Raw genomic sequence first — 144,179 nt, 5'->3', positions numbered from 1 at the left:
CATACACTTCTTGAGTAAACTGCCAGAGACTCGCTGAAGACATTGCTCCAAAGATGCAAAACCGCTTTCTTAACCATCAGCGAGTGTCATTTCCAGGAGTGGGTGGGTGGTATGACAGATGATTTTTTTATCATATATATTTTTAAAAAACACTAATAAACTTAATAGAGCTGGCATTGGAAATTCCCGCTGTGGCACAGTGGGTTAAAAACCCAACTGCAGCCCCTCGGGTCTGATACCCAGCCTGGAGCAATGGGTGAAAGGATCCGGCATTGTTGCAATTGCAGTGTAGTCACAGCTGTGGCTCGAATTCAGTCCCAGGCCTGGGAACTTCCACGTGGTGCATCCATTAAAAGAATAAAATAAAATAAAATAAAATAAAATAAAATAAAATAAAATAAAATAAAATAGACCTGGCACTTACTGTGCACGTGTTTCTAGGTGGCCAGTATGCCTCTATGGAGGCACTTTTCAGTCCATTACTACAATTCTTTGATTTGGTCCACCTAACTGTCAAAAGAAATCATGGTTTTCAAGTTAATCTATTTGTTGGTGCCAATAGTCTTAGAGCCAAGGCCAGGAATTTTACAATCATTCTGAAAAGGATTCTTTTAGAAGCATTTCAATCATATTTCCAAGAAGGATCGATGAAACCCTGAGAACTGAGGTTAATATTTCTTGTAGCAAGTGAAGTCACTGCAGAGCAAGATTTCTTGATTGTATTTGATTTTGAAATTAACTGCGCACACATTTCCCAGATAATGAAATTTACGTTTTTATTCTAAAGCTTGCACTGAACAAGACATGGAGATTCCCCAGCTCATTCCTTTATTGGCTTGCTTTCTGAACATCTAATTATGACATCATTTGAGGAATCATAACCTACTTCTTAAATGTGTAAAAATCCACTGGTGTTTCATAAAGAGCTTAAGAAAATTACGGCAGAAGAAAAGTAGATTATAGGCCATTACATGTTTAATGATATGCAAATGCTGTTAAACTAGAACATGATTATATTACTGTTCTTTGGGGAAGAACAAATTTAAACAATTCAGAATAACAGATGTATATTTCTGGTGCTGAGATCTAACAATAATAAATTAGGAATTGAAAGTCATACAAATATTGAATTATATCTTGAGTTTCACAGATAATTACATCATAGTAAACAAATTGCAAACTGCTTACAGCTCAAATGTTTTATGTTTCTCTATCTGTGAAAGATGGCCAGGATTTTCTTAAGTGGGTGTGATAACTAAATAAGAACAAGTCATCAATGTTACATCCAAAATCTTGTAGAAATTAAACAATTTAGCCTATGTTCTCTCGTGTGCAGACTGACCAATTTAACTGGTTGGAAAAAAAAAATGTTAGAACAATGTGGGGAGTTTAAACCAACTGCAATTATCTGATGGTTGCTAAGCTTTCTGGAAAGCAGATAACTCAATGATGCACACTGAATTTCACACCGTATTGTTTTCCAATTCATTGTGGATATTTCTTCTTTCTTGTCTGGAAGAATGTCATCCTAAGCTCCTTTTTGCTTTTTGGAAGTGGCAGCTAGCCTTGAACTCCAAGGTTCTGAATGGAACACCATCGACACCCAGTGGCCACAGGCAGGGCTCCTGTTTGATTTTTCAGCAACAAACAATGTGGTAAGAAAAGGATATTTGGAGAAGAGGAATTTTCACTCCCACATCACTTTTTCCCTCCCTCAAGTTTGACCCAGTGTTGCCATTGTCAGCTTATTTTTGCAAACAATGGGTGTTCAGCTAATGTAACTGAAAACCATGAGCTTAACCCTGTTGCTTTCCATCAGTAAGCTGTATGAAATGCCAAGGAATAACAGAAATAGCAGTGGTCAAAAAAATTTTTTAATCCATTCATCTATCGATGGACATTTAGGTTGTTTCTATGTCTTGGCTATTAAGAATAGCGCTACAATGAAGCTAGGGGTGCATGTATCTTTTTGAACTGTAGTTTTGTCCATATATATGCCCACAAGTGGGATTGCTGGATCATATGGTAGTTCTATATTTAGTTTTCTGAGGAACCTCCATACTGTTTTCCATAGTGTTTGCACCAATTTACATTTCCACCAACAGTGTAGGAAGGTTCCCTTTTCTCCATACTCTCTCCAGCATTTGTTACTTGTAGACTTGTGGAATACCACTTAGCCATAAAAAAGAACAAAATAGTGCCATTTGCAGCAACATGGATGCACCTGAGAGTCTCATACTAAGTGAGGTAAGTCAGAAAGGGAAAGACAAATACCATATAATATCATATGTGGAATCTAAAATACGGTACAAATGAACCTACCTAAAGAACAGACTTGAGGATGCCAAGGGGGCGGGGGGGGGGGGGGGAGTGGGATGGATAGGGGAGTTTGGGGTCGGTAGATGCAAACTATTACATTTAGAATAGATAAGCAGTGAGGTCCTACTATATAGCACAGGGAACTATATCCAATCTCTTGGGATAGACCATGATGAAAGATAATATAAGAAAAGGAATGGGAGTTCCCGTCATGGCTCAGCAGTTAATGAATCTGACTAGGAACCATGAGGTTGCGGGTTCAATCCCTGGCCTTGCTCAGTAGGTTAAGGATCCAGCGTTGCCATGAGCTGTGGTGTAGGTCACAGACGCAGCTCCAATCCCGAGTTGCTGTGGCTCTGGCGGAGGCTGGTGGCTATAGCTCTGATTCGACCCCTAGCCTGGGAAACTCCATATGCTGAGGGAGCGGCCTTAGAAAAGGCAAAAAGACCAAAAAAAAGAAAAGAAAAGAAAAGAAAAGGAATGTGTGTGTGTGTGTGTCTGGGTCACTATGCTGTACAGAAGAAATTGACTCAACACTGTAGATGAACTATCCCCTAATAAAAAATACATTTGATTAATAAAATAAAAATGAAAACTAAAATTGTTTTAACTTGAATTGAATCGGGTGTATCTACTATGAACAAAGAATAAAGCAGGACATTCCTGCTTTCTCTTAAATTAATCCTCTGTTCTTTTCCCCCAAAGGTTGTCTACCCAAAGAGATGTAATAAAACATCTGTCAGACTGGATTGCTCCTGAATAGCAGAGCAATAGAAACAATGCAGGTACAAGTTTTCTCACACGGCTTCCTTGGCAGCCACGCTGGCTGAGGGCGAAGAAGGGAGGCGGGAAGAAGAGGGAAAAATCTCAACAATGTCCCCCAGCTGCCACTTCAGTAGACGAGAAAAATAAAAATATCCAGGTTTGCATTATTGCAGAAGGCAAAGAGGTCATATGCGTTCTACTTGTTGGTATTAGACATCTTACAAAACAGTACAAACACAGGCTAAAAGGTCCCCCGGGATTTTTGTTTATTTGTTTTTGTGAGGTGAGATGTATTATTTATGTGTGTTATTTGTGTGTTGTTGTGTCTGTTGGAGGAACAGGTAGCTGATGCATGGCAGGGTCACCCAATGGACCCAGACAAAGAAGCCTCCTTATACAAAGGCCTTCCTGGGTCAGGGTGTTATAGCAGCAGTGGTATTTCCATGGCAACCTGTAGATGAGTTTTATGAGAAAAGAACAGAGGCCCCCTGCATAAATGACAGAATGATGATAGCAGTGACTGGGAAAAAAGAAGCCCAGGGCAAGATAAAAATGGTATAAAAAGAAATGCCTACATGCTTTGTATCACAAATTCTATTTTAAGAAAGGTGCTGTCTAATTAAAAACAGATAAATCAAGTTCTCAGAGTCAACAGAGGCAATTGGTAAATAATTGTTCATTTGATTGTAACATTAAAGGTGGGAAATGCAGTGTTTGGAAGAGAACATTTAGCTTAAATTGAAACGAGAAAGGGGAATAAATCGGGTCGGAGAGGCGGATTTTTCTCAGGATGCTCCTGGGGGAGATGATGCTATGTAATTTGAATAAAATGAGGTGGTTATTTCTTAAGTATTTTAACCTCTTCACCTACAAAGCTTCCCCAGACTAGGTAGGGAAAATGGGGGTTTTAAATGCCTGTTCTTGGGAGTTCCCGCTATGGCACAGTGGGTGAATGATCCAGCATTGTCTCTGCAGTGGCTCAGGTTCGATTCACAGCCAGGGAACTTCCATATGCCATGGGTGTGGTCACAAAGGGGAAAAAAAAAAAAAAAAAAAACAACCTGTTCTCAGTCTCTTGACTGGCCCTGGTCAGTTCTGGTCTCCTCAGAACTGTGAATTCCTAGAAGCAGGCACCACTGAAAATGTGGAACCACCAGTGAAGGCCCTTAAGTTACCCGCTGGTGTGTTGAACCATCTGAAGGAAGTAATGATGGCCGATAGCCCACTGTGGGGGAGCCAGCACCTACCAGCTCACGCAGTGTTCCACCCACCACTTCCCTTCAGGGATTGTTCTGTCTCACAGGTAGCCGACCAGTAATCCTGAGGAAGATAAGAAAAGCTGATAATAGTCATAAACATTTAGAAATCTCATCACAGTTTACAAAGGGTTTTCACACCTACTTGTGAAAAGCAGGTGTTAGCCATTGCCCCTACTGTTTATAAAAACAGAACCTTAGGGAGGGCACAAACATTTTTTTGTGGTCAAAGGGTTCATAAGTGGATGATTTGGTGATGTTCCAGTTTAGGTCTTCTGACAGCCAAGTCGCAGGTAATAATTGCGGCAAGGTCTCATTCTTTCCAGGGGTACTTTTAGTTTAATGGAGAACTCTAGTCAGGACCCTATAAAGCCTTTCAAAACCAAAGGACTAACTTTCCAATGCTGGGATTGTGGTAGATAAGTTTGGATCATGTCTTTTCTTTTTTTTTTTTTTTTTTTGTCTTTTTGCTATTTCTAGGGCCGCTCTCAGCGGCATATGGAGGTTCCCAGGCTAGGGGTCCAATCGGAGCTGTAGCCACTGGCCTACGCCAGAGCCACAGCATCGTGGGATCCGAGCCGCGTCTGCAACCTACACCACAGCTCACAGCAACGCCGGATCGTTAACCCACTGAGCAAGGGCAGGGACCGAACCCGCAACCTCATGGTTCCTAGTCGGATTCGTTAACCACTGCGCCACAATGGGAACTCCTGGATCATGTCTTGAGTGCTTTGTCCTAAATCAAATGAACATCCTCCAGAGGTGGGTTCTCTGTAGTTGGTCGGCCTGAAGGTTTTGGCAGGCTGGGTCCTTTTGGAACTTATTTCACAGCTTGCTAAATCGATGGTTTTGCTGTTAATCATTAAGTAAAACATTCCTATTAAGGGTGCCATGAATTCATATTTGCCAAATATCCTTATTTGGGGACCGCACCCACAGCGTGTGGAAGTTCCCAGGCTAGGGGTTGAATTGGAGCTGTAGCTGCTGGCCTACGCCACAGCCATGTCAGATCCAAGCCTCATCTGCAACTCACACCACAGCTCACAGCAACACCTCGCTTAACCCACTGAGTTAGGCCAAGGATTGAACCTGTGTCCTCATGGATACTGGTCAGATTCATTTCTGCTGAGCCACAAAGGGGACTCCTGCCACATCTCTTGATACAACCAACTGAGGTAAAATTCTAATTAGTTCTCTGGCCAAGGATTGAACCTGTGTCCTCATGGATACTAGTCAGATTCGTTTCTGCTGAGCCACAAAGGGAACTCCTGCCACATCTCTTGATACAACCAACTGAGGTAAAATTCTAATTCGTTCTCTGTAACAGATCAGCTTAATTACTATCTATATGATTTATTATATTTCCAGAGGGATTAACTCTTGTTCTCCTGTTTTTCCTTACTTTGATCTAAATCCAATGTCCATCTCAAACAATTCCCCTTGTATATATGTCTTTTGCATCCCCAAAGAAAGAAATGTTAAGACGTAAAACCTTGGGTTCCGTCGTGGCACAGTGGTTAACGAATCCGACTAGGAACCATGAGGTGTCAGGTTCGATCCCTGACCTTGCTCAGTAGGTTAAGGATCCAGCATTGCCATGAGCTGTGGTGTAGGTCACAGATGTGGCTCGGATGCCACGTTGCTGTGGCTCTGGTGTAGGCTTGGCAGCTACAGCTCCAATTGGACCCCTAGCCTGGGAACCTCCATATGCTGCAGGAGCGGCTCTAGAAAAGGCAGGAAAAAAAAAAAGAAGAAGAAGAAGTAAAACCTACAGGAGGAAAAGCCACTCTGGAGGGCAGTCAGGGTTCTTGGGTTCAAGGTGTGGTTCTGCTTCCAGCTAACTCTGTGATCTTGGACAAGACAATCTCTAAGTTTACAGACGTAGGCAAAGTGTTTCTGGATCTTTTACTCTTACATGTATTCAACACATGGGCTGCCAAGAATTTATCAAGAATGAACCCAACAGCTCAAATTATTTGTTATTCTTCATTTTTATTTTAAGCACATGTAAGTGTATCTCAGGGTTCCCAGCATGAAACTCCAGAAACTCTAGGATCAGAATAGTACAAAGAACAGAGAAAGCACATAGAGCTTCAGAGCAAGATGGTTTTCTCTTGTGCACCCCAACTGTCATGGACAACTTTAACAGAAAATGTAGTCAAGTTTGTCCCTGAGGATGGGATTAAGATGGCAGAATAGAAGGACTGGAGCTCAACTTCTCTCCTAAAATCAACAAAATGCACAGCTAAAGGCTGAGCCATCTTCAACCAAATGGACTGGCTGGAAACCTTAAAGATTTTGTCCACTGATTTTTTGTCAGTGTATATCTAGAAATTCATTATTAGTATTTCTTGTTATTAGATTATTGTTTTCTAATGTGAGGGAGCAAATGCTACTGAGACATTGGCTATGTGATCAATTTCAGGGACTAGAAGGAACAGATAGAAATGAGAAGAGGAGGACAAAAAGATCAGAATAGTATTTTTTTATGACTGCATCGCATGTGGAAGTTCCTGGGCTAGAGAGCGAATCTGAGCCACAGCTTCAACCTACGCCACAGCTGTGGCAATGCTGGATCCTCAACCCACTGCTCCACAGTGGGAACCCCCACACTACAATTGTAAAATCTTAAAAAGTCTTATAAATACTTTGGTAAGGAAAATGTTTACCCAATACCTACTTAAAACTAGGCAGAGTCATTTCTTTTTTAAATTATTTTTTTATTTTATGGCCATACCCATGACATATGGAAGTTCCCAGGCCAGGAGTTGAATCCTAGCTGCAGCTGTGACCTATGCCACCACTGTGGCAACGCCAGATCCTTTAACTTACTATGCTGGGCTGGGGATTGAATCTGCACCTATGAAGCGACTTGAGCCACTGCAGTCAGATTTTTAACCCACTGTGTCACAGTGGAAACTCCTAGGCAGAGTAATTTCCATAATGAGAAAATATTAATATTAAAGAACATATTATATCAAGGTTCTCTAAATACTCTCAACTCCTAAAAAAGTCTCTGAATGTAAGATTTAATATATAATATAATAAATGTCTTTTTTCTTTATCTTTTGGCCTAGCCATTAAACTTCTGATAATTTCAACTATTCTGTTCTCAACTGAAAATTTTGAAAGAATCAAAATTTTTAAAAATACTGTGATTTTAAAGAAAGTAAACAAGTTCCCTGAGCAGCTGAAAGAATTTTCACAAGGCTCAGGTACTTTATATCATGGGTGAGACCTTCAGACTCTCACCCAGAGACTGTTTCCTTTATAAAGAACTCTTACAAACTCAGTGACTAGGCTTCAAACCGGTGTAAGCTTCAAAAGACCTCGTCAGATCATTTCTTTTTTAACCCCAGGACTTAATATAAAATGTAGTATGTAGAGCCAGCTCAAAAAATATCTGTTGACTAATGAAAAAATTAGAAGCAGTATTTAGGAGTTGAGGTTGTTGGAGACAAGTACATGGGGTTGAGAGAAGTGACAGCCAAAGTCCAAAGAAAGAGTGAGAAAATCACACCAGTCAGACACAAAGGTCACCAATTTATAAAGACACGTAGCCCCATGTATCTTACTAACCTGTGAGAGATGAGAACGCAGATACAAAAACAATTGCCACTGAAAATAATGATCCTGAGTCATTAGGAAAATATTAAATTTTGTTTAATTCTCATTTAATAAGAGTCAGGGAACTATGCAGTGCACTTTTAAAATACTTCCATTGGAGAGAATTAAAATAGTCCCTCAAGGGGAACACTTAGACTCCTTTCCTGCTTAGATTTCCTTTTCCAAATACAATCTCAGTGATATAATATTATATATCTTTAAAAAATTCTTCGGTTCTAGTCCAGGATGTCTAATTCCAAAGTATCTTTGGTAGACATAGAAAGCATACTTTTTCTTTGTCTTTCTGATTTATTAAACTTCCCTGTAAAAAAATGTAATATATTCCACATATCTGATCTTCCTGTTTCAGTTACAAAACAGTACAGCATTGGATCTGCCACGCAATTTAGACTTGTTAATGCAACTGTGATTCTATAGATTTTATAAGTCTGCTTCCCAGACTTGTTATGGTCAAATATATGTTCATCTAAGTTCACATCACGTTCTAAAATGCTGCGAATCAGCAACATCACATGAAAGGGAGTGAAACACAAGATGAAAGTCAATGTGATACTAACAAGCAGTTTTATGATTCTCTTCTTTTCACTGTTTTCCGTGGCTTGATTTTGCTTCACAGCTTGGTAGACTTTCCGGTTGCAAACCATTATGACCACCAAAGGGATCAAATAGCCTACACACGTCCTAAAAAAGTTGAACTTGATTTGCCATTTCTCCAAAGGGTATTTGTCGTAGCATAAAGTAAAATTCGATTTTTTGGTATCACAGTATTCGACAGCTGTTTCATCTTCCCACAAGATGATAGCGTTGAAAAAGCTTTCCAGCACCCAGATGAATAGACTGACCATGAACGCACATCTTCTTGACCTTAGAAAAGAAAACCTCAGAGGGTAAACAACTGCTAGATACCGATCGATGGCGATGCAGGTGAGAAAGGCCGTACTGCTGTAAAAATTCATGTACATGAAAAAAGCGCTCCCTTTGCACAGGGCGGGAGAGAATGTCCAGTTGTCTTGATTCCAAGTATAATCAATCCACAGAGGGAGAGTTAATGCATACAGCAGATCCGATAGTGATAAACTGAAGAGGTAAATGCCTAGTTCGTTATCCTTCTTTGCTTGCAGAAAAGACACACAGAGAGAGCCGATATTGGCTGGAACGCTCACTATTACCACAAAGATGTAAACCACTGGAAACAAGTAGTGATCCAAGTCATGCTGTTCTTCAATACACGTGCTGTTCATCTTTTCAAGAGGCGGATTCACATTTGTTCCTGGACCGTGAATCGAAAGATAAGCCTTTCCTTGTGGTAGCTGGTTTTCAACATCGAAGTCTCTTTGACCAAGATGTTTCAGTTTTTCCTTGCTTTCAGAAGTTCTGATTGATTCATCAGGGGTTTTAAAGGGTGAACGTAGATCAATTTGCTCAGATATCAATGGCTGGAGTCTGGCAGGATCCAGGCTCCCGGCACTTAGTTAGATGATCGGTCGATTTGAAAGAGCAGAAGTCCGTGGGCTGCTTACTATGATAGAATGCTGATGAAGAACCCTGGAGGATAAGCTGGGGTGTCCATCAGTTTTCATGGAATGTGGTCCTCAGTCTGGTTTTCCTCATGACGTTCAGAGGACATGGGTCCAAACATCAATATATAAAGCTTTCTTTTCACAGAGATGGACATCTCTTTTTAAAATGTCTTTGTTTCTGTAATGAAAGACAAATTAGAATAGTTGAGATGTTTAAAAGAGACATCATAATTTTTGAAACCATCTTCTTTTATTGTGTTTATTGAAGATATTAAAATTAATCATTAAATTACAGTGAAGGTGTTTAAAAGGGAAAATTGAGAGTTCCCATTATGGCTCATTGATAACAAAGCCAACTAGTATCCATGAGGACGTGGGTTCTATCCCTGGCCTCACTCAGTGGGTTAAGGACCTGGCATTTCAATGAGCTGTGGTGTAGGTCGCAGACAGGGCCATGATCTGGTGTTGCTATGCTTATGACGTAGGCCAGCAGCTGCAGCTCTGATTTGAATCCTAGCCCAGGAGCTTCCATATGCTGCACGGGTGGTCTTAAAAACAAAAATAAAAAATAAAAAGGGGAAATTGTCTAATTGACTTCAGTAATTGAAACTGATGATATCCGACCCACGTCAAATAAGAATTATCAAAGGGATGCCATGTTAGAGGGAATTATATTTCTTTTTTGGGGGGCGGCACTTGCCTGGGATTGACAACACGGGGTCCTTAATCCCCTGAGCCACCAGGGAACTCCAAGGGAATTATGTTTCTCACTGGACATAATCTAAGAACACAAAACTAAAGTTGAAATGTCATTTTAGAAAATATTTTTTAAAGGTCATTTTAGAAGCTAATAAAAAAGGTGGCAAATTCGGTTATTTGTAATCAGTAAGTGCATTGGAATATATGATAAACTGTATGATTATAAGATTTCAAATGTTTCATTTCAAATGCAATCTAGGTATAAGGCACTTATTTTCAAAATCATCTTATGGGCCAAGAAAAAACTGTCACAAGGAGTTTGATAAAGTGAAGTATCAAAAAATATAGCAGCTTCCTGAAACTTTATAGTTAGACAATACTACCTCATTTGTTTTGCCCTCACTTCCTTTTTTCTGTTTGTTTTTAAATGGTCTTACCCGCACCCACGGCACATGGATGTTCCCAGGCCAGGGATTAAGTCTGAGATGCGATCTATGCTGCAGCTGCAGCAACAAAGGATCTTTAACCCACTGAACCAGGCTGGGGATCAAACCTGTGCCTCCTCAGAGACCCGAGTCCGATTCTTAACCCACAGCACCATAGCAGGAACTCCTCCCTTGCTTCCTTTATGCGCTAACTTACTGTCTTTCTCGCACTCTTGTGAAAGAGAGGGCAGAAGGTTCTCAGTGCTGGGCAAACTCTTGGGGTCCTCAGTTCATAACTTTATACCTGACTGTTTACTAGGTTAGTTATTTGGGGAAGGTCTGAGGTTATAGATTCACACTGGAACGGAAAACCTATCCTGCTCTCCATCCTGCAGTAGAGAAATACTGTCTTTATTCTTTCGCTAGTGAGGCCTCTTGGTGCTTTGGATGGTTTATCTGACGGGGATCTTCACAGAAAGTTCCGTAGAGTCACCCTGCAGGGGAGGAAGCTGTGCCCTCTTCCTGTGTGCCTTGAGGCCGACGGAACCACAAGACCACCCCTTTCTAAGTGCTGATGAGCCCTTAGCACAAAAGAGATCTGGCATTACGGGGCACCAGGCTTCTGCTGAGATAGTAAACCATATCCACGCCCACAGTAAATGTCACTCGCAACAAAATGGAGAACTAAAACTCCTGAAATCTCCTAGGTCCACCATACCTAAAAATATGAATAAAGTGGCTTTTATTTTAAGTCAATAGGAAACCTTCTAGAGAGGAAAAAAAAGGAAGCAGGAGCTGAGATCAGAGAGGTAAGTAAACTCTGGGTACCCTGAGGCATATGCAGATCTGGAGGAACTGACTAGAGCCTTTGGCTGCAGGGAACTAACATCAGACCCAGGCAGGGAGGGAGGGGTCAGTCCTTGAACATCCTGCCCCCGCTGGGGTCCAGGAGCCTCTGCCCTCAAAATAAAATAAACTTTACAGATATTTGCAGACAGACAGCAGAGAAAGTTGGCAAGTTCCCTGTCATAGCTTTGTTTCTGCAAGGAGCTATAATAAAAAATCCCTGGGAGTTCCCGTCGTGGCGCAGTGGTTAACGAATCTGACTAGGAACCATGAGGTTGCGGGTTCGGTCCCTGCCCTTGCTCAGTGGGTTAATGATCAAGCGTTGCCTTGAGCTGTGGTGTAGGTTGCAGACGTGGCTCGGATCCCGCGTTGCTGTGGCTCTGGCATAGGCTGGTAGCTACAGCTCTGATTAGACCCCTAGCCTGGGAACCTCCATATGCCGCAGGAGCGGCCCAAGAAATAGCAAAAAAGACAAAAAAAAAAAAATCCCTGAGTATTCATGGCTTCTGGCTGGTCCTCCCTTCGGAGTGGGGTCTGCGTCTACTCTATTAGTTTGGTCTTGCAAACTTCAAGCCAACAGTGAATTAACCCTGGATGTATATACTCAGTTTCACTAGTCAGGGAGCTACAAACTAGAATCACAGTGAGATAAAGCTCCACCAGAGTAAACGAAATGAAGAAGATAGCAGATACCAAGGGCTGATGAGGATATAAAGCATCTGGAAATCTTAGATACTGTGGGTTGGAAAACTGTTGGACCCTTATGCAAATCACATGGTTCAGCAACTCTGCTTCTAGGTATATGCTCAACAGAAATATGTAAGTGTGGTTCCCAAATGACATGTGGTAAAATCAGAATGTTCACACTAACACAGATTGTAATAGCCCCCTTCTGATACACCCATGAGCAGTGGAAGAAATTAGCAAATTGTGGTATATTAACACAACTAAAACCTATACATGAATGAAAATGAACAAATTATTGCTACACATTTGAAGCTCAGAAACAAGGCAGAAGGATAGAAAAAGGCAGGCACAATGAGTACATATCTGATTAAAAACCAGGTAGTGATGGAGTTCCGTGATGCAGTGGGTTAAAATCCAGTGTTGTCACTGCAGTAGCTCTAGTTGCTGCTGAGGCACAGGTTCAATCCCTGGCCCAGGAACTTTCTCATGCTTAGGGCACAGCCCAAAACAAACAAACAAACAAACAAACAAACAAAAACACCAGGTAGATAACGTTAATCTATGGTTAACCAATGCTGTCAGAAATCAGAGTGGCAATCCATTTATTGAGGGTTTTCTGTGTGCTGGACACCATGTTAAATAGCATGCATATTTGTTATAATTTATATTTTACAGGAATTCCCGTTGTGGCTCAGTGGTAACAAATTTGACTAGTATTTGTAAGGATGAGGGATCGATCCCTGGCCTCACTCGGTGGGTTAAGAATCCGACATTGCCCTGAGCTGTAGTGTAGGTTGCAGATGTGGCTTAGATTTGGCATTGCTGTGGCTGTGGTATAGGCCGGTGGCTACAGCTCTGACTGGACCCCTAGCCTGGGAACTTCCATATGTTGAGAGTGCTGCCCTAAAAAGCCTAAAAAAAAAAAAAAAATTGTGGCAACTCTATGCTACTTATTATTATTTTTTTGTCTTTTCTATATGCTACTTATTATAAGTTATATGACAGAGAAGAGTTGAGCTACATATTAGGCACTTAGCCCCAAGTTACCTGTCTAACCTTGGTAGAACTTGGCAGCAATCCTAGGTTGTATCTCTAAAGCCTCTTGACTCAACTGTTTTGTCTTCTGCCTTTTATATAAAAATACCTTAGAAACCTGTATTTTTGCAACAGTGCAGACTGACTTTGTTGTGAAGGAAGAGAATATTTTCTATTTTCCACCTAAATAGCAGCACTCGTGGAGGTGTACAGGTCTTCTAGCTATTATAACTCTTGTAATTGAAGAAAATTGCCAGAATAGTAATTTCCATAAATTAGATAGAAAATAACCCCGCTTTTTCTAAAAGACGTCACTTCTATGCTCTCTATTACATTGCCTGGGCTTCAAATAAACTTGTGAGAATTATCTCATGTCATGTCTCACACTCAGTGACAATGTGTCGTTATGTTTCCGTGTATCTGTCAACATGTTTTCTTTGGAAGGATAAATGCGTTCCTTTTCAGTAATTTATATTACGGATAAAGCAACAATTTAACTTAGGCTTTTATTTTTCTTGCACTTGATTTTAAAAATAGATGACTAAAAAGGAGCAAATATCTCACTCCCACACTAAATCTCTCACTTCTTTGAGTCAGGAGGCTGACTTTTGAAGGGTCTATTGTTTAGATCTGGAGGGATCTGCATTGTTTTAAAGTTGAATTAATTATCTTTCACCACTCATAATGTGGTAATGAAGAAAATGGAAATAAGACCAGTTGAAAGTAGGAAGAGCCACAGTGCTTTACTCTTTCTTCTCAACAAAGCCCATCTGCATTATTGCCAGCACCCATGTGGAATGTCATATGAAACATTTAATTGCTATAAAAAGCAGAGAGAAATGAGTCAAGTAGTGGTTACCTTTCTGGACGGGCTGGGTAATGATGGGAAAAGGGCACTAGGACTTCTGAGAATTTGGTGATATTCTGTTTTTTGATATGAGTGTTGATTCCATTAACAAGTCTTAGTTTTTAAAAATGTATCAAGCAGTACACTTAGGACATGTGCCTTTTTCTGCCACCCAGGTCACATTGCAGTTAAGGTTAAAAAGTGAAATTAAAAGGCTGTGTGAGATGGGATGTCAAGACTTGTGACAACTAACATCTGAATTACCTGCACATATGCTTTCCTAAGAATCGATTTTGCTTCTTTCCTCAATATAAAAAGTAATTTGTAGAAACACAACCAACCAAACAATAAATGATTTAAATAATGTGAAAATGAATTCACCAAAACTAAAAGTTTGTTAAATGAAAAAATAAATATTCTAGGCACTTGGAAGATGTAAATACAAATTATCCCTTGTGGAAAACCTCCCCCAACCCAGGCTTTAAAGAATTCTCACAAGAGTTCCTGTCGTGGCTCAGTGGTTAATGAATCTGACTAGGAACCATGAAGTTGTGGGTTCGATCCCTGGCCTTGCTCAGCAGGTTAAGGATCCTGCGTTGGCGTGAGCTGTGGTGTAGGTTGCAGACGCGGCTCGGATCCCGCGTTGCTGTGGCTCTGGTGTAGGCCGGCAGCTACAGCTCCTATTCGACCCCTAGCCTGGGAACCTCCATATGCCGCAGGAGCGGCCCAAGAAATGGCAAAAAGACAAAAAAAAAAAAAAAGAATTCTCACAGATAGAGCTTTAACAAATATAATCTGATTAACACACACACACACACAATTTTAAAAATAATGGATAAAAAGAGCAAATATCCTGCCAAACTAAAAGAAAACACACACATACACATACAGAAATTAGCTACTCTGTGTGAGATTCAGCTAAAACAAGAAAGAGGAGTTCAAGGTACACAAAATTTTTAGAGATAAAATGAATATCTATAATGCAAAACAAGTATGCTTAATATGTTTAAAGAAATAAAAGAAGGAATCCTGGAGTTCCTGTTGTGGGTCAATGGTAATGAACTCAACTAGTATCCATGATGTTGCAGGTTCGATCCCTGGCCTTGCTCAGTGGGTTAAGGAGCCGGTGTTGCCGTGAGCTGTGGTGTAGGTCGAAGGCGTGGCTCGGACCTAGCATTGCTGTGACTGTAGCTTAGGTGGGTACCTGAAGCTCCAATTTGACCCCTAGCCTGGGAACCTCCATATGCTGCGGGTGCAGGCCTAGAAAAGACAAAAAAAAAAAAAAAAAAGAAAAAGAAAAAAGAAAGAAAAGAAAAGAAATCACACAAAATTATCAATGTTAAAGAGATAGGAAAATACCACAGACATGGAGGATAAAGTGAAAAGGTCTGCATACTTATAATGAAATTCCATAAGGACAGAAAAAAGTCGGAGTGGGGCAATACTTGAAAAGATGCTGACCAAGAAATGTGTAGACGTGACAAAGGACATGGCATCCTTAGATTTATGAAGCTCAGCAAATCCTAAATAAAATTAAAAACAAACAAACAGAGATGGAAATCTAGACTTAGGCATGTTGCGGTCAAGCTGCACATCACCCACCCACCACTACGGAAACAAGAGCCAGAGAGATAAAAACGGACTACCGACAGACAGGATGAAATTTTGACCAACAGAGAACTTTCCAATAGCAATAATAACAGAAGCAGAAGACAGTGGATTGATATTACAAATTGCCATGAATATATCATCCTATAATTGTGTACCCAATAGAACTAAACTTCAAAATGAAAGCACAAGCCAAAGAACACTGACCCCCAAAATCCTCAGTAGAGAGACCTCTAAAGAATATAAATGAAGAAGGAAAATGACATTAGGAAAATATCTGAGATGCATGAAGAATTGAATAAGCTACTGAGGATGAAAGTCTGAGGGTTGCATGGTATCACATCCATTATTGGGCTCATGTGTCTGGGGGAGAACATTTAAACCATGAAAATGTTCTTTAGAAGCAGGACTGGGAGAGCAGGGGGATGGGCAGGAAGGTACCCCTTCCTCCTTTTTCCATGTTACTTAACAAATATACATCTTTTTTTTTTTCAAAGATGAGATGAGATGGATAATATGGAAAAATTAGTCTTAGAAGGATTTACAAAATTCTCAATGGACCAAAATTTCTTTCTCTGTAGAAATACTTCCTGCCTTAACTAAAACAACCAGAAGATGGAACAGTTTAATGAAACAGATACAGGATATTTTCTGGGTTGGGCAGCAGAAGCAGTGCCTACGGAGGCTTGTGGTTACCTGTGTGAGCTCAGGAAACTCAAAGCTCTCAACAGCCCTTGGGGTTTTGTGACCATGTGTGTTTCTCCATCTCTTAAAGTTTCAGTTTTCACAGATATAAGACAGCAACCACTGCATAGAATTCTTGTAGGGGTTAAATGAGATGATGCATGAAGCTGAGTGCCAAGCACATGGCAAGACTTCAACACACATTAGCTGATACTGCTTTAATGACAACACTGGTCGTCTGTTGTCCCCTACATTTCCTGATAGGAGATCATCTTTGGCCACCTATCCAGAGAATAGCAGAGAAGCCAGTCAGACAGAGTATAATTTTTACAGTAACATTTCACATAGGATACTGAACTCTACAGATAAGAGTTTTAAATTAATTTGTGTGAATCTGAGATTTTAATGGGACATAACTCTTATTATTCATAAGATATTATCTTGACTAATTTAATCACATTTTGAGAAATCTGTTTTTAGAAGCAGTGTTGAGAAATTTGGATACTTTTTTTTTATTCTGATTTTAATTTTTACCTAATGCCTAAAGAAGATAATCCACAGCTCTTTAAATAGTACAATCCATAGATGACAATGATCAGAAGAAAAGAAGGGTTATAGGAAATACTTGCCTTCATGTATCGGTTAAAAGCTGCTTATTAAGACTCTACTATGTGTCAGACACTGTGATAATCACCTATTAAGAATTATTAATAAATACTTATTAGTATGGGAAATATTATTCTCAAATTTCACATTATTCCTAATTGTATTTAAAGAAATATCACTAGAGCATTGTGTGATAGCTCTATAACCAGGAGCTAGTACATTTCTCCCCAACCACTTAATTCAGTTTGCCATCATACTGTTTCCTGAAGAGGAAATAAAGTGAGCATAAACTTTCCTCTTTTGTCATTTGATAGTTTTACCTAACTATTTCTAAACCTACATTTTGACATCCTTCACTACTGCTCAAAGCAGAGAAACCATGTGTCGTCCTTATTGCTCCTTGTCTTAGAACAGTTTTCATCACCACATCCATACAGCCCCAACTAGATAATGTGTTGCAAATATTACTGAGAATCATTCAAAAGTCTGTTACCTACTTAACATCTTAGTTTATTTTTTAGTCTTACACTTACCCATGTTTCTTGAGATGACGATTTTGTCAACCGAGGAGCCAGATAAATCTGCTTGCACCCAGAAGAGAAACCAACATTGTTGAGGGGACAGGAAATTGCACTCATATTTCATCACAAACCAATGAGGAAGCAGCTTCTTAATGAGAAGGATTGAACATTATCCATATTTGAGCAACAGAAGTCTCCTAAATGTTTTAAAAGGTGCTTTATTATTGAATGTAGTATAATTTTTATAACTCACATTTCTCTTTGCATCTTAATTACACATGTATGCTAATATTTAAGGATTTATTTAAGTACGTTTCCTCTTTATTTAAGAGAAAATATATCGGAACTTCATTCATTCATTCATTCACTCTCTCCTTCCTTCCCTTCTCTGTCACCACATATATCTACCATCCTCTTAGGGTGCTGTGCTGGGAAATATTTAGGACCTGTCTGCAACCCACAGCTTATCACTGAATGAAGGGAAAGCAATAAAAAACATCATACAGTGGTAAAAATGGATAAGTTCTCCAAGAGAGGTCCAAAAAGATAGAATGAATCCTTGGATGTGTGAGACGGGAGAGGATGCTGTCGATGGGGTCGGGGTGATCAACATCCTGGGAGAAAAAACCAGCAGGGGGAGAGGAGGGGTTTGGGTGTATCAAGAGCATGTTCATTGCTTAACGACCATGATGGCGGGGCCAAGGTAGCCAACGTGGTAAAGTTTTTTTTTCTTTTTAAAAGGACCAATGGGATCAGCTATAAAGTATTTTATTTTAGAGCCATTTTTCTCCTTTGATTTTCCTCTTGGAATGGAAGATTCCATCAGACATTGATTGCTACATGTGCTAAAACTCATTGAACAAACTGGCTTAGGCAAATCCATAATTTTATGAAACTTAAAAATTTGAGAAAGACATGGGTTTGACAAATCTGGAAGTGATTTTATATGAAGAGAAATAACTTCCAGAATTTTGAGATATAAAAAAGTCTGAGACATTGCTTTTGAATTTTCTCTTCATAAGCTTTAATTAAAAATGAAGGGGAAACTTGTATTCTACAAGGATGGAATTAATTCGGGATGGAAAAATTTAACTTAATTAAAAAAAAACTGAAGGGAGTTCCCATCGTGGCTCAGTGGTTAACAAATCCGACTAGGAACCATGAGGTTGCAGGTTCGATCCCTGGCCTTGCTTAGTGGGTTAAGGATCCGGCGTTGCCATGAGCTGTGGTGTAGGTTGCAGACGTGGCTCGGATCCCATGTTGCTGTGGCTCTGGTGGAGGCCGGCGGCTGCAGCTCCAATTTGGACCCCTAGCCTGGGAACCTCCATATGCTGAGGGAGTGGCCCAAGAAACGGCAAAAAAAAAAAAAAAGACAAAAAACCCCAAAAAACAAAACTGAAATCATGGCAACTTGAGTCTGTTTTTGTAGAAGAACATTAGATATTCCTATTGGTAGGTTTGTAAATATTTCTCACCAGAGTTGGAAAAGATCTTGTAATAAAAGCAAGACTTCTGACCTTGAGGTTTCCAGGATACGACAGGAATGTAACAGGTTTCTTATACTTCCTTTGTAGATCTTTCATTGAAAATAATACAAGTAATAATTTATTTATTTATTTTTTAGGGCCACACCTGTGGCATATGGAAGTTCCCAGGCTAAGGGTCGAATCTGAGCTGTCGCTGCCAGCCTACACGACAGCCACAGCAACACAGGATCCAGGCCACATCTGAGACCCACACCACAGCGCATAGCAATGCTGGATCCTTAACCTACTGAGCAGAGCTGGGGATTCAACCCTCATCCTCATGGATACTAGTTGGGTTCGTTACTGCTGAGCCACAGCAGGAACTCCTAAAAGTAATAATACAGATTTATAATATATGGTACCTTAAAAATTCAGAATACTTTCTATTTTTACCGAAATAATGAAAAATTTAAGTAGAAAATGAACAATAAGACCTTTAAGCTTTTACAAAAATTAAAACAATGATTTTAGTTTACTCCCAACTCCTCCAAAATGCTCCGTTTTGCTTGGTTTTGCACATCCATTTATCTGTGGCTTCTACACATGGGTATCCTACAACACAATTTCTTATTTTACCTAAAGAGACTATACATCTGCTTTTAGGGAAATGATATTTTCACATCCACATCAGATAGATACTTACGTATTTTGCTCTTCAAAAGAAAAAAAGGATGTTAACAAAAATACACAAGAAACACAGCCAGACTTTCACTTGTGATTAAATGGGAGAAAACCTGTGGCAGACCCGTGTTAAACTTTGTCAGTTCTACACAGTAAGACACTTTATATTTTTAATAAATGTGCCTCTTAAATTCAGAATATTTGGCAATACTGTATTTTCAACCACAGAACTAGCTAACGAAGAGACGGAAATTTCAGAGCGGTGAGTCTCTGACATTTAAAAAATTTCCAGGTGGGAAAAAGTCAAATAGCCAATTCAGAACACTGTTTTGAGGGGGTTGGGATTTCTGGTGTCTCTGGTCTTCTGACGCCATAGAATGGACACCCAGCACTGGCGGGTGACAGGGCACTAGGGCTACCCACGAGGAAAAAAGGAAGAGAATGTGGTTCTGCCCGGTTCCAGCTTCTCTGTGGGGCAGACAGGGTAAGAGCCTAATCTGCTGATGAAGGGTCCTTTGCGACCACATTTCCCGCTTGGTGCAATTTCATCAGTTAAATCAGCAACTAAACACAGCAGGGTGCAATCTAAAATACTGATTTATTTCCCCAGGCATACTTCCTTTTATCCCGTCCCTGTCCCCTCCCTCCCCCCCAACACACACTCAATTAACCATTTTGCATTTATTGCCTCGGAGATGGAATTCTTGGCAGAAAACTATGGGGTTAGAAGAAGAAGACAATCCTACATTTTGAGTTTCAAAAGATTTAGGCAGCTCAGGGGAACGAGAAGGACTGAGATGCAGACAATTTGCTTAGAAGGATATCTGTTGAGATAAAGCAAAGCTTCCTGCCCCTAAGAACAGATAAAAGATTTTTCCTGCCTGGTGGGGCCGGGTTTGGGTTGTGAGAGAGGAAGCCATCAAAGTTCAGATGTGGTGGCCTGAGGCAGGGACCCTGTATCCTGACTGCTTGTACTCCCTCCCCAGCAAGCCTTGGTAGGGATGAGGTGTGTGCGACAGTTACTCCAAAGAGCTGCATGGTCTGGGGAGGGGAGTGGGCCTGTCTCTCATGTCCAAGGTGAAGTCCACATAGGAGGCTGTCTCAGGACTCCTTGTGTGCCAGGCCTGAGGCAGCCTCATCAAGTTCCCCTGTGCCCAGCATAGCAAAGGCTGGGGCACACAAGGGGCACACAGAAGTGATGGAAGGCCTCAGTCCACACCATGGTGATTCCAAAGGCCCCATGTCACAGACGCCACCTTGCTGCCTTGATGGAGGAAAACCGAGGTGAGTTCTGCAGGGCTCACTGCTGAAGACTGGAAGGGAATGAGGGCATCTCAGGAGAGGCCAGCATTGACAGAGGGTGCCCTTGAGAACTGGGGATTGATATACAGCCCTCCAGCCTTAGCCACACACAAACTCCCCGAATCCTATATGGTGTTCTGGGCTGAACTGCATCCCCCTACCTTTCTGCCAAAATCCATCTGTTGAGGTCCTAAATCCCCTGTACATCATAGTGTGACTGGATTTGGAGAAAGGTCCTTAAAAATGTTAGGTTGAAACACAGCTGTTGGCCTGAGTCCCAGTCCAATCTGACTGGTGGTGTCCATGTAAGAAGAGGAGATTTGGACACCCAAAGGGACACCCGGGAGGCACATGCACAGAGGAAGGACCAGGTGAGGACACAGAGAGAAGGTGGCCATCTGCAGGCCAAGGGGAGAGACCTCAGAAGACACCAACTCTACTGACACCTTGATTTGGATGTCCAGACCCTAGAACTGTGACAACAAAGATTTCTGTTGGTTAAGCCACCAGTCTGTGTTATTCTGTTTTGGTAGCCTGAGCAAAGTAAGTACAGGTGGAATCCAGAGGAAAAAGAGGTTGGATACTGAACCGTGACTAAGGGTTTATCACTTTGGTAGAATGCGGAATTGAAATGGAATTTTAGTTGAGTTACAGAAAGATAAAGACTGTTCTATTTCCTGCATCTCAGATTATGGTCTGAGGTTGGTATCCACATCACATGTTTGATCCAAGGTGTGTAATTCAACAAAAATTTGTTAAGCCTTTGAATAGCACTACTGAGCAAAAATATTTTTCTCATTACTTGTCAAGGTGCCTAAAATGTAACTACTAGATAAGCTTTATATAGGGGGTCTTGAAAGTTTTACCATCCTTTCTAAAGATGCAAACATTCCTTGGGGTGAGGGTGAGGACAAGATATTAAGTTGTCAGCTAAAATACTAGTTGGCTTCTATATTGTGCCAAAGCTTCCTGGGATGCTTTTACATCAATGGCTCTCCAAGGGTGGTTCTTGGATTAGCAGCATTAGTGTCACCTCTGAACATTTGAGAATTACAATTCTCAGTCTCACCCCAGGTTCAAGCAGTCAGAAGCTCTGGGGCTGGAATTTAGTGATGCGTGTTACAAAAAGCCCTCCAAGTGAATCCGATGCCCCCAAATTTGAGAACAACTGGGGTATAGGATGGTTGCCTGAGTAAGAGATTAGGGGGCAGGGAAGCAGAGGGAAGAGAAGCTCTAAAAAGGAAAGGGGGCAGAAACACATTCTGTTCAAACTCTTGCTTGGCTTGGGTACTTTTGCACTGTCAGGAAGGAAGAAATATTTTCTGCCCTTCTAGGTTCTTCTGGCTGGTCCAAGAATGGAATTGACAGAAGACAGATTAACAGGAGAAAATAAAACAAAAGTTGAATAATGTGTATACATGGGAGAAACCCAGGAAAACTGAGTAACACACCAAAATGACTGAAACCCTCATCTTAAATACCATCCCCAGCTAAAGAGTAGAGAGGATGTGGGGGGTAGGGGTTTGGGGTTTCAAACTGGAGGAAGGAGATTCCCATGGAGAGGGAAAAGCAAATGTTTGGTAAACACATGTTTGCTGGGCCCCACAGGGACAAGGGCACAGAGAGGAAGAAGAGCTAAATTTCTAGTCTCTGCCAAGTTCCCCCCATCACACCAAGTCCATGACAGCTCTATTCTGGGATAGGCCCTTTATCCAAATCCTTTTAGGCAGCTAAGGGGGGGTGGGCGGATGGGTAACAATAAAAACTTCTTGAGAGTCTGAGAGTCTTCTATTTCTTAAAATAATCTGCCTTGGGAGTCCCCTAGTGGCTCAGTGGGTTAAGGAGCCGGCATTTTCTCTGCTGTGGCTTGGGTCACTTCTGTGTCACAGGTTTGATCCCTGACCTGGGAACTGCTGCATGCCATGGGTGCTGCCAAACAAACAAATGAACAAACAAAATCCCCCCAAAACACAGCCTAAATTAATCTTCATACCAAAGATGCACGTTTTAAGGTGGCTTGTCTGTCATTCCCCTACAGCCACATTATCCCTTCACGGTAATTAAATTCAATCTGCATTATTGTACCATTAGTTCATTTGGCTTCAACCTTTTAAAATAAGTAGAGCCAATACAACTTCTCATTTCAGACTTGTAAATATTTTTAACTTAAGTCAGAACATAAGTATGGAAATAGTTAAAATGGAGACGTTATCAAACTAAAGACTAGAAGCTTTAGCAACCTAAAAATCTTTTTAGAAGATCTAGCATGTATCTCTTGAGGTCTGTAAATTACATAAATAAATCTTAATGCCTTTGTTATGTTCATTTGCTGAAATAACTTAACCAAAGTTAAGAAGATTAACTCTAAATAGTTTCCTCTGATGTATTGTGAATGTGAAAACTGCTGATGAGCTTAATTTTTGAAGTCAGAAAAATAAACGCAAGTTCTTGTAGAATCATCTGTTCTGTTGAGTTTGCTTATGGTAGGGATAAACAGCTAATAGTTTAAGATCCAGAAAATATTTCATGAATTCAGATTTAACCACAACATGCACTAATACTTAAGGAGGATCAGTGCAATGGATAGGGCAGAGAAGAAGTAGAGAGATGATTGGGGAAAAAAATTGAGCCAACCAGGAAAGAAGGGCTAGGGACAGACAGGAGGGAGGTTCTGAAGCCAGCTTAATTGTTGTGGGTTCTACGGCATCAGGACTGGCAAGGCAGGTTGTGTTACTCAAAGCTGTGGGTCCTACCAAAATCTGCAGAATGAGCACAGGAGTGATGATAGTGAAAATCCAGGATCAGCTGGAATAGCTGCATTTTTAGGAAACAATGCTAGAGTCTTCATTCTCCTCAGTGCCTTCTTAGAGAATGCTAAGATATCTTTGCAAGGAATTCCCATCGTGGCACAGTGGTTAGCGAATCTGACTAGGAACCATGAGGTTTCGGGTTTGAGTCCTGGCCTCGCTCAGTGGGTTAAGGATCCTGGGTTGCCATGAGCTGTGGTGTAGGTCGCAGATGCGGCTCATATCCCGAGTTGCTGTGGCTCTGGCGTAGGCCGGTGGCTACAGATCCAATTAGACCCCTAGCCTGGGAACCTCCACATGCCTTGGGATAGGCCCTTGAAAAGGCAAAAAGATAAATCAATCAAGAAAATATCTTTGCAAATGTGCAGTAATTGAGTAAATCCCTTACATTGTTTTACAACACCCATTTCTGTGAATAAGCTCAGAAAATATTAGTGACTGCAATATTTAATACATCATATGAGTGTTTTGCAGAAATGCATCACGTGTATTGTGGTGATTTTAAAATATGTTCACCAATTCTTTGTCACTCTTCCTTTCAAGAGATGGAGCCTCATTTCCCTCCCCTGAATGTGGGCTGGACTTAGTGACTCACTCCCAGGGGAAAAAGCAGAAAGGATGGTGTGCTCCTTTGGCGCCTAGGTCAGAGGAATCCTGTGAATTCCTCTCTCCCTGTGCTCACTCGGTCTGAGGGAAGCCAGCTGCCGAGTCCTGAGAAAAGGTCCACGTGGTGGGGATCTGATCGAGCCAACAGCGTGTGAGTAGCTGTCTTGGAAGTAAATTTTCAAGCCTTGAGATGATTACAGATTCTACTAACATCTCTCTACTGCAACCTCACAAGAGATCCTGAGCTGGAACCACCCAGCAAAGGTGATCCTGAATTCCTGACCCAGAGGAACTGAGAGACACTAAATATTTGTTGCTTTAAGCTACTGAACTTTGGGTAATTTGTGACAGAGGAACAGATAAATTCAGCATATACGCTGTTGAGTTGATGTGAACGTGGTCCCATGGAGAACAGGTGCCAGTGTTCAGATGCAGAAGTAAATCATCAACTCACGATTCAGTCGGGCAAGTGTCCACATTCAAGAGGTTTTCCCTTTTTAAATCAAAATATTCTATTAACTCTGTGGGTGTACGGTATGTTCTTAACTCAAATTTTATTTTATTTTATTTTATTTATTTTTTGTCTTTTTAGGGCTGCACGGCATATGGAGGTTCCCAGGCTAGGGGTCGAATCGGAGCTGTAGCCACTGGCCTACGCCAGAGACACGGCAACTCAGGATCCGAGCTGCGTCTGCAACCTACACCACACCTCACGACAACCCAGGATCCTTAACCCACTGAGCAAGGGCAGGGATCGAACCCACAACCTCATGGTTCCTAATTGGATTGGTTAACCACTGGGCCACGATGGGAACTCCTGTTCTTAACTTATTTTAAACATGTTTCTAATAATCATGATTACTTATTGCTGATTAAAAAATTTGTCTGAAAAAAAAAGACATTCTAATCCTGTGGTTTGGAAATACAAGCAGTACAGACCGACAGTAGGGTGTATTAGTCAGCTCAGGCTGCCATAACAAAATACCATAGTTAGGGAGGCCTCAACAGTATAAATTGATTTTCAAATAGTTCTGGAGGCTGGAATTTCAAGGTGTCTGCCATTTGGTTTCTGGGAGGGGGTCTTTAACCATCTTGCACACACCTCTTCTCACTGTGCCCCCACATGGTGGGGGTGGTGGGGTAGAAGGGGTGAGGTGAGAGAGAGAGACTGGGAGGGAAGGAGAGGAGAGCAAGAGAGCGAGATGAGTTCATTCTGGTGCCTCTTCTTATAAGGATCCCCATCTTATTGCATTGGGGCCCCACCCTTGAGATCATATTTAACCTTAATCACCGCTGTCCGGTCCCCGGTCCCCATCTCCAGGTCTGGTCACAGTGGGGGGTTAGGGCTTCAACACATGAATTTTGGAGTAAAAAAATTCAGCCCATAGTATTAGGCAATAATCAACGTCTTCAATGGGGGTAGGAAAGCATGTTGTCAACGAAATTATTCTCTCCTGATTTGGGGGAGAGGCACGGTGAGAGCGGGAAGGGACCCAAACAGCATCTGAGGCTTCCTCAGGGGCCAGGATGCAGGAGGGGGGAGGTCTTTTATTCAAAACTGTTGGTGTCAAAATCAGCTAAGCAAAGTGGGAAGCCAGGACTGCTAAAGTAGCCTCTGAGTCAGGGTAGAGAGCCAAAACCAGTACTGACTGCCAGAGTATGGAGACAGGAATCTGAGATCTAGGGAGCGAGCTCAGAGCAGGGAATGCAGGGTAAATACTGGCAGGCGATTCTTGCAAACAGGCCTGCATTTATGTTTGCTTGCAGACTGGTGTGGGAGAGGACTGGCCCCTGCAATGTTCTCTTTCTACCTGCAGAACACCTTTGATCCCAAATGTGTGGGTTTTTCCTTACAGCAGCAACCAGTTCTCCCATAGTCCAGACACCAGCTAGAGGGCCTACGATTTAGTTCAATTCGGACACTGATTACCTGGAGAAAGCATCAGATCTCATAAGGTAAGAACTCAGTCCCACACGATATTATAAGACTTGGGTCTCTAGTATTTCTGACCAACAGGCTATAGTTTGGGGGAGGGATGGCCCCACAACTCTCTCCTCAGACTCAATACTTTGCAAGAATGACTTGTAAAACACTGGAGAGCATTTTACTCACATTTACTAGTTTATTATAACTGAACCATTTTTGGGTCTTGTTATGGGCTGCATCATGCCTGCCTCAAATTCATATGTTGAAGCCTTAATGGCCCCAGTATTTCAGAATGTGACCATATTGGAGGAAGGGCCTTTAAGAGGTGATTAAGTTAGAATGAAATTGTTGGGATGGGCCCCCATCCAATCTCACTGGTGTCCTTAGAAGAGGAGGAGATTTGGACACACAGGCAGCAGGGATGCACGTGCACAGAGGAAAGACCGAGCGAAGACAGAGGGGAGGCGGCCATCCGCATGCTTAGGAGAGAGACTTCAGAAGACACCAAACTTCCTGATGACTCCTTAGTGCTGAACTTCAGAACTCTGAGAAAATGCATTTCTGTTGATTAAACCACTGTTTTGTTGTATTTTGTTATGGCAGCCCCGGCCAAGAGTGGATATTCTCCAGCCTCACCTTTAGCAGCCAGAGGTTGATGTCTACTGAGTGTGCCCAGCCCAGCATCCACTAGATCTGCTCAGTCCAATGCCAGAGCCACTGGGCACACGCGCTGCTTGTGCACTGGAAATGGAGCTAATCCAAATGGGGGCGTGCTCTACTTGTAAAACACACTCCAGGTTTTTGAAAATTCTGTATGAAACCCCCCCCACGACATCATTTATTAATACATTTTCATGTTGATTACGTATTTGTTGATAATATATTAGATATTGGGGTTAAATAAAATGTATCATCAAAACTAATCTCATCTGCTTTTTTAAACTTTAATTTGACTATTAGAAAATCTCAAATGGCATATTGCTTTGCCTTCTATTTGTTGGACGGAATTGCACTAGATGTTTAAAAAAATCTTTTTGAGGAGTTCCCATCATGGCACAGTGGTTAACGAATCCGACTAGGAAATATGAGGTTGCGGGTTCGGTCTCTGGCCTTGCTCAGTGGGTTAACGATCCAGCGTTGCCGTGAGCTGTGGTGTAGGTTGCAGATCTGGCGTTGCCGTGAGCTGTAGTGTAGGTTGCAGACGTGGCTTGGATCTGGTGTTGCTGTGGCTCTGGTGTAGGCTGGTGGCTACAGCTCCGATTGGACCCCTAGGCTGGGAACCTCCATATGCCACGAGTGTGGCCCTAGAAAAGACAAAAAAAAAAAAGAAAAAATGAACAGACATATCACAGGTGAAACATAGGAGGACAGCAAAACTTTCTGGAGTTCCTTTATGTGAACTAATCCATGTGTTAACACTTACCAACAAAAGAAGAACAGGTGGCGAAGGCAGTTCTAAAGCAGGAGACACGCAAGCATAGAGGTGGAGGATTCTTTGTCACGATCACGTTTGGCCTGGATTGTAATCTGCTGTATCTGTCAGGGCTCTTGGCTGCGGGCAGCAGCACTATCTGTCTTTGGCTAACCTGCGCAAAACTGAAAGACCTTAGGAAGAAACCAGGACATGGCACAGAATTGCTGCTGAGGCTGCAGAAGTAGTCTTGTAAAGTGGTCTGGAGCCAAAGGGCCGGAAAGACAGCCCAGGTCACCTGCCGGAGCAGTAGGTGAGGATGGCATTGATGGTCCCTCTCTGGTGGAGCCTCTAGGCCCTGCCTCCTCTGGACTCTGACACTGCTCTGGGTGCTTTCTCAGCTGTCCAAACATCTCATCAGTTTTCCAACATCGAAACTGCCGGTCTGGGGAACTGGCTGAGGGAGCTGGTCACTGCCAGAGCCCATGCTGCTGGGGATGGGAAGAGGGTGGATCTGGCTCCTTAACCTCAGAGGCTGGAATCTGCCTCCCACTAAGACTCAACCACAGGGAATCAGCACATGGTTTGTGGGCTTGTATGGCTGTCAACAATAAAATCAGACCAGTGCAGGAGTTCCCGTCGTGGTGCAGTGGTTAACGAATTCGACTAGGAACCATGAGGTTTCGGGTTCCGTCCCTGCCCTTGCTCAGTGGGTTAACGATCCGGCGTTGCCGTGAGCTGTGGTGTAGGTTGCAGAAGCGGCTCGGATCCCATGTTGCTGTGGCTCTGGCGTAGGCCGGTGGCTACAGCTCCGATTGGACCCCTAGCCTGGGAACCTCCATATGCCACACGGGAGTGGCCCTAGAAATAGCAAAAAGACAAAAAAAAAAAAATCAGACCAGTGCAGAAACAGGAAGACTCCTCTTCCTCAGCGATTGCCTTAGTGTGGCCCTAGAAAAGACAAAAAAAAAAAAGAAAAAATGAACAGACATATCACAGGTGAAACATAGGAGGACAGCAAAACTTTCTGGAGTTCCTTTATGTGAACTAATCCATGTGTTAACACTTACCAACAAAAGAAGAACAGGTGGCGAAGGCAGTTCTAAAGCAGGAGACACGCTGCTTTAGAAACTTAAAGAGTGGTGTTCCAGTTAAATCTGTATCCCATTTATGTTATTATTTCTATAATAAACCCTTCTATAGCATGCAGGATATGCTGGCCACTTTTCTAAATGTGATATAAATATTAGTTCAGCTAACCATCCTATCCACATACCTACCATCATCTCTACTTATGGATGGCTCTACTGAAGCCCAAAGAAGTAAAACAACTTGGCCAAAATCACACAGCTAGTAGGTAGTAGTAGCAGGGTCTGACGGTAGGCAGTCTGGGGCTCATCTTAACTGCTATACCATATTGCTCCTTAGTATAACAGTTTTTATCTGTAGTTACAGTTAAAATGTTTAGGAAGCAATACACAAGTTATTCTGTTATGTGAATTCTGTCCTTGGAACTATTTTTATTATCTTTATATAAAGCCCGGCGTTAACACAGAGAAGTCACTGAACAGAGGGTGTTGTAATTAGCAACTACAATCAAGCAACTTTATAAAAGTTGGAAAGATCACATAAACAACAGATGTTACAGAATAGTTAGTGGAAAGTAAATACTTTGCACTTTTGGCTCAAGGGGACTCTTATTTTAAGAAATATTCCAACTTCTTCTTCTTCTTTTTTTTTTTTTGTCTCTTTGCCTTTTTAGGGCTGCTGCTTCGGCATATGGAGGTTCCCAGGCTAGGGGTCTAATCGGAGCTGTAGCTGCCGGCCTATGCTGGAGCCACAGCAACACAGGATCCGAGCTGCATCTGCAACCTACACCACAGCTCACAGCAACGCCAGATCCTTAACCCACTGATCAAGGCCAGGGATCGAACCTGCAACCTCATGGTTCCTAGTCGGATTCTTTAACCACTGAGCCACGACAGGAACTCCTATTCCAACTTCTTTTGTAAATAATTCCTTTTTCTTACATGATTATTCAGTGATTTTCTAAAAATCAAACATTTATTTTGTTGTATCAAAATATTGAGCCCTAAACAGACCCTGGTTATACAGGAATTTACTTATGTTTTCTAATAGAACTTGTAAGGTTTCTTTTTTTTTTCTTTTTTTTTTTTTAGTATTTAGAGCTTCACACGTTTCAAGGTTATATTTACATGTGATGCAAAGCAGAGATCTATATTTGATGTTTTCCTGAATTGTTATCCAGTTGTCCTCATATCATGTTTTAAAAATCCGTCCATGGAGTTCCCGTCGTGGCGCAGTGGTTAACGAATCCGACTAGGAACCATGAGGTTGCGGGTTCGGTCCCTGCCCTTGCTCAGTGGGTTAAGGATCCGGCGTTGCCGTGAGCTGTGGTGTAGGTTGCAGACGCGGCTCGGATCCCACGTTGCTGTGGCTCTGGCGTAGGCCGGGGGCTACAGCTCTGATTAGACCCCTAGCCTGGGAACCTCCATATGCCGCGGGAGCGGCCCAAGAAATAGCAACAACAACAACAATAACAACAAAAAGACAAAAAAAAAATCCATCCTTTTCCAGTGATTTGAGGCACCTTTGTCTTAGTGATTTTTGTTTAAGTTCATTTTAACTAATGTATATAGTACCAACCATGGGTCAGACATTGCACTTAAGAAGTACAAAGAAGAGGATGCCTTAGCCTCTGGTCTTGAATTCCTGGCATAGCCTAAATCACTTCTGAAAGTAAAGCCATTTCCTAAAGTGGGACGTCATCATACTTTATCAATAACTTTTTACTGAGGAGTTCCCTTCGTGGCTCAGCAGTTGATGAACCCCACTAGTATCCACGAGGACTCTGGTTTGATCCCAGGCCTCACTCAGTGGGTTAAGGATCTAGCATTGTTGTCAGCTGTGGTGTAGGTTGCAGATGCAGTTTGGATCCCGCATTGCTGTGGCTGTGGCTGTGGCTGTGGCTGTGGCTGGCAGCTACAGCTCTGATTTGACCCATAGCCTGGGAACTTCCATATGCCTTGGGTGTGGCCCTAAAAAAGACCAAAAAAAAAAAAACCCTAAAACTAAAACAAACAAAAAAACAAAACCCAAAAAAACCCACAACAAAAACAACTTTTCAGTGAAAGGCAAGATTACTCACATTTCTCAAGAGACCATCTGTTAGTGATCACATTTTTCACTTCAGAAAACTGATTTTCTGTTGCTGAAGTACAGTTGTGATATGCAGAAACATTGCTCATTTAAGAGAAAAGCTGTCCTTACTTTTTAAACTCATCTGAAATTTTAGACACTCCTTTCCTACTGTCTTGTTATTTCAGGGACCCTGAAACCACAGAAGCAAGGGAAGCCCAACACATGATCACTTGTCTGATAACTGCCTTTCCCTTTAATCTCACATCTTGAGCAAATCTGAGGGCTGTGCCCAGCAGTCCAAGGACCACTCTTTCTCAGCTTGTACTTATTGTTTTATTAGACTTTCTTATTTAATGGTTTCCTGAGCATGGATTAGAAATTTGAAATAAGAGGTATTTTCCCTAGTAAGGAATTACTTTGGTTGTGAACTAATAGCAACTAGGGTATGTCCTGGGGGTGAGGACATCTTTTCTGTTGAATAATCTGTGTTTCCTCTTTTACAAATATCACACACAGGACAATATTTGTGGTGTTCCTTCCAATTACAAGGTACAGTGGTGCACTACAGGATGAGATATGCTGGGCTCTGGTTTCAACTTCCCACTTTCACTTGTATGGTATTTTCCCTCTATTTTCACCTTGGTACTTCCTTTCTAGCTGCATTATTATGCATTGCCGGAGTCCAGCTCCAGCTGAACCAGGGCCTCCTGAAGAATGAGTGGCATCGGCGAAGGAGTGGATACAGACCTGGTGCTTCTGCAGGACTGCTCGCTTATTAACTGAATCAACCATGCTTATATACAATTTTTACTTTCCTTTGCCATACGTCATTCGTCATACATCTAGTGTTATTTTTTAACTTTCCACTCCGTCAAATGTTACCTTATGACCTGGCACATGACCAGGTACATTTGGGGACACAAACAATGCTCTTTTTTGTACTTTCCTCTTGGCTTTTCAGAGTTAAATGTATTCATGTTAATGATCTAACTTTGCGGGTAGCAAAAGCACAAACTTTTTAACGTTATAATTAAAAAGATTTCTATGTGGCTAAAACCTAAGACCAAACTATGTTCTATTAGGAAAGGTTAATTATATCTATCAAAGGTTATTTGATTCTCATAGAACTAGAAACCACAGCATAAACACTCCTTAAGTTTGGGCCAACAGGCCAGGCATAGCAACATACAATTGACTGAAAGCAGGTAATTTCCTGACCTGTATACAATTATGTGGTGCAAACCGCACAAGTTGTTCTATAACTAAGGCCCAAGGGCTACCCTATTCATCAACTAGTCTCTAGCAAAGAAAAGAGCTACCTGCTGGAGCACGGAGAGACCTGTGCCTCAAGCCTCTCTTTTGTCTCCAGGATTTTCCTCAGGTTAAACAGTAACAGTCTAAATATGAAAGCATTCTATTAGGGTCTCTATAGAAAAAAAGGAAGGGAACTCAGAAGTGGATGATGATCATAGAACAAGGGGGCAGCAGGAATTTATGAATAAGCACTAGGCCCCAACGTTTCCCCTTCCTGGGGTCTTTTTTTGGGGAACTTTATTTAACAGCAATTTCCCAGCTTTCACAGTTTTTACTAACAGCATAAGCAGACCGGGAAGAAGAAGCAGGACTGTCCCTTTCCCAGACATGCCGTGCAGTCTGGGGTCTTCAGTCTCCCGGACTTTGTCAGCAGGCAGACCTGTGCGAACGGCTCCTAGCAATGCATATATTATATGTATATCATAGATATAAACTCTCAGGGCTGGTAGAAAGCTTAGCATTCGCTTGATTTATCAGCCATGTTTTGCATCTACTGGTGCTGTAGCTCATACTTAAAATATTGTGTTAGGAGTTCCCACTGTGGCACCACTCAGGACGGAGGTTTGATCCCTGGTTGGCACAGTAGGTTAAAGGATCCAGTGTTGCAACTGTAGATTCTGCAGGGCAGAAAAAAAAAATTGTGTTAGAACTGATGGATCAGAGTGAGTTCTGGGAAGAGGAATCTATGGCGCTTGTGTAGTTATTGACTTGGCTCATAGAATGGTGGTTATTAGGAAGGTAGTTCAGACATGTGCTTTATGGGGGCGGGGGTGGAAGGAGAAGAAATGGAAGAAATCTAGTGGCCAATACACAAATTACCTCTCCCAAGCCGAACCCTTTAGAGGGTGAAAGGGGCACCATTAATAATTATGTTAGGACAATAGACACAAGTTGGGATTGTGCTCGGTAAATCATAACGGACCTACAGTAATTTAAGATGGAAAGAGCAGCATACTGTCCACGAAGAACAGAGACATATCCCAAGGGCCCGATGACTGTATTTACAGAACTGCCCAGATAAGATTTTTTTTTTCCTCTGAGTGTAATTGTGGTCTTGACACTTACATCTGGGTTTGCAAATAAGCGGTAAAACCATCAGATTCCAAATAGGACCCTGCAGACAGAGGCTCCTGCGGCTTATGGCTTTGGGGTCTTCTCTGAGACATTTGGGTATTTCTGGATTACCAATTTCACAGCTCTGCCAAGTGAGATTTCGGGATCAGAAACGCCTCCCCCCCAGAGTCTTCTCTCTTCATTTGACTTCAATACCAAGGAAATCAGGAATTTCAGACCAAGCTGTTACTGAACCCAATTTTGCTCTGCTTGCCCCATGACAGGCCAATAAATTTGGAGACGAGTTGTTGGGGCAAGAAATAATGATTTTAATCAGAAAGCTAGCAGACGGAGAAGACGGCAGACTAGTGTCTCAAAAACGCATCGTTTCAGTCCCAATTCAGACTCCTTTTATAAGGAGAAAGGGGAGGGGGAGGGCCAACGGTCCCTCAGTAACTGTCACTTGCTTGGGGGAAGGGCTCACCACAATGTTGACCAACGGCTGAGCAGGACAACTGAAAGTCACTCATTAATGTTTGCTCGCTTAGGAAGCCAGATGCAACAGGACTCTCAGGACAATTCACAACTTCCCTACCAGTTTAGGGTTTACTGCCTGGAACCATTTCAACTGGAAGCAGGACATAGCTTATTAAGTTACACGGTAGTTACCAGGATGAAGAACCTGTCAGCTAACTTTTGTTAAGTGTGTGTGTGGGTTGAAAAAAATACAATCTGAAAAGTTGAGAGTTAAGTATTATTTGGGGTGAAATTAGGACTTAAGCCCGGGAGATAGCATCTCAGGCAGCCTCGGGAAACTGCTCTGAGGAGGTGAGGGGGGGAGCGAGGATATATGAGTTTTTGCAGCAATGGGGAACTAGTAGGAACAAAAGATATACAGCTAACCAGATTTACAGAAAACCATTTGTATGGGAACACAGTAAAGTTCTGGGCTTAACGAGAATCACTCCTTTGATAAGGCTTTCCTGAGTTCCCCAGGGCTCATTGGCCTGCCCTTGGGAGTGGCTGTTTTCACAGGTGACCTTGACATCTTCTGTTTGGCCCACTAACTACAGCCCAGGGGCAGAAATACCGCCCCAAAGAGGAAAGGGGGACTCTCAAGATCTAAGTCATAAAGGAGAAGGGGGAGGTAATGCAGCCATGCACACACTTTACAGAAGTTTGCTGCGGGTCTTGTGAAGGTTACTACTGGTCACAGACATTAGCCATCATTGACGGATTTTTGCGTTTTTCTAGATATAAGATGTAAGAACTGGGCTCATAAAAATCTTCTCCTAAAAACATCTAACTATCTAAAGACCATTTCTTTCAGTTTTCCCAGAGCACAGAGTGCCTCACTCCAGGTCTCCACCCTGAGCTCCACTCAGGGGGGTGCTACAGGTGGGCAGCTGCAGTGGCTCCTGTTTTACTCAGGATGGCAAGCGCCAAACTGAAGTTCTCATGTGTAAGGGCAGTCAGTGAAGATATACTGCACGTCTGTTGCCTTATGTTTAATTATACGTGCCCCGTGTGGCTGCTCTTCTTGTTTCCTCTCATATTAAGAGGACACTAAGGCCCAGAAAGCTAAATGACTCAACCATGGTGACCGCTGAAGATGGACTAGTATAGAGGCTGCAAGCCTGTCCGTTTTTAGCTCTGCCCCCTGGTGGCACATGGTAGATACGCCTGGAAATGCTGGGGGACGTCTGCGTTGGGCCATTCACTGTCCGCTCCCTTGGCCTTGGCCATCCACCTTCTCTTCGCCAAAGGCTCCAGTAGGTGAAGCCAGAAGAGGGGCAGAGAAGCGATACACGCCAAAGCCGGAGTCAGACCCTGACGTAGGAAGGAGACTAGAGGAGGCTTCTTCTGTCCTCCCGCAGCACTTCGGTGGCTGCGTCAGCGACCTGCGGCCCACACTCAACATGGCGGCGGGGGCGCCAGCGAACTCCTGCCCTTCTCCATCATGGCGGCGACCAGACCCGCCTCCCTGGGCGCCGGAGTCATGTGACCCACACAATGGTTGAGCGCCCACTCCAGGCTTCCCGGCAACGCCGACTGAAAGTCATGACGGCTGCCGCGGGTTCGGTGGGCCAAGTCGCGGCGACCCTGCTGCTGTGCGCGCTGCTTGCGCCTGGCAGCTCGTACGTGCTCGACGACTCTGACGGGCTGGGCCGGGAGTTCGACGGCATCGGAGCGGTCAGCGGCGGCGGGGTGAGCAGAGGGCAGTGGGGTGAGCTGGGTGTGAGCTGAGGGGGTGGGATGGTGGGGCGGGGCGGTTGTGGGGGCGTCAGGGGTCCGCCCCGTCCCGCCCCACAAGCCCCCGCGGCGCAGCCCCGCAGCCCCTGGGCTGGTTGTCGGGGTGCGTGGGCTGCGTGGCTCGAGTCCACCCAGGCTGGTTTAAGGTGATCCTGTAGAGGCAGTTAGGTGTAACAGATAAGGATCCGGAGGTCCACGAGTAAGTGACAGGTCTAGATAGTGACAAGGCTGGGGCTCAAATCCTCCCTCACTTTGGGCAACGGGGCCTGGGGGCTCTTCTCCTTGGGGAGGGCACCCGGTGAGGGTCGCTCTTGAGACGGCCAGAGAGTGAGCTGGGGAGCGTCTGTCTGCTGAAGAGGGTGAGCCTGTGGGATGCTGTGCCTCTTCCTTTTTAGGAAGAGGGGTCGGGGGAAGTGCAGGACCACTAGTGCGGGGCGCGGTTGGGCTCTTTCAAAGGGCCGAATGCTGGATAGGTTTTTGTCTGGAGGCATAACAGGTACCCCAAGGTCTGTTTAGAAAGGTGAGAGGCCAGAAACTGGAACTTTTTTTTTTTTTTCTTTTTCTAGTGGCGGACTACGCCAGTATCAACTGAGAGTTTAGGATTTTTGGAGGATCGTTTTCCCCGCAGAAGGTGAAGCCCTAGTTCGTGAATTACAGGCTGGAAGGGTCAGTCCCTCACTGGCGGCTATTTAGGTGTGCCAGCGGAGGGAAACCTTGGATGGAGACAGTGACTCACCACCATTAAAGTGCCTAAGAATCACCTTGTGCAATGCAGACCCTGCCCCGCCCCCATTCTGACTCTAGTTCTGGAGTGAGGTCTGAGAATCTGCATTTTTAACAAATGCACCAGTTGATTCTTATAGTATGTATTGAGAGAAATTTTTTCCTGATTCAAGGGTCTTTGGGGCAAGGGATGATCTATTTTTGAACTTGTAGTTTTAGAATAGATTTAGAGTTACGGAAGTGTTGCCAAGACAATACAGAGTTCTCATATATCTGCAGCCAGTTTTCTCCTGTTAATGGGCATCTCACATCAGTATGGTACATTTGTTCCAACCAGTATTCATAACATTAATGAGAGGCCATACATCCTTTTGTATATCCTGAAGCTGTTACTTAATGCTCTTTTTTGGTTCCAGGATCCCATCCAGGATACTAATTGTATTTCGTTGTCATGTTTCCTTAGTCTTTTCTGGGCTGTGTCCATTGGGATAAGTTCTCCTCATGTGGGCATTCCAAAATACATAGGTTAAGGGAGACATGAGGGCCATTACAGCTTAGTGCAAAATTTGTGTGGTCGCAGCCAATAAGTCCCTTGCTTCCTTGGTCGTGCTGACAGGTGGCCACCTGGCTTGGGAGCCTGCTGTGGTAGCATGTTTTTGACTCCTAACAGTTTGCTTGGTCCTGTACCCTGCTGTTTGTAACATTTGTCTTGTCTTTTTTTAATCCCCTTCTATTTATAGTCCTTGGGTCCATGGGGTTTATGGGGGCAGACCTTCAGGTGAGAAGGGTTTTCTTTTTTGTACCGCAGATCATAGCTAGAGCTGATTTTATTTGAAAGTAGTTAAGGCTGAACTTTGAATGGGTTGTTTGTTGGGTTGAGCCAGATGGAGCTTAGATCTTTAGATGCAGTTAAAAACTAGCTTGAATGCTTGCTTGCTGGGTGAATGTTTGGGGCTGGTCTCAGCCTTTTGATAACCAGTGATATGGCTGCGCTGGCCCTTTTGGTTTTTATAATTGCAGGATGCCTTCAGCAATAACCATCAGAAAACTTTGAAAAAAAAAGTTTATTACTCACAGGTTCTGGCACACTTAGGGCTACACAGGGAGTTACAGGTAAAGAGAGAGAGTGAGAGGTAGTGTGGGCCTGGTATTGTTTTCTTTAGGACAAGGGGTGGGAGCCTAGTGTTTCATGGGCCTAGCATTTTTTGGTTTGTTTTTAAGGCCACACCTGGGGTATATGGAAGTTTCTGGACTAGGGGTCGAATTGGAGATGCAGCTGAGGCCTATATCACAGCCACGGTAATACTGGATCCAGGTTGCTTCTATGACCTCTGTCGTAGCTTGCGGCAACACTGGATCCTTAACCCACTCAATGAGGCCAGGGATCAAACTTGCATCCTCACAGACACTATTTCGGGTTCTTAACCCTTTTGAGCCACAGTAGGAACTCCTGGGCTCACTTTTTATTGATGAGTTTAAAATTTAAGAGTGAGAATTTGAAGTGCAGGCAGAGAAAAAATAAGTGGCCCAAATGATGGTCATTTATCACAATCAACCAAGATGTCTAAAACCAAGGGTTCTTCATCCCTCTACCCAGCCTGGCTCTTTATCTAGTTCTCTGGAGGGCAGGGTGTTTATTTGAGATAGCCATCTTGGAAGTGGATAACTTTTGAAGTAGATGCCTAAGCAATCAAAGCTTCAGTCCTACACTTTTATTACAAAAGAGGAAAAACCACCTATCAGGGATTACACTGCAATCCACCCTTGATCCCTAGGCATCAGAGTCAATGGTAGGGGTGTAAACTACTGGAGTAATTGATTTGCTAAAAGTCAAAGATAGGGCATGTTGTAAACTAGAAAATACACATCTGAATAGGATTATAGTAGCACTCCTATAATAATTATACAAGCAACAATCTGAAATCCATTTTGTAGCTGTTGTCCCAAGCTTGAAGTGTCCCAACTTGAAACCAGGTCAGTGATCTTGGAGCCTAGGAATCTTTTAAAAGCTTAGGATAATATTGTGATAAACATCTTAGGCCATCCAGTGTAAGTAGATTTGAAACTGTCCTGAGTTGGTGGATCGTTCCATATCTCATCCAACTACTTTCTTAGAATACATTAGTTCAACTAAAGGGTTGTGGTTTCAGGAGGCAGTTATGCAGGTGGGCTTATAAAGTTAGGCCTATATGGTGCAAGTATTTGATTCAGGTTATTTAATAAGAGGCATTCCTGTGGAAACCAAAGAAAAACAATGGTTAATGATTGGAGCAAATTATAAACCTAGTCTGATTCTGAGGGTAGCCAGTTGAGATTTATAAATGTAAGACTTGAAACATCTTCAGACATAGTGGGGACAAGATGGTGACAATCATAGATTTTCTCTCTCTCTCTTTTTTTTCTTTCTGTCTTTTTGTCTTTTTAGGGCCTCACTTATGGCACATGGAAGTTCCCAGGCTAGGGGTCCAATCAGAGCTGTTGCTGCTGGCCTACACCAGAGCCACAACAACGCCAGATCTGAGCCGCGCCAGATCTGAGCTGTGTCTGTGACCTACACCACAACTCACGGCAATGCCGGATCCTTAACCCACTGATCGAGGCCAGGGATCAAACCTGCAACCTCATGGTTCTTAGCCGGACTTGTTAACCACTGAGCCATGGTGGGAACTCCAGAAACCTTAATTTCTAGTCATAACTGGAGGTAAGTAATTTTGAACCATCTATTACACCAGCCTTTTGTAGATTGGCAAGTTTATGAATATATTTTATAATTTCTAGAAGCTTATGCTTTTTTTTTGTCTTTTTTTGCCATTTCTTGGGCCGCTCCCGCAGCATATGAAGGTTCCAGGGCTAGGGGTCGAAGCAGAGCTGTAGCTGCCGGCCTACGCCAGAGTCACAGCAGCGCGGGATCCAAGCCGAGTCTGTAACCTACACCACAGCTCATGGCAGTGCCAGATCCTTAACCCACCGAGTGAGGCCAGGGACCGAACCCGCAACCTCATGGTTCCTAGTCAGATTCATTAACCACTGAGCCACGACGGGAACTCCTATGGTTTTTTTTTACGGCTCAGTTTTCCTCTGTAGCACAGGACATGTTTACAAACAGATCTAAATATCTTTAGTTTCTCTGTAATAAGAAACCAAAATTAGGCACACCCATGTTTAGTAATTAATGTTTCAGCATTTTATATTGCTTAGAAATGATCTATATATTTAATGAATTTCCATTGTTTAACTTAGCAAAATTCTAAGGTTTCAAGTTACCAAAGAGATTTAGGTGACTAGTTTTAAGTAGACATACCATAAAACAATTATTTTTGAAAAGTGGATGCCTGAGCAATCAGAGCTTAATTTAGACACTTGCATTATAAAAAGAAGAAGCCTGGCATTCTTGTGGTGCAGTGGGTTAAGAATCTGACCACAGTAGTTTGGGTTGCTTTGGAGGTACAGGTTCAACTGCTGGCCTGGCGCAGTGGGTTAATTAAGGGGTCTGGTGTTGGGACTCAGAGTCAGTCCCTGGCCTGGGAACTTCCATATACTGTGGTTATGGCAACAAGTAAATAAATAAATAAATAAATAACCAAAAAGAAAAGGCCAGTGGATAGCTGATTCGCTTTCCTGTAAACCTGAAGCTAGTACAACATTATAAATCAACTACAATAAAATTTAAAAAAAAAAAAAAAAGCCAGTGGATATCATGGTCTGTAGTCTAATCACAGATCTGACCAAAAAAAAAAAAACAACTTTTCCCTAACCCAACTGATTTTCACAATTTTAATTCTTAATATTGCATCCTCACTCACAAGTGCTGGAACATATTTCAACGTAAACAGTTGTCTAATGGGCTAATGTATTTATACGTTACTACTACCCTTCTTATTTTCATGGGTTAAACCTGGAATAGCCAATATTTCATAAAATGAGGACTCATATGTCCTAATATCTTTATTTTGATATTAAATTCAATGTTTAACTTGCCAAAAATGGAAATTTTTTATTTCATGTTTATTAACTCAGTTTAAAATTATTAAAATGATAAGAATTCTTTTATAACTCAGAACAGGAAGCTCTTATCTTTCTGGTAGTGTTCTTATGAGCAATACATTACCCATATTAGAAGTTCAACACATACTGATTGAAGGAAAATGGTTGCTAAGCTATATTTGCATACCACTTTAAATTTCTTCCTGGAGTTTCTGGTATCCAGCAGTGTGTAGCAGTAAGTATTTGGAATGTTCTCATTTAAAATGATAGGCAAGGGCAGCATGGTGCACACAGACTTAAGAGCAGATTGCTAGGGATCTGTTCTGGGTCCTGCCAATCACTGGATAGCTTTGGGCAGGTTATTTAACCTCTCTATATCTCAGGCTTTTTTCTGAGGACACAGTGCTACCTGCCTGGTAAGAACATTGTGAGGACAGATGTCAAAGCAGATAGGATGGCATCTGCCGCATGACTAATTTTGGTTACTATCATTCTCTTTCATACCTTAGTGGGGAAGAAGTTATCCCAAGGACTTTAAATGAAAACCTTGTTCCCGTTTGGGTATGCAATACCTGCCATTAATTGAGAGCTTACTATGTTGCAACTACCATGCTAAGGCTTCTTAGCATGGGCTGGTTGCAAACAGCTTCAGGACGTATTCAGGGAGTGTGATTAGTGATTTGGAAGTTTGTTATTGCTTTATGGTACATTTCAACATCTGGCCATACTACTCCTCTCGCCATTGACTACTGCTTTTGCAGTGAGTATGAATATAGGCTTGCAATAGTGTAATGATGTGGTATGTTTGCTCAAAGTTGGCACTTTCTGAGTTAAGGATAAAAGAGCATAGAGAGCAGAATAACCCCCAAACAGCACAACATACTGCTCTAACAATAGTATATATTGCTAACATATTGCAGAGCAGGAAGCATTGTTTCCTTTGGATCAAGGATAGGTTAGTGTGCATATACAGCTTTCATTAACATAAAGTGTGCCTCCTTTAGTATTTGAGCTTCTGCTAGTTTGTAAGGTCTTTCAGAACAGGGACTGTGTTTTTGAAAACAGTTTGTGTATACAATGCCTGTTATTTCTTGAGAGTTTACTATGTGCCCGCTGTGTGCTAAGTCCTTTACATACATTTTACTTTAGTCTTAGAATAGCTGAGTGAGATAACTTACTTTATGAGAGTTTGTCCTTGGTCATATTGCTTGTAAATGATGTAATCAGGATGCCAGCTTCATTCAAACTAAAGGCCTATTTTATGTTCCCTGCACCAGTGCAACAAATGATAACATGCAAGATATTAAATGAATGTTTATTGAATAAGAGAATACATGGGATAGGAACTGGAATAAGACACAGTCCTTCTCCTCAAGGAACTTAGCGGTGAAACAGAACAGAGAAGCATTGATGAGGGTGCAGGGCTAGAGGAGTTATGGTAGAGAAATGGGCCCAGTGCTTAGGGAGGGGCACCTACATCAAGCCAGTGGGGAAGAGCAGAAAGCATCCTTCCTTGAAGAGGTGGAGTTTGACCCAAAAGCTGAAGGATGAGTTGGAATTGGCCAAATAATGTGTTCTAGAAAGAAGAAAGAAAACATAGTTTGTTATTGCTAGATAGACGGTGTGAGAGCGATAAGGGGTAAAGTGTCAGAGTTGGAATCCAAATAATTAAGGGATTTGGGTGTAAAATTGAACAATCTGAACTTTATCCTGAAAGCTCTTGGGGGAATGGAGGTCTTGCTCGGTTTAAACAGAATAGTTTCATGGTTAGATTTGTATTTTGGGAAGATTAATCTGGCAAGGGGTGTGAAGGATAGAATATGAGGAGGCAAACGGGAGACCCTAAAACCATGTAGGCTGTTCTGATAATTGAGGAGGGCCTGGAGGAAGGTATTGGGGTTGAAGATGTGGGGGTTTGAGAGATATTAAGGAGATCTTCATGACTGAAGATGGATGGAAAGTTTGGTGAAAGGGTTACCCCAGATTTATGGTTCAGGCAGATGTTTTTCTTCATTAAGATAGCAAATACATGAGAAGAAGACAGATTTAGGATAAAGTGTTTGGGAATATGTTGAGCTTGAGGTGGTTAGAGAGTACTCCATGGGCCTGTGTCTCAGTGGCAGGGACTGGGGAGGTTCTGGGTATGAGGGGGAGAGATGTGGTCACCACCAGAATGTCCATGGTAGCATAAACAGAACATCAAGCCTCACGAAAGTCAAGTCTTGCTCTTGTCACATACTTGGCAGGGTGTAAGCGTTTTGAATCTAGGGCTTGTCTGGCTTTCGAGCCGAGTTTCTTGTTAAAACCTGTCTTTTTTTATTCCCCTGGCTTATATTGCTCTCCAAAGTATATATAATTGATCAATTATTGTTTTTTTTTGTTTGTTTTTTGTTTTGTCTTTCCTAGGGCTGCACCTGCGGCATGTGGAGGTTCCCAGGCTAAGGGTCTATCCAAGCTGTAGCTGCCAGCCTACGCCACAGCCACAGCAACTCGGGATCCAAGCTGAATCTGCGACCTACAGCACAGTTCCTGGCAATGCCGGATTCCTAACCCACTGGGGGGGGGGGCAGGGATCATACCCGGAACCTCAAGTTTCCTAGTCGGATTCATTAATCACTGAGCCATGACGGGAACTCCAGTTATTGATTTTTTGATTTTTGTGTTCAAGCTGTCATTAGCCATGGCTTAGGTGTGATCACGGGGTGGTGTCTGCATCTTCCACCTCTCTCTTTCCATGCATGCAGATGCCAGTATTGTGTGAGATTTCTTTAGGACAGCCTTGCCTGTGGACCACTGGGTGGTTATCCTTAGTGGCAATAGATGGTACCTGTGAATCTAAGAAGGATGAAGAGAATGGTGATTCCTTTAAGCATTGCTGCTTGTAATATTTGCCTGCAAGACGTTGAAGAGAAAATTTACTGGAGATTTATCCTTCCCATTCTGACGCCTAGATTTTGGGTAGATTAATCTGGCAAGGAGTGGCAAGATTAATCTATTTTAAGGCTGTTTGTAGTTGACAAACAGCCTTAAGATAGAGAAATTAAGTTTCTTTCTTTCTTTTTTTTTTTTTCTTTTTAGGGCTGCACCTGTGGCACATGGAATTTCACAGACTAGGGGTTGAATCGGAGCTGTAGCCGCCGGCCTACACCACAGGCACAGCAACACAGGATCTGAGCTGCGTCTTTGACCTACACCACAGCCCCAGGGATCAAATCCATATCCTCGTGGATACTAGTTAAATTCGTTTCTGCTACACCACATCAGGAACTCCCAAGTTTCATTTCTTCTAATAACCATTTTCTGAGTCAAGGTCCTCAAGATGAATTTGTAATAATGAGATTCATCCGTAGACTTAGCAAGCGGACCTCCTAGCCAACCCTCATCTCAGTAGAAGAGGAATTTGGTTGTTGCTTGGAACCCACGTTTTAGCTATTGAACAAACAATAGTCCTATTTGCCCGATGATGGGAAAGCAAATCAGGCAAACAGGCTGGGAAATGACTTTCCACAGCTTAACATTGCCCAAGAGCTGGCTAAATATGGGCATGCTAGATGGCATGCATAAGCACCGTGTAAAGTATTCATATTGGATTTGCTTTGTTCGTACTTTTGAAAACCTTTTTCTTTTTTAGGCAACCTCCCGACTTCTAGTAAATTACCCAGAGCCCTATCGTTCTCAAATACTGGATTATCTCTTTAAGGTAAGGAAAAATAATTTTTTAATGGTATCTGTGATACTTTAGAAACTGGGGTGAATTTCACCAATAGTCTTTCGCACCTTCATAATTCTAGTTTTTAAAAATCTGGCAAAGTACTTTTTGGAATAAGTTGCTATTTATTTGAAGTTTTGCTTTCATTTTCTCATCCGTGAAACCAAAGGCAGGGATTAGTAGTTGTCTTAAAGTGTTTTGCCTTTCATACAATGAATCACAGCGTTAATATTGTTACTTCTTTCCCCAGCCAAACTTCGGTGCCTCTTTGCATATTCTAAAAGTTGAAATAGGTGGTGATGGGCAGACAACAGGTAGGAGTATTTGGGGAATGGGATCATTTTCCACCAACATTTGAATCTGTACCTAAACTTATTGACTATGGTGTCAGAATATGTGATACTGATACTTCTGATATTATTTCTTAGATTGTTCCTTATTCTTCCTTTTTCATTCTAATTATTTAAAAAATGTTATATCCACATATGCATTTCTTGATACGAAACAGCATTTGGACTTTAGATTGTCGATTTAGTTGACGTAATCAATAGTAGACAAATCCACAATTTTTAATAAACTAATATTTACTAGAGAGCATAGGGACAGTTTGAAATTTTACTAAGAAGTTAAAAAAAGAAAGCTTTTAATGTATAGAACATGTAAGATGTTATAAGCTTTAAATACGTGGCAAATATTTGAGTAATTAGTATTTCAGAGGTATGGTTTTTTTTGGTCTTTTAAATATAAAACTGTTTTAACCACTAAATTTTCAATCTTCATTGTCATCACTTTGATGTTATGTAGTCCATGTAGTCAAAAATTTATAGGTCTCTGCTTTTCAGGAAGAAGAAAATCTCTCTTATTTTAGATTCCATTATAGTGAGCTTTAGTGTTCCTGTTGATGACTTGGAAGTAATTTTTGTTAAATAGATATATCTGTGTGGTAGTTTTGGTGTTTATGCTGAAAGAAAAAAATGCAAATCAAAAACAAAAGACAACCCCTGGAGTTCCCGTCGTGGCGCAGTGGTTAACGAATCCGACTAGGAACCATGAGGTTGCGGGTTCGGTCCCTGCCCTTGCTCAGTGGGTTAACGGTCCGGCGTTGCCGTGAGCTGTGGTGTAGGTTGCAGACGCGGTTCGGATCCCGCGTTGCTGTGGCTCTGGCGTAGGCTGGCGGCTACAGCTCCGATTTGACCCCTAGCCTGGGAACCTCCATATGCCGCGGGAGCGGCCCAAGAAATAGCAAAAAGACAAAAAAAAAAAAAAGACAACCTCATAACAAGAGCTATCCCCAATCTGTTATAAGAAGACATGCATTTTATTGTTAAACCCCTTTTTGCAGAATTGATAATGACTGGCCATCTTCATTTGCTGAAGCTAAATTAGAGGCAGAGTTACAGAAGCAGGTAGTTCTTGTGAATTCTGATGTTTGCCTTTAAGAAGAAAAGGGCTAGGGCCCCTCTCCTTTCAGGCCTTTCTTAACAAGGGCAGATGTTTGAGAAATGTGGTAGCACGTGAGAACTGATGTGACTTACCTACCCTGACACCTTGTAGAGGTTATATAGAATTTTCTTACAGTGGGAATGCGTACTTGTTCCTTTTTTCTCAACGTTCTGTTGTCTTGGTCTAACAAGACATGTTACAGACTCTAGGCGAGGGTTATGGCAGTTGGGGGTTAGGAGCCCAGGATTCACATCGGTGATTGAGAAGCTGGGAGTTGAGGTGGTCTAAACTTAAAGTTGGACCTGGGGATCTGAAAACCCCTGGAGACCAAATCTAGAATTTAGTTCTAGGAATTTTCAATTATATGAGTTGATAACGCCACTCTGCTTATAATAGAAAGTTGTGGTTGAATTATTTTAAGACCTCTAGGATGCTTAGGGTAATGAAAAAATGCGATAATGTTCTTTGATCATCCATCTTCAAGTTATATAAGATGATACTTATTTGCCCCATCTTAGAATTGGATTTGGAATACTACTTCTCTGAAATGTGTGTGTGTGTGTGTCTAGGGGAGAGGGGCCCTGTGAAGCACTGTTAATAGATAGTTTCCCTTCTTTTTTGCTCTCTCTCATTCAGATGGCACTGAGCCCTCCCACATGCACTATGCATTAGATGAGAATTATTTCCGAGGATATGAGTGGTGGTTAATGAAGGAAGCTAAGAAGCGGAACCCTAATATTACACTCATCGGTAAGAAGTGAAGCTTGCTGTACTTTTGTAGTCTATTTTCCTTTACTTTTAAAATTCTGAATCTTGTGCGTGGAGTGTCTGTTAATACTGAAGTATTAGTAATGTTGTTAATACTACCAGTATGCTACCAGCAGCAAAGTACGTGCCAGGCACGATTCTTTCTTTGCTCACATTGTGTCTGATCTTTATCATACTTCTGGAGTAAGATATTACTCTTTCCATTTTCCAGAAGCATTGGAAGCATAGAGAGGTTATACCACTGACTTAAGATTAGAAAATTAGGAAATGGCAAAAATAAGATGTAGAACCTCATTCTCTTCTGTTGTGTGTGTGTGTGTGTGATGCTAAACTAATTTCCTCAACAAAATTTCTTACCCAAATTTATAAAAGGGAAATATTAGTTATAAAATTGTATGTTTTTTTTTTGTTTCTTCGTTTTCTGCTTTTTAGGGCTGCACCCATGGCATATGGAGATTCCCAGGCTAGGGGTCTAATTGGAGCTGTTGCTGCTGGCCTACGCCAGAGCCACAGCAACGTGGGATCTGAGTTGTGACTGCGACCCACACCACAGCTCACGGCAAAGCCAGATACTTAACTCACATGGTGAGGCCAGGGATTGAACCTGTAACCTCATGATTCCTAGTTGGATTTGTTTCCCCTGCACCATGACTCCCTAAAATTGTATATTATATGCAGCAGTATATCCCAGCTATTTGCAAAATTGTGTCTTATGTGCATAGTAGACCTCGTTTCTAAAAGAGTTGTATACAAAAGTAGATTTTTATGGTTTGTTTAATTCGAACCTCAAGGATGTGGTATTCACTGTATTAGGCATTGGGAATTTGGAACAATCCAGCCCCTAATTCTTGTCCCTCTGGAGCTTAGATTTCAGCGGCAGGATGATTTCTCAAAGAGACTGTATTCCTTGCACTGTTCTCCTGTAGCAGCGTACAGACTTATAAAAGATATCACACATACATAGCGGTGGCATCTTTCATCATTTGAAATGAATTTGATTTTTTAGAACAGGCTTATACATTCAGGTTAAGTTATATATGTTAATGAGATCCATTTTTTAGGACTTGACTTCAAATTACTTTTAAAATCATTTTCAACCATCAAATTAAAGGACAAGCATAAGTTTTTCTTCTAAATTAAAAGAGAGAGCAGTCAATGTGTTTTTTCTAAGTGGACTTTTGTAAGAGATTCCAGAAATGTTTTGAGCAGTAAGAAACATCATTGACTTCAGCACATACTTGCCCATTGTGCTGCTCTCAAGGTCAGTTCTCATTTAAATGCAGGAGATCTGGCATTCTGAACCAAGTCCTAACAAAGACATACACATGGGGAGCCTTCAAAATGTGTTTGGTGTTTCATTGTTTTAAAATGTTTCATTATTTTAATGTCACATTTCTCATGTAGATATCCTTAGGCACTCTTCCTGAATTTAGAAAAATATGCATTTTGTCATTTTGATTTTGACTTTTTTTCAATGATAGACTAGATTGGTAATATATATTAACAGTTAAGGAACTCAATGTTAACCTTATTTTACTATATTAGTTTCGGAATTAGGATTTAGAATCATAATTAGTCCTTCTCTATTCTTCTCTCTCTCTTTTTTTTTTAACTTAAAAAATACTACTAGGTTATTGGAAGAATGTGGATTATTTTGTTCTATATTCTATAACAAAGGTATATTTCCCTATTGAGTCATTGGCGTTTATATTGGTATACAGACAAACTAGTTTTGCAAAATTTGATTACCTGACTAGTTAGTATTTAAATAACCTCCAATTGTAAGAAGATGTACTAGTGAATGAGGAATTTGTATTGTACTAACCTCACAGAAGTAGTTAAGCAGAAGCCTTTCAAGACTATTGGATCTGACCTCAGAGAAGAGAAATTGAATACTGACTATCCTTTTAGCAGGAGGTGGGGATGTTAAGTTAAATTGCATGCTGCTTTTCTTTGTTGGTAAGTAGCATTGAGAGAGGTGTTTGTTTCTGCTTGATTTCTTTCTTTGTCCTGAAAGAGCATTGGGAATTATGGAACTTGACTCTTGACGTCAATGAGGAATTACTGTGTTCGTAGACTGGAAAGGATTTTGAGAATTTGTGCATGGTGTGTGATCTTTTCTTTTGTCAGATCTGTATTGGCTTTTTGCTTGGCCTGAGTTCATTCTTTTTGGTTTGTTTTGCTTTTTTTTTTTTATGGTGCTGTTATACCCACTCCAGCTTTGCCTCTTTGTCCCTGCAGGGTTGCCATGGTCATTCCCTGGATGGCTGGGGAAAGGTTTCAACTGGCCTTATGTAAATCTTCAGCTGACTGCCTACTATGTCATGACCTGGATTGTGGGCGCCAAGCATTATCATGATCTGGATATTGATTATATTGGGGTTAGTAATATTTTTTAGAACATAATTAACTTTTAGACATGTATTTGTAATTTTTTAAAGGTAATTTGACTCTGTGGCACTTTGTTGACTAATTTGTTCTGTTGTTGTCTGTTAACAAATTAACTGGAGATCCTGCTATGGCACAGTGTGTTAAGACGCCAACTGCAGGAGTTCCCATCATGGCCCATCATTTAACAAACCCGACTAGCATCCATGAGGACTCGGATTTGACCCCTGACGTCGCTCAGTGGGTTAAGGGTCCGGCACTGCTGTGAGCTGTGGTGTGGGTCGCAGATGTGGCTTGGATCCTGAGTTGCTGTGGCTGTGGTATAGACCAGCGGCTACAGCTCTGATTCGACCCCTAGCCTGGGAACCTCCGTATGCCATGGGTGCTGCCATAAAAAGACAAAAAAAAAAAAATCCAACTGCAATGGCTCGAGTTGCTGCAGAGGCATGTGTTCGATTCCTGGCCCAGCACAGTAGGTTAAAGCTATTGCCTAGGTCACAGCTGTGGATTCAATTGGTTTCAATATCTGGCCCGGGAACTTCCATATATTGCAACTGTGCCATAAAACAAACAAACAACAAAATAACTGCATGTCATCATTTATTCTTCTTCTCTGCCCATCCAAATTCTTCCCACTCTTGAAAAGCGTACTTAGTGTAGGCCTCCCCTGAATTATGGTTTTGTTTTTGGTACACCCTAGCTCAAATCCTCCTTCTTGCAAGCTTCCTCTAGTTTCTCTAGTTCTAACAACAATACTGTGTTTACTATTCGGTTTAATGAGTAATCTCATTTTGCTCCATGAGACTTCTCAGGTCCTGAACCAGAGGGTGGCAAACTTTCTTAAAGGGCCAGAGAGTTAATATTTTAGGTTTTGTGGGTCAAAAGGGAATATTAAGGATACTATGTAGGTAATTATATAACCATTTAAAAATGTAACCACTTAAAACTGTAAAATCAATTTTTAGCTTTCAGGCAGGCCAAAATACAAATGGCAGGCCAGATTTGGCAGATTGGCAGAGATTTGACTTCCTTGTTGTAAACGGTTATCAACAACTTTTAATGATTAAAAAAATGTAAAACATAGTATTTTGTGTTTCTAGCTGGTCTGTTGGTAGGCTGGAGGCATGCCTCACCCTTCATTATACCCCAGAGAGCCTCACACACAAACATAGTGGGTCTCTATACACTTTTGCTTGTTAATATGCCATCTGTCAAAACTGATTTTAAAAGTTTTCATGCAATCAGCATGCAATTATTGAGCTCCTGTGTTGCAGGCATTGTGACTGTTATGTTTTAGGGATACCACGATTAATAAGCTCCTGGGGAGTTCAGTGAGAGAGGTTGACAGTGAACAGATAAAACACCGTGTCACAGGACATGAGGATGAGCCAGCGGCTGCAGGAAACCAGAAACAAGAATATAGTTTTTGTTATCCTTCTCCAGATTATAACTGAAAATTTGTTTGTTGTGTTTGAGAACTTTCTTAGATATCAGGGTATTTTTAACCCATAGTAAGACTAAATGTAGGTTTGGGTCTAATAGCATTTGTTATGGTAAAGTCCTATTTAGAAACTGTTCCTGGTAAATAATGGGTGATTTACATCTCCTTTAGACTCTTAGTAATCACAGACTGTGGTGAGGAGTTTCCTTGGTAAGAATACTTTGCTGTATCACTAGAGTGACAAGAGTAGCTAGAGGCTAGGCCCATCTCAGTTAACAGTTTTCTCAACTACAGAATGAAAGCCATAGTTCTCTTTCAGCTCTAAAGCCTCATGCTTCGAGATTCTAGGCCTAAGAGATTTATGCATGTTCCTTTTATCTGTCTTCATTGAGTTTGCATTTGTCATGTAGCACTTTGTTGTGATTCTGTGTGTGCTAAACATACTACTCCTGTGCAGTGTCCTTATTAATACTTGGCTTGTGTGTGTGTGTGTGTGTGTGTGTGTCTCGGGATCTTGTAAGAATTATTACATCAATTATAGTTCTTGGCATACAATACCTTGTCAGTCTTTGTGGAATGAATGAATAGATATTCCATTTTTAGAAATCTTTGGAATAAGTGACTTTTTGAAAAATATCCACCAAATATTTTAAGATTTTTAAAAATAATATTTCAATTAAGATTATCATATAAATATCTATAAATTCAATAACAGGATATTCCATAAAGTAAGAAAAATGGCTTTTAGGATGATACGCAAGATGATGAGAGAAGAGGCGTCTTGATAATATTTACTTTCTGACACAAAAACTTTCAATTCTCATTTTTTGACTTTCTCTTTTGCAGATTTGGAATGAGAGGGCATTTGATGCCAATTATATCAAGGTCTGTACAACTTTAAAATCTTTTTATCTTTAAGATATTAGTGAATAATACCTTTATGGTTATATGGAAATAAGTCCTAGGAATACTGTATTTTTTCACAGCACATTTATTTGTTTTCTAGTTGTGACATAAAATTCAAGCAATAGCTAATAATATTTATATTCCTGATTAAAGCATGTGTAATTCCCTCTAACCCTCAATTGCCTTTGTCTAAAAAGTTGTATTGAATTTTCCTATTTAAAAATTCAATATTTGTGGAATTGTGATCATTATAAAAAGCATATTATCATTTTAGGCCTTTAGGACCTCATGAAACATAGCTTTTTTCTTTCATTATCATATGTCAAAATTTATGGTGTATAATCTTATTCTTGTTTTCTTTGGAATGCCTGTTATTGAAATATGTTTATGTTTGTGATTGGCAAATAGGTAGCAACTAACATTTGTTATTTTTTTGAGTCACTTTCTCTAAATACTTATCTCAATTTAAATTCTTTTTATTATTATTATTATTATTATTATTTTGCTTTTTAGGGCCACACCTGAGGCATATGGAAATTCCCAGGCTAGGGATCAAATTGGAGCTACAGCTGCCAGCCTACACCACAGCCACAGCAACCCCAGATCTGAGCTGTGTCTGTGACCCACACCACAGCTCACACCAACACCAGGTTGTTAACCCACTGAGTGAGGCCAGGGATCGAACCCAGATCCTCATGGATTCTGGTTGGATTCGTTTCTGCTGAGCCACAAGGAGAACTCTATTTACATTCTTATTACCTCCCTTATGAGGTAACTTTTATTGCTGTTTCCCAGGAAAGGAAAATCTAGAAGTAATCACCCCTTCTGTCATTGGAAAACAAATGGCAGTTTAACTCTTCAGCTGGAGATATTCTCTAGTTTACTTTTTAGTTCTATTTGTCTTGTTTTATGTGTCTTTTCTCTAACAAATGCAATTTTTGTGATTTGGTTTAATTTTTTTTTCTTTAAATAGAGTTACTTATATTTTTAAGCAGGTCATATCTGCTACATTTCTTTCATTTATTTATTCATTCAGGCAACCAAGAAGCTTTTACTCACTTAGTTTTCCAGGCATTACATACATGCTTGTGATACAAGATAAAAATACTGTTTTTGCACAAAAGGAGTTACATTTGGGGGCTTTAAAGCCCCATATGGACAACTAAACTGTCAACCATAATTTCTCTAGCAGAATAATGTACATACAGGGTGGTCAGAAGGTGCAGAGAGGAGGTGACCCCTCTGCCTGAGTGGATTAGGGATGTCTACTAGAAGAGGCGATGTATGGTTGGAGTCTTTAAGATGGGATGGCTAGAATCTCCCAGGTTGCTAAGGCAGGGGCATGCCATTGGGAAGAAGTGACGAGAGGTAAAGGGACGTGGAGGAAGAGAAGTGGAGAAAGACGGGGGTGGGGGGGCACTGAGCCATCAGTGGGCCAATATATTCACTTGGAGGAGCGATACAACTTAATCACTGGTTGTGGGGAGAAGAGGACATAGATTTGGAGGACTGAATGCAGCCAGAGCCAGGTGACTCAAAGTCTGCTCCAGGCTGCAGACATGACCAGTGAATGTCTAGGGAAGTGGTGAGAGCGTGGTGGTGGGCAGTGGGTCATTGTGGGAGGTGAGGCAGTGGAGCTGGTGTAAGATTGAAGCACAAGTGCTGTTAGTGGAATGTTGTGATTGCTGTGAGTACAGGTCTGATGAGAGCAGCCCGAGGATAGAGCAGAAGCCAAGTTGGTGCCTGTGTACTGTGCAACTCTATAGTCAGGTGGATGGTGTTGCTGCAGTGATGAACTTTTATTTTCCCATATTTTATATTTCACAATTTTTCCCCCTTGGCATTGTACATGCATCTCTTTCTAGCTGTGTTCATTTCCTTTGAAGGAAGCATTAGAATCTGGCTTCTTTTTTCTTTTAAACTAATGATCTGCAACTAAGGTGGTTTTTTTTTTTAATTAAAAAATTTTTTTAAACCTTTAAAGTTCTGTTGCTGATTCCATTACATTCTAATTCAGCTTACCTGATTTGAAAGAGTCATTGCTCTTCTAAGACTCATTAACAGTGTTTTAAACAGATCAGACTTCGTTACCTTTTCTTCCAACCTTTAACTTACCTGCGATATCTCAGGAAATAAAAGCTTTTGGTTTGCACTTGTCATTTTTGTAGCAAGATTTTATTCGAATCTGTGTCCTATTTTTTGAAATGCCTATTGGAAAGAGTTCAATAATGGCAAATGAATGAAGGTGCTCAGGTTTGATAAGCTTAATGAATATATATTCCATATAGTATAGTAAGGTGGCTCCTGGAACTAATAAAGATTTGTTTTTAAGAGTATGAAGAAAAAAAATACGAACAAGCAATTTATGTAAAGATGGCAAGGCTATTTCTTCTTTTAAGTCTACTTTTGCTCTTTACATTGTATTTATGATTTACTCTGGTTTTTAGAGATATAGTTTTTAAATTGTGTCTGGAAAATTCCATCTAGGATCTGAGATTTGGTGGATGGAAGTGGATGTGTGAGTCTCTAGACCCTCATTCAGTTTAATCAGAACAGCTTCCTTTTCATTTATCTTTAAATAGGGTTTCTATCTAAGATTTTTTTTTTTTTAAGAAAGGGTTCCATAGTGAAAACATTTGAAATAATAGATAAAAGTTTGCTCAAAGAATGCTACTATTCATACTGACTTGGGGATGGCAACTTATTTATAAAACACAGCATATAGGCTTGTATATTTTGGAATGTTATTTGAATATACCATAATAAAAAGTAAGCAGTCTTAGCGGTGATGGTCAAAGAGTAGCACTAGAAAAACCAGATGTATCCATAGTGCTAAATACAAATGTGAGTAAGTTGTTCCCCCTCCTTTCTGTAAGAATAAGAAAGAACTTCAGGGTGATAAAATTCAAAATTGGTCTCCTTTTTAAAAAAATTGAAGTATAGTTGATCTACAGTGTTGTGTTAGTTTCTTATGTACAGCAAAGTAATTCAGTTATACACACACACGCACACACACACATTATTTTCCATTGTGGTTTATCACAGGATATTGAATATACCTGTGCTATAGGTAAGACCTTATTGTTTATCTCTTTCGTACATAGTAGTTTGTATCTGCTAATTGCAAACTCCGACTTTATCCCTCCCCTGTCCCCTTTTCCCTTTGGTAACCATAAGTTTGTTTTCTTTCTTTTTTTTTTTTTGTCTTTTGTTGTTGTTGTTGCTATTTCTTGGGCCGCTCCCGCGGCATATGGAGGTTCCCAGGCTAGGGGTTGAATCGGAGCTGTAGCCACCGGCCTGCGCCAGAGCCACAGCAATGCGGGATCCGAGTCGCGTCTGCAACCTACACCACAGCTCAAGGCAACGCCAGATCGTTAACCCACTGAGCAAGGGCAGGGACCGAACCCGCAACCTCATGGTTCCTAGTCGAATTCGTTAACCACTGCGCCACGACGGGAACTCCAAGTTTGTTTTCTATTCTGTGAGTCTGTTTCTGTTTCATAAATAAGTTCATTCATATCATATTTTAGATTCCACATATAAGTGATGTTGTATGGTATTTATCTTTCTCTTTCTGACTTACTTCTCTTGGTATGATAATCTCTAGGTCAGTCCACGTTGCTGCAAGTGGCCTTATTTCATTCTTTTTTTATGGCTGATTTATATTTCACTGCATATATCTACCGTATCTCCTTTATCCATTTATCTGTTGATGGACATTTAGGTTGCTTCCATGTCTTAGCATGTCTGAGCTATTGTCAGTAGTGCTGCTGTGAACATTGGGGTGCATATATCTTTTCAAATTATAGTTTTGTCCGAATATATGCCCAGGATTGGGATTGCTGAATCATATGGCAACTCTATTTAATTTTTTAAGGAACCTCCATACTGTTGTCCACTACTGAACCAATTTACATGACCACCAACAGTATAGGAGGGTTCCCTTTTATCTACACCTTCTCCAGCACTTGTTATTTAGTAGACTTTTATATGATGGCTACTCTGACTAGTGTTAAATGATACCTCACTATAGTTTTAATTTGCATTTCTCTAATGAGTACCGATGCTGAACATCTTTTCAAGTGCTTCTTGGCTATCTGTATGTTTTCTTCAGAGAATGTCTATTTAAATCTTCTGCCCATTTTTCGATTGGGTTATTTTTTGTTGTTGTTGTTGTTATTGAGTTGTGTGAGCTGTTTTATATTTTGGAAATTAAGCCCTTTTTGGTTGCATCATTTGCAAATATTTTCTTCCAGTATGTAGGTTGTTTTATTGTTTTGTTTATGGTTTCCTTTCCTGTGCAGAAGCTTATAAGTTTGATTAGGTCATATTTGTTTATTTTTGCTTTTATTTCTGTTACTTTGGGAGACTGACCTAAGAAAACATTTGTCAGATTTATGTTTTGCCATTCTAGGAGTTTGCCACTTGTAGGAATTTTATACTGTCATATCTTAATATTAAGTCTTTAAGCCGTTTTGAATTTATTTTTTGTGTGTCATGTGAGTGTGTGTTCTAGTTTCATTGGTTTACATGCAGCTGTCCAACTTTCCCAGCACCACTTACTTAAGAGACTGTCTTTTCTCCATTGTATATTCTTGATTCCTTTGTTGAATATTAATTGACATAGGTGTGTGGGTTTATTTCTGGGCTCTCTATTCTGTTCTGTTGATCCATGTATCTTTTTTTTTTTTTTTTGTGCCAATACTGTTTTGAGTACTCTACCTTTGTAGTATTATCTGTATCTCGGAGGGTTATATGAGGTTTGTTCTTTTTCCTCAGGGTTGCTTTGGCAATTCTGGTTCTTTTATGGTTTCTTATAAGTTTCGGGATTATTTGTTCTAGTTCTGTGAAAAATGTCATAAGTAGTTTGATAGGGATCCCATTAAATCTGTAGATTGCTTTGGGTGGTATGGCCATTTTAGCAATATTAATTCTTCCAATTCAAGAGCATGGGGTATATTTCCATTTCTTTGGATCATCTTCAGTTTCCTTTATCACTGTTTTATAGTTCTCAGCATGTAAGTTTTTCACCTCCTTGGTCAGGTTTATTCCTAAGTATTTTATTTATTTTTTGATGCAATTTTAAAAAGGATTTTTAAAAAAATTTCTAATATTTCATTGTTAGTGTAAAGAAATGCAACTGATTTCTGTATGTTGATCTTATGTCCTGCTACTTTGCTAAATTCATTTATCAGTTCTAGTAGTTTTTTTAATGTGGAGTCTTTATGGTTTTCTTTTCTTTTTTTTTTTCTTCACTAGAATTTCTCGTTGTATTTATTTATTTATTTCCATTTTAGCCAGTTTAGTGTTCTGTGCACTTTCTACTGTACATCATGGTGACCCAGTTACACATACATGCTTACATTCTTTTTTTTTTTTTTTAATATTCAATGTGAAGTTCTTTTTTTTTTTGTCTTTTGTTGTTGTTGTTGTTGTTGTTGTTGTTGCTATTTCTTGGGCCGCTCCCGCGGCATATGGCGGTTCCCAGGCTAGGGGTTGAATCGGAGCTGTAGCCACCGGCCTACACCAGAGCCACAGCAACGCGGGATCCGAGCCGTGTCTGCAACCTACACCACAGCTCACGGTAACGCCAGATCGTTAACCCACTGAGCAAGGGCAGGGACCGAACCTGCAACCTCATGGTTCCTAGTCGGATTCGTTAACCACTGCGCCACGACGGGAACTCCTACATTCTTTTTTCTTACATTATCATGCTCCATCATAAGTGACCAGACATAGTTTCCAGACATAGTTTCAACAGCAGGATCTTGTTGCTAATGCATTCCAAAGGCAATAGCCTGCATCATTAACCCCAAGCTCCCAATCCACCCCACTCCCTCCCCTTCCCCCTTGGCAACCGCAAGTCTCTTCTCCAAGTCCATGATTTTCTTTTCTGTGGAAAGGTTCATTTGTACCATATATTAGATTCCAGATATAAATAATATGGTATTTGTCTTTCTCTTTCTGACTTCACTCACTATGAGAGTCTCTAGTTCCATCCATGTTGCTGCAGATGGCATTATTTTGTTCCTTTTATGGCTGAGTAGTATTCCATTGTGTGTATATACACCACATCTTCCTAATCTAATCATCTGTCAATGGACATTTGGGTCATTTCCATGTCTTGGCTATTGTGAATAGTGCTGCAATGAACATGAGGGTGCATGTGTCTTTTATATGCCCAAGAGTGGGATTGCTGGGTCATATGGTAGTTCTATGTATAGTTTTCTAAGGTACCTCCATACCATTGTCCATAGTGGTTGTACCAACAGTGCAGGAGGGTTCCCACCAACAGTGCAGGAGGGTTCCCTTTTCTCCACACCCCCTCCAGCATTTGTTATTTGTGGACTTATTAATGATGGCCATTCTGACTGGTATGAGGTGGTATCTCGTGGTAGTTTTGATTTGCATTCTCTAATAATCAGTGATGTTGAGCATTTTTTCATGTGCTTGTTGGCCATCTGTATATCTTCCTTGGAGAAATGTCTATGCAGGCCTTTTGCCCATTTTTCCATTGGGTTGTTGGCTTTTTTGCTGTTGAGTTGTATAAGCTGTTTGTATATTTTAGAGATTAAGGCCTTGTCAGTTGCATCATTTGAAACTATTTTCTCCCATTCTGTAAGTTGTCTTTTTTTTGGGGGGGGGGGTTCCTTTGCTGTGCAAAAGCTTGTCAGTTTGATGAGGTCCCATGGGTTTATTTTTGCTTTTATTTCTGTTGCCTTGGGAGACTGACCTAGGAAAACATTTGTAAGGTTGCTGTCAGAGAATGTTTTGCCTATGTTCTCTTCCAGGAGTTTGATGGGGTCTTGTCTTATATTTAAGTCTTTCAGCCATTTTGAGTGTATTTTTGTGCAGGGTGTGAGGGTGTGTTCCAGTTTCATTGATTTACGTGCGGCTGTCCAGTTTTCCCAGCAATGCTTGCTGAAAAGACTGTCTTTTCCCCATTTTATGTTCTTGCCTCCTTTGTCCAAGAGTAATTGGCTGTAGGTGTCTGGGTTTATTTCTGGGTTGTCTCTGCTGTTCCATTGGTCTGTCTGTCTGTTTTGGTACCAGTACCACACTGTGTTGATGACTGTGGCTTTGTAGTATTGCCTGAAGTCTGGGGGAGTTATGCCTCCTGCTTGGTTTTTGTTCCTCAGGATTGCTTTGGCACTTCTGGGTCTTTTGTGGTTCCATGTAAATTTTGGGGTTGTTAGTTCTAGTTCTGTGAAAAATGTCATGGGTAATTTGCTAGGGATTGCATTGAATCTGTGGGTTGCTTTGGGTAGCATGGCCACTTTTACAATGTTAATTTTTCCACCCCAGGAGCATGGGGTATCTTTCCATTTCTTTACCTTTTCTTTAATTTCCTTGATTAATGTTTTATAGTTCTCAGCATATAAGTCTTTTATCTAGGTCAGTTGTATTCCCAGGTATTTGATTTTTTGGGGGGTGCAGTTTTAAAAGGTATTGTATTTTTGTATTCCTCTTCTAATATTTCATTGTTAGTATACAGAAATTCAAGTGATTTCTGAATGTTAATCTTATATCCTCTACTTTGCTGAATTTGTTGATTAGTTCAAGTAGTTTTTGGATTTAGTCCTTGGGGTTTTCTGTATATAGTATCACTTCATCTGCATACAGTGACAATTTTACCTCTTCCTATTTGGATGCCTTTTATTTCTTTTGTTTGTCTGCTTGCTGTGGCTAGGACTTCCAGTACTATGTTGAATAGCAATGGTTAGAGTGGATATCCTTGTCTTGTTCGAGATTTTAGTGGGAAGGCTTTCAGCTTTTCTCCATTGAGTATTATATTTGTTGTGGATTTGTCATAAATGGCTTTTACTATGTTAAGGTATGTTCTCTCTATACCCACTTTTCTTTTGTTAATGTGGTATATGACATTGATTGATTTGCGTATATTGAACCATCTTTGTGAACCTGGGATGAATCCCAGCTGGTTGTGGTGTATGATCTTTTTTATGTGTTGTTTGATTCAGTTTGATAAAATTTTATTGAGAATTTTTCATATATATTCCTCAAAGATATTGGCCTATAGTTTTCTTTTTTGGTGGCATCTATGTCTGGTTTTGGAATTAGAGTGATGGTGGCGTCATAGAGTTTCTTTGGGAGTGTTCCTTCTTCTTCAACCTTTTTAAAAAGTTTAAGGAGGTTGGTTATAAGTTCCTCTTTGTATGTTTGGTAGAATTCACCTGTGAAGCGATCTGGTCCTGGTCTTTTATTTGTAGGGAGTGTTTTTATGACATATTCAATTTCATTTCTAGTGATCGGTCTGTTCAGTTGATCTGTTTCTTCTTGATTCAGTTTTGCCAGGCTGTAAGTCTCTAGAAAGTTGTCCATTTCTTCTAGGTTGTCAAATTTGTTGGCATACAGTTGTTCATAGTATTCTCTCATGGATTTTTGTATTTCTGTACTATCCGTTATGACTTCTCCTTTTTAATTTCTTATTTTGTTTATTTGGGTTTTTTTCTCCCCTCTTCTTGGTGAGTCTGGCTGGAGTTTGTCAATTTTGTTTACCTTTTCAAAGAACCGGCTCTTGGTTTTATTGATTTTTTTTGTCCTATTTTTTTTAAATCTCTATTTTATAGATTTTTCTCTCTGATCTTTGTGATTTCCTTCCTTCTGCTGACTTTAGGTTTTATTTGTTCTTTTTCTCATTCATTTAGGTGGTGGGTTAAGTTGTCAATTTGAGATTTTTCTTCTTTCTTGAGGAAGGCCTGTATTGCTATGAATTTCCCTCTGAGCACTGCTTTTGTGGCATCCCATAAATTTCGAGTGGTTGTGTCTTCATTATCATTTGTCTCAAGGTATTTTTTAATTTCCTTCTTGAGTTCCTTCATTGACCCATTGGTTTTTTTAGTAGCATATTGTTTGGTCTCCATGTAGTCAGTGTTTTGTCATTTCTTTTCCTGTGGTTGATTTCTTGTTTCATGCCATTGTGATCAGAGAAGATACTTGAAATAATTTATATGCTCTTAAATTTGTTGAGGTTAGCTTTGTGCCCCAGTATGTGGTCAATTCTTGAGAATGTTCCATGCTCATTTGAGAAGAATGTATATTCTGATTTTTTTTTTTTGGATGTAATGTCCTGAAAATGCTGATTAAGTCTAACTTTTCTATTGTGTCATTTAGAATCTCTGTGGCCTTATTGATTTTCTGTCTAGAGGATGTCTCCATTGATGTGAGTGGGGTGTTAAAGTCTTCTACTATAATTGTATTCCCATAAATTTCTCCTTTTATGTCTGTTAGTATTTGTTGTAGGTATCTGGGTGCTCCTATATGGGGGCGCATATATATATATATATATATATGTTTGTAATTTCCTCTTCTTGAATGGTCCTTTTACCATTAAATAGTGTCCTTCTTTGTCTTTCTTTATGGCCTTCATTTTAAAGTCTATTTTGTCTGATATGAGTATTGCAACTCCTGCTTTCCTGTATTGTCCATTGGAATGAAGTATCTTTTCCCATCCCCTCACTTTCAATCTACATGTGTCCTTTGCCCTAAGGTGAGTTTCTTGTAGACAGAAGATTGAAGGTTTTTGCTTTTCTATCCATTCTTCCACTTATGACTAGTACTATTCTGATTTTTTAAAAAATATTCGCCCTCTCACCCAAATTTTCTATGGCTAAACATAATTTCTGAGGGAAAGTCCCTCTAAAATGTTTTTACCTCTTGGGTTTTATTTTTCTATTTACATTCCCATGAAGTAGGTTATCTTAGTGATAATTCTTTTTCTTCCCCCCTGACAACAGGAGATACATTTCTTTTGAGAAATAATTTTGACACTATTATCCAGGATGCTGAGTTTTGAAGACGCTTTAGCTCTCTCGGTTGTAATTCAACAGCTGAAAACTCATTTGTAACCTTTCCTGTGTTCTGCTTATCTCTCTGAAGGTGTTAAGAAGAATGCTGAACTATCAAGGTCTCCAGCAAGTGAAAATCATAGCAAGTGATAGTCTCTGGGAGCCCATTTCTGCTTCTATGCTGCTTGACTCTGAACTCATGAAGGCAATTGATGTGATAGGGTAAGGGATGATTTACTTCCAAAACTAACAGTTTCTGGTTGCCTGCTGTGGCTGTTGACTGTGCTTTTGTTTTTGCTTGCTTCTCCCCATTTGATTGTATATTCAGAAGGTGCCTTTCTTATATTTACTCAAATAAATTAAAGCATGTATAAATTCTATTTCATTTCTTTTTCTTTGAAATGTAAGTATTTTGGGATCATTCTATGACAATATAATAATGTACTAGTAACTTTTAAAATACTGTGTTAATGTTTGGAATAATAAAACATGTAATGGTTTAGATTAAGGGGAGGGTAGTATTTATATTTTAGAAATTATAAAGGTGGTGTTGTGAAATTAGTTTTTAACTCTCAGACTTCTGTGCTTGGAAGCTCTCTCATGAACACTTATATATGTGGTATGGTATGATCATTGACCATGACCTTTGTCACATATCCTTTGCAAGATGGCTTTGACCCTGCTCCTTAGTCTAATTCTGCCTTTTAGCCTCTGGGCCTTGACCTTACTGGGTGCCAGCAGTATTTTTTTTTAAAGTGAATTTGAATTGTATCTATCGTGATAACATATATAAACATTTGAAAAACAGAGTACATATTTGCGTGTGGAACTTGTTCTTTATTCAGTGTGAGGACTCTGCTTGATCTTTGTATATTTTTTCTTTATGGGGATTTTTGAACATACACAAAAGTAGGCAGAATAATATGATGGATATTCATGTTCCCATCTCTCAACTTCCATAACTTTGAATCTATGGCTGATTCTCCATCCTCATGTTTATCCATTCCTCTCTTCTTCAAGCCCACATTATTCTGAAGCCAATCCAAGACATTGTATTATTTGTATTAAATACAAATTTTATCTTTACATCTCTAAAGATGAAAAACTTTTACCATAACAATACCATTATTACATCTAAAAATGTGATAATTTCTTGATATTATCAAATATCTGTTATTTTATAGTTTTATTTGCTTCAGTCTGGATCCAGTTTAGATTTATACATTGTGGTTAGTTGATATCTGTCTTCTAATTTTTTGGTTCTACTCCATCTCTTTTTTTCTCCTTTCATTTGTGGAAGAAACTAGATCATTTGTCCTGTAAAGCTTCTCATAGTCTGGATTTTACTGATTTCATCCTTGTAGTTAAATTTAACATGCTCATCTATCCTCTTTCGTGTTGGAAATTGATAGAGCCATGATTAGATTAGATTTAGGCTTATTGTTGGCAAGAAAAGCAAAATAATTTAAATGTTTCATATGTATAAATTAAAATATATTTTTTGGCTTTATTGTTAAAACTTTTACAAATAGTTCAAATCTTGAGGGGAAAAAGTTGTTGATCTTAATTATATTTGGCTAGGAAAAAATATATATGAAAGAATGAGTTTTACTGTATCTTCATGAAGAAGTCGGGGTATTTAAATTATTTTATCTTTATTGATGTGGGTATCTCATGCAATGAATTCTCCTCTGGACACTGCTTTAATTCTGTCTCACTGAGCCTGTCTTGTCATCATTATTTTATAATTTTATTGCATTGTGGTTATTAAGTGCTGAATGTATTATTGAATTTTTTTTTTAACAAAATTTCCCAAGGTCTTCTTTTTATCTTATTATATTAGTGTGTATTTTCTATCAGGGTATAGGAATTGAGTGTATATTATCTTACTGTGTATCTACCAGTTGCATTGTTTAGGTATTCTGTATTCTAATGATTTTGTTTACTTGAACTATCCAAGGTTACCAAGAGTATTAGTTTCCTCTTATTAGTGAGTTTCTATTTCTTCTTCCAATCTCATGCAGTTTCTGCTGTATGAAAGTTGTTGCTGTGTTATTTGGTACATAGGTGTTAATAATATTTTATCTTCATTATGGTTTGTAGCTGTTATCATTATACATTGTCATTCTTTGTCTTATATTATGCTTTGTTGAATTTTGCCTTGCATGTGACTAAGAGAATTCTGCTTTCTTTTTCATTTGTATCTCCCTAATACATCTTTGCCTATACTTTTATTCTTTACCTTTGGAGGTCATTTTGTTTTACGTATGTTGCTGTATATTCCATAGATTTAGATTTTGCTATAAAAATATTCATATTTTAGCAAGTGAGTTAAGCTCATTTATATTTATTGATATAACTGAAGGTTTTATTTTCTGTTGGACTCTTATTGTTTAATGATTTCTAACACAAACAAAATCTTTTGCTATGTGATTTGATTTCTTTGCTTTTTTTAGAGGAGGTGGTGACTTTTTTGTTCTTTAGCAAGGTTTGATTCTATTGGTTATACTTTTGTACCAGTGGTTCTCAACTGGGGTTATGTTCACCTCCTGCAGGGCATTTGGCAATGATTGAAAATATTTTTGATTGTCATTGATGTAGGTGCTGTTGGAATCTGGTGGGTAAAGGCCAGAATTGCTTCTAAACATCTTCCAATACACGAGATAACTCCCCCATAACAAAAGAATTACCCAGCCAAAATGTCAATAGTGTTGAAGTTGAGATCTGCTTTATACTAATACTCTTGGTTCTCTCTCTATTTAGACATCGTTTATTGATTTACTGCAATTAATATTAAAATTATTTCATAACCTCTTTTTCTCTCTTCTGCAATGGAATTTTAATGAATAGAGTTTCTTAATCTTTGTATTCTTTCATGAGCTTAAGCTTGTACTACCTTGATTTATTAGCTGCAAGTTGTAATCTTTTACTCCCAGCTAATTTGCAAACCTAGCGTACACTTCACCTTCTTTTCTCTATTTATGTTGTGTCAGCTCTACTAGTTACACCTTATCAGAGTGTATGATATTTATATATGATTTAATTACCCTTTCTTTTAATCTAGCTCTACCTTTAAGTATATTCAATGCTTGGAGTTCCCATTGTGGCTCAGCAGAAATGAACCCAACCAGTATCCATGAGAATGTGGGTTTGATGCCTGGGCTTTGCTCAATGGGTTAAGGATCTATCATTGCCTTGAGCTACGTGCAGTGTAGTTTGCAGACTCGGCTTGGATCTGGCATTGCTGTGGCAATGGCATAGGCCAGGGGCTATAGCTCTGATTAGACGCCTAGCCTGGGAACTTCAATATGCCAGGGGTGCAGCCCTAAAAAGACCAAATATATATATTTGGCTGAAGTTATTTGCCTTAGTTACTTGAGTGTCAGAAGCTTAATATCTACTATATTTCTCAAGAACTGCTAATGTAAACAATATTTCTTAGTCTTTTATATGTTTATTACTGTACATCTGTGGCCTTTGTACTTGAATGACAGTTTGGATGGATATATAAAATTCTTAACTCACATTTTCTTAATCCTTGAATCTCATAATATTTGCTCTGTTGATTACTTATGTAAAATGTTGCTGTTGAGAATTTTGTTCATTTTTTTAAAGTTTTATTGAAGTATAGTTGATTTACAATGTTGTGATAATTTCTGCTGTACAATATAGTGATTCAGTTGTACATAGACATATATCCAATCTCTTGCTGTTGAGAATTCTGACTCCAGACTTATTTTATTTTCCTTATAAATGATGTGGCATAATTCCTGTATGTTCGAAAATACTTCTCCTTATCTTTAGAGTCTAGTAGTTTTACACTATTTTTCCTGGTACGTAGTGTGTCCTTTCAGTATCTTTCAGTAGCTTCTTTCAGAAGCTCCTTTCAGTAGCTTCTTCTTTATTTTCTTTTTAGGGCTGCACCTGTGGCATATGGAGGTTCCCAGGCTAGGGGTCTAATTGGAGCTATAGTTGCTGGCCTACACCACAGCTCACAGCAACGCCGGATCCTTAACCCACTGAGCAAGGCCAGGGATCGAACCCACAACCTCATGGTTCCTAGTCAGATTCGTTTCCACTGTGCGGCACTATGGGAATTCCTGTATTTAAGTATTTTCATATTTAAGTTCTACTTAAATTTTAATTTAAGTAATTATACTGCTCCATTACTTTTTTTTCTTTGTAAAAGACCCAGTTACATATATCAGATCTCTTTTGCATATTTCCTTTATTCTGTATTTCTCTCAAATCTTTTTTTATTTCTTTAGTTCTGGTTGCTTTTCCATAATTTTAAAATTATTTTTTTATAATTTTGTTATTTTAGTTTTATATACCTCTGTTGTCTAATAATTTCATTTCCTTAAAAATTATTACTGAAGTATATAACACACAGACACACACACACATACATATATGAGATCATAAAAGTATAGCTTAGTGAATTATCACAAAGTGAACATACCTATATGGCTACTACCCAGGTTAAGAAATAGAAAATTATCATTATCCATGAAGCTCTCCCCTTGGTAATCTTTCTAATTATTAACCTCTCCTTTTGCCACAGATGCAACTACTAATCTGACCTCTGTCATCACAGACTAATATGTCATCACAGACTAATATTTCCTGTTTAAAAACTATTTAGGCATTACTGTCATGGCTCAGATATAATGAACTCAACTAGTATACATGAGGATGCGGGTTTGATCTCTGGCCTTGCTCAGTGGGTTAAGGATTGGGTGTTATCGTGAGCTGTGGTGTGGGTCAAAGACATGGCTTGGATCTCGCATTGCTGTGGCTGTGGTGTGGGCTGGCAGCTGCAGCTAGGATTCAGCCCCTAGCCTGGGAACTTCCATGTGTTAGGGTGCAGCCCTAAAAAGACAAAAAAAAAAAAATTATAAAAAAATGACATCTTAGAGTATTATTTTGGTCAACACTGTATTTATGAGATTGACCCATGTTGCCAGGTGTATAAGTGGTTCATTTTAATTGCTGTTTCAAATTCAGTTGTAGGACTGTAGCAATTTATCCATCTATTCTTTGTTAAAGATCTTTTGGATTGTTTCCAATCTGCTACTGTGGTACAATGGAATTTTGTTCAGGAGATATTTCTTCAGTGGCTTCCACTTCCATAGAAAGAGTATACCTCCTGCCCCATCAATGTTGTGCTTGGCCTGTGCTATACCTGCAGATTTTTGTTTTGCAATTACAGTACATTCTGGGGTCTGCTTCCTCTGGGCCTCATTCTCTCTACTGTCTAAATGTTGTCTCCCCCTCACCCTAAATGTTCTTGTCTTATTCAATTTGGATTCTAATGCAAGCAGCTTATTCTCATGGTGAGGCTCAACCGCTCCAGAAAGGATTCCTTACTACCTATTTCAGAAATAGTTAAGGGTTTAAGTTTGTATGGTAGCCAATAGCCACATGTGTTAATGGAGCACTTGAAATATGGCTAGTCTGAATTTAGGTATGTTGTAGTGTAAAATACACACCGTATTTTAAAGATATAAAATAAAAAAGTAAGTTATTGATAACTTTTTATTTTGATTGCACGTTGAATGATAATATTTTGGATATATTGGGTTAAACAAAATATATCATTAAAATTTCTCTTTTGCTTTTTAAAAATGTAGCTAATGGAAGGTTTAAAAATACATGTATAACTAACATTATATTTCTATCAGACAAATCAGGTTTAAACTGTCACAGTATTATAGTTGATGTCTTAGTAAATGTACTGTTTTTGACACTCGGCCCCAGTTTCAAGCCCGTGAAGACATTCTCACTTTTGCCAGTTGTTCTCCATACTTACACTCAGGGTAGGGTCTGCTCCTTTGGGCTGGTACGTGTTTCCGTATTCCAGGATTCTGCTGATCCTAGCCAGTCCTGATGCTGTAAGACTCCTGTGGATTCCATGTCACCTAATTTTGATGAGGATATTGACTATGAGTTTTTACTTTCTGTCATCAGGTTGGTCTGTTTGGTTTTAGGGCAAGTATTGGGTAGTTTCAGAAACTGGGCTGCTTGTCCATAAATTCTATTTTTCTTTTATGGTTTTCTGTTTGGATAAACTTTGGTTTACTTTTGGTGATCTTAATTTTGTCCTTTAAAGTTTGAGAAATCATGCCATGAAATGATAGAGATGTTTTGCCTGATTTAAAAAATTATGTTCTTAAAGAACCTTTACATTTTGGGAGAGACCTGGATATTAGCATCAGTTCTGCACTTCTTTTCTCAACTAAGTCAGGTTTAAAATATAACAGTTTCATATTTTTCTTCTTCTTTTCTTTATTTGCCACACTCATGGCATGTGGATGTTCTTGGGTTAGGGGTCAAACCTGTGCCACAGCAGTGACCCAAACCACTGCAGTGACAATGCTGGATCCTTAACCTGCTGAGCCACCAGGGAACTTAAGTTTCATTGTTTTCCGAATGAGTGATATCATACCTATTTCTATAGCTTTAAAAGAGATACTTATTCTCATTTTAAAAATGATGCATATTCATTATGGGAAATTTGGGAAATGTAGAAAACCATATAGATAGAGTTAGAATTTACTTATAATCTTAGTATCTAGAGATCACTGGTAACATAATAGCATATTATTTTCCAGGCTATTATTTTTTATACAAGTATTTTTAACCAGAGACACACCAAATATACATTTGGCTGAGTGACAACTAGATGAGTCTTAATGTTAAGATTTGCTTGAGATGTCAAAGCCAAATATCATGATCATAGAATGAAATTCTGGAATATGAGAATAAATCTAAAATGTAAAAGTTTATTAAAATTATATAATTATACAGATTAGTGGTCAGATTTTCCAAGGTGGGAGTTATAGTACCAGGACAATAATTTCTTAACCCTATCAGGTGCTGGCTTGCTCTCGTGGTCTCTGTAGTGTATATTTACAGTACTGCATAGATGCCCATTTTTAACAGAGTTTGTGATTAAACAAAATCTTGGTGAAACCTCATTTTTCTCTAATTCTTCCTTTTATATTCTTTATTATATATTATTTTCTTCTTCATGGAATACTGGAATGCTATATTGATGTCGTACCTTAATTAATCTTTATTAGTACAATGAATTCCCAAATAGGATTTTTTAATTAAAAGATGCATGACCTAAATGGAATTAAATAACTAAAAACTAAAATAGGTCTTCATAATCATTCTTGTAACATTATGACTATTACTACACCAAACCACAAAGATTAGAATTATGGTATACTCTACTCTCTGTTATTCTGCTTATATTATTGCTAAATAACAAATAGTTTGTTATTTTTGTAAATAGTTATTGGCCTAAAAAGTATACACTCTTGTTCATAAAGTTATTTGGTTCATATGCTCTCTTCATAATTCTTTTTTTTTTTTTTTTTGCTTCTTAGGGCCATGTGGAAGTTTCCAGGCTGGGGTCAAATCAGAGCTGTAGCCTCTGGCCTACACCACAGCCACAGCAAGGCGGGATCTGAGCTGTGTCTGTGACCTATACCACAGCTCATGGCAATGCCAGATCCTTAACCCACTGAGTGAGGACAGGGATTGAACCCGCATCCTTTTGGATACTAGTTGGATTCCTTTCTGCTGAGCCATGACGGGACCTCTGTATGCTCTCTAATTCTGATACTGTCAAGTCTGTTTTCTATTTCACATTTGAAATTTCTTAATTATTTTTATACTCAATAATCAGTCACGTCCACAGACATCATTATGGCAGTATTTTACTCTTGGAGTAATAAATATACATTTATATTTGAGCTGACTGACTCCTCTCAAATGCTGGAACAGGGAGGGGTTCATTACTCTGGGGCAGAGTTTTTCAACTTCTGCACTATTGATGTTTTCACTGGATAATTCTTTGCTGTGGGGACCTGTCGTGCATATAGTAGGATGTTTAGTAACATCTCTGGAATCTACCCTCTCTATTCTAGAAGCAAATCCTGCCCTGCCTTGTCCACTAGGCAAAATCACCTAAGTTGAGAACCATCACTGCTCTGGGGCAAATTCTAATTTTCCCTATGTAGTTTATTTTTATTCAAGGTAGAGTTCTCTGTGGATTTTTGTTGTCTTTGTTCTATTGTTTTTTGTTTTTGCTTGGGAGTAAATGCTTTCTCTTTTAATCTGCTAGCCGTGGGAACAGGGGAGGAGATACTACTTTATCTGATGGACTCATTAGTCTTATTTTTGGCTTCCGCCTTACTCCTTTCTTCCTACTGTCCAGCCTCTCTACTAACCCCAGGAAGTCTGAGTCCTGTCTCCACCTCATTCATCTCTTGGAGTATTCCAGGCTTCCTCTGCCGCCTCCATCTATCTGCATCCTTTCTTCCATTTTATGTTTTCCAGAAAGAAATTTCTCATCCATTGATGACCTGCCTTCCCATTCTGTGTGTTTTTATAGGTTTATCTCATTCTAAGGGCATCCTGATAACGTAGGGATGGGAAACAGAAGCTTATAGTCAGTCTGACATCCACCTGGAAGCTACCTGGTGTTTTAATATAGAAAGCCTTAGAGAAGACATGTGTTTTTATTCCCCCAATAAATAGATATAAGTGCCATGTTCTGACCTTTTCACATCTCCTCCCTCCCTTTCTTTTCTAGAGCTCATTATCCTGGGACCCGTACAGTAAAGGATGCTATGTTGACTGAGAAGAAGCTTTGGTCTTCTGAAGATTTTAGCACTTTGAATAATGATGTGGGTGCAGGCTGCTGGGGCCGCATATTGAATCAAAATTATGTCAATGGCTACATGACTTCGTAAGTTATTAGAGACTTTTAAAGGTTTTTATTTTGAAAAAAATTCCAAAATACAATATGTAGAAAAAAGTACAATGGACTACCATAATCTCATAACCTCAATTCAATAATCGTAAATATTTGCTTTATTTCCTTCATCTATATCTATATCTATACCTAAACTGTGTCAACCAAAAAATATGCAAAAAACTGCCAATAATAATAGAGCTTATTTGGAGTCTTAAGAACTGTAATTCGGGAGATACAGATTCCAGGAACCCTAAAAGAGTGTTCTGAGGAAGAGAGAGTCAGAAGCACATTAAAAACAAAAAGCGGAGTTCCCGTCGTGGCGCAGTGGTTAACGAACCCGACTAGTAACCATGAGGTTGCGGGTTCAATCCCTGACCTTGCTCAGTGGGTTAATGATCCGGCGTTGCCGTGAACTGTGGTGTAGGTCACAGATGCGGCTTGGATCCCGCGTTGCTGTGGCTCTGGTGTAGGCCGGTGGCTACAGCTCCGATTGGACCCCTAGCCTGGGAACCTCCATGTGCTGCAGGAGCAGCCCAAGAAATGGCAAAAAAAAGGACACACACACACAAAAAAGCCACAGGCTGTTAAAAGTTGCCTGTCAGGATTGATTCTGATTTGAGTCAGAAAATATTTGCCCTTAAGGGGTCACAAGTTGTTTTAGGGTAAGGGCCTTATAAGTAGATAGACTGTCATGCATTATTTTAGAGTAAAGGTCCAGAAAGTATTTTGAGGTTCTAGCAGGTATTCTGGATGACTTACTTCATCAGAACAAAAGGTCAGACTCCATCCAGATCTAGAAGGGTATAAATCACACTTCGTTAGTGGCCCTCTGGCTCCCTTTTAGAGAGTTCTCAGCAATACCATCTCCATTTTGCATCTGTTTTTATATGTTTGAAAATAATCTGTGGTAAATAAAGTCCAGCTTATCTAGGTCTTTTCTTTTTCTTTTGGTCTCTTTAGGGCTGCACTCATGGCATAGGGAAGTTCCCAGTTTAGGGAAATCGGAGCTGTAGCTGTCGGCCTACGCCACAGCCACGGCAACGTGGGATCTGAGCCATGTCTGCGACCTACACCGCAATTCATGGCAATGCCAGATTCTTAACCCACTGAGTGAGGCCAGGGATCGAACCTGCAGCCTCATGGATACCATTGGGTTCATTACTGCTGAACCATGATGGGAGCTTCAAGTCCAGCTTATTTAGATATTATTTTATATATAGTTAAATTCATTGTATTTCTATGATTTTTGACAACCTCTCTACATATTTTAATGAGCAATTATAAAGTAAATTATGGATGTTGTGACATCTCTCCCCTAAATATTTTAGCTTGTTGTTCCGAAACATAAAGTTACTCACGTACATGATCACAATATCATTTGAAATGTAAGAGCATAGGAGCCTTTAGAAATATTTCTCATAGTCTGTATTGAGATTTTCCTAATTATCTCCAAAAATGTTGTTTATAGTCTGTTTTTAAAGCTAAGAACAAATCAAGGACCATGCATTGCATTTACATGTCACGCCCCTCAAATCTCTTTTAATCTAGACTAGTTATCTTCCTTCCTCATTCATTATGACAGTGACCTTTTGAAAAGACCAGGTAAACTGTCTTGTGGACTCTCCTTCCCAAGCTGCTTAACTAATTCCTCACAGAGTCACTTATTCGTGTCACTGTCTGTTTTTACAAAACAGAGATTTTAAGGAAGATCACACTCTTTATTTTTCAAGAAAATATTTCTTAAATGCTTTGAGAAGCTTTAATTGTAATTATATTCTAAAACAATGATACATAGAGCAAAAGCAACCAATGCATACTTTTGTGATGTCAATGTGAGCTTATACATACTTCTCACAGTCTTTGTTTTTTCCCTTCTTTTCTTGAAAGAAAAGAAGCTTATTTTGGAGAGTTTGGTTCTAATAATATAATTTGGTATTGAGAGTAACACATGCTCATGGGAGAAAATTTAGTAACTGTATATAGGTACAAAGAAGAAAACAATGTCACCTGTCATCTTGTGTATAAAGTAATTGTCCTAAATAATTTTGGTGTATGTCTTCCTATTTATATTTATATGTATAAAATTTTAATTCATAATTGAGACCACGCTGTATAATATTTAGTAAATAAGCTATTTTTCACTTGACAAGGTATTATGAACTTTTTCTTATATTTTGTAGATAAGTAAGTATACTTCTTCTATTTCATCATTTTTAATGCAAATATGAATTTTGTTAACATAAAGCAGAATTTCCCAACTTGCCTTGACTTAAGAAGTACCTGAGACACTTGATTATACTGATTCCTTGGTAGCTGCCCCAACCTATCAAATCTGAATCTGAAGGATCCTTGGACTCTGTTTAGTCAGTGCCCCAGGTGATTTTGATGCCACAATTTTTTTTACAATTTTTATTTTTTTCATTTTAGTTGGTTTATAGTGTTCTGTCAATTTTCTACTTTACAGCAAAGTGACCCAGTTACATGTGTGCTTGTGCACACACACACATACATACACACACACATATATATATATATACATTCTTTTTCTCACATTATCCTCCATCATGTTACATCACAAGTGACTAGATATACTTCTCTGTGCTATACAGCAGGATCTCATTGCTTATCCATTCCAAAGGCAATAGTTTGCATCTGTTAACCCCAGATTCCCGGTCTATCCCACTCCCTCTCCCTCCCCCTTGGCAACCACAAGTCTGTTCTCCAAGTCCATGAGTTTCTTTTCTGTGGACAGGTTCATTTGTTGATGCCACAGAATTTTGATACCAGTGTTTGGGAAACACCAATGTAGAAATTTTTCTTTTCTGCCTAGAAATGGAAGTTGTCTCTATTTTGATGAACAGCTTTGTACACACTGTAATGATCTATTATATACAAATATCTTTGTGTACATTTGTGATTATTTCCTTAGGATGTATTCCTAGAAGTGGAATGAATGTCTGGGTCAGCGGTATATAGATTTTAAAGGCTTTCATATATATTATAAAATGCTCTCCACATGTTTTAATTTATACTTCTATCAATAGCCAGAGAAGATACCATACATTTTGCATGGGGATCATCAGGAGAACTTTAACAATTTTCACTGACAGTAAGGATTTTTGAAACTTGAGGCTATGTTTTCTACCTTGTATTGACAGAATTAGAAGGCTTTGATTTTCTAAGAATGTCAGTCTGTCATTTTATGATAAGTGAGGACTTGATAAGAAAAATGAAATTCTGGAGTTCCTGTTGTGGCTCAGTGGGTTAAGAACCTGACTAGTATCCACGAGGATGTGGGTTCGATCTCTGGTCTCACTTCATTGCCACGAGCTATGGTGTAGGTCACAGATGTGGCTTGGATCTGGCATTGCTATGGCTGTGGTGTAGGCTGGCAGCTGCAGCTCTGATTCATCCCCTAGCCTGGGAGCTTCCATATGCTGCAGGTATGGCCCTAAAAAGAAAAAGAAAGAAAGGAAGAAAGAAAGAAAGACAGACAGACCCAGAGTTTATCCACAGAATTTCATTTTTATTTCTTTCTCTCTCTCTTCTTTCCTTCCTTCCTCCCTCATTTCTTTCCTTCCTTCTTTCTCTCTCTCTCTCTCTCTTTCTTTCTTTCTTTCTTTCTCTCTCCCCCTCCCTCTCTCCCTTTCTCTCTCAAGCTTTGAGGAACCCAGCAGTACCAGGGTCCAGAGCTTGCCTTTTGCCCTTGGATTCTCCTAGGAACCACAGAGTCACAATCTTAGAGTTCAGCACCAGCTATACACAACAATGGACCAGAATACAGACCATCAAGCTGACCTATTAGTACTTGTAGATGAAGCACAATTATAGCCATGCTGCAGCCCAGACCTTGCTCTGTCCTCTTCATATGCATTAGTACGTTTAATCCTCGCAAAAATCACATGAGCAAGGTACAATTATTATTCTCATTTTATAGGTGAGGAACCTGAGGTCCAGAGAGGTTAAGTGGTAGAGCCATTGTTACACAAACACTGGGTTTGCCCTTTGGTGGGTGTCACGCTGAAAGATACAACAAAGCCAACGCCTGGGAGAAAGAAGGATTCATTATTTGCAGCATGTAGGGAGAACACCAGGGATATTTCCTAAAGCAATGTCTCCCTGAACAGCAAAATTGAGGAAGTTTTAAACTAAGGACTCATGCTTATTCACAAAGGGGCAAGGGTATATGTATATTTATGAAGGGGCTTAAGCAGGGAATTCAGCATAGAATTGGGGCAAAGACTGACAGAGTTTGGCATTTGCTGATTGAAGTCACAAGGATCAGACAAGGTCAACCTAGTCATTCCTTAGTTTTCATTTAGTTGGTGGTTGAGTGTTTGAGGCATTTTGGATCTTGCAGAACAGCTGAAGAATGTGCTTCAGGCTAAGCTTTACCTTTGAAACAGAACTGGGAGTCTTTATAACTGACATCTTGTCTCAGATATGGTTATTTCCCTGGCCTCATATTAGCTGTTGTTACATTCTTTTGTTCCCTTAAACTCACTGAAACCTGTTCTGCAAGGTCAAACCTTATGGCCAGGCTTAGATCACAAAATGGCTTAGGTCTAAAATGACTTCTCTTATGTAAAGTAAGTTATGTCTGGTTCTTGTCTTCCAGGGGCCCCCTGCCCTGTCTACTTACACCATCATATCAACCTAGGCAGTCTGAGTCTCTAAGAGTTCTCAGTTGTAAAATTTTGTGATAGCTCAGAGTCAGGTTCATAAAATTATGTCACGAAATTGGGGCATTAAGAAGGGACTTAATGACAAAAGGAAAGCAGGTATGGACAAAGCCTTTATTTGTATTCAGCTCACATTTGTGACCTCTCTGGTACTGGTAGAGCATGATTCACCTTTTGGTTACACCATGGGTCAGTAAAAATTGTACACCTCATATAGATTTGTATTTTTTATTATGCGACTCACCATTAAAAATATTTAGATGTGTCCAACAGTTGACTTTTCAAAATGTGAACTTAGATAACATATACTCTTGTTTTGGATGGTCATTTTTTGGTCATTTACATATATTTGTATAAACTCTGATAAAGTCTTTTTTTTTTTTAACTGTGGGCTTCTAGATATTTACATTTTTATTAAAAGCTACTTTGGTGTTCCTCTTTTATCAAACAAATCTTTTAGCACCATTGCTTGGAATTTAGTGGCTAGTTACTATGAACATTTGCCGTATGGGCGTTGTGGACTGATGACTGCTCAGGAGCCATGGAGCGGGCACTATGCAGTAGAAGCTCCTATCTGGATATCAGGTATGGTTCAGAGTCCATCACTCACTCCCTGAATTCCTCTATAAGAGACAAAGCAAACAGCACCTAGAGGGGAAGATATAAACACTGTGTGCGTGTGTGTGTGTTGTGTGTGCACCCGAGCGTATATGCATGTTTTAAGTGTGTCTCTGTTTCAAGCAAGACTTGTCACATTTCATAAGAATCTTTTGGGTAATTAGGCTACTTTCTACATTCCAGTCTTGATCATCTAAGATCTGGCTTTTTTTTTTTTTAATAATGATTTTTATTTTGTCCATTATAGCTGGTTTATAGTGTTCTGTTAGTTTTCCATGGTGTACAGCAAGTTGACCCTGCTGTATATACATGTATACATTCTTTTTTCTCACATTACCATGCTCTTTTTTTTTTTTTTTTTAATCATGCTCTGTCTTAAGTGACTAGATATAGTTCCCAGTGCCACACAGCAGGATCTCATTGCTTATCCATTCCAAAGGCAATAGTTTGCATCTATTACGCCCAAATTCCCAATGCATCCCACTCCCTCCCCCTCCACCTTGGCAACCACAAGTCTGTTCTCCAAGTCCATGATCTTCTTTTCTGTGGAAAGGTTCATTTGTGCCATACATTAGATTCCAGATATAAGTGATATCATATGGTATTTGGCTTTCTCTTTCTGACTTACTTCACTTGGCATGAGATTCTCTAGTTCCATCCATGTTGCTGCAAATGGCATAATTTTGTTCTTTTTTATGGCTGAGTAGTATTCTATTGTGTATAATATATACCACATCTTCTTCATCTGATCATCTGTTGACGGACATTTAGGTTGTTTCCATGTCTTGGCTATTGTGAATAGTGCTGCAATGAACATGAGGGTGCATGTGTCTTTTTCAAGGAAAGTTTTGTCCAGATATATGCCCAAGAGTGGGATTGCTGGTAGTTCTATAGTTCTATGTATAGTTTTCTAAAGTATCTCCATTCTGTTTTCCATAGTGGTTGTACCAATTTACATACCCGCCAACAGTGTAGGAGGGTTCCCTTTCCTCCACACCCTCTCCAGCATTTGTTATTTGTGGACTTATTAATGATGGCCATTCTGACTGGTGTGAAGAGGTACCTCATAGTAGTGATGTTGAGCATTTTTCTCTAATAATCAGTGATGTTGAGCATTTTTTCATGTGCTTGTTGGCCATCCATGTATCTTCTTTGGAGAAATGTCTATGCAGGTCTTTTGCCCATTTTTCCATTGGGTTGTTGGCTTTTTTGCTGTTGAGTTGTATAAGCTGTTTGTATATTTTAGAGATTAAGGCCTTGTCAGTTGCATCATTTGAAACTATTTTCTCCCATTCTGTAAGTTGTCTTTTTTTTTTGGGGGGGGGGGTTCCTTTGCTGTGCAAAAGCTTGTCAGTTTGATGAGGTCCCATGGATTTATTTTTGCTTTTATTTCTGTTGCCTTGGGAGACTGACCTAGGAAAACATTTGTAAGGTTGCTGTCAGAGAATGTTTTGCCTATGTTCTCTTCCAGGAGTTTGATGGGGTCTTGTCTTATATTTAAGTCTTTCAGCCATTTTGAGTGTATTTTTGTGCAGGGTGTGAGGGTGTGTTCCAGTTTCATTGATTTACGTGCGGCTGTCCAGTTTTCCCAGCAATGCTTGCTGAAAAGACTGTCTTTTCCCCATTTTATGTTCTTGCCTCCTTTGTCCAAGAGTAATTGGCTGTAGGTGTCTGGGTTTATTTCTGGGTTGTCTCTGCTGTTCCATTGGTCTGTCTGTCTGTTTTGGTACCAGTACCACACTGTGTTGATGACTGTGGCTTTGTAGTATTGCCTGAAGTCTGGGGGAGTTATGCCTCCTGCTTGGTTTTTGTTCCTCAGGATTGCTTTGGCACTTCTGGGTCTTTTGTGGTTCCATGTAAATTTTGGGGTTGTTAGTTCTAGTTCTGTGAAAAATGTCATGGGTAATTTGCTAGGGATTGCATTGAATCTGTAGGTTGCTTTGGGTAGTATGGCCACTTTTACAATGTTAATTTTTCCACCCCAGGAGCATGGGGTATCTTTCCATTTCTTTACCTTTTCTTTAATTTCCTTGATTAATGTTTTATAGTTCTCAGCATATAAATCTTTCACCTCCTTGGTCAGGAATTAAAGTATAGTTTATTTACAGTGATGTACGAATTGCTGCAGTATAGCAAATTGACCCAATCATATACCATATATATATATATTTTGTCTTATATTGTCTTATGTCACGGTCTACCCCAAGAGACCAAATATAGTTCCCTGTGCTATACAGCAGGACCTCATTGCTTATCCATTCTAAATGTTAATAGTTTGCATCTGCTAATCCAAAACTCCCAGTCTATCCTACTGCCTCCACCTCCCCTGTGTTAACCACAAGTCTGTTGTCTATGTCAGTGAGTCTGTTTTTGTTTTTTTTGTTTTGTTTTGTTTTGTTTTTGGTGCCATTTCTTGGGCTGCTCCCTTGGCACATGGAGGTTCCCAGGCTAGGGGTCAAATCGGAGCTGTAGCCACTAGCCTATGCCACAGCCACAGCAATGCGGGATCCAAGCTGCATCTGTAACCTACACCACAGCTCACAGCAACGCCAGATCCTTAACCCACCGAGCAAGGCCAGGGATCCGACCCGCAACCTCATGGCTTCTAGTTGGATTCGCTAACCATCGAGCCATACGGGAACTCCCATTTGTCAAATTTCTAAGTTTGGTTTTTGGGAGATTAATTTTGTTACTTCCCAAAATGGGACATGGAATATTGCTCAGGACCAGATTTGGAGGTGCCCAGTAGATGTTTATTGTGGAAATAAACTTGTTTTAAAACATAAAGCTTAGGTTTTGAAATATTTATTAAGTTTTTTAAAAACCACATTCTTTGTAGTTACATTAGGATGGGTTAAATGGAACTGAGCAGGGGATGGGAGGGAATAACTTTACTTTACTCTTGGAAAAAAAAGGTTTAACTAGTATTCTTGAACTGGCAGAGTGTGGCTCATTTATTTTTTTATCAGTCATTATAAGAATATTCCTATATTTACGCCACTTAACTAGACTAAATATTCAAAAGTTGAAACGTGAGGCTGGCAAATATTTTTCTCCAAAATAGAAAATAGCTACTGGACCCAATCAAACTTGGGGTAGAAAAAATTTCCTTCTACCCTTCTAGGTTCTTTGGCTGGTCTAATAATTAAATTGACGTAAGGCAGATCAACAAGAGAAAAACAAATTTAACTTTGTATGTATGGAGCTCCCATAAAAATATGAGACTCAAATGTGCAGTCAAGCAGTTGAGGCTTATAATGCCATCCTGGCTAAGGAATGGGATGGGGCCTGGAGCTTCAAGGGGATGGAAGAAAGTTCACAGGAGAAGAAGAGCAGATGTGTGTCCTGCCATACAGGTAAGTCTTTCAGATAAAAAATTATCTCTAGTAATAGCTCTCTTTCTGGGCCAGGTCCCCTACCTAAATTCTTTGAGGCAGTTAAAGGAGAGAGAAAAGTTTTTCTTTGGTCTTCTGGGTCTTGATGGCCATCAACTCAAAATAATCCAGGCGTTAAAAGTGGCACATTTTGGAGTGGCAAATTCTTATTTTTCAGACTCAAATCTGAAATGTAGTCAGTCTTTTGTTTTTTGAAGAAATCCTGTTATCACAATTTTAATCTTATTTGGTTCTTTCTCTGCTTTTCTGTAGCTCATACCACTCAGTTTGCTCAACCAGGTTGGTATTACCTGAAGACAGTTGGCCATTTAGAGAAAGGAGGAAGCTACGTAGCCCTGACTGATGGTTTAGGTAACCTCACCATCATCGTTGAAACTATGGTAATTATTTGTGGTTTTTATTGGCTTGATTCACTTTGTTAGTGTTGGAAAAAATAACATAAAACACAATTGAATACTTTTTTAAAGCTAGCTTTACTTAAGTATAATTAACATATAATAAACTACATGTAGGGAGCAAGAAACTTTTTCCTGTATCTTCTTGAGTTCAGTAGCTGGGGCCCTACCAATTAAACTGACAAAAGACAAAAGATTAACAGGGGAAAGAAAACAGCTTATTTGTTCGTGCACGTGGCAACATGTGGGAGAACCTCGGTGATGAATAACTCAAACACATGCACGTGTGTTCAGTGGGTTCTATGTAATCCAGTGTTAGGAACTCTGAAGGATTTAGGGTTTGGGTTTTATATGCCTAGCTTAGTAGGTAATGTCAGAGGAGAAACGACACCTATGGGAAAATAAATCTCTGTTTGGAAAGTTTTCAGGAGAACAAACAGGAGATAAGAAAGTTTGTGGATAGTATTTGTCTACATTCGTTCAAGTGGTCTTTTTCTTCCCTTCAGAGCCATAGATTCCCTTGCAGATACGGGAAATTCTCATCCCTCCTTTCTGGGAGTAGACCTGCCCTGAAGAGGAATTTATGGCAACCTTATTTCCCAGAAGTTACTGCTTTTAGTCAGAAAAGGGAAGCTAAGAGGAGACTTTCTCTGCATGTCGAGTCTCAAATACCTTCAACTTAAAATAATCTTCACTCCCAAGTGGCATGTGCCCCTTCAAACACATACTTAAAATGCACAATTTCAGAAGTTTTAACATGTATCTGCACAATAAACCATCATGACAATCAAGACAGAGAACATATCCATCACCTCCCAAAAGAATGCTCCTGTCTCTTTGTAAATATTTTCTCCATGTTGCTTCTCCCCTTATACAGTGACGTCCCTGATTACTGCTTTCTGTCACTGTAGATTCATTTGCATTTTTCTAGAGTTTTATATCAGTGGGACCCATACAACATATGCTGTTTTTTGTCTTGCTGCTTTCACTCGACAGAATTTTTTTTTTTTAATATTCATCGATGTTGTGTGATGCCCATTATTGCTGAATAGTATTCCATTGTAAGGTGGCATCATAGTTTGTTTATCCATTCACCTGTTGCTGGAAATTTGTTGGTTTTTTTTTCTTTTTTTTTGGTTATTACACATAAAACTGTGAACATATGTGTCAAATCTTAATATGAATGTGTGTTTCTTTTCTCTTGGGTAAATACATAGTAGTGGAATGACTAGATAATATGGTGTGTTTACGTCTGTCATTTTAGAAAACTGCCAAAATGTTCTTCAAAGTAGTTGTGCCATTTTAGATTCCCATCAACAGCATAGTGAGTTCTAATTTTTCTTTTTAATTGCCAACACTTGGTGTGATCAGTTTTTTAATTTTAGCTATTAGTAGGTATGGTGTGGTATTTAATTTTAGTTTTAGTTTGCATTTCTCTAATGACTGATGATGCTGAGCTTTTCTTGTGCTTATTGGTCCTTCATATATATATATATATATATATATATATATATATATATATATATCTTTGGTGAAATATCTATTCAGATCTCTTAATTTTTATTGGATTTCTTTCTTATTGTTTCATTTTGAGAGTTCTTTGCATATTCTAGGTACAAGTCCTTTATAGATATGTGCTTTGTATAGATTTTCTATCAGTCTTTAGCTTTCATTTGTTAATAGTGTTTTTGGAAGATAGAGATTTTAATTTTTTAGGAGGTCCAATTTATCCATTTGTAGTTTCATAGAACATACTTTTGATGTGGTTTCTAAGAAATTTTTGCATATGACTATCCACTGGTTCTAGAACCGTTTGTTGAAAAAGCTGTTCTTCTTTTTTCTCTGCTGCGTTGCCTTTGCACTTTTGTGAAAAATTCAGTTGTTGATAAATATGTAGAATTATTTCTGGACTCTATTTGTTTATGCATTTATGTATCTTTACAACTATACTGTGATTTTGTGTGTGTGTGTGTGTGTGTGCGCACACACGTGCATTCCCATTGAGTGCATTTGCTTCACTGGGAGACAGACTGTGGTTTGCTCCTTTGGTGCCACCCAAGTAAACATTGACAGTGGCTGCTGCTCCACCTGGATCACACCCCAGGACCATCATACTTTCTCTCCTTAGCAAGACAGGGTCTTTTCCCAGGGCTTAGATCTCCTGCCAAGCTGTGGTGTGGCGTGAGCAGGGCCTGGGTGTTTGCATTGGAGTACAGTGAGGTGTGGCAGCCACCAGTGCATAGCTCTCCTCACCCTGATTGTTGGCAAGCCAGCTCACATGCACTCCTTGTGAATAGAGTCTAAGCTTCTCCATCCCTTCTATTTTCCTAGCATTTCTCCCAGTAGTCAAGGGAGCTTTTCTCTTTTGCATAGGATCCCAGGACTGGGACGACCACTGTGTGGCTTGACCCACTCACTTTCCAGGTTGAAGTTCTACCCATTGGAACCTTCTCTTCCTTTCACATGTGGAGGACCCAACATTATGCCTTTTTTCCCATTATACCCAGTTATATGGAAATCTTTCTTGCAGCTTTGGTTGTATAGAAGTTCTTCTGTCAGTTTCTAGTTAGTTTTCCTTGAGAACTGTTCTACATGTAAATGTATTTTTGGCATGTTGGTGGGGGGGGAGTTAGCACTATGTTCTCCTCCTCTGCCATATTGATCCATCCTCCTTTTTTTGTTTCTTTGAAGCTAAAGCGTGTTTCCTTTTGACACCATATTGTTGGATCTTGCTTTTTAAAAAATCTAGCCTTTTTGATTGAATTGCATTTATATTTAATGTTAATATTGATATAGTTAGATTTATATCTGTCAGCTTTTTGTTTTCTATATGTCTCACTTTTTGGTTCATCTGTTCCTCCTTTACTGTCTTCTTTTGCATGATGTCAATATTTTGTGATGTAACATTTAAATTCATTTGATTTTTAAAAACTATATTTTGGTGATTTTGGTGATTGTTCCAGGGTTTACTGTAGAAATCTGGATTTTCAGAGTCTACTTCAGATTTATATTAATTAATTAATTACATTCCAGTAAGGTATTCATTTTTGAAAGTTATTTTAGCTGGATATAAAATTCTTGGCTGACAGTTTTTTTTCTCTGAGCCCTTTGAATGTGTTATCTTCCACTGCTGGTGATAAATCAACTGTTAATCTTATTGAGGTTCCCTTGTAAATGACCTTGCACATCTCAAGAGTTTCTTCTTTTCTTTGACTTTCAACATTTTTATTGGGTGTCTGTATGTGCAACACTTTATATTTATTCCTCTTGGAATTTGTTGAGCCTCTTGGATCTGCAGATTGATGTTTTTCCTCAAATTTGTGCCTAGAGAAGTTCCTTTAGCATTTATTATTAAACTGGCTTGGCAGTACTAAATTCTTTTAGCTTTTTCTTTTCTACAAAGCTTTTGCTTTCTCTGTCAAATCTGAACAAGAGCCTTACTGGGTAGAGTATTCTTGGTTGTAGGTTTTCCCTTTCATCACTTTAAATATGTCATGCCACTCCTTTCTGACCTGCAGAGTTTCTGCTAAAAAATCAGCTGATAACCTTTTGGGGATTGACTTGTATGTTATTTGTTGCTTTTCCCTAGTTACTTTTAATATTTTCTCTTTGTCTTTAATTTTGGTCAGTTTGATTAGTATGTGTTCCTTCTGGAGCTTATCCTATATGGTACTTGCTGTGGTTCTTGTACTTGATTTTCTGGTTTGTGTTTTTTTTCTCTTTTCATCTTTATTATTTTCTTTACTCTGTTTTTTTAAATTTTACTTAAAATTTTATTAAAATAGTAGTTGATTTGTAATATATTAGTTTCAGTTGTATAACACAGTATTTCAACATATATATAGATTATGCTCCCTTTAAAATTATTACACAATAGATGCAAACTATTGACTTTGGAATGGATAAGCAATGAGATCCTGCTGTATAGCTCTAGGAACTATGTCTAGTCACTTATGATGGAGCATCATAATGTGAGAAAAAAGAATGTATACATGTATGTGTAACTGGATCGCCTTGCTGTACAGTAGAAAATTGACAGAACACTGTAAACTAGCTATAATGGAAAAAATAAAAATCATTATAAAAAATAAAATTATTACACAATAATATCTATATTTCCCTGTGCTGTGGAGTATATACTTGTTGCTTATCTGCTTTATACAAGTAGTTTACAGCTCTTAATCCTATATCCTATGCTTAATGCCATAAAGTTTTTTCTAACTCATGCTTTAGTGGCATCCCACAAATCCTGATGTGTTCATTCACTCCGAAATTCTAGTTTTCCTTTTTATTTTTTTTTTCTTTAAGGCAGGACTTATTTAGGAATTTGTTATTTAGTTTCTAAATATTTTGGAATTTTTCAAGGGATTTTTGTTATTCATTTATGATTTAATTCTGCTGTGTCAAAGAACAGACTTTGTGTGACTTGAATCATTTTGAATTTATGGAGACTTTTTTTATGGCTAATAATATGGTGTACTTTGGTAAATGTTCTTTATGCACTTGAAAAGAATATGCATTCTGCATTTGCTGGATGTATCATGTTACTCCAGGCAAATTATTTGGTAGTGTTCAAATCTCCTGTATCTTTGTTGGCTCTCTGTCTAGTCATATATCAATTATTGAGAGTGGAGTATGGACATCTCTAATTATAATTTTAATTTTAAAATTTCCTGCAAAGCCTGGCCCAGAACTTTATAAGTGCTCTGTGATTGATGAATTCCCTCGGAGGGATTATGTCTCAGACTACTTTTATCCCAGCTCATAGTAGTGACCATTTTGGAAAAAATTGGCAATGAGATTTGTTACATGTATTTAGTTGGCTTCAGTTGTGTATTTGAAGGTTATATTCAGGTAAGGTGCCTTTTCAGTGAGAACATACCAGGCATTTACCTTTTTTAATCTATATCACTTGGAAAACAGAACATAAAAATCTGTTTGTGCCATCAAATGAGTCTGGAATTCAAAGTTTGATTCAGTTAAGATGCCATTGAGTTTTACTTTGACTAGGCATGTACAATAGACATTCAATAAAAATTTTTAGAATAAAGTCTTTAAAAATATGAAATAAACTCATATTTGTCACTAATATGTATCATTTATATTAATCTTGGGACTTTATCATTTAGATAACTTAACATGACTTTTTTTTTCTCCTCAGAGTCATAAACATTCCCTGTGTATAAGGCCATTTCTTCCCTATTTCAACGTGTCACATCAATTTGCTACCTTCGTTCTTAAAGGTTCTTTTGTAAGTAAATAAATGGAACTTTGATTTTGGTTTTGAATTAAGAATTTATATATTTTATCACAAGCCACCAGTTCTTAAGTAAAATCTTATATTACAAGCTATTAAGAGTTTGTATATGAATGGATAAATGTCTGATGTCAGTTGCCTGGTTTTAGTCAAACAGTACAGAAGCCACTAGGAGGTGATACTCTCTATAGCTTTGAAAGACCCTAACAAAAATCACTTGCAAGAAAGTTGGTCTTTTTGGTAGAGCATCACTTGTGTAGTCAAAGGTATTTTCAAACATTGTTCTTCATAGTACTCTGTACACAATAAAATGATAGAAGGATTCTTCTTTTTCTTTTTTTTTTCTTTTTTTTTTTGTCTTTTCTAGGGCTGCACCCATGGCATATGGAGGTTCCCAGGCTAGGGGTCTAATCGGAGCTGTAGCTGCCAGCCTACGCCAGAGCCGCAGCAACACGGGATCCGAGCTGCGTCTGTGACCTACACCATAGCTCACAGCAACACCGGATCCTTAACCCACTGAGCAAGGCCAGGGATTGAACCTACAACCTCATGGTTTCCTAGTCAGATTCCTTAACCCCTGAGCCATGATGGGAACTCTGATTCTTGTTATTTCTGTTAGATTTGAAAATACCGTGCCCCTTCTGACTACCAATTGCTTGAGAATTTTTTTTAATGCCAGAAATTTTACAAAACCTTTTTACATAGTTATGAGTATTTTTGAAGCAAAGGCACTAAAATCTTTTAGACGTTTGCCAGAAGACTGCAGCATTTATAGGAAATCAAGTATTTGCTTGAATAGTATCTTCCTACTTTCAACATATTTACTATTTAAGATTTGAGGTGGGCTTTTTGATAAATAAATTGCAGACTGTCATTGGTTCATTCTTGCTGGTACTGATTTTAGAAATCCTCAAAGAGGAGGTAACGAATCACTCAACCATGCTTTCTTTGTGTTTTCTCCCTTAGCGTGAAATACCAGAGCTGCAGGTGTGGTATACCAAACTTGGAAAACCATCTAAGAGATATCTTTTCAAACAACTGGATTCTCTATGGGTAGTTTTATTTATTTATTTATTTATTTATTTATTTATTTATTTATTTAGTCTTTTTTACTATTTCTTTGGGCTACTCCCGCGGCATGTGGAGGTTCCCAGGCTAGGGGTCCAATCGGAGCCGCAGCCCCCCACCTACGCCAGAGCCACAGCAACGCGGGATCCGAGCCGCGTCTGCAACCTACACCACAGCTCACGGCAATGATGGATCGTTAACCCACTGAGCAAGGGCAGAGATCGAACCCGCAACCTCATGGTTCCTAGTCGGATTTGTTAACCACTGTGCCACGACGGGAACTCCTCTATGGGTAGTTTTAAAATAAATTCCTATAGTAGCATTGCAACAGTAGAAGGAACAGAAATTTGAGTAGTTCATTAATTTTTAATTTCATAATTGATTTTATGGCTAACGCAAAACAGAGATGAGATTGTCACCAATTTTTTTTTTTTTTATATAGAAGCCCTCTAAAGAGGGCCGTGTAGTTTGGTAGGTGGGTTTGCTCTTGACGTTTAGTTTGTCCCCATGAATGGTACCATCACTTGTCTGCCCGTGTCAGAAACGTGAGGCTCATCTGAGACTGGCATCCCCAGTCACGCTTTGTATACCGCCAGTGTCAAGTGTAGACGGCTTCACCCATGTTTTCCTCCCACTTGCTCCTTAGTCTTCAGTCCATTGCTACGGCTCATTTCACCTCCTCGTTGTGTCTCTCTTGGATTTTGGAAGCTACCTTTTGCTTTTTCAGTCTCAGCACCACCCATCACACTGCTACTAGAATGGTTTGTCTGAAATGCAGATCTGACTTCTGTCAGTCCCTTGCTCAAAATGCCCCAATGCTTTTCCCCATGCATTCGTATCCCTTAGTGTAGTGTGCCACCCCCATTATCACCTCATGAGGTAAAAGGCTGCTTTCCTCTCTAGGTGATGTCCTTTTAAACTGGCCTCTCTTCACAAACGGAATTTCTTGCATTTTTCAGGGCATGGCCCGCCAAGTTAATTACTTCTGTGACTTTGCACATGCTTCTTCCTCCTCCTAGAATGCCTTCTGTTCCCATCTTTGTCCTCTTTTAAGACTCTGCCCAAGTGTTGCTTCCTCTGAAGCCTTCCTCACCGGTCTCAGGTCACCAACATCTAGGGATATATGCTAACCTAGTAAACACTTTTCCCACCACACTGAACTCCTTGAGGGTTGGGGCCCTGCCTTATGTAGCATTTTTGTCCTTGGTGCCTGCTCTAGAGCTTAGCACACAGTGGTTTCTCATCAGTAAATGTTTCAAAGGAAGAATTGGCCCATGTAAGCGCATCACTTCACGTAATTGACACAAATCTACTTTTTTAAGTTTTTTTTTTTTTTGGCTTTTGGAAGGTCGCAGGATAGGGGTAGAATCGGAGCTATAGCTGCCAGCCTACTCCACAGCCACAGCGATGCCAGATCTAAGCCACATCTGTGACCTACACCACAGCTCACAGCAACACCGGATCCTTGACCCACTGAGCAAGGCCGGGACCAAACCCACATCCTCATGGTTATTAGTCGGGTTCATTTCTGCTCTGCCACAACAGGAGCTCCACTAGTAATTATTAATGTTCTGTGAGTCACCCAATCACCATCAATGAGTGAATGTCAATTATGTACTAAACTTGAGAAAAAGAATAGTCTCTACTTTTTGTGCAACACATTGCTAGAAATAGCATAATAAAATTGATTTTCCCTATAGGAAAAATAATATCATTTGGGGTTCTTCCTAAGCCAGAATATGGTATATTTCATAGATATGACCAACAATTTATTAAAGCAAAGGTATTATATAAACTACTTTAATTCCCGATCTAAAAAAAAAGCTGCTCACATTTCATAAAGTGGACACATGTTTAGTCTACACCAATTATGCAAAGGATTTCAGTGTCTTCAGAGGTCTCCATTTACCACTGCACAGCTATGATGTAGGGAATGTTTCTCGTCAGTCACTCATGAGCTTAGAACTTTATAAACATCTCACCTAATCCTCACAACAGCCCTATAAAGTATATATTTTCCCCTCATTTTGTGGAGGAAGAGATTATGGCTTAAAGAGATTAAATCACCAAGAACATAAAAGTGATACAAACCTAACTTGCTAATGGAAATATCTACTGAACATATAATGAGTAGGACTTCTTTTCCTTCATAGTACAAGGTTAACAGCTGAGTCAACAGTAAGATTTTTGTGGATTTTTCTACCTTAGAAAGTCCTAAAGAACAAATAAGCAGAGCTCGTTGTTCCATGCATTGACTTTTTCTGGATGAAATTTAAGCTCTCAGGAGCTTAACAGTCTGATGGAGAAGAACAGACTCCTAGGAATAGATTCGGGGTCGTCTAGTCCTTCTTCCTTCCAGGAAGTGACATGAAGGTCTTTTCTAAAAAGTTTAACTACGTAAAATCTAAGTTAATTTAAGAAAAAAGATTCTGTGGGCCTTGATATTGAGCGTGTCCTTCACAAGTGGTTAGGAGGTTCTTATAGACATGAGTTTGGCTTTTCTTAAGCTTATTTCTTAAAAAGCTATTTAGCCCAAACGAGATGTGCCAAAAGCAGCTGCCCTGAACACAGCCATGTTTCTTTCTCAGCTTCTCGACAGCAGTGGCAGTTTCACACTAGAATTGCAAGAGGACGAGCTGTTCACATTCACCACTCTCACCACCGGAAACAAAGGCAGCTACCCACCGCCTCCAAAGTCCCAGCCCTTCCCCTGCGTCTATGAGGACGATTTCAATGTCGGTAAGCTTTCCTCCTCAGACTTAACGTTCCTTTTCAGCAGTAGCGGATGGATTTCTACCTGTCAAGCCCGCGCATGATGGAGTGGCTCTTTAGATTAGCTCTAAATCTCTCCATGGTAAACAGGACCTAATTTTTGTGTTACTTCAGGGTAAATCACAATTTGGGGGTCCTGTCTTTTCCAGTGCCCAGAAAAACCTAGAGGTTACTGTCGGAATGCATGGTACTGCAGACCTCACTTGACTTAAGGTGGGGTTACGTCCTGATAAACCTCCCGTATGTTGAAGATATTGTAGGTCAAAAATGCATTTAATGCACCTGACCTAGCAAACCTCGTAAGTCATTCTAGCCTACCTTAAATGTACCCAGAACACTTAGCCGAGCCTACAGTTGGGCAAAATCATCTAACACGAAGCCTATTTTTATAGTGAAGTGTGGCATATCGCATGTCATTTATTGAATACTATACTGAACGTGAAAAACAGAATGGTTGTCTGGGTACAGAATAGTTTATCACTTGTCACCCTTACCATGGCGTGGCTGACCGAGCTGTGGCCCACTGCTGCTCACTGCCACTACCCAGCATCACAAGAGGGTATCGTACTGTGTATTGCTTGCCCAGGAAAAGATCAAAATCCAAAATTTGAGGTACAGTTTCTATTGAATGCATGTCACCTTTGCACCATCCAAAAGTTGAAAACTTGTAAGACAGGGACCATCTGTAATTCTAACTTTTTCTGGATGAAATTTAAGATTTGTAGCCTTGCTACTGCCCTATTATTTCATGAGAGCCATTACTGACACCTTTTTTTTTTTTTTTTTTTGTGAGGAAGATAAAGTATTTCAATAGCTGTCTTTCCACAGTGCTAGCCACCTGCTTGTTAAGGGCAATTATGTCTTCCTTAGGTAATTCAGCTCATTTCCTACCCTCTAGCTATGTCTGGGAGTTTTATATTTGTGCTCTCCTGGTTTTCTAGGAAGATCTGTCCGTCCTAAAGCTATTAGATAAGGCGTGGATTATAGGTCATTTAGGAGAACTGTGTAAAAAGTTAGAAGCCAGGTCATTGCCGTTATATTCCCAGATCACTCAGTAAGTGACAAAACTTGTTGATGCTGTTGTCTGGCACAATGGACCTCACAGGTGGGGTTGGGGGCTCTGTCCTCTGCTCCTACATCTGTAGCTGTAGGAGAGAAGCAGGCCGGGAGGCTGCCATTGCTGGAGGGTGACTCAAACCTCATGTTGTTGCCTGGCTGCTTATTCCACCATGTTGGAGGCTCCCCATGCCCCCCCCCTCCCACCCCCGTCCCTGCCACAGGGTCTCAGCTCCCTTTCCCAGGAAATGATCTCCTGATGGCCCTGTGGACTGTGTCCTGGAGTCCTGTCAGTGAGCAGTGACCCTCAGGGGAGCTTGGTGTTTTGTTTCCTTAGGACTCTGAAGTGGCCTCATATATGGCTCATTAAGGTTGCCAACCATGAATGTCATAGCAACCTGTCACTCAGTTCTCTGCAGCAAAGGTAACTCCTCTTGGCCTTCAGTGGGAGAGGAGCCTATGGGCTATGGGATGTGCCTAATTAACAACATTGAAGAACTGCCAACACCAAAACTATTTATTTATTCCATGACCTGCAGACTAAAAGGCATTCTCACCCTTCCAGTCTAAAATGTAATGCTTTATGGGCTACAAGGGAAACTGAACACTAAAGTTAGAAACTATAAGCCAGGCTTTAGAACTACAGTTGACCGTTGAACCACGCAGGTTTGGACTGTGCTGGCCCACTTGCATGTGGATGCTTTTCAGTAGTAAATGTCACAGTACTCCAGACCTGGGGTTGGTTGAATCCAAGGATGTAGAGGAATGGTGGCTGTGGAGAGGTCAGCCATGAATTATATGTGGATTAATCCTTGCGCTGTTCTTCATGTCTGAAATGATGTGGTGAGTGTGAAAACCCTTGGAAAAGTGCAAAGTAGCTATAAAATATTAGGACTAAGAGTTCTCTTCTATAGCCTTCATCATTGTAAGACTCTTAGTTAATTTAATGAAACTAAGAAGAGATGGACAGATAGTTTAGGCCCCAAGCAGGGTTGTGCTCCATTTCAGAAATAAAAGAGAATTTGTTATTTGTAAATTCTGTATTTGATATAGTCAGCCTTTTCTTCTTTTCTTCTTTTAGGGCCGCACCTGTGGCATATGGAGTTCCCAGGGCTAGGGGCCAAGTCCGAGCTGCGGTTGCCAGCCTACGCCACAGCCACAGCCACGCCAGATCCAGGCTGTGTCTGTGACCCACACCACAGCTCACGGCAACGCCAGATCCTTAACCCACCAAGCAGGGCCAGGGATCGAACCCACTTCCTCATGGATACTAATCGGGTTTGTTACTGCTGAGCCACAACGGGAACTTCATGTGGTCAGCCTTTCCTCATGTCCTCTCAGCGGATGACTGTTTCCAGTGATGTAGACCTTGCTTTACGGATATTAGAAGTAGCACTCTCTCTTATTGAGCCCTTGCTTGATGCTAGCTCATGTAGACTCTTTATATACATTCTTTTATTAGTGCTCTTGTCCTGTTTCCCACTAAGAAATGAGGAAACTGGAGACACAGGGCAGTTAAGCAACTTAGCTGGGGAACTTACTGAGCTAGAATCTGAACCCAGGTCTGCTTATTCCAAAACTGATGATCTTGCCTCCTAAGCAGTTGCATGGGTTTTATATATATATATATATAGAAAGTCTGCAGGTCACACTGGTCATATTGATATTTAATAATGAGGCTATGATAAAAGTCAGTAACTTTTTATGAACCTAAACCCTAAACTCTGGTTATTAGTGTCATTTGCTTGTAAAGTTTTAAATAACTTTTCAGAAGTATTTAAAATGTACCAGAAAATAGGACAGATTCTATCAGGATTTGGTACTAAACAGACAGTTTATTGTGTTCTGGACAGATTACCCGTATTTTAGTGAAGCTCCAAACTTTGCTGATCAGACTGGTGTGTTTGAATATTTTATGAACATCGAAGACCCTGGAGAGCATCGCTTCACCCTGCGCCAGGTTCTCAACCAGAGACCCATCACTTGGGCCGCTGATGCATTCAACACCATCAGTGTTATAGGAGATTACAAATGGTAGGTAAAACTAATGTCCTTGGTGTAGATCTGGCTGAAATCACCTTGTCATGTTGTCGGACTCATTCTGAAACCAGGTCTCCTCCACAGTTGTCCCCGTCCAAGAACCTAATAGAATATCATAGTGGTGACAAACAGCCAGTTGTTTGGTTGCCTTGGTGCCTTTTCCTCAGATGTGCTCAATTTAATAGTAACTTTGCATGGTAAAATTAATTTTAATACAAAAATTGAGGACTTTTAGACCCAACTGTAATTTAACATTTATTTATAAACAGATCTTGTGATTTATGTGTCCTTGTTTTTTGTTTTTGCTGGAGATTTGATTTGTTGATCAGTGTTGCCACCTGGTGGATCTATACTAGAATTACAGTGTTTTAACCTTTGTAGAAAGTGTATTTAACCAGGTGGCCGTAGATGGCAAAAGTAAAAAGCAAATCGGCTTTTAGTTGGCTAGTGAATCCCACTCTTTTTTTTTTTTTAGGCATTGGATAAAGAGACCAGATGTATTTATTATCCACTCAAAATATAATGATGAAACCAAAACTTCACCTTCCCCTTGAAGTCAGTTATGGAATTCCAGTGTTTTGACTTATAACTGTTTTAGGGTTTTGTTTGTTTGTTTGTTTTTTGTTTGTTTTGTCTTTTAAAGGCTGCACCCTTGGCATATGGAGGTTCCCTGGCTAGGGGTCCAATCGGAGCTGTAGCTGCCATCCTACACCACGGCCACAGCAATGCCAGACCCGAGCCTTGTCTGTGACTTACACCACAGCTCACGGCAGTGCCGAATCCTCAGCTCACTGAGTGAGGCCAGGGATCAAACCTTCAACCTCATCGTTCGTAGTCGGATTCATTAACCACTGAGCCGTGACGGGAACTCTTTTTTTTTTTTTTCTTTCTTTCTTTTTTCCTTTTTAAAATTTTATTTTTATTAAAGTACAATGTTGTGCCAATTTCTGCTGTACAGAAAAGTGACTCAGTCATACATATATGTACATTCTTTTTTAAAATATTTTTCATTATGATCTATCGCAGGAGATTTGATATAGTTCCCTGTGCTATGTAGTAAGACTTTGTTGCTCATCCATTCTAAATGTAATAGTTTGCATCTACCAACCCCAAACTCCCAGTCAATCCTACTCCCTCCCCCTCCCCTTTGGCAGCCATAAGTCTGTTCTCTATGTTTGTGAGTGTGTTTCTGTTTTGTAGATAGGTTCATCTGTGCCATATATTAGAGTCCACATATAAGTGATATTATTTGGTATTATATGGTATTTGCCCTTCTTTTCCTGAATCACTAGTATAAGAATCTCTAGTTGCATCTATATTGCTATAAATGGCGTTTCATTCTTTTTTATGGCTGAATAATATTCCTTTGTATATATGTACCACATCTTTGTTCATTCCTCTGTTGATGGACATTTAGGTTGTTTCCATGTCTTGGCTACTGTGAATAGTGCTGCTGTGAACATAGGGGTGGTGTGTATCTTTTTGAATATAGTTTTGTCCAGATATATGCCCAAAAGTGGGGTTACTGGATGATATGGTAAATCTATTTGTGGTTTTCTTAGGAACCTCCAATAGTATTTTCCATAGTGGTTATATTAATCTGCATTCCCAACAGTGTAGGAGGGTTCCCTTTTCTCCATACCCTCGCCACCATTTATTATTTTAGGTGTTTCTTTTCTATTTTTTCTTTTAACTAGTATAATTCCATTGTGAAATATAAAACACAAGCATTTCAGATTTAGTGATAGTAGCTATTAGTGCCAGGTCTTCCAACAGGCATATCTGTGGCTCGGAAATTGGACAGAGAAGGGAAAATAATTCAGAAAGAGCCTTAAATTGTTTGTCTTTGGAATGCTGCAGAAAGTCTCTGTCCCTTCATATTGCCTTACGTCCTGTTATAAATCCAAATTGTAGTCCTTAGCACCAATGTAAGTCCTGAGAAACTTTCAGTTATCCAGCACCATGGAGGGTTACTAGGGCAGAGTAAAGAAATAGTGCCTAACTTAGGATAACTTTGGTGGCTTGTCTTTTTATTCAGCAGAAATGTTTATCCATCACCTCGGTACTAGACACTGTATCTGGATATTCTGATTGTGTCGGTGATTTCCTCACTTGTTTCGGATGGCCTTACTCTACGACAGGTGGCTGGGTTTAACTCTCTCAGGGACGGACCCTGTTATTTTGATCGCCAGTCTGGAAGCCAGCCACCACAGAAACGCTTTAAGGGTTTCTGTGACAACCCTTAGCCTCCATGCTCATGAATATCACAGAGGGCTCTCTCTGAAACCAAAATCTATTCTTTCTGGCTGGCACTCTAGAAAAATTGAGGGACTCTTTCATTACAGTAGAGGAATGAGATAGACCACCATCCAAAGATTAACCAAAACTCTTCATAACTTTGAAGATTTACAGTATTTAAATAGCAGTACTGTATCTTTCGTATTGCAGTGGATAAGAAGGGGGGAAGAGGAGTGTGGGGGAAAGTAGGGAGAGAAGGAAAGAGCAGCATATTCTGAAAGAAAAAGAAGTGGGGGATACCAGTTCTTCATGTCAGGAAAGGACTGTTTTTGTCTTTCTTAAGCCCCATTTTCACCCTGCTATTCCGCCACTCAGGAATATGCATGAACTCTGTCCTGCTACCAAGTCAGATCTATACTTCTGTATCTGACTTCCAAGACCCTTTAAAATATGGTCTCATCCTCTTTATTGTGTATATTTCCCATTGTCTCCTATCCTGGATTCGAAGTCATACCTGCTTGGAGATGCACACCATGTCCCATGTTCATGTCTGTTCTCTGGATGTGATGCATGTTTATTGCAGAGAAGGGGGAATGAAAACTGGGAAACACTGATGTGAGCTACCCAGAGCTGCCTTATGGCAAAGTGGCATCTTCTCTACCTATAGACTCTGGGAAACTGAGGCTCCAGCACAGGTTTGTTCAAGATCGCATACTTTTACTTATTTACTTATTAATTATTATTATTATTATTTTGCTTTTTAGGGCCACATCTGCGGCATATGGAAGTTCCCAGGCTAGGGGTAGAATCAGAACTGCAGCTGCCGACCTGTACCACACTCACGGCAACACTGGATCCTTAACCCGCTGAGCAAGACCAGGGATACTAGTCAGGTTTGTAACCCGCTGAGCCACATTGGAAACTCCCTATTTTTTACTTTTTAAAAGATGCTTTACTTCTCAAAAGGCTCATAATTTCAGAAGTATTAATATTATGTCCTGTCACACTTGAGTGAAGAGGTTTCTGTTTATTTTTATAGCTGCACCTGCAGCATATGGCAGAGGTCGAATCAGAGCTGCAGCTGAGGCCTACACCACAGCCACAGCAACACTGGATCTGAGCCGCATCTGCAACCTATGCCACAGGGAAAGTTAGTGTAGTTTATCCATCGTGCTATTCAAGTAGACCAGCTCTGCGTGTGCATAGTGCCATCAGTGTTTAGAATGGTGTTTATGGCAGAACTTCCTCCCCTGTGTTTAGATTTGGTTAAATATCCGCACAGGAATGTGAGTATAAAGGGTAGACTTTACCAAAGCTCCTTAAGACTTATCTTGTTCATGAACCTCGGTTGGGATCTGAAGACACTCACAAAATTATCTTTTGCTGCCCATACCTGAACTCTGCATCCTTTTGATCAACTTTGCTTGAAATACTGGCTGCTTTTTGTTCTCTCAGCACTTCTAAGAGATCATGGCTGTGGAAGACTAAGCTGCACTTTTGTTCTATTTCTTTCATTATCTGTAAAATAATGCCTGTGAGTTCTGATGCAGGAATCATTTATTCTGAAATGTGATATATAAAAAAAAATAGAGAAAAAATTCGACCTTCGCTCACTCTAACTCAAAAAGACTAAGTTTCCGGTGCAGACAGGATCTGTAGCACTTTTAAACTTCTGATGAACCAGCAAGGAGGTGGAAGATGTAAGGAGCGAGGCCGATCATAGTGGTTTCATGCTGCTGATTGTCTGCAGAGAAAAGCTCCCTCTGCTTGGAGACACAGGAGAGACTGGGCTTTAGTTACTTAGCATTCGCTTTTCCTGTCAAGTAGCCCAGCTTTGATTAAAAGATTCAGTGTGAATGTTCTTGATGGTGTGTACCTATTGCAGGTGCTTCTTTTCCTTTACATAGTAAAGGAAATTCACTGTGCAAAATTCACTGACAGGAGACTCTGAGAAATGTAGAAGTCCTGGCATTCTAGATCCAATTTCTTTTCATTTGCAAAACATACTGCTCACCATACTTAGTTCTATTTTAGATGAACTGCTTGTTTTATTGCTTGGCTGTATGCAGGCTTTCTAATTCTTTCCTATTTACAGTTAGCATTTGAGTAGGAGGGGAATTATTTTTAGAGGTTATGTTGGCTTGGGGCGGCCATATGATTGCTGTGGGTCTCTAGTAGCATTTGTAAAAGGAAGCCTGGAGCAGAGCTCATCGTGAAAGCGCTGGTAATTCCTGGTTGGCTGAATCTTTCCCCTCCTTTGTTATATTCCTGTCCGTCAATGATCCCCAAACCAGGGTTTTACTGCTTCTGTATAGACAGAGATGTTCTGTAGGGGAAAATGGTTCTCAAGGTGTGAGTCCCTGAGCAGCAGCGGCAGCATCACCTGGCAATTTATTAGACATGCAGATTCAAGGGGCCAGCCCTAGACCTGCTGAACTGGACTCTGTTGGGGGAGTGGAACCAGCAGACTGAGTTGAACAAAGCCCTCCAGGGTGATTTCAGTGCTGCTCAAGCTCGAAACCCCCCGTAGAATCAATGTAGCGTTGACTCTGTCTTTGCAGAGAAATAATTTTAGCTCTTTCTTCTAGGGTTTTTAAGTCTTGCTAGGTTCACATGTAAAAACTAGCCCCACAGTAGCTTTTGTTCCCTCGTCACTGCTTCTGTTGTTGACAGGAATTTAATAAACCCTTTTGAAAGTTCAGAATAATGTGGAAACTTATGTATTTCTAGAAAAAATAGCTTCTAATAATATTATACTCTTAGGATGAGAAGTTGTCTTATTTATAACTTACACTATAGATTTATAACTTAGACTATTTATAAATTAGACTATAGGAAATATAGTCTTAAAGAACTTGAAAACAGTAAATATTATTTTCCAGTAGTAACTCATTAAAAGAGGTAATGATATGACTTGACTTCAGTCATGCAAAACTTAAAACCATCATCAGCTAAGATTCTTGAATCCCACACCTGCTGTTATTGTGGACTTCATACCTCAATACACTGTAAACCAGCTATAACGGAAAAAATAAAAGTCATTTTAAAGGAAAAAAAAGTGTGAAAGCATGCATCTGTGAACTGAGCTGTTTGTGCTACGTAATTCAAGACGTTGTAATTAAAAGCACTAACACTTTCATTCTGCAGGTCCAATCTGACTATCAAGTGTGATGTGTACATAGAGAGCTCTGAGAAGGGTGGTGTGTTCATTGCCGGAAGGGTAAATAAAGGTGGTATTTTGATTAGAAGTGCCAGAGGAGTTTTCTTCTGGATTTTCGCAAATGGATCCTACCAAGTTACAGGTGATCTAGGTAAGTGGCCTCTTCCGTAGCACATGACTCACTGTGTAACACGTTGCTGTCTCTGCCTGTTACTTATGGGAGTGATGAAAGAGCCTCAACATGCTTGGACACCTGATTGGGATTCAACACATGCAAGCAAATGCCAAAGGATTCAAAATTATAATGCTTATTAATTGGCACAGAGAGAGGCAGCTCAATGAAACAGAAAACTGTGCAAAGCTTTTTGGATACTGTTGCGTTGAGCTAGGCTGTCATGGTAGGATTACCATAGATTGGGGTGAAGCGGTAGTAGTCAGGAGAGAACGCTTAGGAAACACTATGAATAAAAGCAGGACTGGAGTTCCCGTCGTGGCTCAGTAGTTAATGAACCCGACTAGTATCCATGAGGATGCAGGCTCTATCCCTGGCCTCACTCATTGGGTTAGGGATCCAGTGTCGCTGTGAGCTATGTTGTAGGTCACACGCGCTCCTCAGATCCCAAGTTGCTGTGGCTGTGGCTTAGGCTGGCATCTGTAGCTCTGACTGGACCCCTAGCCTGGGAACCTCCATATGCCACAGTGCAGCCCTTAAAAGACAAAAAGAAAAAAAATTAAATAAAAAAATAAAAGCAGGACTGTAAGAATGTTGCTGCTGTGCTTATGGAAATATAAAAGGAAGGATTGATTTGCTTAAAGTAAAGAAACTCTATTACCTAATTTAGTAGTAACTTGAAAACAGCTTGACTTTTCTCCTTCATCTTAACAGTCTTTGTCTCATGCACAATAGTATTTTATCTAGAATAGGTGCTTAGAATCTGTTCAGGTTGAATTCCGTCCGCTTCACTTTGGTTTGGGTACACATTGCTCTATTGAAACTAGGCCTTATCGGTGATGACTCTTCTTGATTTAACGTCTCTTGACGTTCATCCTCTATTAATAAGCAATCTGCTCTTCTATAGTTTCCTCCTCTTTGCCTCTTCCTAAGGTGGAAAGGGCTCCAGTAATAAAATAAGAATAAAGAGGGAGTAAGAAGGACATTAGAATAGGAATTGCATAAACATAGCACGACGGGCCTAGAAGGGACCGCACGTTTTCTGGTCTAAAACAGAGTGTCAGAGAGGGTAATTGCTTTGCCCAAGGTCTCAGAGTGAGTTAGTGGCAGAATTGGAACCAGGATTTTAAATCTGTGTCTTCAGTATTCCCTGCTCCATGTTTAAATTGCCCTTTGGACATCTCATCCTGGGCTTCTCTCAGACATTCAAATATAATACATTCAAAAACTAACTCATTATTTTGTCTCTCTAATTAATTCTCAGTGACTGCTGTTACCATGTAACCAGTTACACTACAGTAGTTTTTGTCTATTCTCACCCTCCACGTTCAATCCAATCAGATGTACATGTAAACCTGAACCCTACCTGCCAATGCTTCGTTGTCCATGGTTGATTTGTTAAATTTATTTCACTGGGTCTCTTGTGAGCTCATATATACTTAGTATATGACTCTAAGTAGGATCTCTCTGCATGTTGAATGCATGCCTGAATGAAGGATGTTTTGTTTTAAATTATTTGTAGATCTGGAAATGTTTATCTTGATTGAGGCTGACTTTGCTACCTAAAAATACACCTGAGAACCCCACTGAGTTATGTGATTCTGTGATTTAGATTTTAAAAATATATCAGTTAGGATAATCTTTTTGTGTTACAGCTGGATGGATCATATATACTTCAGGATATGCTGACATTAAAGCAAAAAAATGGTATACACTCACTTTAACTATTAAGGTAAGTATGGCTGTTGAGAATGCCTGGAGATAAAAGGTTCTTTTCTTGTGCCTTTCTAGCATGTTCCGTTATCAAATGAGAAGTGGGAAAGTGTGATCGGTAGTGGAACCAGGCTTGGTATGCTATGATACTGGCAAACCCCCTGTCCCTGGGATGATAGTGTGGGTCTGGATAAGCCCACATGAGAACCATCAGCACCAGCCTTTATCACCCCCACTGGTTTTAATTTTTTTTTTTCTGGATTCAGAAGTAATTGATGGATAAAGTCAATCATTGAACTGTTTTTTTTTCAAGGTTTCTTATATCAAGATTCTAATTGGAGCTGATAGGTATAAGCAAAGTCACATAAATTTGTTTGTGATGGTTAAGAAGGATTTGGTTTTCAGCTTTAAGAACACTTTTTAGAAGTTGGTTTCATGACTCTTTTTGTCAGAGAAGGTCCCAGGTTAACTATAGTATCATGGATATCTAAAAATATTAGTCAAAATTACTGGTTGATCATGAGTTGTTGGCTGATATGCTCCCAGGGGATGCTGTTTAGGGAAATTTTATAAAATATACAGGAGAGTCCTGTCATAATTCTGCTTAGGTTACCATGGAGATAAAAAATGGGGTTCAGATAACTTTTTGAACTTGTTCTTGTCTCTTACTCCACTACAGTGACAGTTCTAATTTTTCTGGCAGTTAACAATATGTACTGACTATCTGGTCTGAGTGTACTATAGTTTATTTGACTGTACCGCAACTGGTGGGCTTAACCTCACCCCCAGTTCTCCCCTTTTGCAGTAAACTGAGGCAGTAAGGGCTGGCTTCCCTGCAGGTGTGTATGTGAGGTCTTTTATGTGCTTCTTGGGGTACACATGTGCTGTTGTTTGTTTGGGCAGGTATTAGTTCTTGGAATTGGATTTTAACTTTTAACAGATACTGCCCTATTGCTAGCCAAATGGTATTAATTTTTATAGCAGTTATAAAAACTCATTTTATATTATATAATATTTAATTATATAAATATTTGACAAATATTAATATGTTCATTAAATATATAGTTAATATATAAATATTAATATATTGTATATTACAATACAATATTACATAAAAATTAATAAATATTTAATCATATAATGTACAGTAGATATATATGTTTGATTATATGATTAATTATAATTATATACAATATACATTATGCATAATGATTATATATAAATTCTATATATTTGATATTATATAAAATTAATAAATATTTGAATCAATAATTTGTAATTGTTAAATTGATAAATATCTAATTATAAAAATATGTAATTTTATATTTATAATATTTGATAATTGATTGATAAATTGATATCTAATTATAAAAATATATAATTTTATATTTATAATATTTGATATTATTAGTTTTTAAGTTTTTCCAAACTAATAATGATTTTTATTTCCTTAATAGCTAGGGAGGTTTCACATCTTACATTTATTGGCTATTTGTGTTTTTTTCTTCTCTGAAGTTACTCATTCACATTCTTTCCTCATTTATTTTCCTATTTGTATTGTCTTTTTCTGATGGATTTGTGTGAATTTATTACATATTCTGTAGTAACCTTTTGTCTGTTACATATGTCATAAATATTTTCTTCCATTCTTTCATGTGTATTTCCATTTTGCTTCTGGTATGTTTCATGAATAGGAGTTTTAAATTTTGGTATTATCATATATTTCACTTTTTTTCCATTGCTTTTATGTCATGTTTAAGGACTTCCCCTTTCCCAAGGCTTAGAACTTTTTTTTCCCCAAAAGCTAAACAAAGTTTAGTTTTTTTTTTAATGTTTAAGTCTTTTTAAAAAAATTTTTATTGGAGTATAGTTGACTTAACAATGTTGTGTTGCAGGTGTACAGCAAAGTAAATCACTTATAATATCTATACATATATCCTATGTTTAAGTCTTTAATCCATCTGGAATTTATTTGTGAATCATAGGGAAAAGAGCCCAGTATAATTTTTTTTAAACAAATGGATAGCCATCATCACTTATTACATAGTCTGACTTTTTGCTCATGATTTAAAGGCCACATTTTTGATACAACAAATCATCACATGTGTAGAGGTTTATTTCTGAACTTTTTTCTGTTCTTTAACTGGTTTGTCTGTTATTATCCAATATTCCACTTTAAGTTGTGTTTACATTCTAAACCATTTGGTTACATGGTTGACTCCCTTCCTTTCCTGATTGCCGTGTGTGAAATAGCGCCTATCTCACTTCCTGCCCCTTCCCTTCCTTTATTTTTCTCTGAAGCTCTTCTTACTTCCTGACATCATACGTATTCTGTTGATCGTTTGTGTGTTTGTTCTACTCCCTTCACTAAAACCAAGCTCTTTTAGTGACAGGTGTCTCTTTGTTTTATTCACTGCTGGCTCTCTTGAATTTACATCTTAGATCTGCTGGTTAATTGGTGCCTTTGGTTTTTAATCTTGTTATGTCGTAATATCTCTATCCATGAAATAAAAGAACTAAATGACGGCCCATTCCATTATAATTCTGTGACTTAAGAGCAGATTTTATTTTGGTTCCTGGCCTAGTGCTTTGGATCTTTAGCTCTTCATCCTTCGACATGAGCAAATTTGAAAAGTAGCTGGAATGAGTATGCTGTGAGTGTATGCTCATAAGCATGCTGTAGTCATTACAGGCATGCTGTAGTCATGACAGGCATGCTGTAGTCATGACAGGCATGCTCTAGTAATGATAAGCATGCTCTAGTAAGGATAAGCCTGCTCTAGTAATGATAAGCATGCTATAATAAATCATAAAAGCTGTGTGCCAGGCCTTAACTAAGTGGGAATAGCATCTGTCTGAGGAAGACCTTATTTGTATCTGTCTCTGTCAGTGAGCAGTCAGTTGTTCCTGTGGATATTTCTCTCTTCCATCTGCCCCCTCCCACCCTGCCCCACTCATCAGTTTAGCTGATGGTTATTTTTATTTATTTATTTATTTTTGTCTTCTTAGGGCCGAACACGTGCCATGTGGAGATTCTCAGGCTACGGGTCTAATCGAAGCCGCAGCTGCCAGCCTACATCACAGCCACAGCAATGTGGGATCTGAGCTGAGTCTGAGACCTACACCACAGCTCGTGGCAGTGCTGGGATCCTTAGTCCACTGAGCGAGGCCAGGGAGAGAACCCTCGTCCTCATGGATACTAGTTGGGTTCATTTCCACTGAGCCATAATGGGAACTCCTAGTGGTTACTGTTTTTTTAATTTAAGAGCAGACTCTTGATATGGCTTTGAAATGATACTCTCCACATGAGGATAAAACAATAAAACTAAGGTTAATTACTGCTCTCCCGGCTGGGCTGAGGCTCTTTAATGAAGACCTTAAATAAACATTCTGGCCGTAGCAGTCCTGTCTCAAGAGCTGGTGGCTCTCAGCCACAACACATATACAGCTACTTGTAAATAACAATTTTTTTTATTGTAGTGAGCTTTTGTCTAAAATTTTATCAAAATGCTATGAAAAGTGTTACATTTCCGTAGGTTTTACGTTTTGTTTCAGTGGAGTACAAGAAAATATTGAGGTATTCCTTGTACCTTGGAAACTGTATAAATGGATAAGAATTTCCTCTGAGAAAAAATTTTCCTGTATTTCAAACTTTTGCTCAAACGTGTGGAGTTGTTTGGCCGTGGTGAGTCTTAAGTGAGAATTATATCTGTTGCACTGGGCAGGGGGCCGTCCATTGAGAAACAGACCTCGGATGGTCCTCTCATGTGTCTTGAAGGGATGTGTTTCTCCCCACTCCAGGGCGGTTCCTCCTCCGGCACGCTGAATGGCAAGCTTCTCTGGAAAAATGTCTCAGTGAACTTCCCGAAGAACGGCTGGGCCGCAATTGGGACGCACTCCTTTGAATTTGCCCAGTTTGACAACTTCCGTGTGGAAGCCACATGCTAACACTCAGAGAACGCCATAGAACACTCTGGATTTTCTTTCTTTTTGATTTTGGTTTAGAGCCAGTTCTTGTTTTGACGGATCAATATATGAGCCATTTGGAAGTTAAACATAATGAAGCGAAAAATATATTTTTGCTCGAAACCGATGAATCTTTAACATGATCAGGTCTGTCCTGCAGCTAGAATGCTGCGTCCGCTTGTCTGATCCTTAGGAGTGGTTTTCGTCTTCAGACCGCGCAGCCTTGTTTTAATGCTGAGGTCGCTCCTGACGTCTTATTTGCACGTGATCATCACTGTGATGTATTTATTCATGTTGACCGTGTGTCTGAGTGAGCTGTGTCCTCGTCGTGGGTAATTCTGTCATGGCAGGAAGCCGAAGAACACTGGAAGTGCTGCTCTTTGAAAACTACTTCCACATGTTGTGCTTACACTCTAAAAAGTATTTTTTCTTTCCCCTTTTTTTAAGATGATGCTTTTGAATTTTATATTTGATGAATGGGATGATTTGAAAGATGCTTCATTAATCAACTACCTCTAAAGCTATTTGTACACTAATAAATGTTAGTGGATTAATTGGGTTATCTGCATTTTTTAATTCTTTCGGATCCAACGTTTAGTCTTGTGACCCTTACGACTCTCGGTGAATGTTTTCCCAGGTGGCCAGTGCTGTAAGTGGGCCCAAAGGTAAGGCCGTAGCAGTTTTCTTATGTCTCGTTTCACTGTGCCTTTCATGGCCCGTCTTCTCTTGAGGCACGGGAGGCAGACTGAAATAGCTAGTGAATACTTTTATCTCCTTGTGCCTGGGAGAAGAGGAACAGTTCATAGAGTGGGATCATCCTCTAATATTTTGTGTGGTTAAATGCATTTATTTCTGTAAAGTACTTACATTTAAGTAGGGTGCAGTATAATTTATATCTAATCATTAGTGTACCTCTTAGAAATAGCTCAGTTATTCATGTCGGTAAAGTAAATTCTGGAATTATTTATCATGAAACTTTAAAACTTCCTTGAACCAATTCTGCAGTTTTGGAATTGGCAATGGTTTCAGGTAGGCTAAATTAACATGAAGTTTTGTGTTACTGTTCAGACAAGAAGGTAAATAGTCGAATAAGTCAGGTTACAGAGGAAACTTTAAAATTACAACCAAATCTAAGTGATTTCCTGTTGAGGTCCCTACATATTTTTTAAAATTAATTTTATTGTATAATTTACATACAATAAAATATTCCCATTTTCAGGGTACAGTTCAGTGAGTCTTGATAAACAGATACACCCATGTAATCAAGACCCCAACCAAGACAGTGAACATTTCCGTCACTCCAGAAAGTTCTCTCGTACACCCGTATGGTCATTTCCTCTCACCTCCACCCTCATCCAAGGCCACCCTCAACCTGATCTCCATCACTATAGACAAGTTTTTTGTTCCAAAACATTACAAAAGTGGCCCCATACACTCTGTACTCTTTTATGAGTCATTTATTTTATTCAGCATAAAGTTTTTGAGATTTGTTTCTGTGCTGTGTCTATCAGTGATTTGCTCCTGCTTTCGAAGAGTAGTCCATTGTAGGGGACTTTCACGATGTGTTCCCCTGGTTTTTGGTGTTACAGATGAAGCTGTTATGAACTTTTGTGTACAAGTCTATGTGTGGATGTGTGTTTTCATATTTTATCAATATTTATCATTATTTTATCATATTTATCAATACCGAGTCGTGAAATCGATGGATATTTTGGGAAGTATGTTTAACTTTATAAGAAACCGTGACTGTTTTCCAAGATAATTGTATGATTTTACACTCCCATTGGAAATGTTTGAGAATTTCACTTGCTCTGCATTCTTGTCAATGCTTCCTCCTGTTATTCTTTCTAAGTTTAACCCTTTCTCATGAGTTTGTAGTAGGTGCATTAGCTGCTGAGCATCTTTTCAAGGGCTTATTTGTCATTTGTATGTTTTTGTGAAATGCTTGTTCAAATCTTGTGCGCACTTAAAAAATGCAGTTCCCAGAATTCCTGTTGTGGCTCAGCAGGTTAAGAACCTGACATAGTGTCCATGAAGATGCGTGTTCAGTCCCTGGCCTTGCTCTGAGAGTTAAGCATCCTGTGTTGCTGAAAGCTGCAGTGTAGGTCAGAGATGCAGTTTGGATATAGCTTTGCTGAGGCTGTGGCCTAGGCCTGCAGATGCAGCTCCGATTCACCCGCGAGCCTGAGAACTTCTATATGCTGCAAGCGCAGCTGTAAAAGCAAAAAAAAATTGGGGTTTCTGTCTTACTGTTGAGTTGTAAAATCTCTTTATACATTCCAGGTACAATTTTTAAAATCAGGTATGTTTTGTAAATTTTTTCCAAGTCTGTATCTTAAGAATACAACATTTTAATTTGGAAGTCCAATTTATATTTTTTCATTTTATGGTAGATTTTTTTTTTTGGAATCCTAAGATTCCAAAACAAGAATTTCCTTGTCCTTTGTTTTCTTCTAGAAGTGTAATATTTTTAGTGTTTTCATTCAGGTCTGTGATCTACTTTGCATTATCTTTTTTTTTTTTTTTTGCTTTTTAGGGCCACACCTGCGGCATATGGAAGTTTCCAGGCTAGGGGGCAAATCAGAGCTGCAGCTGCTGGCCTATGCCACAGCCACAGTGTTGCCAGATCGAAGCCATACCTGTGACTTACACCACAGCTCATAGCAACTCTGGATCCTTATCCTACTGAGTGAGGCCTGCAATAAAACCCACATTCTCATGGATACTAGTTGGGTTTGAAACCTGATAAGCCACAGTGGAAACTCCCTGCATTACTTTTTAATACATGATAAGAGGTGTGGTGAGTCTCTTTTATTTCTGATGTTGTTGTCTTATTGCACTAGTTGGGACTTCCAATATAAGGTAGGAAAGAAGGAGTAAGAGCAAATGTCCTTGCCTTTTTCTTGATCTTACGAGAAAAGTGTCTTTCATTGTTAAGTGTGATGTTAGCTATAGAATTTTTTTTTTTTTGGTAGATCCCTTTTATCCAGGGAAAGTTACCTTCTTTTTCCAGTTTTCTAAGAATTTTTTTATGAATAGAGATTGAATTTTTTACATGTCTTTTCTATACCTAATAAGACAGTTGTATGATTTTCTCCTTTATTTTATTAAGGTGGTATATATCACATTGATTGATTTTTAAATATTAAAACAATTTTGCATTCCTGAGATACACATTATGACCAAGTAGAGTTTATTACCCTGTTCATATAGTAGTACTGAATTTGATTTGCTGGCATTTGGTTAAGGGTATTTGTGTCTATGTTTACATGGAATATTGGTCTAATTTATTTTCTTGTAATGTTTTTGTCTGGTTTTGGTAACAGGAAGATGCTTTATAAATCAGCTGGGAAGTATTCCTTCCTTTATTTTCTGAAAGAGTTGGTGAGTTTCTTAAATTTTTGATGCAGTTGATGGATTCCTTCTGTCAGGGGCCAGTCAGGAAGCAGATGCCACAGATAGCAGATATAGAAACCAGCCACTTCCCTGACTGGGGCAGCATACTCAAGAAAGAAGCACACTTGGAAGAGGGCTTCCTTACAGGCTGAGATTCAGATCTCAGTGGAAATGGTGTGGCTGTGGATGGCACAGATGTTTTCCGAGATGTGTGTGCTGGGACCGGAAACTGCCTTTTGGGATGTGTTTGAAATTCACTGGGAAGCTGCCTTCTGGGAAGCTGCTGAACCTCTCTAGAAAGTTACCCTTTGTGGTGCTAGTGATACTTTCTGGGAAAGCAGGTAGAGTGTTGGTGGAAATCACTGGAGGGTAAGTACCACTGGTCATCCCAGCCCTGACTGGTGCATCACAGGGTGTCGCCGGGCTGCCAGCAGCCACACACCACAGAAGCAGAAAGAAGGCACACTGCCTCAGGTATGGATGCTCCTTTCTTCCAAACATCCTTGGGGTACCCTACATGCTAACTGGCAAAAAAGCAGTGTTTACAGACCTCAACTCCTTCTTTGACTTGCTTGTCTCAAAGCAAGTCAAAGAAGGGGAAGGGGGCTGAGAAACTTTAACAGGAATCTTCAGTTTTTAAATTTCTTATGTCAGTTTTGGCAGTTTGTGTTTTTTAAGGAGTTTGTCCATTTCATATGTAAGTTGTCTATTGGCATAAACTGGTTTATAATATTTCCTTATTTTAATGTCTAGAAAACATTTCTGATATGGCTGATTTGTGCTCTGTCTCTTTTATCATTACTAGTATAAATAGAGCTTTGTCAATTTTATTTGTCTTTTGAAGAACCAGCTTTTGGTTTTTCTTAGATTTTTTTCCTTTTGTTTCTCTGTCTTCTGTTCTGTTGATTGCTGCTTATACCTTTGTTACCTATTTTCTTCAGGTGTAATTTTCTCTTTTTCTATCTTTTCAAGATGTATGCTAGGATCTTTTGGATATTCACTTTCTTAAATATTGGCATTTAATGCTAAATATTTCTCTAAATGCTAATTTAACTGTATCATGTATTTTGATATGTCATATTTTAATTTTCATTCAGTTCAAAATGTTTTCTAATTTCCCTTGTTTTTTTTTTTTTTTTATCTTCTTGTTAACTAGAAGCTTGGTGTTTAGTTTTCAATCATTTGAGGATGTTTCCGATTTCTTTTTTGTCACTGTTATCTAAATTCATGTTGTTGTGGTCAGAGAATATGCTCTGCTTGGTTTCAGTTATTTTAAATGTAGCTAAACTTGTGACCCAATTTATCTTAGTCCATGTACCCTTGAAAAGAATACAGATTTTGCAGTGATTGGCTGTACTGTTTTAAAACGTGAAGTCACGTTTGACCGTGTTGTTTAAGAATTCTATGTTCTTACTGATTTTCTGCCCACTTGTTTCAGTTACTGAGAGGAGTGTTAGAATCTACAAATACAATTGTGCCTTTTCTGTTTCTCCTTTTAGTTGTGACAGTTTGGTTCTTCTGGAGCTTTTGAAGCTTTGTCAAGGCAGGTCCAGAGTGGCCTTTCCTCCAGGTTTGGAGTAGCCCTGTTCCTAAGGCATGGAATTCTCTGGGAGTTGAATAAGTTCTCCCCTGTACAGCTCTGTTATGGTTCAGATCTTGTGAACAGATCTCCCAGCTCTGTGAGAATTTTGATAGTTGTTCATCCAACAGGTCCCTGGTGACTACTCTTGGCCTGGTGATTCTTTGCCTGGCCCATCGACTTTCACATTATGAATATGTAGCTTAGTAGAGCCAAAGACACAAATGGACCCCCCTGCAGATTTCTGGGCCTCTTTTTCTGCAGAGGTCTCTTCTCTTGGGTGCTCTCCCCTGCCTCTTTCAGGTGTCTGAGCCTCGTTCCTCTGATCCTTATTGCCTCAGCTCTGTAAGACCCTGCCCCCACACTCTGTTTTCCCATCTGTGTACCAGAATCTGGTACATGCCTCCACATAGAAATTAGGGATCACAGGATACACCTCATTTATTTCCCTAATTTCAGGGATCACAGTCTGGAATACATTGTCTACTCTGAAACAGTTGCTTATGGCAGAAAGCCTGGTCTGGTTCCACCTGCTGTTCTTTCATGGCTGAAAATGGAACTCTATACTCATTGAATTTAATATTTAGCCTTCATGGGCCTTTTCTGAAATCTTCAACACTAGTAATTTGAACCACATTATTATTATGACTTCGATGCTCTTTCAGGTGTTGCCTTGATCATCTCAAGTAGCTTTTGGGTACTTACCCTTTGGGTAAAGAATGTCTCCCACTTCTCCGTTCCCTATATTGGCACACACTTATTAAAAGGTTTTCAGCAAAGACTTGATTTCTGGTCAGGTTTGATTTTTTACACTGTGTTTACATACAGCCACTCGTAACCATGAATTGTATTTATTGAAGCAGACATGACAAGCCTCTAGATGAAAATATTTTGTAAATGGCCAAAGTTATTTCACATACTGTCTTAGCTGTGTGGGCTGTTATAAGAGAACACCACACACCAGGTGGCTTATAAACAACTGACATTTACCTTCCACAGTTCTGGCGACTGGGAAGTCCAAGATCCAGACACCGGCGTGCTTGCCTTCTAGTGAGGATGCCCCTTCTGTCTCACAGTGGCTCCCCTTCACTGCGTCCTCATATGGTAGAAGGGACTAGGGGTATCTCGGGAGCCCTTTTATGAAAATAAGAATCCCTTATCCTCATGACCTAATTGCACCCCAAAGGCCCCACATCCCAATACCAACATATTGGGCATAAGGATTTCAACATATGAATCTGGGGGAGACATAAACATTCAGATCATAGCACACACCTAATAGCACCTGTAGGAACGCCATGATAAGAGTGTTGAACTTGAATCCTAAGATCTAGGTTAAATGCCAGCTCTATTTCATATCAACTGGTTGACTCAAGCCTTCTGGACTGAAGTTGCTGTAAAGCAAAGAGGCCAGGCTGGTCACTGAGACTCCTTCCAGCCCTTACTCTCTAATTCTGTGACTTGTAAATCTGCATTTCTTTATTTAATTCAAATCTTGCTTACTTGAAAAGGAATTTTTTTTTCTAAATCAGTATGATTTTCTACCCATCGTTTCTGGTGCGTGCATGATCATACGATGCCTTGTATTTTTTCACTCAGGCAAAATGGCTTCATCAAGTGAAATCACTTAGAAAACTTTTTTCTTTTTTTTAACTTCATTCTAAAGTAATACAGATAAGCCTTGTGGCAGATTCCATTCCTCTAGTTACGTGACCTGCTTAGAAAAGACTTCTTTATCACTCTCACAGAACTATTAGTAATATTTCAAACTATCATGATGTCCAAACATTGTGATTAACTAGAAGCAAGCAGTAATCAAGAAGCATGGTTTAGAAACCATGGTTTTGCTCATAGGTGGATTCTTTCTGACACTTGATTTTTCTTTTATTGTGTTAATATTTTACTTGCACTTGAATGAAATATTTGCCTTGTATGTCACAAATGTTGTAATTTGATCCTCGTATTCTGAAAATTGCCTTTTTGCTTAATTCCAGCCTATGGATAATGTGACACTGTGGTACAACCTGTTTTCCTCCTCTTTCTCTTCCTCCTCCTCCTCCTCTTTTTCCTAATCCCCTCCTCCTCCCTCTTCGCCCTCCTTTTCCACCTTCTTTTTCCTTCTTTCATCCTTCTTTCCTTCTCCAATAAAATTGAACTTGATGCTCCCTATAATTGATGCTTGTTACTCAATTGGAAAATATGAAAACACTTTGAGGAATTGTGGGGATTTTTGGGTAAGAAACTCGAAGTGATTTTGTTCCAACGGGATATTTATAGTTTTCACTTTCACTGGGGGAGGAAAACATTATGAAATTAAGTGATTTGAAGATTATACTGAAAAGACAGTTTATTACTTTCTGCATCTGTTTAACAGATTGCACCGATTAATGTCTTTGAATCATGTGGTATGTAGTGAACACAACATGAGGAGTGTGTTTAAGCCTGTGTTAAAGGTTTATAAACAAGGTGGTGCCATGTGCTTGGGCAAATCTGTGTGGACTTTGGCTTCTATGATACTGTTGCAATGGATTTCCTGCTCTGTTTGATAACAGACAGGCTGGCAGCCAATCAGTGGCAAGACCCTACTAGTCACAGGCAGAGGATACAGTTTCCTTTAAAGTAAGTAAATGACACTAAACTTACCTGTGTATGACTCTTCAGTGTGGGGGTGCTCCCGGGTGGGGTTACACATTTTCTGGCCCTGAAGGCTCATAAGGTTTTTCAACTTCTTGTGATACTGTCTCATGGGGGTGGGAATATTGTCAGATTTTTTTTTTGTTTTTTTTTGTCTTTTTGCTATTTCTTTGGGCCGCTCCTGCGGCATATGGAGGTTCCCAGGCTAGGGGTCCAATCGGAGCTGTAGCCACCGGCTTACGCCAGAGCCACAGCAATGCAGGATCCGAGCCACGTCTGCGACCTACACCACAGCTCACGGCAGCGCCGGATCGTTAACCCACTGAGCAAGGGCAGGGACCGAACCCTCAACCTCATGGTTCCTAGTTGGATTCGTTAACCACTGCGCCATGACGGGAACTCCTTTTTTTGTTTTTTGTTTTTTGTTTTAATGGGAGGATTCAGGATGTCTCTTTCCAATTGCTCTGGAGACTAGGTATATGCATGGCTACTCCTTATGTGTAACTGGTAACAATCCTAGGATCATCTGCGAATGTGCTGTAAGATTGGGTGAGTTGAAGTTCAGTTTCTGAGGTATAGCCTCCCCTGGACAGTCCAGGTCACACACCCTCCCAAGGTCTCTTCTTGTCTACCCTCTATGACAGATTTACAAAAAGTGTGATTATTTTTGCAAATAATTAAGGTTTGCAAATGAAACTACCTAAGATGCTGGAATGTTTTTAGTTTTATATGTCACCTTGGCTAAGCCATGATACCCAGATATTTGGTTAAATAGTATTCGAAATATTTCTGTGAAGTTTTTTTAAGATGAGATTAACATTTACATTAGTAGATTTTTAGTAAAACAGATTACCCTCCAGAATGTGAGTGGTTTTCATCCAGTCAGTTGAAGGCTTTAATTAAAAAAAAAAAAAAAAACCTATGTGGAAGAGGAGGGAAATCTGCCAGTGGACAGGCTTTGGCCTTGAGCTGCAGCTCTTCCCTGAGTCTCCAGTCTGCTGGCCTGGCCAGCAGATTTTGAACTTGCCCAGCCTTTCCAGTAGTGTGAGCCAATTCCTGAAAACAGATCTCTCTCTCTCTCTAGCTGTAGACGTTGTGGGGGTCCTGTTTCTCTGGAGAATTCTGACTCATACAGATGCCTTAATCATAGGAGCACATTTTGGCATTCTTCAATGGAAGTAGATAAAATCTTCCATTTGCAGTCCTGCATTACATTTTCTAATAAAAACGTAATTTAGAACACAAGGGTCTGGGGCAGCTTTTTGTAGAGAATGGAGGAGTGCATGGGAAGTCTTCAATGATCATAACCATCTGTGAATGAATATTGAATGCAAAGGCTACAATTAGTCTGGGGTGATAGTCCCTGCACCCCGCCCCAGCAGTGTACAGGGTATAAGAACCATTCATCTAATCCTCTAAAGAGAGGGCATATGGCTTGCTGAGTTATGGTGATGATTAAGTAAAAAGCTTCTTAAAACATTGACTTTGGAACATCACTCTTTTGCATATTTCAGTAGCATTTTTTTCTTCCCACATACTCCTTTTGTTTATTGCTTGGATGTGGGGGAAAAGGGCCTCACCCTTCTCATTTAAGAAGACTTACTGGAAAGATCAATTTCCATGTCGTTGCCTGAAATTTAGCAACATTCTAGCCGGAGTCACAAGAGAGGCTGGGAAGCAAGGTCTTCTGGCTGGGCACACTGACACGCCAAATAAAATCGGGTTCAGGTGCCCAGGAGAAAGGGGAAGTGAATGTTGGAGCAGATACCTATCAGTCTGCCTAGAGGTGCTTATCTTTGTTACTGGTATTTAAAATCTCAGTCTGTGAGATCCTGCTGAATAGCATTGAGAACTTTGTCTAGATACTCATGTTGCAACAGAAGAAAGGCTGGGGGAAAAATGTAATTGTAATGTATACATGTAAGGATAACCTGACCCCCTTGCTGTACAGTGGGAAAATTAAAAAAAAAAAAAAATCTCAGTCTGTGGAAAAGCATTTTGTCTGGTTATTTTCAGTGCTGCTTTATGATATCTGGCAGACCTGACTTCTCATTGTTTTCAGGGGAACCCCCCCCAACATACTCACACTTAAAATTACTAGAAAATGTGGGAGCCGGTAGGGATCTTAGACATAATCTGGCACAGTATCTTCATTTCGCAGATGAAACTAAAGCCCAGAGAGGCGAGGGACTTAAGTGGAAGTTATAATGCTCAGGAAAGACTTCTTGGGAGCAGGAAGTTGGTCGGCTTAGCCTATTTCCATACCCCCCTAATCCCTGTCATTTCAAGTTCAATCAAAGTCAGAAAGCTCTCCAGCCCTTTAGGGCTGCATTTGTTTGTTTTCATAAAACTAAACTGTATAAATACCTGCCATTTGGGAGTCAGCAAGCCCAAGGAAAAGGTTGCAAATTTCTTGCAGTACCACTCACACTATTTATTTTTAGCAGCAAAAGGATCATTCTCATTCTTAGCATCTTGAAATAATAAGAGCCCACATCTATTGAGAATTAGTTTGTAAGCTTCATGGAAGTAGGGATCAAGTTTGATTTTCTGCATCACTGTATCCGTAGTGCCTAGCCCAGCCTTTCATGTGCAGTCTATAAAACAACAAATAAATAGCTGTTGGATGAGAGGATGCAGTGTTTACGAGGTGGCAGACACTGTGTTAAGCACTTTTCATGAGTTATCTCATTCCATCTTCATAACTATCCCATGAGCTAGGTAATCTCTGGAACTAAAATTTGAAAATGTGCCCAAAGATACAAACATAGTGAGTGTTAGGACCTGGACTAGTCTGTCCGACTCCATCCTGAATTACCAGGGAGGCTGGAGGTTTCGAGGTTGCCACTGATTATCATCTGAAATGTATAAAACTACTCTTAGATTAAACATGGGGAATTTTAAAAGCCTGACTAGCTGACATGTTATCTGGCACTAAAGATAAGTGGCTTAGTCTTTAAAAAAATGGAAGTCTAAGAACAGACTGAACTGTTGGGTTAGCTAAAGATGGTTGGGGACTTGGGGGGGCATGGGTGGAGAATAGTTATGTAATAAAATTTCTACCCTGTCTTGTTTGAGACTTAAGGGACTTTCTTCTGAGCCATATGTTGTTCAGTTTGAAAATGCCATCCTGTGGTGTATTACTTCTAGATTGTGGATGAGAGGCATTGAAGTCCTACTCTCAGGATTTAGTCCCACGATGCTAAATCTTTTTCAGAGGAAATGGTGCATTTGTGTAGGAGCAGAGACCAGTGAGCTACAAGAACTGACTCTCTGTGTTTTCTATGCCTCAGGCACTGTCCTTCCACCATGTTGGACAGAATTTTTGTATTTTTGTGTATAGATTTTTTTTTGTTTTTTGTTTTTTCTGCCACAGGCGTTTCTAATGCCAGAAGCCTGTATTGGGTGGTGAGGTTGTCATCCTGTTCCCAGACCCCCACAGAGAGGCCTAAGCCATTGCGTCTGGAACAGAATCCTTAAAGCAGACCCACGGGACTGACTTAGTCTAGGGCTCAAGTCTTTGAGTGGATGTGGCCACATTCCTTTAAAGGTTTTGTTTCTTTCCTCCCTTCATATTTCTAGAGCCTGTTTGTTCTCGACTGTGGGTGCACATTAGAATCATCTCAGGTGACCTAACATCCTAACGCCCAGGTTCTACCCCAAAGGGTCTGATTTAATTAGTTTGGAGAGGGGTCCAGACATTGGCATTGATTTTAGAAGCATTTCAGGTGGTTCCGATGTGTAGTCGGGGCTGAGAGTGATTCTTACAGCCTCACAGGGCTCTTGGCCCCATGACCATTGGTTTTCATTGCCTTCCTCCCCGTCCTGCATTCTGACTCATGTAGCATGGGGGCTTCTGCTCATATTGGATGACATTTATAAGGACTGTCAAAGACTGTGCATTTGATTGGGGTAAGGAGGGCGGGGCAGGGAAGGCTTCCAAGAAAATCACAGAGTGCGGTTTATGTAACAATAGATAATGTTTCCTTTAAATAAAAAATTAATGAATAAACTTAGGGAAAGAAATAATAAGAATCAAACAAATGTGAACTAGAAACATTTTATAGTTTTTCTGGAACCAGTAAATCTGAGCACAGATTGTCTTCTAACAAGTGGAGAAATTAGGCTTAAATGAATGCTTTTGTAAGAAAAGGCTTTAATAAAACTGACTCAAGAGGAATTGAAAAGAAAAAAAAAAGAAAATGACCAATTATTATGGAAGAAACTGAGTCATCTGCCATGAAACCTCGAGCACATTTTCCACTTGGATAATTTTAAATTCTTGAGGATCAGATGTTCTAAGTTTGTTTAAATTTGTTCCAGAACAGAGGAAAAGAAGTAAAGCTTCTGTATTATCTTTATGAAGCGAGCACACCATAGGTGTAAAATAATGGGTGAGGGTAGCGCTTAAAAACAATTAGCTAAGCAGTTGAATCTTTGTTCAGAACATTGATGTAAAAACCCCAAATAAAGCATCAGCAAATAAAACATAGCAACGCATTAAAGGGTAGCACCGTGGTCAAGAGAGTTTCATTTTAACACATCAAGGATGGATCATTAGTGGAAATCTGCTGAAGAAATTCTCTGTTTTGATAGGAGGGGGGAAAGTATGTTGATTTCAAAAGACGAAGCAAAGGCATTTGATAAAAGTCAACATGTGTTCTGGATAAACAAAAACAGTAAAATGGATCACATTAGGGAAATCTTCATAGCTTATTTTCATTATGCTTAATGGTGAAGCATTAGAACCAGTTTTTAAAGTGATAAATAGATGGGATGCCATCAGTTGATTTCATATCAATAAATCAATGTGATTTAACAGATTAACAGCAAGTTTAGAGCACCAAGTAGACAATGGTTTCTATGTGTTCCAGGCAAATCATTTAAACTGCCCCCCCAACAACCTGCAAGAGAAATACTATTATTCATCTATTACTGATGAGAAAATAAAAGCACAGAGAAATAACTTGCCCAGAGCGCCATAGCCAGAAAGGGAGAGAGCTGGGATTGGACTCTGTGTCTATAGTGCCCCTCTAGAAAGAACATTCTTAATAACAGGAGTCTTGAATAAATAGAGATTGGAAGACAATTTTCTAAGGATGGCATTCCTTCTAAATTTATTAATGAGTTAAGCTATCCTCCCATTGTAATCCCAATAAGATTTTCTTAACTTGAAAAAAAGAACAACTCTAAAGTTCCTCTAGCTGAATAGATATTCAAGAAGAGCCAAAAAAGATTTGTAAAGAAGTATAATGAGAAAGAACTTAAAGTTGCAGTAATACAATGAGCATGGTAATGGCCCAGGAATAAACGAGTGGAGGACAGAAGTCAGGGGTCAGCAACCTAAGGCTAGCAGGCCAAATACAGCCATGCCTGTCCATTTACACCTTATCTATGGCTACTTTCATGGTACAAAGGTAGAACTGAATAGTTGCAACAGAGACACTTTGAGCAGTAAAGCCAAAAAATATTTACTGTCTCTTCCTTCACAGGAAATATTTCCCAACCCTGACAGTGGAATAAAAGCCACATCCAAGTGTCTATAGATGACATTTAAAAATCACCGAGATTATTTGATTATAGCAGTTGCCATATTTCTTATGCCCCCTCCCTTCTCCAACACACACACACAAATTGCAAATGCGAAGTAATAATTGTACTGAAAGCAAATACAGCTTTTATCAACTTACCATGGAAAAACTTTTTCCAGGGATGCTCTAAGGGAGGATAAAGAAAGAGTTTTAATACATGACTTCAAACCAAACATTGTTGAAATGGCAAAGGAAGAGCAGAAACAATACTGTAAGTCAAATGGCACATGTGGAAAAAAATTAAGACAGGTTTAGTACAGTTTGATATTTAGTGGTCAGGGTTCAGTTGCAGATCATAGAACCCAACTCTGGCTCGTTAAGCAGGAAGGGATTTAATGCAAGGAGTTAGGTGGCTACTGAATTGTTGGAAGGAGGGAAGGAGGAGAGCTCAGAGCTGGCCTCCTGCTCTAGTGCCCTCAGGAAGCTGCAGAGGAAGCTGCTCTTTCCTCCTGTGGTCACCAGGTCCCATAGTCACAGCTATGAGCCACAGATGTAGAAGCTGCAGCTACTACTGTTGACTCCCGAGCCCCACTGAGCCCAGTGACCCCACAGCAGCAAGCATGAAAGCCACATGTGCCTGGTGGGTTTCTCAGGTTTCTTGCCTGCATATCCCAGTGGTAGGACAGCACATTGGAAGTCTTAGCTGCAGGGGAGTCTGGAAAACGCTGGGACAGGAGTCGGTTAGGGCAGGTGCTAAAGGAGTCAGTCTCCTCTACTGCCCATGATAATGCATCCTGGCATCTACACAGGGAGAGCTGTGGGAAGAAAACCAGGAAAAGATAAGGGCAGTCATTTAAAAAAAACAGACAAAGGAAAAGACATCTAACTCAGAAGAAAATCAGGAGGTCAATAAAAATGAAAGGGAGTCAACCTTATTATAGTCAAAAACTGCAACTGAAGTCATCCATAACAAACCTGGTATCAACCAGGATGTGGGGGGAAGAGACACCCTCATACCACTGTAAAGTCAAAAAGTTGGAGTTCCCATTGTGGCTCAGTAGGTTAAGAACGCAACTGGTATTCATGAGGATGCAGGTTCAAGCCCTGGCCCTGCTCAGTGGGTTTAGGATCTGGCATTACCACAAGCTGTGGTGTAGGTCAAGCTACTGTGTAGGTTGCAGATTCGGCTCCGATCTGGTGTTGCTGTGGATGTGGCGTAGGTTGGCAGCTGCAGCTCTGATTCTACTCCTAGCCTGGGAACTTTCATATGCCACAGGTACGGCCCTAAAAAAAAAAAAAAAAAAAAGTTTTGTAAAGGGCAGGTTAGGCCCCTGATACAGCAATCCTGCTTGGAGGAGAAAATCATCTCATGAAGGTAACAAGAGGCATATCCAAGCATCAGAATATTGCTTTCAGAGTATTGCCCTTAGTTGCAGAGTATTGCCCTTAGTTGCAAAGTATTGCAAACAATCTAAATGCCCATCAAATGGGGCCTGAGGAAATAAATGATGGTCCATGTACACCACAAACTAGCCTTTGGGAAAAAGAGCCATTGCTCAGGGACGGTGTCATGACTTAAGTGCACAGCTTTTAGAACTAGAGAACCTGAATTTGAACCCTGGTTTTGTCACTTTCTAGCTGTGAGATCTTGGAATTTAACCAGTTTGGCCATTTGGAAAACAGAGATAATAGCAAAGTAAACATAATAATAGATAACAACCGTCTTGGCTGGGGTTTTATAAGCATTAAATGAGTTAATACATGTCTCCTTTTGAGTTCTCAATAAATATTAGATGTTATTATGTTAGTTGCTCAAGATCAGTGACCCCTGCATGACATTTCAAGTGATAAATGAAGGTTTCAAAAGATCAAGGACATTATGATATGTTTTATCTAAAAAGCAGTGTACGTGTGAGCCCACACACATCAATGGTAGCGGGAAGAACAGAATTTTTCAGAGTGTGTTCACGATATTAACAGAAGTCCTCTTTGAATGGGGTCTCAGGTGATTTTACTTTATTTGTACTATCTGGTATTTGTGTATGTATATGTTTGTGTGTTTATAATGTACCATGTCATGTTTTAAAATGTTATTAAAAATCTCCAAAAGGCCAGGTTTAAATTCCATCCTTTGATTATTTTGACTGAAATGAGGCTCAGTCCACAACTGGCAGACAGGGTCCCAGTGTCCCTGAAGAGAAGCTGGGAGTGGGGAGTGTCAGCCATGAACACACTAGACCCCAGCAGGGAGCTGGGGTCTCCTAGCAGGAGTCCGGCACCAGCTCAGATCGCCATGGCAACCACAGTGGAAAGTTTAAAAAAAAAAAAAAGTTTTGCAGGGAAAAATGTGCCTCTCTTTAATCATTATTGGCATAAAAATAAGAAGCTTATATTTCTTATATTTTTGACAGTCACGTTCCTTCCTCTATCAGCTCAAAGCAAGAATTGCGGTCCTTTGGCCATGGGTTCAGACAAACTAATGAATAATTTGGCATTCAAGCTCCTTTCTTAAACAGTGGACTTTGGCAGATTTTTTTCCTGTTCTGATGACCTGTGGATTCTGGAGATCACTGTTCAATGGACCTGTTGGAAATGAGGCGTCTAAATAAGTGGTACCCTCTTCAAATCATTTGGAAGGTGGTTTGGAGGCTGGATGAAAGGAGACCCCCACCCCCCCACTTCTGCAGCTCTGACCTGTGACAGTTTAGCTCTGCTATTGAGAAGTGTCTCCACTTGTCTGGAGACGATTTTGCTGCCGGAGAGTTATCATCATTGGAAATTAGTTGTTTCCAGCCCCTAATCTGCCTTTGCAGACCTGCCACCGATGGATTCTAATTCTAGGCTAGAATCAACACACAGCAAGTGTAATTCTTGTTCCACTTCAAAGCTTTTCAAATAAAGGTCGCTGGCAGGGACCATTTTGGAAAGTGGTATCTGTTTGTTGATCATCTCTGGAGGTGTTTCCGGACTCCTTGGGTCCTGGCATGTGACCTGAAGCAGACACCCCCTGAGGGTCTTGTTTGGGAAGCGGATGCAGTCTCTCCTCATATCACCTCCCCCACCCTTTCCCTCTTCATCCAGCTAGGCTTCAAAAATCAGGACAAATGCTGTGCCCCTGAGGCTTCTGGGTCCTCATGGGAGCCGCCTGCCTTTGCAGCATCTCCTTCCCACAGTGAGGACGAGGTTTGGGGTGGAGGGAGGGGGTTGTGGTCAGACCCATCTCCTCCCTGAGGCTCATGGTCACTCAGGCTGGGGGGTTATCAAGTGCACACCCAACTCTGGGACTTGCTGACTGTGGGAAGTTCCGTGTGGCAGGTATTGAGGACAGAGACAAGCCCCCCAGGTCTGTGCACCTGCTGCTGCCCAAGATGACACTCCTTCTCTGCTCTGTTGGCTGTTAGTGAGCATGTAGTTGAGATGCTGACAGTTGAATTGGCACCAACCCAGATGTCACAGTGCTTTAAGGGTTCCCCCCAGGGAGCCAGAGCCTAACCCCTCCATAACCCAGGTGAGTCCCTCTGCGGCCACTTCCCTTCTACCTCCCAGCCAGTCACCGCTTAAGAGTGGGGAACGCCCAGGGCTTCTCCCTCCCACAGGATAAACTTAACCCTAGCATCCAAATGGAAGAGGAGTTTTGTTTTTTGTTTTTTGCCTTACCTTAATCTGAAGCCCATACCTCTGCTGAAACACACAGCCTATTTGCCCTATGAAATGAGGCAGTGGGGAATATCAGCATTCAGGTTACTTGGCTGCATGCAAGTCTTCCCCAGGGGCAGCAGGTAGTAACCTGCTGAGACACAGCTTCCTAAACTGAAACGCAGCCTTCTCTGAAAGTAAATTCAAGACTCCTCCCCTTGGAGACAAAAACCATTTACAGCATCAACAAATGTGGATCTATTTTCACTGAGGTCCAGTCCCTCTGACTTTATCATGACAGTCACTGTCTTTTTAGGATAACCCTGTTTGGATGTCACATTCTGGTACTTTATTAGAAAGCCAGTTACTACTTTGCACTTCATATTTATTTAACAAATATTCATTGAACATTTACAAAGGCCCTGTTTCCATGGAGTTTACGTTCTTAGATCAGGGATGAACAAGTTTTTTTTTTTCTGTAAATGTTCAGATAGTAAGTATTTTAGGCTTCTGCAACCATGGTCTCTGCGTACAAATTTCATCTCTGCCATTTTAGCATGAAAGCATCCATGGCTACAATTGAAATGAACCAGTAGGACCTTATGAAACAGCTGGTTGGCCTTGGTGCTGTAGTGTGTTGACTCCTGTTGTAGACAATAAAGCAGATATGACAGGTATTTTAAGTGCTAAGAATAAAAATAAGATGTGGTGAACAGTGGAGGAGAGATCAAGGAGGAATTTAAGCTGAGCGAGACTGGAAATCCTTAGAAGATTTAAACAGGGAAATAAAGAGTCTGCTCCAACTCCCAGCTCCCGTGGAGCACCCTGCAGAAAGGGTGGAAACCTGGACACCAGTTGGGAGGTTATCTTGATGGTCCAAATGCAGATGGATGGGTGTTGGTAAGGGGATGGCAGTGAGGAGGTGGTAAGAAGGAGTTGCCTTCTAGATAGACTTAGAAGCTGACCAATAGGCTTTGCTAGATAAAGGGATATGAACAAAGAGGGAAGTTCAAGGATGACTTTAAGATAAGCAGTTGGAAGAATGGTTTTTCCATCTACTGAGATGAAGAAGAGAGGGGGAGTAGGGTTTGGGTAGAAGACCAGGAGTTCATGGTCTGTTTGGGACATGTTAAGTGTCAGATGCTGGTCAGAGACCCAAGTAAAGCTGCTGAGTCGGCAGCTGGGTACGAGTCTAGATGAAGGGGAGAGATCTAGTCTTATAAATCGGAGCGTCATCAGCCTGCAGATGGTCCTTGCAGCACAGATGAGGGAGAATGGTGTGGAGAGGTCCAAGGACTGAGCCCTGGGATGTTCTGAGTGTGGAGATATGGCAAAGGAGAGCCACGGGAGGAGACACCAGCCAAGGAGACTGAGAAGGACTGGCCAGCGTGATAGTGATAAGAAAAGCAGGGGAGAATGGGCTCAGGGCCGGGAGTGTGAACAGCGGGGCGAGCCTGATGCTGCTGGTGGCACGACCAGGATGCAGGCTGAGAACATCTGCTTCTCAAGCCCTGCACCTGGGGCTTTCTGTGATTAGATGCTGGAGCTCAGCCGGGAGCTCTTTGTGTCGCCTCTTGGCCCCTGCATTTCCTGTCCCCCTGTGGTTCCTGCTGCTGCTTTCAGCCAACTCCCAGGACATCGCTCTTCCCTGAGCCATTTATCACCAGACCAGTTGCATTTTCTTTGCAACTTGGCAGGGAAATCCTACCTCCCAAATTGCTCATAATCCTTGGCTAAGCTGCTCCCTTCGTTCGGCAAAAGGAAGCCTGCAGAGGCAGATAATGATTTCTGGGACAAAGAGGAACATTTTCTGACCAAAGTGCAGGCACATCGTATATCTGCACCCCTCTTTCCCTATTCCCTGGGGGAGGATGAACTCTCCTGGCCCAGAGAGCAGCTTTCCCCCGACCATGGGGTGAAAATGAAGTTACCCATGGGGGTGTGGGAAGCCTCCTGACTTTCCCAGGAAGGGGCAGAAGCACCAGGAACAGTCTTTTCTGAGCCAGTGGTTGTATACACAGGGCAGGTGTGGGGCGAGAGGGAAGGTGGGCAGGGCCAGCACAGAGAAGGGCCTGAAAGCCCTAGGAGGCCGGTGAAAAGAGAGAGACTGAGGCAGAGATGCCGGCTGGAGGCGGCAGGCTTTGTGTTTGCACCATCTTGAGTGTGACCTAGACTTGGCTCCAGGTTTGGGTCAAGATCCAGGAAATCCCTCTTCCTTCCTCTCTCCTTTTTCCATCACAACAAAGATAACACCTGTCACCCAGAGCTCATGTCTGTTCATGCCTTTGTTCTTGTTTTTCCTACTCTGTTCAATTTGGGTGCTTGGCCTGTCAGACTGGAGTTTGAAAGTGACACTCTAACTGTCCCCTCCAGGCCTGCTCCTGCCTGGTCATCCTGAACCCCTCCAGTCTGCATGGCTCCCTCTAGTGCCCGATAAGCAGTCTTGGGCAGGCCTCTGTTTTGACATGAAACCTTGCACTTGGCACCTCCTATCAGCAGTCTTCTTGGGTTTTTTGTTTTGTATTTAATAAATATACTTTGCAGGCATTAGCGTAGGGAATTATTTATGTGTAAACAGAATAGTTTAGATCTTTAGACAGAGATGTAGAATTCATATGTATTGGGGACAAGTTTTCTGATAATAGAAAAGGAAAAGAAAAAAAAGCATAAGCTTGCTCACAGAAGATATTAAGTGTCTCCCTATTGAAAACAATCTTTTCCAGTTAAATTCAGTCTCTGGGACTATTCAGTTTATACTCAATATACTTATTTTTGGCATACTTATGAGAAAGGGAATATGATAGAAATGTGTGTCCTTGGCTAGCCAGTTAAAAAAAATAAAAATTGGAAATTTATCTTTTCAAGCATTAAATAAACTTTTACAAGGATTCTTTTTTCTCCCCAAATTAATAATAACTAAGATGCTTTCTGGAGAGATTATATTTAACCTTAATATATAAATATACATTGTCACAAGATAATATTTTTAATAGTCTGAGCATTTTCTTTTTTTTTAGAAAAAATTGATTCGAGTATAGTTGATTTACAAAGTTGTATTAGTTTCAGGTATACAGCAAAGTGAATCGGTTATACACATACATATATCCATTCTTTTTTTCCCATATAGGTTATTATAATCTATTGTCCCTGTGCTGTAAGGTAGATCCTTGTTAGTTATCTATTTTATATACAATGGTGTGTATATGTTATTTCTATCATCTTAATTTATACCTTGACCATTTTCTTAATTTATTTAAAAATTTTTATGCTTGCCATTTTGTTAGTTTATTACTTCTTATGTTACAATTCCTACTTTTATAAATACATCAAACATATTATATTCTCTACCTGACATTTATAATATCTGAAGTCTTTTTTTAAGTGAAATACAGTTGACATACAATATTATGCTAGTTTCACTTGTACCACACAGTGATTTGACATTTGCATACATTATGAAATGATCACCGTGGTAAGTCTAGGACCATCTGTCTCCATACAAACTTATTACAATATTATTGAACATATCCCTTATGCTGTATATTATGTCCTTGTAGCTTATTTATTATAAGTGACTTGTACCTCTTAATCTCCTTCACTCATACCCACCTGCCTCTCCTCTGGCAACCAGCCATTTATTCTCTGTATCTATGAGTCTGTTTTCATTTTGCTTTTGACTGTTTTGTTTCTTATATTCCACATGGAAGTGAGGTCATACAACATTTGTCTTTCTCTTTATGACTTATTTCACTTAGTATAATACCCTCTGCATCCAATCATATTGTTGCAAATGGTAAGATTTCCTTTTTTTTTAAATTGCCGAGTAATATTCCATTGTGTGGAATGGAAAAATCCATTCATCTTCTTTATCCATTCATCTATTGATGGACAGTTAGATTGCTTCCATATCTTAGCTATTGTAAATAATGCTGCAATGGGAGTTCCCTTTGTGGCTTAGTGGAAGCGAATCCAACTAGGAACCGTGAGGTTGCCGGTTTGATCCCTGGCCTTGCTCAGTGGGTTAAGGATCTGGCATTGCCGTGAGTTGTGGTGTAGGTTGCAGACATGGCTCGGATCCAGCATTGCTGTGACTCTGGCACAGGCCAGCAGCAACAGCTCCGATTAGACCCCTAGCCTGGGAACCTCCATATGCCACGGGTGCAGCCCTGAAAGCCCAAAAGACAAAAGACAAAAAAAAAAAAAAAGCTCCAATGAACATTGGGGTGTATACGTCTTTTCAAATAGGGTTTTTGTTTTCATTGAGTAAATACCCAGAAGCATAATTGCTAGATTTTACAGTAGTTCTATTTTTAATTTTTTGAGGAACCTCCATAGAGGGTTACATAGTGGCACCAATTTACATACCTACCAACAGTGCATTAGGGTTCCCCTTTCTTCACATCCTTGCCAACATTTGTTATCTCCTGCCTTTTGGATGATAGTCATTATAACAAGCATGGGGTGGTATCCCATGGTGATTTTGATTTGCATTTTCCTGATGATTAGTGATGTTAAATGTCTTTTCATGCACCTGTTGGCCATTTGTATGTCTTCAGAAAAATGTCTGCTCAAGTCCTCTGCTCATTTTTTAATTGGATTTTTTTTTTTGATATTGAGTTGTATGAGTTTTTTTTTTTGGCTTTTTTCTAGGGCTGCACTAGAAGCATATGGAGGTTCCCAGACTAGGGGTCAAATCAGAGCTACAGCTGCTGACCTATTCCATAGCCACAGCAATACAGGATCTGAGCCAAGTCTGCAACCTACACCACAGCTCACATCAATGCTGGATCCTTAACCCCCTGAACCAGGCCAGGGATCAAACATGCATCCTCATGGCTGCTAGTCAGATTCTTTTCCACTGAGCCACAACAGGGACTCCATGTATGAGGTTTTCATATATTTTGGATATTAACCACTTATAGCATGTATTGTTTGCAACTGTATTCTCCCATTTATAAACTTCCTTTTTGTTTTGTTTATAGTTTCCTTTACTGTGCAAAAGCTTTTCAGTTTGATGTAATCCCATTTGTTTATTTTTGCTTTGGTTTCCCTTGTTTAAGGAGGCATATCCGAAAAAATATTGCTAAATATTGCTAAGACCGATGTTAAAGAGCATACTGCCTATGTTTTCTTCTTGGAGTTTTAATGTTTCAGATATTATATTTAAGCCTTTAATCTATTTTGAGTTTATTTGTGTATATGGTGTGAGAAAAATGTCCAGGTTGATTCTTTTGCATGTAGATGTCCAGTTTTCCCAGTGCCATTTTTTGAAGAGATAATCTTTTCTCCATTGTATATTCTCACCTCCTTTGTCATAGATTAATTGACTATGTAAGTGTGGGTTTATTTCTAGGCTTTTTATTCTGTTCCATTGATCTTTGTCTGCTTTTGTGTGAATACCGTACTGTTTTGATTGCTGCAGTTTTGTAGTATAGTTTTACACCAGGGAGTGTGATACCTCCAGCTTTGTCCTTCTTTCTCAAGATTGCTTTGGCTATTGGGAGTCTTTTGTGTTAAAATAAAATTTTAAATTATTGGAGTTCCCACTCTGGCGCAGTGGAAACGAATCTGACTAGGAACCATGAGGTTGCATGTTTGATCCCTGGCCTCGCTCAGTGTGTTAAGAATCTAGCATTGCCTTGCCATGAGCTGTGGGTCACAGACAGGGATCTGATCCTGCATTGCTGTGGCTGTGGTGTAGGCCAGCAGCTGCAGCTCTGATTAGACCCCTAGCCTGGGAACTTTCATATGCTGCAAGTGCAGCCCCAAAAAGCAAAAAAAAAAAAAAAAAAAATTATTTGTTCTAGTTCTGTGAAAAATGCCACTGGTATTTGGATAGGGATTGCATGAATTTGTAGATTGGGTATTATGGTCATTGTAATAGTATTAATTCTTGCAATCCATGACCATGATACACCTTTTTCATTTGTTAGCATCATCCTCAATTTCTTTCATCAGTGTCTTATAGTTTTCAGAGTATAAGTGTTTCCCCTCCTTGGTTAGAATATTCCTATGTATTTTATTCTTTCTGCTGCAATTTAAATGGGATTCTATTCTTAATTTATCTTTTTTTCTTGGATTATTGAACATCTGTCTTCTAGGCTTCAAGTCTTGTGGCTGAAGGATGGCCATATGTCCCTGGATAGAGCTGAGAGCCATAGAATCCATGGGGATTCTGGATGGTGTGGACCCCAAGTCAAGGAATATACAGATAATCTCCATGTTTCACACGGCCTTAGGCAGGAAAATCCTTTAGATTAGTGGGCTACCCATAAAGATGGAGTGGTTTCAAACTTACTTAATGATTCTTTGTGTTATGGGGCTTTATCAAATTCAGAATACAGCATTTGTTTACTGCTCTGGCTACCAGGACACACTAGATAGGGGAGAAAATAGGCATGGAGAATGTAGGCATGCAAGAGAGAAGCATGTAGGTGGTAGAAAAATGTATTATTTTAACATCTGCTGCCAGAAATATTCCCAGGAAGGGAGCTATTTTAAGGAAGTAACTTGACAAGTCATCTGGGAATAGAAGGGGAAGCACTGAGGGATTTTAGGAGTCAGGGCAACCCAGAGAATTTCAAAAGTACAATTCCTATATGACAGGACTTGGGGAGAAGGAGAGGGGAGATTGGAGCCTCTCTGGCTCCAATGGAGAGGCCAGAGGCCAAGGAAGTATGAAGTGCCCCTATTCTATTAGTCAGGGTTCTCCAGAGAAACAGAACCAATAGGATACAAATGTGTATGTCTATGTATCTCACACAATTACAGAGATTGAGAAATCCTATGATCTTCTCTTTGCAAGTCAAGGTCTGAAGATCTGAGAGCCAGGAGCACCAAAGGCAGAAGGCCAATGTTCATGCACAACTGGGGAGGGACGCCTGCTTTACTCAGTCCATCAATTCAAATGGTAACCTCTTTGAGAAACCCCCTCACAGACACATCCCCCGACAATATTTAACTAGATGTCCGGGCATCTTGTGGTCTCATCTGGTTGACACCTAAAATTAACTATCATGGTATCCCTTTTGTAAGGAGCTCAAAGGAATGTTATGCTCAGTATCTGTTATGAGATAACAAATACTCAGTATGGAGTAATGTAGCTCTCCCCCCTTCCAGTTTGTGGAAGTCTTTAGTCAGGCATGTTGTGCACACAGGTGTACATATGCCTTTTCCAAGTGGTGGGCTTGTGTGAGTGTGTGTGCCTGTGTGTGCATTTGAATGTGTGCATGGTTGTATATATGTATGTATTGTGTATATAAGCATGTGTGTGTGAGAGAGAGAGAAATCAAGAGGCAGAGAAGGAGATGGAGTGGTTTGTGCAGATGAAGAAACCGAGATGCCCCCAGGGAAGGTTGGTGCTGAGCAGAATAGGGATTGGATGAGGAGATGATCCAGAAGCAGGGATCTACATCAGAGGCGGTGGAAAGAAACGAATGCCCAGAAATCTCGTGCATAGTGGAAATGACATGGGAGTTACAGGCAATCTTGTCTAGATGCTGAGGGGTGTGGTGTCACCAGTGATGAGTTCTCCATGTGCTATGGAGGCTCCACTAACTTTCGATAGAATATAAAGGCCAGAGGCTAGAAGATGGAGAACTTGACCATGGCGGCTCTCCACCCTCAACGAAGCAAATCATCTGGATTCTTCCTCTACTGTCATATTCCTCTCCCAATGGTATCTTGTGATGACTTTCTGTCTCCTCCTTTATCGAAGGCATTTTAACTGAATTCTAGCAGACAGAATGGTGGGGGGGGGGGTGAGGGTATTCTTTTCTGCAGTGGCTTGGGGTGTAGGACCCTTTCAACAGGATTTTGATTCAGAGAGTTGAAACTAGAGGTCAATGAAAGCAACTTGTTTTATGTGGAACATTTGGGCACCAGTTGTGTAAGAGGAATTACATTTTCATGCAAGGTTCTGAGTGGCTGAAGGACAAAACATGAGAACAATGTTTTTCTGAAGAGTTAAATGGCTTTGCAGATGCGGATTAGTCTATAACATCCCTGAGTGGGTCACCCTACCCCTTTCCTATCCCACTGCCATAGACGGAATCATTAGTAAGTGTCAGCTGCTGAGCTCAAATCATCAAACACTAATCAGATAAGAAATGGAGGAGTTCCTGTTGCGGTTCAGTGGTAACAAAACCGACTGATATCCATGACGATGCAGGTTCGATCCCTGGCCCTGCTCTGGGTTTAAGGATCCAGCATTGCTTTGGGCTGTGGTGTAGGTTGCAGATGTGGCTTGGGTCTGGTGTTGCTGTGACTGTGGTGTAGGCTGGAGGCCACAGCTCCAATGCAGCCCCTAGCTTGGGAACATCTGTGTGCCGCAGGTGTGGCCCTTAAAAAAAAAAAAAAAAAAAGCAGCAGCAGTGGATTAGCAAGGAATCATATAAACTGTATTTTTAGAGTGAAAATAAAGGCAGCGCAAATTTAAAATTCATGGGGAAGCTACCGCAGCTATTTAGGATGCAATAAAAGTCCATTTGAATAAGTATCACCTAGTTTACCTGTAGCCCATTAAGTGTGTTTCAGAGATAGGCAAAGTGAAAAGTGCAATCTGCTTTTAAGCATTTTCCACTAATATCAATTACCCCAAATGAAGCATTTGGGCATGCTTACACTGCTAAACAAGGCAGAAAACTTGACCAGACTTTCCTGTTAATACTTCCTAAGGGGTCTGGCGGTGTGAGGAATGAATCGCACAGTGCAAGTGAAAACCTTCCACTTTGGCTTTTGAAGGCCAAACAGCCCTCTGCATTTGTTCTCTATCTTGGGCACAACGCTTGCCTTCTTTGGGCTGCGGTTTCTTACTGTGTAAAACTAGTTTAATTAATCCTATGAATATTGTTATTCCAGTTAAATAAGATAATGCATATTCTAAGCACTCTGTAAATGATAGCTATTATTACTATAAACTTGTCCGGCATGTATTTAACTTGATACTATTATTTTAGTGTTCTATTTGTTTTATCCATTGACGATGGAAATTTTTTTTTTTTTAATTTTTATTTTTGCTTTTTAGGGCCGCATTTGCGGCATATAGAATTTCCCAGGCTAGGGGTCGAATCGGAGCTACGGCTGATGATGCCACAGCCATAGCAATGTGGGATTCAAACCATGTCTTTGACCTACACCACAGCTCATGCCAACGCCGGATGCTTAACCCACTGAGTGAGGCCAGCGATTGAACCCTGCATCCTCATGGATCCTTGTCAGATTTGTTTCTGCTGTGCCACAGCAGGAACTCCTGATGGTGGAATTTTAAATAAATTCTGCTCTTCCTGCCCATTGTGCCAAATTTTATTTGTTATAAGAACACATTATACTGATGGAAATAACATTTTTAAAAATTAAGATAATTCACTCATGATACCCATAATACCTATATCCTTCAAAAAAGCAATTTTCCTCTTTCTGGATTCCCTTGCCTATATATAGGCATATTTTGACATCATCCTAATCAGTTTTCAAGGCATTATTTGTAGTTTGCATTTTTGTAAAGTTACTGTAACTATTTTTACATGGCTTCATAATTGTAGTTTTTAGGAACTATGTAGCATTCAGTTGAGGTTGTGGACCCTAATTTCACAGTCTTTGTTTTTAGGCACTTTGATTGCTTCTGGTTCTTATATACAGAGCAGAGGTGAGTATTAGCAGGAAGAGTCAGGGATTTTAGACTTGAGGGATTGGAAGGGTTTCATCCTTTTGCTCTGGGCTGCACAGAGGGCTGTGGAGTGGAGGTGTTTGGGGATGGGAGATTGAGGTTCCTGGGTGCTTCTGGAGAACCAGCAGCAGTAGGAGTGGGGTTGGGGGTTCCCAAAGAAGAAGATGCAACCATGCTGGCTCTACAAAGCTGACTCACGTTATGGAGATAGGTGGAGGGAACCTTGAGGTTGCCTTCTGGATGGACCCACTCCCTTCAGGAGGGACCAGGGAAAATGGGGGGCAGGGGTCCCTTTCAGTAAGGAGAAGGGGGAGCCAGCATGGAGGCAGCCTGGCTCCTGCTATAATTAAATAATCCTATAAAGTACTATTTGCAGAAAGTAAGGCACAGGGAGGTGGCCCAAGTGGCCGGAGTCAACAAGCTGCCACTGGGGCGGGGAGGGGAGTGCAGCTCCCTAGACCTCCCCAAATTGGGAGCTGTGGAACCCTAAGGGGCACCCACTGGGTGCCTCTGGGAGTCCAGTCCAGTTAACAGCCCTTGACCAGGAAAGGTCCAGTTCCATATCACAAGTAAAACCAAAAGCTTGCCTTTCCTGCTGTGTAAATGAGGACACTGCAGAGCAGAGACAAGATGGCCAGCCGCCAGCTGCTCAGCTGCAGCTGGTTGGATTCCCAGCTGGAGGGAGACCCATCTCAGAACAAAGCAACCTGGGGTATGTAGGTAAAACCGTTCTTCCTTTGAGGACCTCTGCAAAGCCTGCAGGATCCATAGAGAATGGACTTTTCAGTGGTTTGGGGTAAGGAAGCCATTCCTGAGAATGAGTCAACCCAATCATTTTGATCATCACTATGTGGGACTTGCACTGCTGCATATGAGACAGTATGAAAATGTATAGGTTAATTAACACAATGAAAAGAAAGCATTTTTTTGGCTTATCGCTTTGGCAAATATGTACATGTAAATATAGATTACGTAGACTATTTTGTATATAACAGGTAATATATAAAATAATATACTGTACATGTTATGTTTCTATAAATATTATGTTTACATATTTATATGTTTGTCCTCCTTGCTTGGCACTTGCCTTGCTGATAAGGTGGTTAAGCTCACATATACATGTATCACATACAGACGCATGTATCTGAAGCTGCCTTCAAATTTTTTTTTTTTTGCTATTTCTCGGGCCGCTCCTGCGGCATATGGAGGTTCCCAGGCTAGGGGTCGAATCGGAGCTGTGGCCGCCAGCCTACGCCAGAGCCACAGCAACGCAGGATCCGAGCCGCATCTGCAACCCACACCACAGCTCACGGCAACGCCGGATCGTTAACCCACTGAGCAAGGGCAGGGACCGAACCCGCAACCTCATGATTCCTAGTCGGATTCGTTAACCACTGCGCCACGACGGGAACTCCTAAAATTTTTTTTTAATTGTAGTTGATTTACAATGTTTTGTTAATTTCTGCTATACAGCAAATGACCCAGTCATACACCTATATGCATTTTTTTCTCATTATTTTTCATTATGTTCTATCACAAGTGATTGGGTAGAGTTCCCTGTGCTGTACAGTAGGACTCTATTGCTTGTCCATTCTAAATGTAATAGTTTGCATCTACCAACCCCAAACTCCTGGTCCATCTCACTGCCTCCCCCTTCCCTTTGGCCACCACAAGTCTTGAAAGTGCATTTGGGGGATGTGCTGCTTTTGTCATCTGATGCCCCTGCTCTTTTGGCAGAAGGAGAAACTGAGGTTCAGAGACTCATTCAGGCCACACAACTGAGAAAAGAGCCCAGCCTCTCTCTTTCTCATTGGCACCTTTCCTCCTCCTCCTGTGACCTCAGTCCTACATCAATGCATGTGAAGGGGCTAAAGTAAAATGTCTTTTTCCAAATAGTAGCACATTTGGTACACAACTGTTCAGAAATGTCTCAGGACAACACCAAAAAGATGGGGGGAAAAAAAAAGGAAGAGATTGGCCAGAGTTTCCGTTGGAGGTCTAGTTCCTCAAAGACACACCATGGAGCTAAACAAAAGGCAGACGAGTGCCATGCTGATGGCTCTTCTTTCCAGGGGGTACATCTGCTCTTGTGAGAAGCCTCTTGTTTTTTAGGCAAAAGCAGATAAACAGAAATTCTCTTCTGGCTCACGGATTGTCACGGATACATTAGAAACCATCTTTCTCCTAAGATGGGAAACAGGAATGGTGTAAAAATTCTTTGATATAAACTTAAAGAAATCTATAAAGGATTTATAGATTAGTCTCCTAAAGACCCATAGATGTCTGACATGAGCCTTAGCACCTCAAACCCTTTCTCCACTATTTCCAGGAGACCAAGAAGCTCAGTTCTAAAATATGTCCACTAGATGGCAGCATGACTATGGTTAAAGTCACATTGACTTTCTCAAGCATAGAAAGCAGATTTATTACTCTTGATCAGAGGCTGGATCTCAAAGGTTTTATGGATACGAATATACTGTTAAAATATTATGAACTATACTATATATATCTAATATAAAATCCTTACTATTATTGTGTGAAGTATCATACTGGCCTTCTTACTGTAATTCTTACTCTCATTACTTAGATCCACGGGTGGTTTGGGCAGGTTTAAAGCTGTGGCTGAAAGTCTTGTCTTGGCTACCACCACCTTTTCTTGACTCATCCCAACGTGCTTGTGGCTAAAACGACATTCTTCAGAGGGGATGGAATTTTTTTTTATCAAATGGCTTTGCTCCCGATAATTACTGATCAATCATGGTTTTCCCTCCATTGTGTGATATGGTCAATTGCTTCTTTTTCTACCATGATTTAATATTAACTCCATTCCAGTTTGGGATATTTCATGGATGCAATATGCCAAGTCATTATGTTTATGTTTTCATTGGGTGTCAGGCCGTGTGTGAGCTGCCGGCAACACAGACCAAGGCTTTCATGGAGGTTACACACAAAGGAAATACCTTGACGTACTGGTAAAGTACATCCTTCCCTAAGAAGCTGATTCTCTTTTTACGAGTCCTTTTACGATTGAGATACTTTTCTGATTATGGAAATTTCTTTTGGAAAGAGCTGGGTGATAAAGAACAGGGTTTGGACCTGAGAGTATCAGAGGTCACTTTCCAAATTTAAGGATTTTTTTTTTTTTGTCTTTTTGCCTTTTCTAGGGCTGCTCCTGTGGCATATGGAGGTTCCCAGGCTAGGGGTCCCGTTGGAGCTGTAGCCGCTGGCCTATGCCAGAGCCACAGCAACACGGGATCCGAGCCGCGCTGTGACCTACACCACAGCTCATGGCAACGCCGGATCCTTAACCCACTGAGTGAGACCAGGGATCGAACCTGCATCCACATGGTTCCTAGTTGGATTTGTTAACCACTGAGCCACGACGGGAACTCCCCAGATTTAAGGATTATTAGCAGAAGATGGACGCATTCTTTAGGGACCAGGACCACGTGTCAGCTGTTCACTAATGTCACCATTTGTCACCTTAGGAGACATCCACATGGATAAGGCAAGACGTTAGAAACATGTAGACAGTCTGGTTAATTTAGTTAGCTGAATCAATGCACACACACACAGACCGGCTGGCAGATAGAACAAGTCATTGTGTTAGGCAAAATAGTTCTTTCCTTCATAAATCACTCGATGGTTGAGAAAGCCTGTTTCAGATAGAGTACATGAGAGTTCAACAACCCTATGTTGAGAAAGAAAAAACAAACAAACAAACAAAATTCTGGAGTTCCCGTTGTGGCTCATCAGGATAAGAACCCCACATAATGTCCATGAGAATGCAGGTTCAATCCCTGGCCTCACTGAGTGGGTTAAGGCTCTGGCGTTGTTGCAAACTGTGGTGTAGGTCACAGATGCAGCTTAGATCTGGCGTTGCTTTGGCTGTGGTGTAGGCTGGGAATTTCTGTATGGTGCTTTTTAGGGTTCTTTTAGGTAGAACCCTAAAAAGAACAAAACAGAAAACAAGGAAAACACTAGGTCCAGAAAGCATAGCAATCTTCCCCAGGTGCCATAGCTGGCCAGGGGAGAGAAAATTCAGAAGTAGATGGATAAAACATGTCAAGTGCCCATCGGAGATACCCAGTCAATGGCTATGTTACTGTGGCTACGATTTCCTAGAAGTCCGGTCATCGGTATCCAGACATAGCAGCCTTCCATCATGCTCTTTCTGGCTCGGTACTTTATGATTCCCGGTCTCCGGGTGACCCTCTGAGTTCCAGCTTTGACTGTGTGCACGCCTGATCTTCACATTCTGCTCCTGGGGCCTCTCTCTGTGCAACTGCTCCAATTGAGTCTTCATGAGTCGTGCAAGGAGGGGGGCGTGCCTTGTCCATCTGGGGTTGGCAGGGCTGTAAACCAGACCATTGTTACTGGGCAAAGGGCCAGTTAAGCCACAGGCTTTTCTGAGGATGAGCTGTGAAAAGACAATCCCTCGTGCATTTAGACTGAAAAAGGCTCCCCTTGCTGGGGCCGTTGGAACCTGACAGTGTTGCTTATTCATAATGCAGGGCAGCAGGAGGGCTCGGGGTGCAGTGGCTATTAAAGAACACTGAAACGTTAGAGGGAAAAGCTGTTTGTCATAACCTTAGAAAATGGGCTGCCTGTTTCCAACAACAACAAAAACAGGCAGATAAACAGAAAAGGAAAACTGTGAGAAAATAAGAACAGTAAAATGATGGAAGCCTGTGAGTCAGGAAGGAAGAAAGCTGCCAGGGTTTTCTAGGGCCTGGATTTTCCATAAAGAAACAAATGTATTTAGAAAGTGGCAGCACCTTTTGACATTTGTGAAGTGATTTTGATGATTGACTTTCCAATTGAGTTTCTGTCGTAGGCAAAGGAGGGCTGTGAGGAAAAAGCAATTTTCCCAATGGGAGCATAAAACCCTTCAGCCTAATGAAATGTTTTCTCTGGTTTAGAGATAACAATCCACTTTTGGGTTTTATGCCTAATATTGATTCTTTGTGTATTTTTTATAGAAGCCTTGATGAAACTCAGTTAATTGTATTTTATTAGACTGAGAGATTGCCTTTTTGGATATTCTCCCATCCTCCTCATTCATGGCTCTTCCAACATTCTCCCTTCTCCCTATCGATAGTTTTACTTTGATGGATGGTTTGTGGTGGTTAAAAAAAAAAAAAAAAATTCCAACTCTTGCTCTACCGTTTGGATGTACTTCCAGTTTGCACAATTGCAAAAGCGCTGAAAAAGCCAAGTTCCTTTAAGCTGTGGGAGGCTGAAATATGGTCATTAAATCCTGATGGGTTTTTCATTCTGTATCCCATAATTTTAAGGAGAACCACTTTCTGAGATGGTTGGATAAAGGCAGAAAATATAATAAGGTGTCTCCAGGCAGCTTTTCAATCTGCGGGGTGCTGAGTTTATTTACAAACACTGGAAGAACTTGGAAGTCATTAGGGTTGCCTTGCCAAGCTGAGGTGACCCAGGAACAGCGGCTGGCAGGTCTCGGGGTCTCAGCAGTTTGGAGGCTGGTGATGGGGGCTTCGGTATGTGCCATCTTTTTATGTCTTGCCATTTTATCTGGAGAAGGCATTATCTTCAGAGAACTGCTTTGCCGTTGGTTAATGAGATGACTTACTTCTTGGATCAAAGGGTCTCATAAAAGAACTGAATACCAAGACTTAGCGGTTTATACAAACTCTAATCTTTCTTGACTGGCTGGGGTGGGCATGGGGAAGCTGAATTAAATTTAGAATTGCTCAAAGGATAAAGAGGTTCCGATGAATTTAAACCCAAAGGATAATGACAATGAAAGGTAATAGAGAGACGGGATATTATGGTGCAAAGGGTCCTGCCTTAGTATTGAGAAGCCTTGGATTTTAGTCCTGGTTTTGTGATTTAGGAGCCAAATGTCCTTAGGTAAATCACGTAACTTCTCTGAGATTTGGAAAAGCTTGTATCCATAAAAAAGAGTTTTCTGAGGGCTTCACACGGGCGGAATGAAGAACTTCACACGGGCGCTCTAATTTAACCATCCCAAGAACCTTATGAGGCAGGAACTGTTAGGATGATTTCCATTGCACTCCTGAAGAAACTGGGGAATATGGAGGATTGGTGACTTTCCCACGTCAGTGACTGGGCGGGATTTGATGGAACCATGCTGGAGACACAATCCTTGCCTTGCTTATGTGATTGTGGTGTGATCAGGTAAGTTCATGTTGGTGCAAAGGGTCTATAAAACAGCAACTTATGGTCACATGTAAGATGGTGTTGTTTTCAATTGTTTATTATTATCGTTATTATTTGGCTACACCTGGCACACAGAAATTCCCCAACCAGGAATGGAACAACCCACAGCCTGAGCTGTTGCCGTGTCAGCACTGGACCCTTAACCTGTTGCATCACAAGGGAACTCCCGTTTTCAGCTTATTATTCACAGCCTCCTTAAAGCTGGCTGTGAAGAGTATGTCTCACTCAGACGGTAGATTTCAGGCGCCATGAGGTTGCTCTGCAGTACAAAACAAAGGACTGCCGTGAGGGTGGCTTAGATCAGTTCTGTTTTATTGTCTCATTATCTTTATCATCGAATCTCATGGTCCCATGTCACGGTCTGGAACTTAATCTCATCTGCAAAGTCTTTGCACAGGTTCCAGGAAGAAGGATATGGATGTCTCTGGGAGTTATTCTGCCTACCACGGTGACCATCCCAAGCCGCCCTGTAACTTGAGAATCCTCGTGGCTGTACTTCAGACTCTTGTTGAGAAGGCTGATGGAAGCCATTCTTGTGAAGCACGTAGGCCAGTTCCCGGCAAAGAGCAGCGATGCACTCCAGGACATCAGGATCCTTGTCGCCCATGTAATGGTTTCATGGAAAGCTTTCTTTTTAACCCTTTTAAGGGGAGGGGAAACCTGGGTAAATATTTTTGACATTTGTATGAATCCAAAGCAAAGCATAGGCATTCTGTTTTCTGAGCAATCGCTAAAGCTCTGTGTACCCCGGGGTGTCGGGGTGCCCTGGGGACTTGGAGATCATTTGTGGGGCCTCCATGTCAGTCTGTGTAGTTCACGCTTCAATCAAGTGGCAATTACTAGAGATCCTGCTTGGGAAGATAGCCAGTTTAATTTGGCGATCTTAATATAGTTAAAGATTCCCTTTTTAGGAGCCTTAATGTTTAAGACATTTTAATGGCTGCTGTAACACTTCCTCTATCACCTCTCAATCCCCAGCCTCAGTTTAAATCACTTTGGAGCATTTAATGTATCTTATATAAGCAGCCTAAAGCTGTACGAATAGAATGGAATCATAAAAATTATTGTTTTTTATAGCTACAATAACAATATAAATAATTGAAGACTACTTTACCATTTTACAAAAGGCTTGCTCATAGACTATCAAATAAATGACAGACTTGATGGTTACACAAGCATTTTAGTGTCTGATGAGAAGGGTTGAGGCACTGACCTCAGAATCATACTGAAGAGCCTTTTAATCCAACCATTGTCCCTTATGAATTCTGTGACCCCAGCCATTAACCGGCTCTCTCTGAGCCTCTGTTTCCTCATCTGTCAAGTTAGGTAAATGTCTCAACTTCCTGGTGGATTTCAGAGAGGGGTCAATGCAATCATACTCATGAAGCATTTTGTTTGATGCTGCGCCTATCTCAGTGACCTGTCAATACTGGCAACCACTGTTACTCATATTGTTAACACAGGTTACAGTCCAAAGTCAGGTGCAAAGCCACAAACAAGACTCGTGCAAGGAAGTGAACAAAACTTGGGTTCTGACTCCCTCCAGCTTCAACGTGGTTGGGAGGTTGGACAAGAGGTAGGAGATGAGAAAGGCTGGAGTTGTGGGTAGAGTGAGTGGCATGCATAAGGAAGAAGGGTGGGTCCAGAGAGAGGGGCTGTAAGAGGTGACCCAGAGAATGGAGTGTGTGTCTCTGGCAGCTGGGTGGACACCATGGACTGGCACACAACCCATCTCCAGAATCCCAGAGTGTGAGAGACCGACGGCTAGTTGCTGAGAGAATGAAGTGATGGAGAGGTTGCTGCCACCCTTGGCGGGAGGGGCGGTTGGCTGCTCTCCTGGCTTTTCTCTAGGCCAAGGAAGTGGGTTCTGTGGAGCAGATGGGGCTGAGGTTGTAGGTGGAAGGGCTGTCTTGGATCCTGGTCGAGACGGCCAATGGCAAGGCCAGGATGGCTCCCACCAAAGAGGAGTGTGTGTGTGGGGGGGTGTCTGGATTTCCAGGGGCTGAAGAAGTGCATCAGAGTCAGCTGGAAGCGAGGCCTTTGTCCAACTCAGATGGACTCCTGGAGAGGAGGCCCCAGCTATGGGTGAAGGAGGGCAGTTGCAGAGGCTCAGGGGAGAGCCTCAGAAGAGAAGCCGGGGACCACGCCAGGCCTCCTTAAGACAAGACCCTTTTTCTTCTCTCTCTCCCTGATGCTCTGAACCAGAAGGGCCAGGAACCAGAGGAAGAAATCAAAGGGGACCCTTCCCACCCCACTGAAAGAGTTTCCTGATCATGTGCATGGAGTTGGCTATGGGGTGGGGCCACCCCTGGGTGTCGCGCCCACTGTCTAAGTGAGCAGTGCCAGCTTAGGGGCCATGACTGCCCTTCATTCAAGTCATCGCTCCCTTGGCCAAGAGCTGGCAGCTGTGACTAGAAGAGCTAAATGTTGCACCATCTTGAGCCGTCACGGAAGGAAAACAGAAACACCCCCCAGATCTCTGAGCCGTCTCTCCCTGTCCTGAGGCATCCGTCTGGCTGAGGTGACAGAGCTGAAATCAAAGCAGCAGCCACCTCTGGTTGTGACAGATCATAACAGAAACCTGGCCTCCGCAGAGGTGGCTGAAGAAAGGGAATGCATGTAGCTCAGAGAGAAATAAAAGCAGGGCAGCAGGCTGGAGGCCAAGGTAGGCTTGTTTCATGACCCCAGAGGTAAGATCCCCGGAAAGGGGTTGAGGCCACGTGCCACAGACTTGGGCTCAAAAAAAATGTACGCTTTTCTAGCTCAGGTGTCTCATGCCTAGAAGTCCCGGGGTCTCTGTGGAGCACCACCAAAAAATGCGCTAAGTCCTCTCACTGCCTCTGGCCTTTGCTCCCCTTCCCGGAGCTAGTTGTTAGGGGACCCCCAGTGAGTCCTAAGGGGCTGGGGATGGGGTGGAAGGCTCTTCTGGATGACATTTTTGGGGAGGAAGGTTGATAAAGTTTGGTAGTTTTCTCCACTCTCAGCGAGTTACAGAAAAGAGTGTGTATTTTGGAAGCAAACTGCCGTTGCTTCCACCTAACTGAGGCTCTGCTGCTTATAAGCTGGGTGACTTTAGGCAAGTTATGTAAGCTCTCCAAAGCCTTAGTTCCCTGATTTGTAAAATGAAGAACATAAAAACCACTGGTGTCATAGTACAGTTGTGAGAATTAAATGCTCATCACGGCCTGGCGCCTGAGAATAAAAACAGGCACTTCTATACGAATAGCAGCCTCAAAAGGCACCCTGTATTCAATTGTTTCCAGTTTACAACGCTTAGAAATACTGAATATAACTAAGTGGTACCTCCCATAAAACAAGATCAGATTACAAGTCCAAATGCCTAGTAGTTTTAAATGAGCTACTACGTCTTAGGCACTGATGAGCCAGAATTTTGTTGTTAATATCAGTTCCTTCTAGTTCTTTTGCACTAGCACTTGCCAGCAGACAAATAATAGTAGATCTCCAAAGTATAAGGAAAACTGCTCAGAGAAAATTTAAGTTTTATGTATTTTTGCATGTTAAGTTCAATGTAATTATTTTTGGACTCAACCTGGGTTTGAATTCCCATTTGGCTATGAATTAGCTTTATGACTTGGGACAAATTACTTAACCACTTTAAAACTGTTTGTAGCCACTTTAAACCTGCTTCTTTATCTACAAAAAGGGAGTTGTCGTGAGGATGAAATCTAATGAAATTACACATGGAAAGCTTAATGGTTTCTACAATCTGAATATATTCCCTTAAAGACATATGTTGAAATTCCAACCCCAAAGGTGATGGTATTAGCAGGTGGGGCCTTTGGGAGGTGCTCATATTATGAAGGTGGAGCCCTTACGAATGGGAACAGTGCCTTTATGAAAGAGGCGCCAGAGGGATTCTTATCCCTTTTTACCACTTGAGGACACAGTGCGAAGGAGCCAGCTATGAACCAGAAAGGGTGCCTTCACCAGAAGGAGACCATGCTGTCACCTTGATCTTGGACCTTCCAGACTCTAGAACTTTGAGAAATAAACTTCTGTGGTTTCCACATACCCAGTCTGTGGTGTTTTGTTATAGCAGCCAGAATGGACAAGACAATGATACTGTATTTTTAAAAACTGATAAATATGATAACTTTATTCATTATTCAACTTTAGCTATTGAACATCTGGATTAGGAGGCACTGGCACTTTGCAGGTGCAAAGTCGGAGGGCCATTGTGTCAGCAGTCATCTTGATGGCGTTCCGTCTGTATTAGCTTCCCATTGCTGCTGTAACACACGATGACAAGCCTGGGACTCAACACAGATTTATTCTCTTAAAAGTTCAGAGGCCAGAAATCCAAAGTCAGTCTGAAATCAGTCTCACTGGGGTGTCATCAAGATGCTGGCAGAGTTGGTTCCTTCTGGAGAATCTAGGGGAGAATCTATTTTCTTGCTTTCTGTAGCTTCTGGAAGCCACCTGCAGTCTTTGGATTGTGGTCCCTTCCCAGCACCCAGTCTCTTGTTTTCATCATCAAATATCCTATTTCCATATTAAAATCTTTCTCCTGTAAGGGTGCTTGTGGACACTTGGGCCCACTCGCATGATCTGAGATAATCTCCCCTCTCAAAATCCTTAACTTAATCACACTCACAAAGTCCTTTTTTGCCACAAGAAGTGACATTCATAGGCTCTGGAGACTTAGATGTGGACATCTTGCGGGGTGGGGTGGGGTGGGTAGAGTGTTATTCTTTTTAAAAATAATTTTATCTATATACCACAATGGAATACTACATAGCCATAAAAAGAATAAAATAACACCACTTGCAGCAACATGGATGGAACTAGAGAGATTTGTACTAAGTGAAATAAGTCAGAAAGAGAAAGACAAATACCATGATATCACTTATATCTGGAATTTAATATAGAGGACAAATGAACCTTTCCACAGAAAAGAAAATCACAGACTTGGAGGACAGACTAGTGGTTGCCAAGGGGGAGGAGGAGGGAATGAGATGGACTAGGAGTCTGGGGTTCATAGATGCAAACTATTGCCTTTGGAATGGATAAGCAATGAGATCCTGCTGTATAGCACTGGGAACTATATCTAGTCATTTACAATGGGGCAGGATGGAGGATAATGTGAGAAAAAGAATGTATACATGTATGTGTGACTGGGTCACCTTGCTGTGCAGGAGAAAATGGACAGAACACTGTAAACCAGCTACAATGGAAAAAATAGAAATCATTTAAAATAAAAAAAAATGTCATCTTTTAAAAAGATCGAAGCATAGTTTCCACACAATCCTATATAAGTTCCAGGTGTAAAAAATAATGATTGACAATTTTAAAGCTATACTCCATTTACAGTCATTATAAAATACATTCCCCCTTTGTTGCACAATATATCTTCGTAGCTTATTTTATACCTAATAGTTTGTACCTCTTACTCCCCTACCCTTGAGTTGCTCCTTCTCCATTTCCTCTCCCCACGGGCAACCACTGCCTTGTTCTCTATATCTGTGAGCTTGCTTCTTTTGTGTTATATTTACTAGTGTGTTGGATTTTGTAGATTCTACATATAAGTGAGATCATACAGTATTCGTCTTTCTCTAACGTATTGCACTTAGCATAATGTACTCCAAGTCCATCCCTGTTGCTACACAAGGCAAATTTTTGTCCCTTTAATGGCTGAGTAGTGTTCCATCGTATATATGTACCATATCTTCTTTATCCATCCACCTGTGGATGGGCCCTTAGATTGCTTCCATATCCTGGAAATTGTAAATAATGCTAAAGAGAGTAATTCTTGTGCTGCCTGCCGGGTTATTTAGGAGGAATCCGTGAGCATTTAGAATCTGTGATTGTTCATGAGAGATAATAGGGAAAATTGTACCACCCCAGAGTAAAAAAATTTCTCTTTTCCTCTCTGCCCTGTGTTGTAATGTTGCATCTCAGTTCAGCAGATCTTAGGTTTGTAAATGCATTTTCTTAGGGTTGTGTTTCATCCAATTTGCACTAGTCCACAGGCCAGTTGAGCCCTCTCCTACTCTTTTTGGGCCGCTCCCATTCTTCTAACACTCTCTCTTTTATACTCTCTTGTCCCAACAGACAGGCCTATCACATTTATATAGCATTTATATACAAGTTCCATTCCAAACAATTTATATATATTAACTCATTTAGTATTCAAACTATTTGATGATGGATGTATCCCCATCTTTCAGATGAGGGAACTGAGGTATGGAGAGGAAGTATAACTTGCTCACATTCTCAAGTGAGTGCTCAAAGCACACCTGACCCCCAGACTTATATTAAAAATATTTTCTTTTTAGGGTCACACCTACCTAAAGGAGGCCCCAGGCTAGGGATCGAATTGGAGCTGCAGCAGCTGGCTGGCCTATGCCGTAGCCATGGCAACACTGGATCAAATCTGCATCTGCGACTCACACCACAGCTTGCGGCAGTGCTGGATCCTTAACCCACTGAGCAAGGCCAGGGGTGGCATCTGCATCTTCACAGACATTATGTTGGGTTCTTAACCTGCTGAGCCACAGCAGGAACTCCTGGAGCCCGGCCTTAACCACTGTCCTCCACTGCCTCTTTGCAAAAAGTCCTCCATAAATGGTCAATGTTACTATTTTTATAGGGCCCAGAAGTAAATGTTTTGGAGCCTGCCTCCTGTAGTCCTGCTCTGCTTTCTCTGAGGAAAAAACAAGATAAAACAAAAGCAGAAACCAAAGAAAGAAGAAAGAGAAAGAGAAGAGAGTGGGAGATGTTCTTAATGACTTGATCTGGACATCATATCCACCCTGTGGCAAGCAACACATGTGCAAGTGCAAGTGACACCACCAGTGACAGATTTTGTAGTCTAGCATTCAAGCAAGTGCCAAGAAGATGTTGATAGGAAAAATTCAGAGAAACATCATCAAATGATGATTTAGTGAAAAAGAATTTGAATGGGAAAAACTTAGAGTCTTATAAGTTTATGACTACTCCATGCATGTGTGTCAAAATTTATTCTTAAATCTACAGCTGTGCTTAGAATTTGGAAAGACAGAGAGTGGGTGGGGTGGTGAGAGGCAACCATGCCCGTCTCCCCTCTGTCGGGACCCCTAGTCTGCTCCAAGGGGCAATGAGAAGGACAAGGTGGCAAACCGCATGGTGGGTAACAGTCTGGTCTCTGAGGCCAAGAGGTCTGTGTTCAAATTCTCACACCACCGCTTACCAGCCATGTGACCCTGACCAGGTTTATTAGCCTTTCCGTGCTTTAATTTCTCAGAAGAAAATGAGCATCATAAGGGTTTTGTGAAGTAGTTAACATAATACCCATAAGCCATTTGCCTCCCAGATAAGTGCTCAATAGATGGTAACAGTTCTTATTGTCCCCTTATCATAGCTGGTGGGGCTTGGGAGGTCATCCTGCCTCTGGGAAGATGGAGATGCTTTTCTTTAGATGGGAACTGTCAGGGAGTCACTCACTGAGGGAGGAAAAGAGACAGATAAGCTGTCTAAGGTGGCTTGGGGTGTTGCAACGAAATACCATTATGGATGGCTTGAACCCAGACATTTACTTCTCACAGTTCTGGAGGCTGGAGTCTGAGATCAGAATGTCAGCAGGTGCAGGTCTGGTGAGGGCCTCCTTGTGGCTTGCACAGGGCCATCTTTTCACTGTGTCTTCACATGGCAGCAAGAGAGAACTCTGGTCACCCTCTTCTTCTAAGGGCACTAATCCCATCAGAGGGGCCCCACCCTCATGACCTCATCTAAGTCGAATTCTCTTCCAAAGCTTCCCCCCACCCCCCACTCCAAATACAATTCCATTGGGGTTAGGGCTGCAACACATAAATTTTGGGGGGAGCACTAAAATTCAGTCTATATTATGAGAAAGCCGACAATTTAAAAGGATACTTTCTTTTTTTTTTTTTGTCTTTTTGCTATTTCTTTGGGCCACTCCCGTGGCATATGGAGGTTCCCAGGCTAGGGGTCGAATCGGAGCTGTAGCCACCGGCCTACGCCAGAGCCACAGCAACGAGGGATCTGAGCAGTGTCTGCAAGCTACACCTCAGCTCACGGCAACACCGGATCGTTAACCCACTGAGCAAGGGCAGGGACCGAACCCGCAACCTCATGGTTCCTAGTCGGATTCATTAACCACTGTGCCACGACTGGAACTCCAAAAGGATACTTTCAAAGTGTGGTGAATGCCAGGAAGAAAATGCTTCATAAGAATGGACTTGTAGGAATTCCTGTGGGTTATGAACCCGACTAGTATCCATGAGGATGTGGGTTTGATCCCTGGCCTAGCTCAGTGGGTTAAGGATCTGGTGTTGCTGCAAACTTCAGGTAGGTTACAGATGCAGCTTGGATCTGGTGTTGCTGTGGCTGTGGCATAGGCCTCCAGCTGCAGCTCTGACTTGACCCTTAACCTGGGAACTTCCATACGCCACAGGTGTAGCTCTAAAAAGAAAGAAAAAGGCTTGTAGAGGAAGTCCTAGAGGAAACTCCTAGAGGAAAATGTAGGCAGAACCCTCTTTAACATAAAACACAGTGATATTTCTTTGGATCTACCTCCTAAAGCAAAAGAAATAAAAGCAAAAATAAACAGATGGGACCCAAATAAACTTAAAAGATTTTGTACAGCAAAGGAAACCATCAACAAAGTGAAAAGATAGCCTACTGAATGGGAGAAAATATTTGCAAAAGATCTGACTGATAAGGGGTTAATATCCAGCATATATGGATAGCTCACACATTCAACATCAGGAAAACAAACAATCCGATTAAAAAATGGGCAGAAGGGGAGTTCCCGTCGTGGCACAGTGGTTAACAAATCCGACTAGGAACCATGAGGTTGTGGGTTTGGTCCCTGCCCCTGCTCAGTGGGTTAACGATCCGGCGTTGCCGTGAGCTGTGGTGTAGGTTGCAGACGCGGCTCGGATCCCGCGTTGCTGTGGCTCTGGCGTACGCCGGTGGCTCCAGCTCCGATTCGACCCCTAGCCTGGGAACCTCCATGTGCCGCGGGAGCGGCCCAAGAAATAGCAAAAAAAAAAAAAAAGAAGAAGAAGAAGAAAAAAATGGGCAGAAGACTTTTTTCCAAAGAGGACATTCGAATGACCAATAGATACATGAAAAGATGCTCAACATCATTAATCATCAAAGAAATGCAATAAAGCCGCAATGAGGTATCGCCTCGCACCAGTCAGAATGGCCATCATCAAAAAGAACACAAATAACAAATGCTTGAGAAGATGTGGAGAAAACAGAACCCTCCTACACTGCTGGTGGGAATGTAGATTGGTGTAGTCACTGAGGAAAACAGTATGGAGGTTTCTCAAAAAACTGAAAATAGGATTACTAAATGACCCAGAAATTCCACTCCTGGGTATATATTCCACTCCTGGGTGTATATTCAACACCCCTCACCCCCTAAAAAACCCCAAAACACTAATATAAAAAGATACATGCATCTCAATGTTCATAGCAGCATTGTTTACAATAGCTAAGACATGGAAGCAACCTAAGTGTCTATCAACAGATGAGTGCATAAAGAAGTTGTGGAATACTACTCAGCCATTAAAAAGGATGAAATTTTGTTATTTGTAGCAACACTGATGGACTTGGAGAGCATGATGCTTTGTGAAATAAGTCACAGAAAGACA

The 144,179-nt window shown here is 40.5% G+C and overlaps 2 protein-coding genes across 6 annotated transcripts; one reads left to right on the top strand and one right to left on the bottom strand.

The window, feature by feature from the left end:
* Positions 1-7,986: 7,986 nt before the first annotated feature.
* GPR65 (G protein-coupled receptor 65) lies at positions 7,987-17,526 on the bottom strand. Of its 2 annotated transcripts, XM_047797047.1 has the most exons (3): positions 17,458-17,526; positions 16,331-16,600; positions 7,987-9,665 (listed from the first exon to the last, which is right to left on the bottom strand). In XM_047797047.1, exon 3 carries the CDS (start codon positions 9,206-9,208, stop codon positions 8,183-8,185), a length of 1,026 nt encoding a protein of 341 aa, XP_047653003.1. In that variant the 5' UTR covers positions 9,209-9,665; positions 16,331-16,600; positions 17,458-17,526; the 3' UTR covers positions 7,987-8,182. The 2 variants fall into 2 exon arrangements, with proteins under 2 accessions (XP_047653003.1, XP_047653002.1); XM_047797046.1 differs by lacking the exon at positions 16,331-16,600.
* Positions 17,527-35,033: 17,507 nt separating this feature from the next.
* GALC (galactosylceramidase) lies at positions 35,034-102,454 on the top strand. 4 transcript variants are annotated; one of them, XM_047795822.1, is made up of 17 exons: positions 35,061-35,382; positions 43,766-43,834; positions 44,094-44,157; positions 45,923-46,036; positions 48,296-48,435; positions 50,730-50,768; positions 60,687-60,817; positions 69,204-69,359; positions 74,511-74,635; positions 78,316-78,443; positions 83,620-83,709; positions 84,682-84,768; positions 87,372-87,522; positions 90,465-90,645; positions 96,037-96,200; positions 97,877-97,953; positions 101,736-102,454. In XM_047795822.1, exons 1-17 carry the CDS (start codon positions 35,188-35,190, stop codon positions 101,880-101,882), a joined length of 2,058 nt encoding a protein of 685 aa, XP_047651778.1. In that variant the 5' UTR covers positions 35,061-35,187; the 3' UTR covers positions 101,883-102,454. The 4 variants fall into 4 exon arrangements, with proteins under 4 accessions (XP_047651779.1, XP_047651778.1, XP_047651782.1 ...); XM_047795824.1 differs by lacking the exon at positions 35,061-35,382 and adding an exon at positions 35,488-35,626; XM_047795826.1 differs by lacking the exons at positions 35,061-35,382; positions 44,094-44,157 and adding an exon at positions 35,487-35,626.
* The last annotated feature ends 41,725 nt before the right edge of the window (positions 102,455-144,179 follow it).

The sequence above is a fragment of the Phacochoerus africanus genome, chromosome 9 (genome assembly GCF_016906955.1).
Source record: "Phacochoerus africanus isolate WHEZ1 chromosome 9, ROS_Pafr_v1, whole genome shotgun sequence".
Lineage (NCBI taxonomy): Eukaryota > Metazoa > Chordata > Mammalia > Artiodactyla > Suidae > Phacochoerus > Phacochoerus africanus.
This window is presented reverse-complemented; position numbering and strand designations above follow the sequence as displayed.

Bases quoted from the DNA above. Each gene is read 5' to 3' on its own strand.
- GPR65 (XM_047797047.1), bottom strand. From the start codon at position 9,208: ATGAACAGCACGTGTATTGAAGAACAGCATGACTTGGATCACTACTTG.
- GALC (XM_047795822.1), top strand. From the start codon at position 35,188: ATGGTTGAGCGCCCACTCCAGGCTTCCCGGCAACGCCGACTGAAAGTC. The intron at 69,360-74,510 runs GTAAGTTATTAG...CAAATCTTTTAG, and splicing joins GTCAATGGCTACATGACTTC to CACCATTGCTTGGAATTTAG. The intron at 96,201-97,876 runs GTAAGTGGCCTC...TTTGTGTTACAG, and splicing joins CCAAGTTACAGGTGATCTAG to CTGGATGGATCATATATACT.